General features: G+C 45.4%; 1 protein-coding gene across 4 annotated transcripts; it reads left to right on the top strand.

The window, feature by feature from the left end:
* Positions 1-25,080: 25,080 nt before the first annotated feature.
* On the top strand, positions 25,081-118,382 carry SMOX (spermine oxidase). Of its 4 annotated transcripts, none has more exons than XM_074951904.1 (7): positions 25,081-25,216; positions 78,742-78,976; positions 86,233-86,459; positions 99,237-99,410; positions 102,072-102,771; positions 115,020-115,180; positions 118,078-118,381. In XM_074951904.1, exons 2-7 carry the CDS (start codon positions 78,769-78,771, stop codon positions 118,213-118,215), a joined length of 1,608 nt encoding a protein of 535 aa, XP_074808005.1. In that variant the 5' UTR covers positions 25,081-25,216; positions 78,742-78,768; the 3' UTR covers positions 118,216-118,381. The 4 variants fall into 4 exon arrangements, with proteins under 4 accessions (XP_074808005.1, XP_074808008.1, XP_074808006.1 ...); XM_074951905.1 differs by lacking the exon at positions 25,081-25,216 and adding an exon at positions 76,939-76,956 and having other exon boundaries at positions 118,078-118,382; XM_074951907.1 differs by lacking the exon at positions 115,020-115,180 and having other exon boundaries at positions 118,078-118,261.
* Positions 118,383-144,179: the final 25,797 nt, after the last annotated feature.

The raw sequence follows: 144,179 nt of genomic DNA, 5'->3' as shown, positions 1-144,179 counted from the left end.
CTAACAGGGCTGCTACTCTGAAACCTTCAATTTTAGAGCATTCTTTTTTGATCCATATCTCCTTGGCCATCTGCATTCCTTTCTTGATCTTTCTGCCAATTGCTCTGTATTTATCAGCTCCCTCAGTGCTGCTCTTGTCTCTCTTGAGTTCTCTTCTAATGTCACATATTTGTAGTATTTCTTTTGTGACCCAGGGTTTTGTCTTCTTATGGTATTTCCCAAGAATGTCCATTGCTGCCTCATTCATTATAGCGTTGAAATTGTTGTTCATTGTTTCTACATCTTCCTCTAGAGCAAGCAGCGGAGCAAATTTTCTGCCGATCATTGCTTGGAATTACTCAGCAATGCTTCGGTCTCTAGGTGTTTCTAAGTCAAACTTGATTCTGGTGAACTTTGGGCTAACGATTTTCCTTAGCCGCAGTCAAAAGTTTAGCATCACAAGGTCATGATCACTTCCAATATCAGCATCTGTGAAGCTCCTTGTTTTAGCTCTGTTGATCTCAGAACGAAATCGGTTTTGCACCATGATGTAGTCGATCTGACTGTGATGTAAACCATCAGGTGCATGCCACGGGTGCATGCCACGTTGATTGTCTAGATGCTTTATGTGCTCCTAATGTGTTTGCAAGAACCAGATTGTTATAGTTGGCAAACTCCAAAAGTCTCAGTCCTCTCTCATTGGATACCGCATTACAGAAAGGGCCACAATTATCTCGCCAATCTGCCTGGGCGTTAGTACCCACTTTAGCGTTCTAATCTCCCTGTACAGTCAGGATATCTTTCTTGTGTACCTTATCGATGATGTCTTGGAGCTGATTGTAAAAATCTTCAATTTGCTCATCGTCATAGTCTGTTGTAGGGGCATAGACTTGTACCACTGTGATATTGAACGGTACTGCCTTTAGATGGATGGAAATAAGCCTGCTGGATATTGGGTGGCATCCTAGTACTGAATTCTTGATATGTTTTTATGCACAAGAAATCCTACGCCATTGACATGTTTGTCCTCTTCACTGTAATAGAGTACATGGCCTTCTTCCATTAGTGCCTCTCCAAAGTTCTTCCATCTGACCTCAGAGATTCCTAGGAGGTGCCAGGTGTATTGTTCCATTTCGTACATGAGTTCTTTCAACCTGCCTATTGGTCTCAATGTCCTTACATTCCCTGTGGCTATGGTGATGTTATCTCTTCCACGGTAGAGAACCTCTGTGTTGGGGTTACACCAGTAGTATATTTGTCATGTCCGCCCTGGTGGGAGATGATTGCCGCGGTCATAATTAACCTGAGACATGGAACCTTACGGCAGAACTTGAATGGAAAAACAGGTAGTAGAGATGAGATACTTCTGTAAAATCCTGGGCATCTCCTACTTGGACCACATCACTAATGAAGAGGTCTGCAACATCATCACCCAACGTACTGGGTCATATGAAGACTTCCTGATGACTGTGAAGAAGCACAAGCTGAAGTGGTACTGCCATGTAACACGATCATCTGGCCTATCCAAGACCATCCTCCAAGGGACAGTACAGGGGAAGAGAAGAAGGGGTAGACAGAAGAAGAGATGGATTGACAACATAAAAGAGTGGACAGGAATGGACTTCACGGAGACTCAAGCACTGACACACAATCATCAGGGATGGAGATAATTGGTTGATTGCTCACCAATGATGGTGCCCCAACAACCAATGCAGTTATGGGAGTGATGATGATGATGAAGAAGCAAGAGTTACAGAGTCAGGTATGGTTCCAAACAAAACAAAACAAAACAAAAAACATGCTTTCTAGGGACTGAAACTCAGTTGTAGCAAGTACAATCTTTGCGTAGGCAGTTTTCTCTCTTACACGATCAGCATCTCCAGCCCTCCAGGCCAGAGGATCCAATGTTCACAGAATCAGAGTGTGCCACCCTCTTTGTTCCCTAACTGAGGGATAACTAAGGAGTTCTCTCTCCTTTTTATAGTCCACTAAACCTTTGAAATATATTTTTGCAAAGCAAACCCAGACAAAGTTAATCTCTCCTGCTGGGGTGTAGACGCTATGCTGTCTTCCTCATCCTCTGGTCAATTTGCTTTTTCTATTGGCTTAATCACTTTGTTTACCATAGATGTAAATGTACTTCCATTGTCTCTGGCCTCACCTTGCTCCGTTTACATTGGAGATCCAGGTGAAATAACATTCCTTTGTCTCCGACAAATGTGTTTATTTGCTCTGCTCAGATTGCTTGGTCTAACCCTATTTTAGGAAAATATTCCCAGTGTACACACACAGTTCTTTACACACTAACCATACATACATCACTCACTAATATTAACAGCCAGTGTGTTGCTGGCTTGTATATGACACCTTACAAGACACTGGCTAAATACTGGGTGTGCCCTTTGCCAGTTGGCATAAAGGGACTCTTAGGGTCACAGTCAACCCTGACTATTGACCCTATAACTTGCTGAAATAGGGCTGGCCATGCTCCCTACATTCCCCCTTAACCTGGTACAGAGGAGGCATCCATTCTTCCTTCTCCTATCTCATTAGAAGAGGCCTAAATAGCTCAGCCAGGCCCTCTAACTCACAAAGACAGGTGGCTACCAGATTACCTCAGGGGGATTTGTAGGCTGTCTCAGTGGGTGTTGTGTAGCAAGCCTGGGGAGTGGGTAAGTGTCGAGAGAGGCCACTGTGTCATGATCTCCATTCTCGCTCTGGGATGTGACCTCACACCAGCCCTGCCTACCCTGCCGTTCTTGGCTACAGGATCTGGCCTTCTGCCCCCTCCTCTGGCTCCCCTGGGGAGTCTGGCTTTCCTAGGCTGGCTGCCATGAGGCAATTTTTAAAGTGAAGCCCCTCTTTTTATTTGCCTACGGAGCGGGTGAGAGGCTAGAAGACACCCTGTCTTCGCCCATTGCTGGGAGGAGGGTGTAGGGGATGCTGTCTCTTCGCCTCGACCATGTGGTGCCCACAGCATTTAACAATTTCCTGCCCAGTGTGAGCTGAGTTGTGCTCTGTACCTCCCCTCCTGCAGGGGAGAGAGAAGGCCGGAGAGTCTGGCTTCTCCCCTGCTGGGCAATGAGTGCCCCAGGACAACTGGAGTTCACTGTAATCACTCTCCATTTCCTGAACCATTGCCCCGCATCTTGACTTCCCTTTATCTTAGCTCTGACTAAAAGCATTCTGGGGGCAGAGAGCATCCATTATAGTGTTGTGGAGTGCCACTTACAACTGCAGAGCTACCTAAGTGAGATCAGTAATAATGAAGCTTTGCTGGGTTAACTTAACAGAAGCCCGTGCTATGCAAACAGTGAAAAAAAATCTTGGTTGAAATTAATTCTTGCCCGACTCCTGTAAGCATCAGGGAAATGAAACCTGGTGCTTAGTCCCCAAAGCAACAAGCATCACCTACCCAAGCATTCGAAAATCATGAGTCAGACCCCACAAACTCATGAGATTTTTAAAAAATAATAAGTATAGGGCACTTTTGATTTGCCTTCTGGTTTCTGAGCATTTAGGCTTTATGTCTTCAAGCTTTACTCTGTAACCTAGAGAGCTAGACAGTTACAGGGACTTTTGTTTCAGAGGGGTAGCCGTGTTAGTCTGTATCAGTAAAAACAACGAGGACTCCTTGTGGCACCTTAGAGGCTAACAAATTTATTTTGGCATAAGCTTTTGTGGGATATAACTCACTTCATCATATGCACGGAGTGGATTTTTGTGTGGTTATTTTAAATGAAAGCAGTGATCCTCATATAATTACTTGACTCAAAGAGACAGTGCTTTAACAAAATACCCAATATCATGAGACGCATGATAAAATAGCGAGAGAGATCTTTCGAAAGGTGCAAGATAGCTGAAATGCAGCAACCAGAAGTCAAGGTTTGCCGGAGTTGAATCATGGAACCATAGGGTTAGAAGGGACTGCAAGGGTCATCTAGTATAACCCCATGCCAAGATGCAGGTTTTGTTGTGTCTAAACTATCCAAGACAGATGGTTATCCAGCCTCCTTTTGAAAACCTCCAGTGAAGGAGCCTTCCACAACCTCCCTAGGCAGTCTGTTTCATTGTCCTTGTCACAAATATAAAGGGAAGGGTAACCACCTTTCTGTATACAGTACTATGAAATCCCTCCTGGCCAGAGGCAACATCTTGTTACCTGTTAAGGGTTAAGAAGCTCAGCTAACCTGGCTGGAACCTGACCTGTCATAAATATAAAGGGAAATGTAAGCCCCTTTAAAATCCCTCCTGGCCAGAGGAAAACTCCTCTCACCTGTAAAGGGTTAAGAAGCTAAAGGTAACCTCGCTGGCACCTGACCAAAATGACCAATGAGGAGACAAGATACTTTCAAAAGCTGGGAGGAGGGAGAGAAACAAAGGGTTGGTGTCTGTCTGTATGCTGCTTTTGCCGGGGATAGAACAGGAATGGAGTCTTACAACTTTTAGTAAGTAATCTAGCTAGGTATGTGTTAGATTATGATTTCTTTAAATGGCTGAGAAAGGAACTGTGCTGAATAGAATGACTATTCCTGTCTGTGTGTCTTTTTTGTAACTTAAGGTTTTGCCTAGAGGGATTCTCTATGTTTTGAATCTAATTACCCTGTAAGGTATCTACCACCCTGATTTTACAGAGGGGATTTCTTTACTTCTATTAAAAGTCTTCTTATAAGAAAACTGAATGCTTTTTCATTGTTCTCAGATCCAAGGGTTTGGGTCTGTGGTCACCTATGCAAATTGGTGAGGATTTTTACCAAACCTTTCCCAGGAAGTGGGGTGCAAGGGTTGGGAGGATTTTGGGGGGAAAGACGTGTCCAAACTACATTTCCCAGTAAACCCAGTTAGAGTTTGGTGGTGGCAGTGGAGATCCAGGGCCAAAGGATAAAATTAATTTGTACCTTGGGGAAGTTTTATCCTAAGCTGGTAAAAGTAAGCTTAGGAGGTTTTCATGCAGGTCCCCACATCTGTACCCTAGAGTTCAGAGTGGGGGAGGAACCTTGACATGACCCAAAGGACCAATAAGGGGACAAGATACTTTCAAATCTTGGGGGAGGGGGAAGGCGTTTGTTTGTGCTCTTTGTTTACATGGTTGTTCTCTCTTGGGACTGAGAGAGGCCAGACAGAAATCCATCTTCTCCGACCCATCCTAATCCAAGTCTCCAATATTGCAACCAGTATAGGTAAGCCAGGCAAGGCGGATTAGTTTATCTTTTGTTTTATGTGAATTTTCCCTGTGTTAAGAGGGAGGTTTATTCCTGTTTTCTGTAACTTTAAGATTTTGCCCAGAGGGGGATCCTCTGTGTTTTGAATCTGAATACCCTGTAAATTATTTTCCATCCTGATTTTACAGAGATGATTTTTACCTTTCTTTTCTTTTCTTTTCTTTTCTTTTCTTTTCTTTTCTTTTCTTAATAAAATCCTTCTTTTAAGAACCATTTGGTTAGGATATTATTCTCAAGCCTCCCCAGGAAAGGGGGTGTGTACGGCTTGGGGTGACGTTTTGGGGGAAGACGTCTCCAAGTGATCTCTTTCCCTGTTCTTTGTTTAAAATGCTTGGTGGTGGCAGCATACTGTTGAAGGACAAGGCAAAGTTTGTACCTTGAGGAAGTTTTTAACTTAAGCTGGTAAGAATAAGCTTAGGGAGTCTTTCATGCGGGCCCCCACATCTGTACCCTAGAGTTCAGAGTGGGGAAGGAACCCTGACAGTCCTAGTGTTCTTACAGCTAGGAAGAATTTCCTGAAATTTAATCTAAATCCTGCTATGTTGTAGTTTGAGCTCATTGCCTCTTGTCCTGCCCTCTGTGGCAAGAGAGAACAACTTTTCTCCATTATTTTTATGGCAGCCTTTCAAGTATTTGAAGACCATTATCATGTCTCCCCCTGAATCTCTTTTCCAAACTAAACATACCCAGTTCCCTCAGCCTTTGCTCATATGACTGCCATTCCATCCCTTTGATCATCTTTGTCACTCACCTCTGGATCCTTTCCAGTTTCTCCACATTCTTTCTTTACATTGGTGACCAAAACTGGACACAGTACTCCACCTGAGGCCTAACCAGCGCCAAGTAGAGCAGTACTATCGCCTCCTGTGACTTGCATGCTATGCCTCCGTTAATGCAACCTAAAATTGCATTTGCTTTTTTTAATCTGCAACAGCATCGCATTGCTGACTCATGATGAGGTTGTGATCCATCACAACTCCCAGATCCTTCTCAGCAGTGCTGCTAGCAAGCCAGTTTCCCCCCATTCTGTATTTATGCATTTGGTTTTTCCCTACGTGTAGCACCTTACATTTGTCTTTGTTGAATTTCATTTTGTTGACAATAGTCCAGTTCTTCAAGTTATCAAGATCCCTCTGAATTTTAGCTCTTTCCTCCAAAGTGTTGGCTTAGCTTTGTGTCATCTGCAAATTTGATCAGTATGCTGTGTATATTCCTACATCTAGGTTCTTAATAAAGATGTTAAACAACACCAAGCCCAGAACAGATCCCTGTGGAACTCCACTTGAAACCTCCCTTCAATCTGACACCATTCCATTAATAGTTACTTTTTGGTTGCCGTTTTTTAATGAATTATATATCCACTTAATGGCAGTTCTGCTGAGCCTGCATTTCTCTAGTTTACTTATCAGAATGTCATGTGGGACTGTGCCAAAAGCCTTGTTAATGTCCAGATATATCATGTCCACCGCATTTCTTGCTATCCACCAAACGAGTTACCCTATTAAAGAAGGAACTCAAGCTGGTTTGGCATGATTTGTTCTTAGTAAATTCATGCTGGCTGCTAGTGATCACCCTTCATCCTCCAGGTATTTGCAAACTGAATGTTTTATACATTGCTCTTGTAGCTTCCCAGGTATCAAAGTCAGGCTGACTGGTCTATAGTTCCCCAGCTCCTCCTTCCCCCCCCTTTTTAAAGATGGGCACCACGTTAGCCTTTCTCCAGTCTTGGGACCTCTTCTCTTATCCATGAGTTTGCCCATGGCTCTGAGATTTCTTCAGCTAATTTGTTCAATACCCTCAGGTGAATTGTATCAGGCCCCGCTGATTGAATTCATTCAAATTGGTCAGATGATCTGGCATGTTCTTTACTTCTCCCGATCTCCATCCCTTCCCCCTTATTGTGTACTATAGGAACTTCACTAGTTGTCTGATCATGTTATTTTTTGTGAGAAGATTGAAGCAAAGGAGGCATCGAGCAGCTCTGCCTTCCTATCATCTTCCATTACCACTCACCTTCTCCACTGAGCAGTGGGCCCACGTCATCCCTGATCTTTCTTTTTTGTCTGAGATATTCTTTCGTCTCTAACATTTCTTGCCAGCTGTAACTCATTCTTTGCCTTTGCTTTCCTGATTTTGTCCCTACACGCTGGCACTATTCCCATGTATATTTCCTTGGTGACATGTCCCTCCTTCCATTTCCTGTATGTATCCCTTTTGGCTTTTTAGATCACTACAAAGATCCTTGTGCAGCCACATTGGCCTCCTGTGGCTTTTCTTATCTTTCTTCTGCATCGGAATAGCTTGATGTTGAGCCTCTAACGTTACATCTTTTAGGAACTGCCAGCCCCCTTACACGCCTTTTCTTCCTAATTGGTCTTTCCGTGGGACCTTGCCTACCGTTTCTCTGAGTCAGGTGAAATCTGCCTGTCTGAAGTCCATTGTCCTTGTTTTGCTGTTCTCATGTTCTCCTTTCCATAGGATCTTGAATTCTGTCGGATCATGATCACTTCCTTCCCTGAACCACCAAAGTTTTGAATTTTCCTCTGTTTAGAACCTATGATCTGTGAACAAGTTCTACATGTGGCAAAACAACTTCTCCTCATTTGGATACAGACACCTTGAAAAATATTTTAAAGATTGGGATAACACTCAACAGTGAGAGCCCAGTGACCTCTGCCCCTGCACAGGGGTGTCAGAAGGAGCTCAGAGAGTCCCTCCCACCTCATCCAGTCTGGCACAGAAGGCAGATGTTGTTTGGCTAGAGGCTGTGTGCGTGTGGGGTATTGGCTAGCACTGATCCAATGCTCCAGAAGGGGTGTGGGTGTCTAGGTGGGATCATGGCCCTGCCCACAGCCGCTTCCCTAGCTGCTTGCCGGGAGACAACTAGCTGGCTGCAAAGGACTAGTAAGTCCCATTGCTCCCCAAGGGGAGGGATAGTGTCTTTTGACAGCATAATGCGTCTTGACACTGACATGCTAGCTGTGCACCTGTTCCTGCTCTCCAGAACAGCTCTGCTGCTGAAGAAGCATAATTTAGCCCTTGGGGATGGAGGTTTTTTATTTGGGGCTACATGCTTGATGACCAGGATAAGCAGGTATTTATTGCCTCTAACTTTTCCCCCCGGGCTATGTAGTGACTCTGTTCTTTGCCCTTCTCCCTTTAGGGAGTTCCCTCCCCACTCATCTAACAGCCTCAAACCACACTTTCCTGTTAATGGAGGAGGCTTTCCCAACCCCTTGTAGGGCACATTTGACATGTGGCAAGGACAATGATGTCAAGAATGGTTGCCGAGGCAACAGAATGTCCGAGTGCATGCACCCCATAAAGAAATGCAGTTGTGGCTCAGGCCTGGCCTCTGGCTTAGTTTTGCCTGAGCATGAATTTCTCCTGAATGGGATCCAGCCCGTGGGTGAGATGTCTGGAGGCAGGCGCCAGCCAACTCTAAAGGGAGAACCGCTCCAAAAACTACACTGGACACAGGGAAATGGTTTTCAGACAGATAAGTGACTTCTGTATACAGGAGTAATTGGATCTCTACAATGGTGGGACCTCATCTTGGAAAAATGCAGTGACTGGCAGTGTCTGCATCTCAACAGAACCAGAGCAGAAAGAGAAAAGGTGCAGAGAACAACAACAAAATGATTGCAGGGTGGGGGCGGGAGGTTCTGTAAGAGTTTTTAAGGAACAGAGCTAGTCAGGAGCTGAGCCTGTGAATACACAGCCCCTCAAGAGACTAGCTGAGGGCCCTCAGATCCCATAGACAGCAGTGGCCCTCAGCACTTCTCCAAGAAATGCTTAGTTTCTCACAGATTTGGTTCCATTACACAGGAATACCCAATGGTATAGGAGAGACTAACTGGGTGTTCCTGAAGTCCCCATCCCATTATGGAAGATTAAGAGACCACTCAATAAAATTAAAAGGGCAACTAATTTCAAAAGGGTAAACGAGAAACATTTTTACCAAGTACGTTGCAAGGCATTGGCTACACTTTGCACCACTGCTCTCTCTGCAGGCGAGAGAGTCGAGCTGCTCAGCTGTGTGACATCAGCCTTATGCGGCTAATAACGAATGGAAATTCTTTGTCAGGGCAGGAGCCTGTACTTTTGCAGTAAGAAGGAGCCAAGGTCTCTCCCTGCTGTACCTGTGAAGCTCCAAGTGGCCGTGATGGTGTACGCATGCTATTAACCGGGGAGGTTGTCGGATGGCCATAGATTTATTATAGCATAACCCTTGGAACTCCCTGAAGGCTACATTAATGCAAATACTGAAGTATCATAAGTTTCCAGAAAAGATCTGCCATCTATGAATAAGAATAGTGTCCTTCAGTTGCGTTAGCTAACCAAAAAATGATGCGGGCTATCAATATTCCTCCTTTGAACTGTTAACTCCTTTCAGCTGGAATCACTGAGAAACCCCCCTGGGTCAGTACAAAATGTTGTTAATATGCTGTACTACAGGATCAGCACTGTGTTTGTTTTTTACACATTTTCCACAGAAGCATTTGATATTGGCCCCTGCTGAAGGCACCACGTAGGCCTACCTGGAGCTGGAGAGCGTGACCTAAGGAAGTAACTCATGATTGCTTTTGAGCCTGAAAAGTTCTCTGGCTACTTCTCAGGACAATGTTTTACAACTGTGACCGTAATTGGCCTCCGTGCAGAGGGCCAGCCTAGTCATAGTACTGCTTCGGTCCCAATTTACTAGGCGCCTACATCCAAATCCACAAAGGGACTTAGGCGTTGTGACGTTCAACCGCTATATAAAGAATGGGGGGAAAGAGGTGCTTAAGGAGGTGACCCACAAAAGTCAGCATGCTCAATGGGGAGCTCCCTAGAGTAGCCAAAGGGAAATGCCAGCAAGAGAGGTGTGTCCTAAGTCCCAGCCCTCTCTCAGAGTCAGGCATCTAAGTCCAGGGTAGAGGGGGGTGCCTCACTTTGCTTGCGATTCACAACCTGGACCCCCTCTCCTGGAGTCAGGCAGTGTAGGTGCCTATAGTGTTTCTTGTGAGAATGACTTAGGCACCTGCCGCACTCCACCAAAGCAGTAATGATGCCCACCCTGTCACTGTTAGCCTTGTGGTTAGAGCAGTCACATGGTCTGGGGGAGACCTAGGTTCTATTCCCCCCACTTTGCCTGGGGAGGAGGATTTAGTCGGGCATGTGCTTAACTTCAGGCACATGACACATTTTAGTCAATGGGACTTAAAAGTTAAGCATGGGGTTCAGTGCACGGCTGAATTCAGGCCTCAGAGGGCACCCAGGGCAGGGAGGGGCAAAGGGCAGCTACACATCTCTCATTGAAGTAGAGGAGAGTCAAACTGCTGTGTGTTCTTTACCCAAAAGACAAGAGAAGCTCCGCTCTAAATAGTAAAAAAAAAAAAAAGATTCTTCAGTCCACCTCCCAAAATACTCCTCACTTTAATACACTGATGCAGTGAAGTGTGAGGGCATTCTCATAGTTGCTCCAGCCCGACCAACGTGAGGCAGCTTGTTTTAATGGAAAACACACGTGTTATGGATGCAATTGATCTGATGGCTATAGCACAGCGAAGCTGATTAGATCACTTTAACTATTTGCAGTGAAGTGTCATTCTTGCTTTTATAAATAAAGGTCAAGCGCAAGGCACTTCCTGTTACTCTTGCTGACACGTGGCTGCCCTTTAATGATTCATAGTCTCTACACACTGCTTGGCAAACAGATGGGTTTGCGTTTGTTTTGTTTTTGAAACAGTTTTTGACGTATACAAGCACAGCACAGGATCTTAAAGGGACATGGTTAGATCCATGCAAAGTGCAAAATGTATTCCAAAAAACCTGTTCACAAAATCTAACCTCAGTAGAAACGAATCCATACAATTGGTTACACTTCTATGGAGATTTATTACTTTTAAAAGAATAACTTTTCCTTGCAGTGTTTGCAACACAAGCATTACATCAGCAAAAATGCTGTATGAGAACAAGAACCTGAAACTGATTAGAAACGGACAGCATCAAAATATTAATATCTTGCACTTTACATAATGTTTTTATTTATATATCTTAGGGCTGTCAAATGATTAAAAAAATTAATCGCGATTAATCATACTGTTAAACAATAATAGAATACCATTTATTTAAATATTTTTGGATGTTTTCTACATTTTCAAATATATTGATTTCAATGACAACACAAAATACAAAGTGTACAGTGCTCACTTTATATTTATTTTTTATTACAAATATTTGCACTGTAAAAAGAACAGAAATAGTATTTTTCCATTCACCTAATACAAGTACTGTAGTGCAATCTCTTTATCATGAAAGTTGACCTTACAAATGTAGAATCATGTACAAAAAATAACTGCATTCAAAAATAAAACAATGTAAAACTTTAGAGCCTACAAGTCCACTCAGTCCTATTTCTTGTTCAACCAATCGCTCAGACAAACAAGTTTGTTTACATTTGCAGGAAATAATGCTGCCCGCTTCTTGTTCACAATGTCACCTGAAAGTGAGAACAGGCGTTCACATGGCACTGTTGCAGCTGGCGTCGCAAGATATTTACATGCCAGATGTGCTACAGATTCATATGTCCCTTCATGCTTTAACCACCATTCCAGGGGTTATGCGTCCAGGCTGATGACAGGTTGTGCTTGATAATAATCCAAAGCAGTGAAGACCGACACATGTTCATTTTCATTATCTGAGTCAGATGCCACCAGCACAAGGTTGATTTTCTTTTTTGGTGGTTCAGGTTCTGCAGTTTCTGCATCGGAGTGTTGCTCTTTTATGACTTCTGAAAGGATGCTCCACACGTCATCCCTGTCAGATTTTGGAAGGCACTTCAGATTCTTAAACCTTGGGGTGAGTGCTGTAGCTATCTTTAGAAATCTTACATTGGTGCCTTCTTTGCGTTTTGTCAAATCTGCAGTGAAAGTGTTCTTAAAATGAACAACATGTACTAAGTCATCATCGAAGACTGCTATAACATGAAATATATGGCAGAATGCGGGTAAAACAGAGCAGGAGACATACAATTCTCCCCCAAGGAGTTCAGACAAAAATTTAATTAACACATTATTTTTTTAATGACTGTCATCAGCATGAAAGCATGTCCTCTGTAATGGTGGCTGAAGCATGAAGGGGCATAAAAATATTTAGCATATCTGGCACGTAAATACCTTGCAATGCCAGCTACAAAAGTGCCATGCGAACGTCTGTTCTCCCTTTCTGGTCACATTGTAAATAAGAAGTGGGCAGCATTATCTCCTGTAAATGTAAACAAACATGTTTGTCTTAGCGATTGGCTGAACAAGGAGTAGGACTGAGTGGACTTGTAGGCTCTAAAGTTTTACATTGTTTTGTTTTTGAGTGCAGTTATGTAACAAAAAAATCTACATCTGTAAATTGCTTTTTCATGATAAAGAGACTGCACTACAGTACTTGTATAAGGTGAACTGAAAAATACTATTTATCATTTTTACAGTGCAAATATTTGTAATAAAAATAATAATATAAAGTGAGCAGTGTACACTTTGTATTGTGTACTTGTGGCACCTTAGAGACTAACAAATTTATTTGAATGAGCTGTAGCTCACGAAAGCTTATGCTCAAATAAATTTGTTAGTCTCTAAGGTGCCATAAGTCCTCCTTTTCTTTTTGTGAATACAGACTAACACGGCTGCTACTCTGAAACCTTTGTATTGTGTGTTGTAATTGAAATCAATATACTTGAAAATTTAGAAAAACATCCAAAAATATTTAATAAATTTCAATTGGTATTCTATCATTTAACAGTGCAATTAAAACTGCGATTAATCGCGGTCACTGTTTTAAATTGCAATTACTTTTTTGAGTTAATCACGTGAGTTAATTGCGATTAATTGACAGCCCTAATATATCTTAAGGCTTAACAAAAGTGTATAAGCACTGCTATTTCTAACATGTAGATGGCAAAAACTGAGGCTCAGAGAGGTAAGAATGACTTGCCAAAGTTCACCTAGTGTGTCAACGGACTCAGGTTTCCTGATTCGCAGCCTGGGCCTTTGCCACAAATGTAAAATTCACAAGATTGATTTAATTATCCAGGCAGAAGTGCAAAAAGCTTGGATGTGATTTTAAGCTCCTTAGGGAAGGGACCATCATTTTGTTCTGTATTTGTACAGCACGTAGAACAATAGAGTCCTGATCCATGACTGGGGCTCCTAGGGACTCCTGCAATATGAATAATAAAAAGCAAGCAAATGACATTAATAGTGAAAAGTGCATTTGATTTTAAAAAAATTCTATTGGATTTAATATCTGGTGCTACTACGAGTAACGTAAGTAATGAAATCTTTTATTTTAAAAAGTTGATATTTGACCCCAATAGTAGTGACAGTGCAAAACTGTGGGCAAAAAGTCTCATCCAATCCTTGGATGCATAAATAGAGAAATCTTGAATAGGAGTAGAGAGATTATTTTACCTCTGTATTTGGCACTGATGTGACTGCTTCTGGACTGTTGGGTCTAATTCTGGTGCCCACCATTCAGGAAGGACGTTGATACATTGGAGAGGGTTCAGAGAAGAGCCACAAGAATGATTAAAGGATTAGAAAACCTGCCTTATAGACTCAAGGAGCTTAATCTATTTATCTTAACAAAGAAAAGGTTAAGGAGTGACTTGATTACGTGTATACGTATCTTCCTGGGGAAGAAATAATTAATGCTCTTTGACCTAGCAGAGAAAGGTATCACACAATCCAATGGCTGGAAGATGAAGCTAGACAAATTCAGTCTGGAAATAAGGCATAAATGTTTGACAGTGGAAGTCATTAATCATTGGAACAACTTCCCAAAGATCATGGTGGATTCTCCATCACTGACCATTTTAAAATCAAGACTGGATCTCTATCTAAAAGATCTGCTCTAGGAATTATTTTGGGGAAGTGCTATGGCCTATGTTACGCAGGAAGTCAGACTAACTGCAGTGGTCCATTGTGACCTTGGAATCGATTAATCAAATTTAAATGAATAATCAAACTTTAATTTTATTTGAAAAAAACCTTTCCATTTTATATTTTAATTTACAGTCCACTTACAGTAAAAGCTGTTTTATCCGGCATGTTGGGGGGAGCCAGTAAGTGAAAAATTCCGGTTAACTAAGAGGGAGGGAATTTGGATGTGGGAGGGGGCTTGGGTCAAGGGGTTGGGGCGTGAGAAGAGGTGCAGGGTTGTGGGGTTCTGGATCTGGGCGTGCTCACCTTGGGCAGCTCCTCTCAAGCGGTGACCTGTCCCTGCTGCTCCTAAGTGGAGGTGTGGCTAGGCAGATCTGTGCACTGCACCTGCCCGCCCCAAGTGCTGGCTCCGCAGCTCCCATTGGCCAGGAACCGCGGCCAATAGGAGCTGTGGGGGCAGCGCTTGTGGGTGAAGGCAGCACGCAGAAGTGCCTAGCCATGCCTCTGCCTAGGAGCAGCAGGACAGGTCGCTGCTTCCGGGAGCCACTCAGAGTCAGGTAGGGAGCCTGCTGGCCCTGTGCCAACTGGACTATAAACCGGCCTTTTAATGAAGATCAGAAATGCCAGTTTAGAGAGCTTTCCCGGTGGTAAAGTGCCAGATAACACAACTTTTACTGTATATAGCTGAAACACAAGCCGATTCTGATTTAAAGATAACTGAATTAGGAAGGGTGTTCTCCTTATAAAAAAATAGTAAAGCAATGGCCCCAAACACTGCAGTAAACAGTGCCTTGAACATTAGCATTTTGGATTGTGACTGAATGCAGAAGACTATAGTAGCTCTTTTTATACAGCATCAACATTTTCATTATACCCTGATAGAGCTCTGCTAGATCTCTTATTCTAATTAACAAAACCAAATGAGTTGATCCTAAACTTTCTTGCTGAGGGGGAGGCGCTAATTAGAATTGGGCTGAGATGCAGGAGCTGGGAACCGTGTGTGAACATTAATTCACATACGAACCATAATTTCTCTTTGATGTTTGGCCCTTTCAATTCATTTTTTGTATACAATTTTATTTTATTTTCTGTCTATTCACTAGAAAGTGCAGGGAAATAGAGAAAGCCATGATTTCTCATGCAAATGCTCTTGTGTGAATGTTCACAGCACTTTCTTTTTATTATTACAGACAAGGACCCCATTGTGCTGGGTACTGTATAGACACATAATGAGAAACAGTCCCTGCTATAAAGAGCTCACACTCTAAACAGAACACTCTAAATAGAGGCATGAAGAGCTGAAGTAACTTGCCCAAGGTCATACAACAGGTCAGTGGCAGAGCTGGGCACCATGGCCCTATCCACTAGATCAGTGATTCCCAAACTCTTTCCGCCACTTGTGCAGGGAAAGCCCCTGCTGGGCTGGGCTGGTTTGTTTACCTGCCACGTCCGCAGGTTCAGCCGATTGCGGCTCCCAGTGGCCGCGGTTTGCTGCTCCAGGCCAATGGGAGCTGCTGGAAGCGGTGCGGGCCGAGGGACGAACTGGCTGCCACTTCCCGCAGCCCCCACTGGCCTGGAGCAGCGAACTGTGGCCACCGGGAGCCGCGATCGGCGGAACCTGCGGACGTGGCAGGTAAACAAACCGGCCCGGCTAGGGCTTTCCCTGCACAAGCAGAGGAACAAGTTTGGGAACCACTGCTCTAGATCATGCCACTTCAAGTAACTTATTAAAAGCTGCTTCCTGGTGAGGGAGCCGAATCAAATAGCATGTGATTAGGTCACAGAACACAAACATCACACTAGAAATAGCAAATCATTGCAGCAATACGAATAATCCATAGGCTGAAATTAAGTCATCTAAAACATGTCCAACGGCTTTGAAAAAAATAACAAATCTGTAGAAATCCAAGTCTGTTTTTGCATCCTTTGCGAACAGAAGTTATTCTCTAGGCATAGTTTGCCCAGCTCTGGTATTAATCTGAGGTCCCCAATTTGTGATGGTGTTTGCTGAGATCACATCACAATTCTTGCTGACCTGAGGTTCTTTTTTGCTGTTGGCAGAACAAAGCCGTGGGACAGTGTTCACGTACTGTTTGTCTAATGTCACGATAACAGGACGCTCAGCACCTAAAAACACCATGTTTCATCAGCCTTTTTTTTACTTTGAAACTTAAAGCAAAAAAAAAAAAGTGTAAACCAAAACATTAAAAAAAAGCAGATTACGGGTATGTCTACACTGTGATTAAAAAACTTGTGACACCGAGTCTGAGTCAACTGATTTGGGTTGGTCGGGCTCGGGTGCGGGGCTAAAAATAGCAGTGTGGACGTGCAGGTTCAGGCTGAAGCCTGGGCTCTGAGATCCTCCCCCCTCATGGGGTCTCATATGCTCAAGCCCAACCATCTGCCCTGCTATTTTTAGCCCTCCAACCCGAGCCCGAGTCAGCTGACCCAGGCTAGCCACAGCCGTGGTGTGGGTCTTTTATTGCAGCGGAGACGTACCTTTAGAGAGAGATGAAACATAGACACTTGGCCAAATTCTAATCCAGCATAAATCTGGATTTAAACCGGTGTAACAGAAAACAGAATTTGGCCCCTAGTAATAATGATGCTTTCTAGTAGGCTTCCAAGTTTACATTCCTTGTTACCCTCTTATCTGCCTCAGGATACACTGAAGGATGCGTACAAAAGAGGACTAGCCGGACTTTGGGCCCAATCCAAATTAAGTCAAGGGCAGTACGTCCACTGACTCCAGTGAAATCAAGACTGTAGTGGTCCAATGTGAGGTCTGTAAAAGAAGAATAGAATTGGCCAAACTTTCATCCCTCCCCGGCATGGAATTAGTACTTAATGAATGTCCTAGCACAGTGTCAGGGGCCAAGAAACAGATAGCGAATTGAGATTGTGACTCCTTATGGCTATTAAGGAGCTCATAGGGATTTTTATATCTACAAGAGTAGGGTTGCCCTGATGTCCTAGCCAAAATCCGATCTGGGTAATGACATCCTATCTACCTAAAAATCTTTGGTTTCATTTGCACACAATATTCTTCCCTTCTTGACCTAATCTGTAGTGTGATGCTGCTTTCTGTGTCCCACTCCATCTGGCAGCAGAAGCAGAGCACCAAAGTCCAGGTATCCTGGTCTAACTGCTAGGCATTACTGCCTCCTTTTTGCACCTTCCCGGGAAAACATAACCCATGTAAAAAAAATCTAGCAAATTTGTCATTCTTATTTTAGCAGTACTGCTGCTTTTTCCTTTTTTATTCTACACGCTGGACACACATCAACACAGTCTGCAACTTCTCAATTATGTTATAGAGATTTTAACGTCACAGCAGGCAAAATAGTTTAACAAAGGAAAATTTTGTGCCGACTTTAAAGAGCAATAGCTTGCTAATGTTCCCTTGGGAACCAGCCATCAATCTAGCTTGCTGGATTCCTTACTGAAGTGTGTGTGGGAGGGGAAATTCTACATAGAAATAGTTCTCGTGCACAGGAGGGATGCAAGGTTCTTCATCCTTCCCTGGTTTTTAAGCTGGTTGATATGGACTGGTTTTTGACCCTGGAAGTGTCCCTCTTTAACAAGGGGGAGGGTGATGCTCTGACATCTACTTGTGGTGGCTTTCGGCTGTGCTGCTGCCGGCATCTGACTGGTGCGTGTGATGGAAGAACAGACTTCTATAAATAATTCATCTTTTGGGGGGATTTTAGCTCCAACTGCCAGTATGAGGAAATACTGGAAATCCATTGTTACCTGCTTTTTGGTGCTATAAATGGACTTCTGTCCTGGAGGTCAAGCGTAGTCCTTTCCTAGCTGCCCTGAGGGTCATGTTGCAATGACTATATTTCCACATTTAAGATGTTGCTTCTGTTTTTGCTGTCTTTCTGTTTCCTCCATGCATCTGGCCCCTTTATACAAGGGGTGGCCCGTCTGGATGCTGTTGCCTTTCTCCTATGTTGAATCTGGCTGGCTGGTTCTATTTTTCTGCCTCTCTTTTAAAATTCAGTATTATTTTTATTGGGTCAGGTTAATGATGCATGGATCTGCTGCTTTCCAGGTAGGGGTGCTGCTTCTACATCTCTGTGTCCCTTCCCATTGCCCCACACGGATGCTATGATTGGCTAGAATGCAGCATCCCAAATCTCCTCCCAACAGAGGGAGTAGTCGAGGAAAATGCTGCACAGGGAATTTCAAGAGATTTCCTCCTCCCTTGTTTGGTTTAACACAGGGGTGACTTGAGCCATTGTTTGGTATTTAGATGATTTACCGTTGTTAGATTTATTTACAATGCACTTATCCATCACTCTAGACATCTTGCAAAATGGTTATTGAATAGTAGTAGGGATTAGCCTTCCTTAATATAGCTGAATTATTGTAGCTGTGTATAGAATAGCAGATAGCGTAGAAGGCCTTTGAACAAAGGACAGTCAGTCTCTGTGAACAAGGTTTTTGGAACCAATCATAGCTTGCTTTGGGATATCCTTCACATATGATTTGAATGAAAAAAACTTTCAAAGACAGACTGCCAGGTTTTTCAGGTCCCAAATGTAGGTGTCGTAAACCTTCTGTAGAAATATTGTCTTGAAATCGAGGAAGAGGCGGAGAAAGTCAATGAGAACTGGGTTTTTTTTTTATTGTCAACATTCCGCTGTTGTGTTTGTGACCCACATTCTGTAGCATTGTGCTAAGTATTCATCCATGAGCACTGCCTCAGAAAAAGAACGTAGTAGTAGAATGTTGTATCTATTTTAGAATATTTCTCTCTAGCACACATTTTGTGGTGTAGCACTCTGCTCTACTTTTTAGGTTTTGTCTTATAAGTGCTGTGACACAGGTAAACGAACTGCTCTGGCTCTGGCCAAGGTCATAGGCGCTAGCTAAGAACTGACAAACTCCTAGCTGGAGACCAAACCAGCTCACCTGTATGTTCGTTTTGTTCAAAATAGATATATGTCTTATAAGAATGTATTTAGTGTTTAGATTCTATGAAATGCTTGTACGTTGCTGCATGCATTAATCTCACTTGTAAGTCTGTATTCCATGCTACAACGTAAAATATAAGGCCAGGTTTACATTACAAATTTACATCAGTATAAGTCGCTCTGGGGTGTGAAAAATCCACATGCTGGAGCAACAGTTATATTGATCAGTGCTATGTCAATGGGAAGGCTTCTCCTGTCAAGGTAGCGACCGCCTCTCGCAGAGGTGGATTGACGACACCAATGGGAGAAGCTCTCGTCGGTGTAATAGCATCTTCACTAATGTGTTACAGCCGAGCAGCTGCAGCGTTTTAAGTGTAGACCTGCCCTTAATTTTATAATTATAAAAATGCCTGCTCTGAACTTGTGAACTCAGGGCAGCTCTACACTTTAAAAAGCTGCATCATCCAGCTGCCGTTTAATGAAGATGCTCTAAGCCAGTGGTTCTCAAACTTTTTTTTTTTTGCGGACCACTTGAAAATTGCTGAGGGTCTTGGCGGACCCCTTAATGATCTTTCCAAACGTCATTTGTACCGTTAGCTAACTATTGTAAAGCACTTTGGATAAAAGCGCTATATAAAACAAATGTTATAATTAATGGGTTTTTTTCTACAAATAAAAGCAGACAATTCATATTTTAATATCTGTAGTCTTACCTTTCTAATGTGATGAATATGCCCTCTCTCCCCTGCCGTAGCAATCCCCGAGCTGGGACTGGAAAGGAGAGCGGTCTCTCCCTTTCTCCCCAGCCACAGCAGCCCCCGAGCTGGGGCTGGAAAGGAGGGGGGGGGTCTCTCCCCCACCACAGCAGCCCCTGAGCTGAGGCTGGGAAGGACTCCGTTTCTCCACAGCAGCCGCAGCCCTGGAGCTGGGGAAAGTTGCCTCTTTCTCTAGCCGCTGCAGCCCTGCATGTCCCAAATTCCCACCCACCCCCTCTTCTCACCCCACTGCTCCCTCCCACCTACCCCCAATTCCCCCCAAGACCACCACTTCACCTTACATGTGCGTCTTCTCCAGGGTCCAGGCACCTAATTAGTGAAGCCATGCCTGCATGGCTCCACTAATTAGGTGGGTGGCCCTTCATTCTGTTGTGTGCGCGCACCTTAGAGGGCACCTTAGAGGGAACTATCTGCGGCCATCTGAATGAAACTCGGTCCGCGGATCACAGTTTGAGAACCTCTGCTCTAAGCCAATGGGAGAGAGCTCTCCCGTTGGTTTAGTTAATCCACCTCTACAAGAGGCAGTAGCTACATAGCACTGTCTACACCAGTGCTTAGGTTGGTATTACTACGTTGCTCAGGGGTGTGGATTATTCACACTGCTCAATGACATAGTTACACAGAAGTAATTCTGTAGTGTAGACCAGGACTCAGACGGGATCATAGGACAAAAGCTTTGTTAATTGCCCCATCCACGCATCAGGAAGTATGTGTAGAAGGCCTCATCCCAACAGTTTGAACGCTGGAAGAGGGAAATAAAAATATCTGACAGGTAAATGTTTCATCTCTTTGCTGTTTGAACTCTCACAGGGCCAGACACATTAAACTAAGGCAAAAATCCCTTGTGGTTACCCTGTGTCCACCCTGAAAGACCTTTTGAATTAACAGATTACGACTTCTCTGTCATCTTTCGGAACCGCAGATGGTAACTCATGTGTGTGTATGCTTGCTTGCTATAACCTGTAAATAACTCTTGTTTCTTTTCCCTAGTTAATAAGCTGTTAGTTAGTTTATTACAGGATTGTCTACAAGCACTGTTGTTGGTGTGTGATCTGAGATACACATTGATCTGTGTTATTTGACTGGTCCCTTGGGACTGGAAGAAACCTGAATATTTTGTGATCTTTGGTATGGGAGACCAGTTACCATGTCCAGCTTGCCTGGGTAGCAGAATAGACCAGAGACCCTAAGGGGACTGTTGTGACTCCATGGTAAGACTGTTATAGTGATCCAGGAGTTTACATTTGTTACTGGGTTGGTGAAAATCTAATTATAGGACATACCACCAATTTGGGGTGTCTGCCATTTCTGACAGTCTGCCCCAAGGTTGGCACCCACGGTTGTAAGCTGCTCCAGACATTGTGACAGTGGTGTACATTTTTGCTTGATTAGTCAAATGTCACTAAAGTGGGGACTCAATCAGAGAAATGCTGTGGATTGAAGGCATAATAAAATACTGTATCTGAGATTTATAACTACATTTGCTATGTCTGCTTGATCTTTCCCTTTTTTATATTTTAATGTTAATTTTTTTTTAAAGATTGCAGAAAGCAAAATGGGTTGGTCTTTTCAAAATAAACAAACAGCATAAGTGGTGAAAAAGTAAATTGGACTGTTCTGGATTATTCTAAATTATCTAAAGTATAACACAGTTTATTTTTAAAAAAGTTATTATTTTAATCTGACAATGTCCCTTTTGAGTAAAAATTATGCCCTGATCCTACAATGACTTATGCATGTGCTAAGCTTTAAGCATGGTAATAAGTCCGTTAACTTCAGTGGGCCTGCTTGAGTGGTTAAAGATAATCATGTGCATAAATCTTTGCATGATTGGAGCCTTAATCTATAAAGCCTGGTGTGGCCCAGTGGATTGGGCACTGCAGCTGGAACATCAGTATTATTAAACTATTAATTAGTAAACTTAGAGGATAATAAGGTGATAAGCAATAGCCAACATCGACTTGTCAAGAACAAAGTGTGCCAAATCAACCTAGTTTCCATCTTTGACAAGGTAACCAATCTAGTGGATAGAAGGGAAGCAGAAGACGTGATATATCTGGACTTTATTAACGCTTTTGAGACAGTCCCACATGAGATTTTCATGAGCAAACTAGGGAAATATGCTCTAGAGAAAATTACTATAAGGTGGTTGAAAGACAATGCTCAAAGAGTAATTATCAATGGTTCACTGTCAAATGAGAGGACGGATCAAGTGGGGTCCTGCAAGAATCCATCCTGGGCCCGGTACTGTTCAGTATTTTCAATTACTTGGGTGATGGAGTGGAGAGTATGCTTATAAAATATGCAGAGGTCATCAAGCAAATGGGAGATAACTAGCAAGGCAGCAGTGCAGCATAAGAAGACCTGGGTCCAAATTGTCCACATCGTTCTTAAAGTGTGGTACCCAGAACTGGACACAATATTCCAGCTGAGGTCCCCTGAGCTCTAAGTAGAGCAGAACAACTGCCTTCTATCCCTTATATATGACACTGCTGTAAATGTATCCCAGAATATTAGCTTTTACAGCTGTAACGCATTGTTGGTTCATATTCTATTTGTGATCCATTATCACCCTCAGATCCTCTTCTGCTGTACTAACTGCCAAGCTATTGTTCCCTATTTTGTATTTGTGCATTTGATTTTTCCTTCCCACATGGACTACTTTCCACTTTTTATTGAATTTCACGTTACTGATTTCAGAGCAATTCTCTGATTTGTCAAGGTCATTTTGAATTCTAATCTTGTCCTCCAAACTGCTTGCAACCTCTCCCAGCTTGGTATCATCCATAAATTTTATAAGCATACTCTCCACAGCGTTATCCAAGTCATTAATGAAAATATTGACTAGTACCAGACCCAGGACTGACCTCTGCACGACATCACTGGATACGCCCTTCTAGTTTGACAGTGACCTATTGATAACTACTCTGAATATGGTCTTTCAAACAGTTATACACCCACCTTATAATTTTCTTCAAGACCACATTTCCCTAGCTTGCTTATAAGAATGTCATGTGTGACAGCATAAAACACCATACTAAAATCAAGATATACCATGACTACTGTTTCCCCCATCACTAGGCTAGTACTGTCAAAGAAGGAAATTCAGTTGGTCCGTGGGAGGGTGGGATGAGGTATCTGGGGGATGGTGGTTGAGGATCCATTGGGTATTGGTTGGATGGTGATATAGGGACGATGGAGGGCTGGACTTGGAGGGTGTATTTGGGAAATGGTGGTAAAGGGGTCTTGGAGGATGGGGATGGTAGCATAGGGCAGTGGTTCTCAACCGGAGGTCTGTGGTTCCCTAGGGCAGTGGTCTCCAAACTTTTTGAATTGTGCACCCCCAGGGCCAGCTCTGGGGAAACAAAAAAACAAAAAACAAGAGCTGCCGCCGAAGACGGAGCCGGGAGAGCCGAGGTGCCGCCGAAGAATCAAAGGTCCAGGAGTGTTGTTGCTGCCGTGCCGGAGGCGCTCCTTTGGCGGTGCTCCTCCTGCCACGCACCCCCACGGACGGTCTTGCGCGCACCCCACTTGGGAGAGCACTGCCCTAGGGGTCCAGGAGCCCTTTCAGGGGGGCCGCAGAGCCCCATGGCAAAAACCCAGTGCGCCGAGCCCTGGCGTTGAAGCTGGGAGCAGCGCGGGGCTGAAGCTGGCAAACCTTCCCCAGCCTCCCCAATCCAGGAGCAGCGGGGGGCTGAAGCTGGGAGCCCCCCCGCCCATACACAGCCCCTTGATACCCCCGGCCTGCACACAGCCCCTAGCTACTCTCTGCCTGCACCCTGAGCGGTTTTCAAACTTTTTGAGCTTTGAGTTATAGTTTTTTGGTTGCGTTCCCCCCACAGCCCAGACATGCTCAGTGGCCTCCCGAGTGAGTCAGGGGCTGGAGGTGGTGCTCCTTCCCTGGATCCCGCTGGGAGAAACAGGCTTGAGCCCTGCCAACCCTTACCCCCCTATGCCCAAGGGATCCCCCTTCCAGCCCCTGAGCTCCGAGGCACCATACCCAACACCAGGGGTTCTCAACCTTTTCCTTGCTGAAGCCTGCCTTAAGATGCTATAAAAACGCCAGGGCCCGGGAGGCAGGGACAGGGTATGGGGAGACTGGGCACTAGGGGGCTGCTGGTGTAGGGGTCAGGGGGTTGTGCCAGGGTAATGGGGGACGGAGGTACGGTGGGGCTGGGTGGGGTACCAGTGGTGTAGGGGCCGCGGGGTACGGGGGGGGGGCTGGCCGGGGTACCAGTGGTGTAGGGGCTGCGGGGGAGCGGGCAGGGACAGGGTATGGGGGGGTAGTATCGGGGGGCCGGTGGCGGAAGGGGCTGGGGGGAGTAGTACCGCGGGGCGGGTGGCAGAAGGGCGGGGGGGGGCAGTGCTGGGTGGCGGAAGGGCCCGTTGGGGGAGCAGGGCCGGAGGGGCCAGTGGCGGAAGGGCCCGGGGGGGGGGTAGTACCGGGGGGAAGGGCCCGTCGGGAGAGCAGTGCCGGGGGGCTGGGCGGCGCCGGGGGCGGGTGGCGGAAGGGCCCGGGGGGGCGGGTAATACCGGGGGGAAGGGCCCGGGGGGGGAGCAGTGCCGGGGGGCGGGTGGTACCGGGGGGAAGGTGGCGGAAGGGCCCAGGGGGGGGCGGGTAGTGCCGGAGGGAAGGAGTGCCGGGGGGCACCGGGGGGAAGGTGGCGGAAGGGCCCGGGGGGGGGAGCAGTACCCGGGGGCGGGTGGCGGAAGGGCCCGGGGGGGGCGGGTAGTGCCGGGTGGCGGAAGGGCCCAGGGGGGAGCAGTGCCGGGGGGCGGGTGGTGCCGGGGGGAAGGTGGCGGAAGGGCCCGGGGGGGGGGCGGGTAGTGCCGGAGGGAAGGAGTGCCGGGGGGCACCGGGGGGAAGGTGGCGGAAGGGCCCGGGGGGGGGGAGCAGTACCCGGGGGCGGGTGGCGGAAGGGCCCGGGGGGGGGGGGGCGGGTAGTGCCGGGTGGCGGAAGGGCCCGGGGGGAAGAGGCCGGGGGGGAGCAGTGCCGGGGGGCGGAAGGGCCCGGGGGGTGGCTAGTACCGGGGGGCTGGGCGGCGGTCCCGGGGGCCGGGGCGCTAGGTCCGTGCTCCGGGGGATGTGTCCCGCTCGCTGCGGGGCGTGTCGGCGCCGGGCTCGGGCTCCAGCTCCACTCCCCCGGCGCGGCGCGGCGGCCCCCGAGCCGGAGCCGGGGCCGGGGCCGTGCCCCCGCGGGCTCCAGGCCAGGCTGCCGGGCCGGTGGGGGGCGGGCGGGCGGAGGGCCCGAGGCGGAGCCGGGGCGGGCCGAGCGGGGAGGAGGCTGCGGAACAGGCCGCCGCTGGTTGTCGCCTCTCAGCGCAGCAGCCGGGCGAGCCGAGCGCCGAGCCGAGCTGGACAGGCTGCAGGAGCCCTTCGCCGCCGGCCCCCGCACAGCCAGGTACCGCCCGGCCTCCGCGCTTCTCGGGGGCGGCTTGGAAGCGGGGGGCAGCCTCGGAGCCCCCAGTTCCCAGGAGCAACTCGGCCCCCGGGGCCGCTTGGGAGGGGGAAATTGGGGTGCTCCGTCCTGTAAACCCCCCAGTCTTCCCTAGGGGACCACAGACCCCTTCCCCCTAGTACTCCCCCAGTGCTGCTTGGGAGGGGGAAATTGGGGTGCTCCGTCCTGTAATCCCCCCAGTCTCCCCTAGAGGACCACAGACCCCTTCCCCCAGTTCTACGTGGGAGGGGGAATTGGGGTGATCCATCCCGTAACCGCCCCCCCCCATTCTTCCCTAGAGAATTCTCCCCCCACACCCACCCTTTCCCCAGAGGAACGCATACCCTGTCCCCCCTGGGCACTGATGTTCTGTCATAGCTTCAGCTGCCCCAGGAATTGAGGGGGGCTTTCACCCTGGGGATCTACATATGAAACAGCCTGTGTAGATAAGGTGATCAGATAGCAAGTGTGAGAAAGCAGATGGGGGTGGGGGGTAATAGGTGTTTATGTAAGACAAAGCCCTGAATACTGGGACTGTCCCTATAAAATCAGGACATCTGGTCATTCTACTAAATTACTGGTAGATATTATTTCCCCCCCCCACCCCCTTTTCAGAACCCTGCTTTGCTGTGTTTGTTTCAGATTCTTCTTGTGTCAGAGTCAGACTCCTGCCATGCAAATGCTGTGCAGTTAGTGCTCACTGAGGCTCCTTTCTTGACCTCTTTATGGTCTTCTGTTTTTGTTGATGTTGCAAATTGATGGATGGAGAGGCAGTGAATCCTGAAACAAAGCCGGTTCCTTTCCCCCAGTCACATTACTACACAGGGTTTTGACACTGACTACCGCTGCGTCTCACTGCAGTTTGAGATGTGCTCCACTTAGATAATGCACAGTGAACTGTGTGTGTTTATGCATGCACACGCCAAAGCATAGAGTATATAATAACCATAATAACAGTGGCGGGGGGGGATGGGTGTATTTTTTGGTGGGCTCATGTTTCATTATATAGAAGTAGTGAGAAATCTGTGGAATATCCAATGTAGCTCAAGGCCAGACTTAAAAAATTGTCTTGGAAATTTACCAGACACCCTCCAAAATTTCCCAACTCTTCTGTGCTGAACCTTGATAATATTAAGGAAACAGCTAATTATACTTTGACTCGTACGTTTTTGAACAAAATTGCTCCAGGCAAGTAGAATTGTGCAAGGTGGGAGTGAGACAATTATTAATGGCTTCAACCTTATCTTTATGTCAGCTCATAAAGTAGTTGAGTGGGATTGGTTATATATGTGTGCGAATATATTTATATTAAGGAGTTTTTCTGGTAATAACATGACAACAAAGCTCCAATAATAAATGTCATCAAAACTTCAAGATTATTGATGTAAATTATGATCTGCAAATGTTTTAAGTGTGCATTAGGTGTTTCTTGTTTGTACATGGGTTTAATAATGCTGTGGTTTTGGCACTAGTTTCTGATCTCCTGTACTCAAGTAATTTAATTGATGTCGGGTGGAGTTATACAGATTTACATTGGTGTGACTGAGATCAGAATTTAGCTTCAAAGCTGCAGTATTATAATACCTTGGTAGCACTGTAGTGTCAGAGTCACCGTAAAACACCTTATGTAAATTACTGGCTACGAAAGATTTGTATTTACATAAATAATCTCAGGATTATGGTGACATCATGAGACTAAAGCTCAAGTAGTATCAGCAGAAACATCCTAATAAAAAGTGTGTGTATTTATATATATATATATAAAATAATACCCCACCTCCAAATCCACTTTGTAATCTAACCAAGATAAGGTTTGTGCTTATCAATAATTGTCCTCCTGTATATGATACAATTACACACACACACATTAAAATTCACTTTGCGTATGTATGTATAAAATTACACACACACACTTTCTGATCTGCCATAAAGACAAGGTTGAGGCCAAAACTCTGTCCTTACCTCACCCTGGTGATGCAAGCTTTACTTAATATGCACAATATAGTATGCAGTTCTGGGAGTAACCAGGCTGGTTGAGTTAAGGACATGGTGTCAGCTTAGAGTCATCACAGTGTATTGTGTAAGAATCGTGTATGTTTTGAGTCTCTAACAAACTCAGTTTATTGACATGCTGATAATACTTAGCATTTATATAGCCCCTTTCCTGCTTTTAGTGTTAACCTAACATTCATTAATTCCTTACAAAACCCTTAGAGTTGGTGAACAGTTGTCACCATTTTATAGTTGGGGACATTAAGACATGGAGTTTGATGTGGTCAAGACCACTCATGGAGTCAGGTTCATAAATGGAGATTAGAGCCCTGTTTTAGTCATTACCCCTCTGGACCATGCCTCTATATTGAAAACAGTCTGACATTGCCATCCTTCAGCACTACAGATATTTTAAAAAAAGAAGTAGCAGCTAAGATACAAGTTTAACAGTGGACAGGCCTGTCCAGGACTGGCAAAGTACTTTAACGAGTTAATTACATTACCACTGAAATGCAACCACCCCTGGGGTGGAGGATAGAAACCAGCTTACACATAATGTTGTCTGGGGTGTGGAAATTGTGGTTGAACTAGTTTGAAAAGTGCCATGGGATCTCTAATGTCCACATTTAGCAGACAGAATGTCTGCTTTTCATGGGTTCATTTGCAGGACCCTCTGCTTTTAATTACATGCATGGAGCTAACTTATCCACCTCAGCCAGAACCAGCCTTAACATTTTGGGTTTGGCCTCGGAGACAACTTTTTGTGAGTCCCCACTCCTAAAATGTACTGGGATGGCCTAGGAAGGTTGGAGAGGGTTAGTAGGGTGACTCCTTGGGTACGTGTACTCTTGAGCTGATGGCACAACTTTCAGCATGGGAATATGTATATACATTAGCTTTGATAGAGCGAGTGTGCTAAAAAATAGAAGTGTAGCAGCAGTGGTGCAGGCAGCAGGGTAGAGTATCTGCCTGAGAAAGTACCTAGGGTCTTGGGATGAGGGGTGGGGGGGTTGTATTCAGGCAGCTAGCCCATGTTGCTGCCTACACTGTAGCAACCACTTCCATTTTTAGCACATTTTTAGCTTGATCAAAGCTAGTGCACGTACATCTGCTTGAGCTGTAAGAGCCTTTAGCTCAAGTGTAGACATACCCTTTGGCACACATAACTGGCTTATTTTATACTAATGGTGGTTTGTCCACCCCTGCTGCAGAAAACTCTCTTTCCAGGAAAAATGACTAGATTTTTTTTAAATGAAAGCTGAGATTCCTTTTTTAATTTCAAATCAGAAATGGGAAGGACAAAAGCTTTGACCTCTGAAGGTTGAAGCAGTGAGTCAGCCCTGCAGGGTCTTTATAATATGTGCCCATATAAATTTATCAAAAGAAATACAAATAAAAAATGCATATCCCCTGCACTGGGTGCCTTTGACAAAATACTAAAGATAGATTCTACTATATTCACAGACGTAGCAGCCTCTATGACCACCACTAACCAAAACTAATAAATGTAGAAATATACTCACCCATGGCCATAGCCACCACTCCTTATCATGCTTCCTCTCACAAAAAGGAATGAAAATATATTGAAATATTGGGTTTCACAGAGTCCAGGTGTTCCATACATTGGAGTAGGGGGTATATTTGGCTATGAATAGTAATAGTTGTACTCTCACTGGTGGTCACCATGGCAAGCCTTTGCAATTGCCACTTGTAAGTAGCTAACATTACTATGGTATTTCCTGTAACAGATTCCAGGAATAGTGTGGGTGGTAACGTGAACTATTTACAACAGAAGATTTTGATGGCAACCACTGCTAGAGCCAAAGCCCCATGTGCTGCACAATAAACTAGGCTTAAATGGTGTAGCAAGATCTTTGGGTTCTGTATCACAGCAGCTTCATTTAAAGTGAGGTTCTACTCTGAAAAGTGCCCTTGTAAAAATATTATTGTGAGGTTCTTTTTCAGCAGTGCTCTGTATACATGTACAAATATTTTGAGATGTGTGGTTCTCTTCCCTTCTCCCACCCCCAAAAAAGAAGAAGAAGAAAAAATGCTGCTAGCTTTGCAAACTCAGCCTGAGTTCTGTTTGCACATCATACCTATAATAAAAGTTCTGCAGGTTAAATTAGCTTCTCATTGACACAAGCGCAACCCATTGTCTTCCACTGGAATTGGCACCCATAACTTTTTGAATAAACTGGTGTCTTTTTTTGTTTTAACTAATTTTTTTTTCAAATTAAAAGGAGGGTCTTTGATGAATTTAGTGTAAATGGCCTCTATTGTCTGGATATGTTTATTTTGCATTTCCCCCACACTTTCAGTTCTTGATGTGCTGCAGATTTTTGTCTTGACAACCTACAACTGCATCACAGAAGTTGTCAAGGGAAATGCTGCAGGGAGTGGTTTGGCAGCTGGATAGAAGACATTTGGGGGTTTTGGCACCTGGGAAGGCATGGGATGCAGTTTGGATTGGGAGATAAGAACATTAAATGGATACCTCTGATAAAATGACCAGAAGCAAAATACGTAATGTTGACTTTAAATTGTTATATTCTGGTTTCATCACTGAGCTGAATGGAATAGGACGCTGTTCTCTAGAGCCACTGTTTAAGGTTTTCTGCAGATCTCAGGAAGACAACACTGTTTATTCTGTATTTATGTTTTCAAGGTTACCTTCAAAAGCCTGAAGACTAGAAATTTAGGCTTAGATTCTGAAGCACGGCTTCACAGGCAGAAAGATTTGCAGCCATCGATTTGAGGCATACTCAGGGCCTTGGTTATAGAACATTTGCTCTTCAAAGATAGGTTTCAGAGTAGCAGCCGTGTTAGTCTGTATTCGCAAAAAGAAAAGGAGTACTTGTGGCACCTTATGCTCAAATACATTTATTAGTCTCTAAGGTGCCACAAGTACTCCTTTTCTTTCTTCAAAGATAGTTTCCTCATCGCCCCTCTAGGATAAATATTATCTCCATTTTGCAGCTAGGCAGGGAGGTGAAGGCTACATAGAAAATCCGTAGTAGAACTGGGATTAGAGTTTTTGGGCCAAATCTTCATCTACTGTAAGTCAGTTTAACTGCATTGGCTTCAAAAGAGCAACATCAGTGGTCTCCAAACTTTTTAAGCACACGAGCACTTTTTAAATTTAAGTGCAACCCAGGATCTACCTCAAAGAAAATGTAGAAATAACAGTAATCACACAAACCCAAACACCCTTGCCCTGTCCCTACGCTGCCCCATCTCCGAGGCCCCACCCTGCTCACTCAATTCCCCCCGCCCCCCGTTGCGTGCTGTCTCCTACCCTCATTCACTTTCACCAGGCTGGGATAGGGGGTTGGGGTGCAGGATGGGGTGCGGGCTCTCGGCTGGGGCCAAGGGGTTTGGAGTGTGGGAGGGGCTCTGGGCTGAGCCTGGGGCAGAGTTTTGTGGTGGAGGAGTGGGTTGAGTGCTGGGGGAGGGGGTTGGGAGGTGGTGCGGGGTGCTGGCTCTGGGAGGGGGCTCAGGCAGCGGGTTGGGGTGCAGGGTGCAGGCTCTGGGAGCGGGCTGGGGCAGGGGGTTGGGGTTCAGGCTCCGGGAAGGGGTTGGGGAGCAGGAGGGAGTGTGGGGCTCCGGAGTGGGCTCAGGGCTGGGGCTGGGGCTTGGGGTATGGGGGGGGCAGAATGCAGGCTCTCGCAGGGAGTTTGGGTGCTGGGGGGGGCTTAGGGCTGGGGCAGAGGGTCGGGGTGTGGGATGCGGGCTCTAGGAGTGAGTTTGGCTGCAGGAGGGGGTTGAGGGCTGGGGCAGGGAGTTGGGGTGCGGGAGAGGTTTGGTGTGGGGGCTGCGGCTGGGCGTCACTTACCTCAGGCGGCTCCCAGGCAATGGCGCAGCAGGGCTAAGGTAGGCTCCCTGTCTGCCATGGCCCTGCACTGCTCCCGGAAGTGGCTGGCATGTCCGGCAGTGGCTCCTGGGTGGGGAGGGGCAGGTGGCTCCCCCGCATCCACAGGCACCACCCCCGCAGCTCCCATTGTCCGAAGTTCCCCGTTCCCAGCCAATGGGAGCTGCAGGGGCAGTGCCTGCAGGCGAGAGCAGTGCGCAAGACCCCCTGCCTCTCCCCCGCCCCAGGAGCCCCTGCCAGACATGCTGGCTGCTTCCGGGAGCAGCGCGGGGCCAGGGTAGGTAGGGAGCCTGCCTTAGTCCCGCTGCACCACCAGACTGTTAGCGGTCAATCTCCCTATTAGGCTGCAGGAGAGTTGGCGACCCTGTCGCGATCAACTAGTCGATCTTGGAGCCTGTGACTGAGATCGACTGTCAGAGGCTCCATGATTGACCAGCTGATCGTGATCTATCAGTTGGTGACCACTGAAGCACTTAGAGGAGAGGAAAGTGATCAGGAACAGTCAGCATGGATTCACCAAGGGCAAGTCATGCCTGACTAATCTAATTGCCTTCTATGATGAGATAACTGGTTCTGTGGATGAAGGGAAAGCAGTGGACATGTAATTCCTCGACTTTAGCAAAGCTTTTGACACGGTCTCCCACAGTATTCTTGTCTGCAAGTTAAAGAAGTATGGGCTGGATGGATGCACGACAAGGTGGGTAGAAAGTTGGCTAGATTGTCGGGCTCAACGGGTAGTGATCAATGGCTCCATGTCTAGTTGGCAGCCGATGTCAAGTGGAGTGCCCCAAGGGTCGGTCCTGGGGCCGGTTTTGTTCAATATCTTCATTAATGATCTGGAGGATGGTGTGGATTGCACCCTCAGCAAGTTTGCGGATGACACTAAACTGGGAGGAGTGGTAGATACGCTGGAGGGTAGGGATAGGATACAGAGGGCCCTAGACAAATTGGAGGATTGGGCCAAAAGAAATCTGATGAGGTTCAACAAGGACAAGTGCAGAGTCCTGCACTTAGGATGGAAGAATCCCAGGCACCGCTACAGACTAGGGACCGAGTGGCTAGGCAGCAGTTTTGCAGAGAAGGACCTAGGGGTGACAGTGGACGAGAAGCTGGATATGAGTCAACAGTGTGCCGTTGTTGCCAAGAAGGCCAATGGCATTTTGGGGTGTATAAGCAGGGAAATTGCCAGCAGATCGAGGGACGTGATCGTTCCCCTCTATTTGACATTGGTGAGGCCTCATCTGGAGTACTGTGTCCAGTTTTGGGCCCCACACTACAAGAAGGATGTGGAGAAATTGGAGAGAGTCCAGCGAAGGGCAACAAAAATGATTAGGGGTCTGGAACACATGAGTTATGAGGAGAGGCTGAGGGAACTGGGATTGTTTAGTCTACGTAAGAGAAGAATGAGGGGGGATTTGATAGCTGCTTTTAACTACCTGAAAGGTGGATCCAAAGAGGATGGATCTAGACTATTCTCAGTGATAGCAGATGACAGGACAAGGAGTCATGGTCTCAAGTTGCAGTGCGGGAAGTTTAGGTTGGATATTAGGAAAAACTTTTTCACTAGGAGGGTGGTGAAACACTGGAATGCATTACCTAGGGAGGTGGTGGAATCTCCTACCTTAGAAGTTTTTAAGGTCAGGCTTGACAAAGCCCTGGCTGGGATGATTTAGTTGGGATTGGTCCTGCTCTGGGCAGGGGGTTAGACTAGATGACCTCCAAAGGTCCCTTCCAACTCTGTTATTCTATGATTCATGAGCTACACTGATTAGGAGGATTTGGCCTCATGAATTCATAGTTCAGCTGTGTTAAATTTCTGATCACAGTTTGTTTTTTTTATTAAAAGTGCCATATTGACTTTGTTGACATCCTGTATCAATTTCATTTAAATCTGCCTTTCCTTTTCAAAATTAACAAGGTAAAGGTGTGTGAAAGGAGAGGAACCACCTGAAACAGAAAAATCATCATATTCTCACAGTTGATATAACTGCAGAACTGACAAACAGTGGTAGATCTCTTCCAAAGAACTGATAATTGTTTGTTCTGTTCTTCATGGTTCATTAGTTTGCTGTGTAATGACAGATTTGTTTAAGATGTTTCTCCATAATTAGCTAAATTTAATTCACCAAAGTATATTATTGACCTGTTTAGAATTACATGTTTTCATGCCGTGAAGAGAAGAATAGGTTTTATTTTTAGGTTTGGTACAACACTGAAGTTAAACAAACATGTAGTTCACTAATGCAGAAATAGTCAGTTACAGCTACCTTGTAGCTGAGGTGTCGAGAATAACCTATGTTGTCTCAGCAGAGAGAGCTGAAAGCAGTACAGTCTTACACTACCCCTAATCCAACTCTCCTGTTCATAGGGAATACTTCTCCCCCATCCCCAAGAATTTAGGATCTGTATTGTAGATGTGGCCTATGGCAGCCTAACTATGCCAGCATAACCTGCTAGCATAGACATAGCATATGCCAACAAGAGGAGTTCTGACAGCATAGTACCGCCACCCATAGGTGACGACTTCCTTTGTTCCCGGGGGGTGCTTGACCTCTGCTCTGCCCCAGGCCCTGCCCCCACTCCATCCCTTCTCCCAAGCCCCCACCCCGCTTCTTCCACCCCCACCTCGCCTCTTCCCTCTCCATTCCCCCACCTCTTCCTGCCCCCACTCCTTCCCCTCCCCTCCAGCACCTCCTGCACACCACTGAACAGCTGATTCGCGGTGCGCAGGAGGTGTAGAGAGGGAGGGAGAGGAGCTGATTCGGGGGGGAATGGGCATCTGCACATCTACCAATGTGATATATGCCATCATGTGCCAGCAGTGCTCCTCTGCCATGTACATTGGCCAAACCGGACAGGCTCTACTTAAAAGAATAAATGGACACAAATCAGACATCAAGAATTGTAACATTCAAAAACCAGTAGGAGAGCACTTCAATCTCCCTGGACACTCAATAACAGACTTAAAAGTGGCCATTCTTCAACAAAAAAACTTCAAAAACAGACTCCATTGAGAAACTACAGAACTGGAATTAATTTGCAAACTTGACACCATCAAATTAGGCCTAAATAAAGACTGGGAGTGGCTGGGTCACTACAAAAAGTAATTTTCCCTCTGTTGATATTCACCCCTTCTTGTCAACTGTTGGGAATAGGCCACATCCATCCTAACTGAATTGGCCTCATTTGCACTGACCCCCCACTTGGTAAGGCAGCTTCCATCTTTTCATGTGCTGTATATTTATACCTGCCTACTGTATTTTTCACTCTATGCATCTGATGAAGTGGGTTATAGCCCATGACAACTTATGCTCAAATACATTTGTTAGTCTCTAAGGTGCCACAAGGACTCCTTGTTGTTTTTGCTGATACAGACTACCAAGGCTACCCCTCTGAAATTTGACAAATTCTATGTCTTCAAGTCACCAGGGCCTGATGAAATACATCCTAGAATATTCAAGGAGCTGACTGAGGAGATATCTGAGCCATTAGCGATTATCTTTGAAAAGTCATGGAAGGTGGGAGAGATTCCAGAGGACTGGAAAAGGGCAAATATAGTGCCCATCTATAAAAAGGGAAATAAAGACAACACATGGAATTACAGACCAGTCAGCTTAACTTCAGTACCTAGAAAGATAATGGAGCAAATAATTAAGCAATCAATTTGCAGATGCCTAGAAGATAATAAGGTGACATGGATATGTCAAGAACAAATCCTGTCAAACCAACCTAATAGCTTTCTTTGACAAGCCTTGTAAATAGGAGGGAAGCAGTATATGTGATATATCTTGACTTTGGTAAGCTTTTGATATTGTCTTGCATAACCTTCTCATAAACAAACTAGGGAAGTACAACCTAGATAGTTGGAAAACCATCCCCACATCCCTAGAGAGTAGTTATTAGTGGTTCACAGTCAAGCTGGCAGGGCATATTGAGTGGAGTCCCACAGGGATCAGTTCTGGGTCCAGTTCTGTTCAATATTTTCATCAGTGATTTAGATAATGGCATAGAGAGTTCACTTATAAAGTTTGTGGACGATACCAAGCTGTGAGGGGTTGCAAGTGCTTTGTAGAATAGGATTATAATTCAAGATGATCTGGACAAACTGGAGAAATGGTCTGAAGCAAATAGGGATGAAATTGAATAAGGACAAATGCAAAGTACTCCACTTAGGAAGGAATAAGCAGCTCCACAAATACAAAATGGGAAATGACTGCCTAGGAAGGGGACTGCAGAAAGGGATCTGGGGATCATAGTGGATCACAAATTAAATATGAGTCAACAGTGTAACACTGATGCAAAAAAATAAACATGGTTTTGTGATGTATTAGCAGGAGTGTTGTAAGCAAGACATGAGAAGTAATTCTTCCGCTCTACTGCACGCTGATTAGGCCTCAGCTGGCGTATTGTGTCCAGTTCTGGGCGCCACATTTCAGGAAAGATGTGAACAAATTGGAGAAAGCCCAGAGATGAGGAACAAAAAATACTAAAGGTCTAGAAAACATGACCTATGAGGGAAGTTTGAAAAAATTGGGTTTTGTTTAGTTTGGAGAAGAGAAGACTGAGGGGGGACATGATAGTTTTCAAGGACATAAAAGGGTACAAGGAAGAGGGAGAAAAATTGTTCTCCTTAACCTCTGAGGATAGGACAAGAAGCAATGGGCTTAAATTGCAGCAAGGGCAGTTTAGATTGGACATCGGGAAAAACTTCCTAACTGTCAGGGTAGTTAAGTTTGGGAATAAATTGCCTAGGGAGAATATGCCTGTGGAATCTCCATCACTGGAGATTTCTCAGAGCAGGTTAGACAAACAGCTGTCAGGGATGGTCTAGATAATACTTAGTCCTGCCGTGAGTGCAGGGGATTGGACTAGATTACCTCTCGAGGTTCCTTTGAATTCTGTGATTACGTGATTTAATATTGTTCATTGTTGAGAATGCTGACTCACACATGTATGTTGAACCAAGCATAGTCAAAAAGTTAAATGCCATCTTCCTCAAGTGTGGATACTTGGAGTCCAGCACAAGAGTTGTCCAGAACATTTCAGATGTAGTTTGTATGCAGCACCTTAAGCACTTCATCCGCTTGTAAATCAGTACACTCTAGCTGTGGTTTTGCTTTTTTCAACATCTGGAAAGGATGCTTTTGCTTGATCACACCAAGTGCCATTTGCTTGTACCACGAATGCGTTTCTTACAAATAGGAAGATGTCATTAACACTTTCAAATTCTTGGAACCTCTGCTGGAAGTTTTGAAGAAGCCTGTCTAGAGATGATGCCATCTGATTTACGTCTGGTGTGTCCTGGCAACTTAGCAGCGTTGGGAAATGCAGCATCTCCCCAGTTTCCAAATCGCTTTTGAAGAGACTCAGTTTGTTTTGATAATGGGGATCTACTAGATTGTGATTTTGTCCTCTGTAGCTTTAAGTTGAAATCATTTAAGTGGCCTGTCAAAGGAACAAGGATGGCCAGGATGCTTATGGTTGCAGCATCCCTCAAAAATGCATGTAGCTCTTCTGCCTTTTCCCTGGAAAGTTATGTAGATATTCTTCCACGTGAACTCAAATTTCCCACAGCCTTCTTAGACTTGCCCTCTGCTCAGCCAACAGATATCATCATGAGCCAATGGGTCATCGTAATCTGCAAATATTTCTGAAAGAAAGCTTTTGAACTGTCTTTGTTGCATTGATGACTCGGACCGAAGGAAGTTGACAACTTTAATCACCATCGACATTACAGTAGCATACTCCTCTCTCAGCTTTGCACAAAGTGCAGTTTGGTGGATTGTACTGTGATAGGAAATCCAGTTGGGGTTCAGATCTTGCAGGCGTTTCACAAGCCCTCAGTGAGTACCGAGCATGGCAGGAGCGCATTCTGTTGTAATTGACACAATCTGAGTCACATCAAAACCTTAATTAGACAGAACAGTTTGAACAGAATTTAAACATATCCTCACCGGTTGTGTGATTGCTGTGCGGTATAAAGGACAACATATCCTCCACAACTTTATCTCCATCAAAAAAATGTACATACAGCGCTAGCTGTGTGTGTCCCTGATATCACAGGATTCATCCCCTGCCATGGAAAAATTTCTAATTTTCAGTTTCTCACACAACTGTTTGAAAACGTCTTGTGCCATCATCTCGGCGCACCTAAAACCTGTGATGTCTGAGAGTAGCCATTGTCTGAAGACATCAACAATGTCTCTCTTCTCCACAGAAAGGGTTTCAGCTGTAGAAATGATACACTGCTTAATAATGTCCGCATCTGGAAAAGGGTTTCTGTGTTTTGCCATTACCCCCACACCCCCCTCAGTGAATCTTCAGTAGCTTTTTCCTAAGCACAAATAGCCTTTGAGATAATATTTGTGCTCTGAAAATATGCATCCTTTGATGAAGTGATCTTGTCTGATCTTAAACAGAAGCCCAGTGGGTCTTTGTGGTCAAAATCCATGTGCTTCGTTTCGTAGCGCCTTTTGGTGTGGCCGCTTTTAACAATAGCCACAGTCTCTGTACAAATTAAACATACGGGTTGACCATTTGGATATTGTGGCAAAATAAAATAGTAAGCGTCAGTCCACTCTTCTTTAAACGAATGATTTTTGGTGTCAACTTGCCTTTTTTTTTTATGCCATTTTTAAACACGGTGCCATTAAACACTGAAAGTGCCAGAGCTGGGACTACCTTGGCTCACCTTTGCTCCTCCTGCTGTTCCTGGGGCTCTTCACCTCTCCCCACACAGTCCAGGGAGGGAGAGAAGAGGAGAGAGCGGCACAAGAGCCCTTCCCTTCTCACAGGAGTAGAGGGAAGAGAAGAGCTCCTGGAAGCCCCTGAACCTTTTCTTCTCCTTCCTGTCTCCTGTAAGAATTGGCGCCTGCCGAGGGGCAGGGGCAGAGAGCACTGCTGGCTACCTGTAGCAGCCCTGATTGGCAGCAAGGGAAAAAGCAGCCAATCAGAGGAGGTTTCTCCAAAAGACAGGAAATATGCACCCCTCAGAAGGAATTGTGGACATTTTAATTGCGGGGTTCGTGACCCAGGGGCGCCGTTTCAGATTGTGATTGGGGCGAAGGGCGGCGACTTTAACTATGGTTCATAGGGTTGCCTCCCCCTTCGCTTGCTGAATTGTCTCAAAGAGCCTGCCCGCAGGTAGGAGACAGCCCTGGCTGAGCAGGGGCTGGTGCAGGTTAATGACCTGGTGTCTCCCCCTGCCCCACGGTAATGGGATTTTTGGTTTGGGTGCCATTTAGGGTTGCCATGTCCCCTTTTCGACCAGACTTTGGGTGGAGTGCGGGCGTGACTTTGGGAGGAGACAGAGTGGGGACAGGCCTCAGGGCGTGGCCACGGTTTGGGCACATCCAGCCTCCCCAGATGGAAGAGCCATGCACCGCCCATGGTAATAAACCATAAATCCAGTGTTTTTATTAAGCCTGTGATTTTTAGTGTCCAGCAAGGTTATGAATTTAAATTCCCAAGCTCATCTTTTGAAGGTGCTGTGTGGATTTTCTTTGAGAACAATACAAGAGAGGTTCGATGTGACGTTATTGCTTTGTGAAAAATGTTTGCCGGTGGGTGATATGGTGTTTTTATCTTTTGTCTTTTTTCTGTGTGAGTTCATTCGAGAGAGTAGTGGTTGTCCTATTTCACCCACATAGTTGTTATTGGGGCATTTAGTGCAAATGTTCCTCATAGATTCCCACCACAGCTTCAACAACCACCATCCATCCGTCAGTCAGTCTCTCTCTAGAACACTCCCTGTCAAGGTTCCTTCCCCACTCTGAACTCTAGGGTACAGATGTGGGGACCTGCATGAAAACCTCCTAAGCTTACTTTTACCAGCTTAGGTTAAAATTTCCTCAAGGTACAAATTAATTTTACCCTTTGCCCTTGGAATTTCCACTGCCACCACCAAATTTTAACTGGGTTTACTGGTAAACGTAGTTTGGACACGTCTTTCTCCCCAAAATCCTCCCAACCCTTGCACCCCACTTCCTGGGGAAAGTTTGGTAAAAATCCTCACCAATTTGCATAGGTGACCACAGACCCAAACCCTTGGATCTGAGAACAATGAAAAAGCATTCAGTTTTCTTACAAGGAGACTTTTAATAGAAGTAAAGGAATCACCTCTGTAAAATCAGGATGGTAGATACCTTACAGGGTAATTAGATTCAAAATATAGAGAATCCCTCTAGGCAAAACCTTAAGTTACAAAAAAGACACACAGACAAGAATAGTCATTCTATTCAGCACAGCTCTTTTCTCTGGCCAGGAGGGATTTCAAAGGGGTTTACCCTTCCCTTTGTATTTATGACACTCCCACATCAGCATCACGTTCTTGGACACCACAGTCAGCATCAACAATGGTTCCCTATTTACAAGAAACCTATGGATTACCACACTTACCTTCACAGATCCAGTAACCACCCCAAACACACAAAGAAATCTGTTATCTGCAGCCAGGCACTCAGATACCACAGAATATGCTTCGAGGAGAAAGTCTGGGATATGTACCTTAACACACTTAAAAACCACCGTCACTAAACAAGGATATTCCATCAGAAAAGTAGATTGTATCTTGGAACGGACCACCCAAATACCCCGAGAACTTGCTTCAATACAGGGGAAAAAAAAAACACCTCTCACCACACACCCTACTTGTCACCTACTGCCCTACACTGCAACGCATACTGGGTATCATTAAACAGTTAAAACCTATGCTTGATGGGGACTACTACATCCTGAAAGAAATCCTTCCTGAATCTTCTCTTCTGGCCTTCAAACAACCCACCAGCCATGCCAAACTCATTATTAGACGCACGCTCCCCACAGATCAGGACACACCAACTCGAAGCAGCACCAGACCCTACCATAATAGGAGATGCAAAACCTGCAGACGTATCTCCACTGTTGCGATGATCAGCACCCCCCCACAACACACCTTTCATGATCCATAGGTCCGACAACACCTTAAAAAGATGAGCCTGGGAGCTTAAATACATAACTTTGCTGGACAGTAACAATCATGATAAAGACACTGGATTTATGGCTTATTAGAACAATCTATAACCCTCTAACTCCCCTTTTTTGTTCTCTGGCTGCAGAGATGTTAATTAGTCACTTCTCCTTGAATGGGGTTTTTTGCTAAGTGATCTGTTCCACCTTGTATTTAGCTGTGACACTCTGAGTACCTTTCCCAGACCTGAAGAAGAGCTCTGTGTTAGCTCAAAAGCTGGTCTCTTCCAATTGGTCCAATAAAAGATATCACCTCACCCGCCTTGTCTCACTGAAAATACAATGCTATTATATAATTCCTGATATGCTCTCACCTGGAATACGGTGTTCATTTCAGGTGATCCCAAGACAAAAAATAAATAAAAAACGCAGAAACAGAAAGGCTTTAGAGGTAGGTGACAAAAAGGATTAAGAGACAGGAAGTTATATTTGCCTGGGCAGAGATTGAAAAGACTGAGGTTGCTTAGTTTTGAAATTTGATGAATATCAGGGGACGTGAGAGATAAACGGGGCACTCCTAATACATTTTTTTTAACAGTACAGGAACAAATGGACCTTCAGTGAAATTGAGGGCCAGGAAACTTAAAACGGACAAAAGGAAATAATTTTTAATACCTAATTAACTTGTGGAGGTTATTGTTGAGATATCACTACGGCCAAGAACATAGTAGGGTTTTTAAAATGATTAGACATTTTATAAAAAGAAAAGGAGTACTTGTGGCACCTTAGAGACTAACCAATTTATTTGAGCATAAGCTTTCATGAGCTACAGCTCACTTCATCGGATGCATACTGTGGAAAATACAGAAGATGTTTTTATACACACAAACCATGAAAAAATGGGTGATTATCACTACAAAAGGTTTTCTCTCCCCCCACCCCACTCTCCTGTTGGTAATAGCTTATGTAAAGTGATCACTCTCCAGTGTATATATCTTATATATCTTCTTACTATATGTTCCATTCTGTGCATCCGATGAAGTGGGCTGTAGCCCACGAAAGCTTATGCTCTAATATATTTGTTAGTCTCTAAGGTGCCACAAGTACTCCTGTTCTTTTCCCCAGTATTTGGTCACACACAGCTACTATTACACACTACTTTTCATACGGGGCATAGAAGTTTGCATGAATTACTGTAGAAATGTTGATGAGAAACCTTTTACTCTGGTGTCACTGCTGCTGTGTTTGTGTGTGTATAGATATATCTCATGACTTTATATCTTTTGACGCATTATAAACCAATGCATAGGGTGGATCGGGTTTTCACAGTTCATGGGAGCCACGTGCTGCAGGAAATAGTGTTGGTAATGCTCTTCTTTATGAACTGATATTGAACCAACTCCTGAACATGGTCCTCTTCTGCTTGAGGTGCTGGCTCTTCTATGGGATGTAAAATGTAGGTCCTGATCAGCTGTGGCCAGTTAGAATCTCCTGGCACTCTTCAGGCTGTGCGGCGGACCAAAATTATACGGAGTTACGAACACATTGGGAATGGAGGTCTTCGTAATTCTGAACAAAATGTTATGGTACTTTCAAAAGTTTACGGCTGATCATTGACTTAATACAGCTTTGAACCTTTACTATGCAAAAGAAAAATGCTGCTTTCCCTTGCTGCTACTAGTTTACGTTGAACTCAGGACTGTACTTTGTTTGCTCTTTTTTTTTTTTTTCCCTGTCGTCTCTTCTACTGCCTGATTGTATACTTCAGGTTCCAAATGAGGTGTGTGGTTGACTGGTCAGTTTGTAACTCTGGTGTTCGTAACTCGGAGGTTCTACTGTGGTTTGGATAACCATGTTCTGCCTATCTAATCTCTCCCTTCAATTTTAGTTGGACAATGATAGTCTGCTTCACTTCATATCCTAAACTGTTATGCACCATAGTGTCACCAAGGGCTGTTAAACAGCTGATGCATTTCACCCCAGAAGTACATTTTGGTGGTGGGTAAAATTATTGGTTTGCTTGTAGGATTGGTAATAGTTGGGCATTTGGGGACGAAAGATGCTATTTAAACACAAGGCATTATTATTACATAGCAAATGTACGGGGACAAATGTTAGAAACATTATTTATGAAAATAAGCTACTAAACCGAGGCATGTATGAAATCTGTAACATATAATTGCAATTAAACTACATTTAAGCACATCATTTGAAATCACAGCTGTCCTTTAAATATACATGATAATTTAAAATCTCAGCCAACCTCAATAGTAACATATTTAACTGGTGTTCGATAATTGTCATTGCTTGATTATTATGTCCTTAGTAAAATGATTCTGAGAAGCAATTGAGTAACAACGGAAGCAATTGGATTGACATTTGATGGCTCTTGGTGGTTCTATGTGAAATGAATTTGGCCTTTTCTGGTTTCAAACAGACAGGTGTCTACATCACAGAACACCTCAGTGGCACTAGTTGAAATCTACGTGGGACATCTTGCATATTATGTTCATATCAATTATCATGGGGTTTTAAAAAGAATATTAATTATTCATGCAGAAGGCAATAGCTCCACTGTAAACTGAAAAATTTAGATATATTCATTTGAAACTAAAGGGGAAATTTTATATAACAGAATGTCATTATCCCAGTTGAAATTGAGCTACTCCCATTTACAAGATTAACCCTTAATTCAGATTAATTTTCCTATGTGTCCCTGTGTAGACAAGCCCCAACAGTGTACAAAGGGTGTTTTTATGGGATTAACTGAGGGAGCTAACCCCATTGTAAAGGCTAGCCTGGATATTCCTGAAACATGTAAGCGACAAATGTTTGTGGTTTACCCCGGGATTAATTTATGTACATCACTTACTCCCCCCCCCACCCCTTGCTATCAGGGAGGATTGATTTAAATCAAAGCCATTTAAATCACCAATTTTAATTGTGATTTCCATCAGCAAGCAGGAAACCTTGATTTAAATAATTGATTTTAATTATTTTGAATTTGTACTTTTTATTTATTTTCCTAAAGAAAGGTGGATTCTCATTGGTTGGTAACTATTAAAAATATTGATTTGCAACTTAAATATAGTCTTTACACTAAATTTGGTGCTTCTTTTTGCTAACCAGGATAATATATCTATACACATTTATTTAAATAATTCTATAGTTTAACATATATTTATTCAGATTCTTAATTTTTACATTTTTATTATGTTAGAAAATGGTGAATGATGCATTTCTCATTGGCAAGATGATTAATTTTGTATTTGCGTCAAGCTCTATTTGGATGGACATTCAAATTCCTTAAAAAATGCACAAAAACAGCATTTTAAAATTTTATTATTAAATAAAACTACATTAAATGTGCTGGATACATCAGAAAAAAGTTTATCAAACAGTTTATTAAAACAAGTTTTGCATTTAAAAGTAACTGATTTACTGAACAAAGAAGGTTTCAGAGTAGCAGCCGTGTTAGTCTGTATTCACAAAAAGAAAAGGAGTACTTGTGTCATCTTAGAGACTAACCAATTTATTTGACCATAAGCTTTCGTGAGCTACAGCTCACTTCATCGGATGCATCTGATGAAGTGAGCTGTAGCTCACGAAAGCTTATGGTCAGATAAATTGGTTAGTCTCTAAGGTGCCACAAGTACTCCTTTTCTTTTTGAACAAAGGAAGTTATTGAATTGAACTGATTGTTTCTGGTCCCCCTGTCCTTCAAGATTTTAGAAATAGAAGATCTCATAGTCTCTCACACCTAGTTTTTATTCATAGAAAGGAAAAGGAAAACAAGCTTTCCTGCTTTTTCAACTCCCAGTTGGTTTCTTAATTGTGATTGAACTAGTCATTGAACTGAACTAGTTGAATAAACTGAAATGAAGAAAATATTCTCTCTGCACCAGCAGAAGCGGCTACTGCTGTCAAAAGCTGGTTTAGCACTTCAGTAAACTCTGGTTGCAAGTGCTTAGCCAGTGACTTCCACGAGGTCAGTGGCTTGAGTTTCTTTAAAGCTTCAGCAGCAAACGTGTACTGCTTAATATTTTTTGTATTTAATTTAAATGACTTTAATGGATTATAATAAATTGAGACCTGCTCAAGTCTGGTCCTGCTTTGAGCAGGGGGTTGGACTAGATGACCTTCTGAGGTCTCTTCCAACCCTGATATTCTATGATTCTATGAGGCCTTATCATAGATTGTCAATTTCAAATGTAATTTTAAATATGTGTATTTTAAAAAATAAACTTTAATTTAATTTGAATAAAAAATCCAATTTAAAATTTTTGAAAAATTGTTTTTCTTTTTCTTCTTTTGTTTTTAATCCACCTTGCTTGCTGTTAGTTCTTATGGAGCTTAACCTTACATCTGCTCAGACAAGACACGTATTCATATACATCTTTTATATGGTACCTTGTCCAGTGTGTATCTCCAGCTTTCCTTGAACTTTGAAACATCTGGCTGTGGTAGCCAACAAATACACTTGCATGATGTCAAGTATCAGGGGGTGCCGTGTTAGTCTGTATCCACAAAAACAACAAGGAGTCCGGTGGCACCTTAAATCTGTTAGTCTTTAAGGTGCCACCGGACTCCTAGTTGTTTTTAACAAATACACAATATTTTCTCCTTTAAAAAAATTGTTTTAGGTGAACTTAATGCTGGCAAAAAGTAATTTTATTGACAACCTTTGACACCAAAGTCCCATTTATCACTAAATAGGTACAGCACAGTCAGCCGTTGTGCAGACTTCCTCGCCAATGTGTCTTTACCCTGATCTGTGGGGAGAGGTTGGGTGGAGTCCCTCTGACACTTTCAAATCTTATGCCTCTGGAGACTTGCTAACGAGGGTGTTGGTTAGGATGTATAACAGGAAAACAACTCCGGGCTTGTCTACACAGGGAATGTATTCTGGAATAAAATAGGGTGTGAATTTAAAAAGCAATAGCTCCCAATGTGGATACTTAAAAAGAAGAATGCCTTTTACTGATTTAGCTTAATTCACGAAGTGGATTCTGGTCTATTTCCCTGTATAGACAAGCCTTAAGACTACAACTGAGTTCTTATAAGCCACTGAACAGCTGTCAGATACATGAGACTGTGTTGCAGCTGACTTGGCCAGATTTGAATTTTTGACCTACAATACAAGTGAATTATAGCTGTTTGTTGTGCAGTGCGAGCGTGTCTGAATTGGGTTGACAGATGGTGGTTACACAATTTCCCATCAGAATTTAGTCTGATCATTTGCTCCCCTCTCTTTCCCAACAGCCCCCCCCACCCATGCCTGACTAATTGGCCTGCCTTGCTGAGCCCCCATACCAACTCTCAGTAGTAATGCAGTACACTCTGAGCAGTTAGTCTACAGTGCTAGTAAGAGAAGAGAAGAAACACTCTTTCCAGCCAGGCTAGTGAAACTAGGTCATTTAAACAATTTAAAAATCAATTTCATGTACGCATTCCCTTACTGATTCTAAATACCGCCAAAGAATTTCTCCTTCTGCCTGTGCTGTTGTCTGGACACATAACCTGTTTACAGATGTTTAAGGCCTTAAGGGACCATTATGATAATTTTATCTGACCTCCTGCGTAACACAAGACAACTTCATCCAGTAATTTCTACATTAAGCCAATAACTTCATCCAGTAATTTCTACATTAAGCCAATAAATACAGCATCATTTTTAGAAAGATATCCAGTCTTGATTTAAAGGCTTGAAATAATGGAGAATCCACCAGATCCCCTAGATAAGTTTTTCAGTGCTTAATTATTCTATTAAAATTTTCCACCTTCTTTCTAGTCCAGATTTGTCTAGTTTAGGCTTCCAACCATTGGATTTAATTATACCTTTTTCTATTACATTAAAGAACTGTCTGTTATCAGAAATCTCTTCCTCATGTAGGTACTTGGAGACTGTGAGAGAAACCTTCTTTTGGGTAAGCTAGATCAGTGGTTCTGAAAGCCGGTCTGCCGCTAGTTCAGGGAAAGCCCCTGGCGCGCCGGACCAGTTTGTTTACCTGCTGCGTCCACAGGTTCTGCCGATCGCAGCTCCCACTGGCCACGGTTCGCCACTCCAGGCCAATGGGGGCTGCGGGAAGGGCGGCCAGCATGTCCCTTGGCCCGCGCCGCTTCCCGCAGCCCCCATTGGCCTGGAGCGGTGAACCGCGGCCAGTGGGAACCGCGATCGGCCAAACCTGCGGACGTGGCAGGTAAACAAACTGGTCCGGCGCACCAGGGGCTTTCCCTGAACAAGCGGCGGACCGGCTTTGAGAACCACTGAGCTAGATGGATTGAGCTGCTTTAGTCTCTCATGGCTAGGCAAATTTCCCAGGCCTTGAACCATTCTTGTAGTTATTTTCTCAACCCTTTCCTTCTTGTTTTGTTGTCTCTTCTTTTTTCCCATCTGTCCCACCCCACCAGGATCTTGTAGTTCTTATTATGATCATATTTAGATTTCAAGCTGCATGGGAATTGAATCTTGTCTTACTTTTTAACTCCATGCATACACCTATGGCAATATAACTCATAGATTCCAAGGGTAGAAGGGATCATTGCAGTCATCTAGTTTGGCCTCCTGTACAGGCCAGAGAATCCCCCCCAAATAATTCCTGGAGCAGCTCTTATAGAAAAAAACATCCAGTCTTGATTGAAAAATTGTCATTGATGGAGAGTCCATTATGACCCTTGGTAAATTGTTCTGGTGGTTAATTACTCTCACTTTAAGAATGTATGCTTTATTTCCAGTCTGAATGTGTCTAGCTTCAGCTTCCAGCCATTGGATTGTGTTGTCAGATAGACTGACATATTTCTTCCCCATGTAGATACTTATCGACTGTAATCAAGTCATCCCTTTATCTTCTCTTTGTTAAGCTTAGATACACTCAAAGAGCTCAATCACTATAATGCATGCTTTCTAATCCTTTAATTATTCTTGTAGCTCTTTTCTGAACCCTCTCCAATTTATCAACATCCTTTTTGTATTGTGGGCAGCAGAAATGGACACAATGTTCCAGCAGTGGTCACACCAGTGCCAAATACAGAAGTAAAATAACCTCTCTACTCCTATCTGCGATTTCCCTGTTTATGCATCCCAGGATCACATTAGCTCATTTGACCATAGCATCACACTGGGAGCTCATGTTCAGCTGATTATCCACCATGACTCCCAAATCCTTTTAAGAGTCACTGGTTCCCAGGATAGGGTCCATTAACCTGTAAGTGTGGCCTACATTCTTTGTTCCTAGATGTAGATGTTTACATTTAGCCATATTAAAATGCACATTGTTTGCTTGCGCCCAGTTTATCAAGTAATACAGATTGCTCTCTTTCAATACTGCTCCCCCAATTTTTGCGTCATCTGAAAACTTGATCTTTGACGATTTTATGTTTTGTTCTAGGTAATTGATGAAAATGTTAAATAGCATAGGGCCAACAACCATCCTTGTGAGACTCCACTGGACACACACCATCTTGATGACGATTCCCCATTTACAATTATGCTTTGAGACCTGCCTGTTAACTGATCTGTAATCCATTTAATCTGTGCCAAGTTTATATCATTCCAATTTTTTTAATCAAAATGTCATGCTGTACCAAGTCCAATAGTCTATTACATCAACACTATGGCCTTTATCAACCAAACTTGTGATCTCATTAAAAAAAAGATACCAAATTAGTTTGACAGGATCTGTTTCCCATAAACCCATGTTGATTTGCATTAATTACATTACCCGTTTTTAATTCTTTATGAACTGAGTCTCATATCAGCCACTCCATTATCTTGCCTGGGATTGATGTCAGGCTGACAGGCCTATAATTACATAGGTCATGTGGATGTAAGAACCATATCTTTGCTACTTAAGGTTCCAGTCCTGCTTCTTTTGAAGTCCATGACAAAACTCCCGCTGGCTGGAATGAGAGAAAGAATAACTTCATCTGCTTCTGTTGTGTAAACTTCGCTTGAAGTCACTGGGTCAGGTTCTGTTCTCTGTTAGACCAATATATGTCTGTCTGAAATGTCCATAACAATTGGCTGTTGGGGAAACGTCCTAGAGTTAGTTCAAAAAATTTTGATGGAACAGTTATCCATTGAAAAATGCTGCGTCTTTGAAATTGACATTTTTGCAGGGAAGGTGTTGATTTCAATATAATTTTTAATGGTAAAAATTTTTAAATTATTTGAAATTGAAATGGGAGTATTTCATTTCAGTTTCCTTGTTTCAATTTATTTTTTAAAATGTAATTTTAATATTTCTGTATTTACATATGTAACATTTTGACATTATCAGAACAAAACATTTCTGTTGGGATTTTTTTCATGTTTTCTAACTGAAATATTTTTGGAATTTCCATACTGCACATTTTGACTTTTCATACCAATTCGGGTTGAAGTTTTTTCGAAATGTCAGAATTTCCCATGGGAAGGAATTTCAGTTTTCTCACCAGCTGTAATTTGTCCATAAATGACTATGATTTTCAATATGGGAATAAAAGGTAGGAGTAGTTGACTTCTTAAGCCACAGTGTGATGGGGTGTGCAAACCCCACACTGAGCAACAAGGGCTTAAGGGCTCATTTTGGGCTCAGCCAGCCCTGCCTCGCCACACCTGCAGCAAATGCTCCGTCTTCTGGAGGAATTAAAAGGCGGCAAATTAGCTCAGTTGGTGAGCAGTGCTGAAGGTGAACAGACCTGCAGCCCACAGCTCCAGCAGAACAGAGCAGAGAAGAGTGAAACCTAAAGGCTCTGATGCACCTGCTGAAAGGGGTCCTCCATGAGGAAAGGGAGGATCCTTCACAGAGAGAGCAGAGAGGGAAGTATCGTGGCCCTGGACAGTGGCGACTCCCTCTTGCTTCCTTTTGATTTGAATTTTCCCAGCAGGCAAAGGCCTTGGACTGAGGTGACTCTAGGGAGGGAGACGAGAGGAAGAGGCCCAGGGAGGACAGGTCTTGATTGCCAGGTTACTGGTAGCCCAAAGGGCCCTGGGTCAGAGCTCAGTGGAGTGGGAGGGCTCGGGCTCCCCTCCCCACAACCCCCTTGGCAGTCCAGGGTTGTGGCCATGACTACTAGGCCACGCTTCCCAACCAGACCCTGAGTGGAGACCATTACATACAGGCAGTCGGAGCTCAATTCTCATCTCACACTGGTGTGAACTGGGCATAACTCCATTTTCTTCAATAGATCTACTCCTGATTTACAGTGGTTTAAGTGAGATCAGAACCAGGCCCCCTGTCTTTATAAAGAAGCATTGATAATTAATAAAGTTTTGTTACAGTTCTGCCCGAAGACCCCATTCAGGATTGGGGTTCCATTCTGCTGGCTGCTGTGCAAACAAAGGCATGTAGTCCCTTCCCTAGGGAGTACACAGGAGAAGAAAGTGAAGTGATGGAGGATGTGGGGCCATAACTTAGTACTCTGCTGCCTGGCTTGTCTGGTTTATTTGTTGCCATTTGCATCCCCCTATTCCAAGGCAGATTGAATGTGATATTCTGATGCCATTATGAAGTGTACTTTCTATTATCCAATTAAACAACTAGCTAGATGTGAGTAGCAGCACGTAGGCACAGTAGGCTGGTCCAGACTAGACATGTTCCTTATTTCTCCTGCACTTGCAGAAAGTGGTTTAGGGTTAGTTCAAAGACTGCTTTGAAGACTGGTTTTGTATAACAGTTTAATTTCATTTTAGGCCCATAAATGCATCACGTTTGTTTCCGTTTGAGTTGTCATGTGGCAGCTGTTCTGTTATGAAAAAGTTCTGAAAAATCTGGTTTAGCTCACATTTTCACTTCCAGTATGGACAGGGCAGACCTCTCCAAAGTTGGGACTGCCAATAATAATAGACCCTGTCTATGCTAGCAGCATAATGATGTTTAAAGACACGTACCTGTTTTAATTGTTAAACCCCATTTTAAAACCTTTTATTAAAAGATTAGCTATTTAAAACGGTTAAAACTCCATTTGGACCCCAGGGCATTTCAGCACTGGGAAGCTACCCTATTATAACATGGTACTCTGACATGTATCAGAAACATTATCTCAAAAAGCTATATCATAATATGGAAGAAAATGTAGTGTAAACAGGGTCAGGAGGCTTGCAAAGACCAGAATACAGTAATTGGAACAAAGAATTCAGTACTCAGAAAAAGTGAACTTTTAAAACCTCACGATTGCTCCAGAAGTCTTGCTTCCCTTACTGAGAAGGAAAAAAGGTGGTGCAATAAATTTGTCCCAGGAACAAATGGGGATAAACTGGCCAGGAATAAATTTAGGCTGAAAATTAGGTTTCTAATCATTAGAGAAGAGAGGTTCTGGAACAGCTGTCTAATGGGGACAGACAACCTAGCTAGTTTTCAGATAGAGCTTGACAAGATTTTGAACAGGATTTTATGATAGAGTTGCATGTGGTAGCAGGGGACTGGACTTAGTGACACAGGAGATCCCTGCCAGTTCCTATGTTAAGGAGTTTTACCTTTTTGAAAAGGTTTGTAGATGAAATGACTTGCAATAAAATTTAAGACTCTATATGGAATAGATTAGATAAGATTAGAATAGGAAGATATTGTAATATCCACTTCATTCTTTAGAGGTGCTTCCTTGAGGGTTAGAGCTTTCATCTTGGTAATAAATGTAATAATGGTCATGATTTTCAAAAGTGACTAGTGATTTTTGAGAGTGTCTCTTTTTGGGTGTCCAGTCTAGCATCTTAAAAGGGACTGCGTGCTGAGCACCTACCCCTTTGAAAATCAAGCCCTGTCAAGATGTCTCAATATGAGCATACAAAAATCACTAGTCTCTTTTTTTAAAAAATATTGACCTATATTCGTGAAGATGACATTGTAAAGAGGAGGACCACTTGAATTCGTGTGTTCCCAACCAAGTACTTTCTATTATTATTGGTTGAGAATGTTAATCAGGACTTTTTGTAGATTGAGGAGACTTTGCTTCCTCCCAAGTTTTCAAAATAAGCTTTCCAAAAACAGGGACTGTGCTTTATTCAAGTGTATTTTTTTTTCTTTTTGAACTGGAAGTTAGCCCAGGGGAAAAAACAAACAAAACCAAACCTCCCCAACCTTCTCTGTAGGACAAACCCTCATGGTTGCAATGGAAAAATGAGGTGGGTCAGACTGGTTAAACAGGAAGGGGAAATAAATAAAACCCTCACACAGGGTAAGGGAAACTCTCTAATCTAAGTTTAAAAAAGAGTCCTCCTGTGAAATACCTTAGATTTGCATTGTCTTTGAAGCATTATACTTTGGCTGACATTTACATCTGTCTAATCTTACTGTATTTCTTGTGGACATGTCATCTGATCTGTAGTAATGCATTCACCCTGTAGTTTCGGGCTTAATGTAAGAATTAGTAATTGAAATTATATGGTCCTGTGTTAAGGAGGTGAGTTAACATCTTAGATATACACTTAAGGCTTTTGGAGCCCTGTACAAATATGAATGAAAACACCCTTTTGACGTAGCTAAATATTATTCCTTTATTACTCATGAGGAAACTAAAGTGTAGAAAGGATAAAGTGCAACATGCTGAATGCAATCAACTCTCCTCAAAATACATGGAAATTGAGGGTACTTAGTAGTTCGTGGTTAGAATTTTATGTTTATTATCCCAGATCACACAGAAAATCTGTGGCAGAGCCAGGAATAAAATGCAAGTCGTCTGATTCCTAGTCCTCTGTGTTAGCCACGTGGCCATACTCCCTGCCCTACCAAAACTTCCCCTTGATCTAAAATGTCACTTTCCTCCTTAGCCTATGCTTAACTTTTCTCTTTCTGCATAATTATTTACTTCTGAAGGCAGTTTGGGATATAGTTTATTAAAGATGTAACACAAGATAAAGTTCCATTTGTTTAAAACGCAGTATATCTTGGTAATCATTAAGAAATGTCAGTCTGATTTAACCAGTGTCACTCTAATTAAGCCATGGTGGGGAAAACTGAAAGCCGTATTGTACAGATAAATAATCCATAGTTTATGTACATCCTAGCGTACATAAGCCTGGGATCCAATGATCTCAATCCAAGAGCTCCGCTGTCCCCAGAGCCCCAGGATAGAATTTCAGTCGTCTACTCTGTTTTGGTGTAGGTAATCATATGGAAACAAAGGACTGTCTGTTGTTACCATGCATTACTAGTGCATTTCCATCTTTCCCTTCTCGTGCTGTCTCTCTTTACCCTTCTGCTCTTCTCCTCCCTCATTTCACCAGCTAGGTCTTCTCTCTCTGCTCTGGGTCCAGACACTGGTAATCATGAGAGCAGTGCAGAGTGGCTTCTGGAGCTACAGCAGGGATAAATTTGGCCTTTTCAGTATAAGATGATTTCCCTTCATGGTAACATAGTGATGATTTGTCTTATTTCCTACAGCTGTCACCAAACAGTAGCTTCTACGTGTCTTTGCCACAGAAACATCTGTAAGATAAAAGGATGTGCATTTCATATTCAAAAACACACCCTTTGATCAGCACTGGGGAGATGTCTTAATCTTCAATAAGAGGTCCTTGATTGAAACTTCATGAAGAAATTGGGAAGGAATCTAGTCATGGGTGTATCATAAATCTCAGAAGCCCATCCATCAATGTTTTCAGAGAATTTAGGTCTGGTTTACACTAAAGTGTTAGGTTGACCCAGCTATGTCACTCAGGGGTGGGAAAAATACATCCCTCTGAGCGATATAGTTAAGCCCACCTAACCCCCGTGTAGACAGTGCTAGGTCGATGGAAGAATTCTTCTGTCAACCTGGCTACTGCCTCTCGGGGAGGTGGATGACCTATGCTGACAGTAGGACCCCTCCCCTTGATTTAGTTGGGGTTGGTCCTGCTTTGAGCAGGGGCTTGGACTAGGTGACCTCCTGAGGTCTGTCCAACTCTAATCGTCTGTGATTCTATGGTGTTGGTAGTGTCTACACTGAAGCATTGCAGTGCTGCAGCTGCAGCATTTTAAGTGTGGACAGGTCCTTTCAGGAAGCCTCTTCCCACCCCACCCTACCCTTCTTCAACAAATTAACCTTGTACTGTATGTTCTTCCTCCACACACTACCCTTGTGACACTTGCTGCAGCAAGAATTGCTTTGGATTAATGATAATTCTCCTCTGTAAGAAAAATTTGAAATAACATCTGCTTTGTGTCTGTTTCTAGTTAATTATATTTATCAGGCCTTCCTTCCTGCCTTACACCTGGAATTTTAAAGTGAGATGTGGAGTGTTAAGGTTTATGTTGTAGGTGTTTCACAATCCTTATGTTAGTCTCTTGCGTGGGGCTAATGCAGGGGTGGGCAAATTCCCTGCCTGCCCTGGCCTGTGCCGCTCCCGGAAGCGGCCGGCACCATATCCCTGTGGCCCTGGGGTGGGGGGGGGCAGAGGGCTCTGTGCTCTGCCCTCGCCTGCAGGCACCGCCCCCCACAACTCCCATTGGCCGGGAACGGGGAACCACGGGCAGCCTGCCTTAGCCCTGTGGTGCGCCGCTGCCACCCTGGAGCCGCTCAACGTGAGCGGTGCTGGGCCAGGGCCAGAGCTCGAACCCCTCCTGCACCCCACACCCCAACCCCCCGCCCTGAACCCCGTGCCACACCCCGTACCCTTCCTGCACCCCAACCCCCTGCCCTGAACCCTGTCCTGCACTCCGCACCCCCTCCTGCGCCCCAGCCCCTTGCCCTCAGCCCCTTCCTGTACACCGCACCCCCTCCCACACCCCGCACCCCCTCCCGCACCCCAGCCCTACATTCATGGCCTTGCAGGCAATTTCCCCACTCAGATGTGGCCCTCGGGCCAAAAAGTTTGCCCACCCCTGGGCTAGTGAGAATTTAGGATTCTGCTGCTTCCTCCCATGACAGTACTTGATGGGCAATTAGAATTCTGCAAGAAGTCAGGCAAGGGAGCCCTTCTAAATCTGTATCCACCCAATGGGTCAAATCCTGCACTGATTGACTTCAGCAGAAATAGGCTAGGTGTGAATGATATTGTTGTGGGGGTGAATTACTGTAGAATCTGGCCACGTATATCTTTGTTTAAAAGACAGGGCTTCCATTATATTTAATTATTTTTCCTGTGGTTTGCAAGGGAAAGGTGTGGTTACTGCTTAAGGGTAGCTTTAAATCAAAGACTCGGAGTGTGTGCGGCTTTCAAATATAGCATAAATGATGCTGTTTATAGAACTGGGCTGCTACTTCATTGCAGTCTGTAATGTCTGGATTCTAGGAAGTGGTTCTTTTGATGTAGTGTCCTTAATGCAATGTGTCCTGAATAGGTGGTCCTGCCTATGCTGTAGACACAGTGAACATAGCTTCCTTAACTGACTCACCTCCCTTTACATTGGTGAGTTGTACTCAGAACTCAGGCATCGCTCCTTCGCTTACTGTAACTCGTTTACAAAACAGTCGAAATCCCAAAGCATTCCGAAGTGTAATGTGAATAGGGACATCTTCATTTATTTGGTGCAGACCCCATTTTGCTCAGCGCTGTATAAACATTATAACTGAGGTCAGGAATCTGATTTTAAGACTGATCTTATTGAGTTAATAGGAGAGAGAACAAGAATAAGGTTAATAAGATCATGTGGTTATGTGTGCTGGGTAATGCACAGCTGTGCCCTGGTTGTGCTTCCGATACAACCACCTAAGGGAACCTAGCTGCTGCACTGGTCCAGTTTATATCAAAACATGGTTCCAGTTTCTAGTGCAGACTGACCCTCAACTCGCTCTCATATTGCCTCTCGGTTTATTCTCCAATATACATAAGTTGTCTCAAATCCCCTCCTGTTTGCAATTCCCAGGTGTTTTTCCCTTCTGTTCATGATCTTGTACCATCTCCATGACAACTACATACTTACCTTATCTGCCTGTTTTACTGTTCCAGGGATCTCCTGTATCCTTTTAACGTGTCTTAGGCCTGGTCTACACTACAGAGTTAGGTCGGCTCAAGGCAGCTTTTGTTGACCTAACTATGGAAGTGGCTATGCTTAAATTTGACTCCCACCGACATAAGTGTTCTGCCACACTGGCTTAATAACTTTATCTCCACGAGACGCTTAGAGTCAATGTCAATGTAATTAGGTCGATGCAGTATCAGTGTAGACACTATGTTGCTTACGTTGACTGTTACTGGCTTTCAGAAGCCATCCTACAATGCCCCGCAATGACAGTACAATCGATACAAGCGTTCCTGTTGAGGATGCTCACCGCCGACACAAGGAGCATAGTGTAGACACACACAAGCGATGTAATTACTGCGGTGGCTGTATGCCATTGTAAGTTAGGTCAACTTAATTTTGTAGTGTAGACATGCAGCTAGAAATGAGGAGAAGAGTTAGCACCATGTGAGCTTACAGCAGACCCCTAGGGTCCATGGACTACAGTCTGAGGCATGCTAGCAAGTAACATAGGCTTAGGAATTTGGGGCTATATCATCCTTTTCTTCTCCAGGGGTAGAGGGGGAAGCTTCCCATTTCCTGTGGCAATGGGGACACATTAGAATGGTCCAGGAGCATTGTTGCTGCTGCTTCTCCCATAGAAAACCACAGGTACTGGGCTGTAGCAGGAGATGATATAGTGGGAATGGGGGATGGCTGCTCTGTGTGTTACTGTACCCTTCCCATTTCATAGGACGCTGACCCCTCAGCATTAACTTACTTGTGTTTTCCTGCTCCTTGTTGTGGAACTGGGGATGAAGGGGAGCAGGGGATTCACTGGCAGCCCTTGCTTTTCTTTCAGGAGACACTTCTATGGAAGGATGTGGGAGAAACATAGTTAACAGTAAAGGCATTCAGAGTGAGGTGGGCTTTAAACTAGGCTTGATGGGGACAGGAGACTAAAGCCCCTGGGTAAGATCAAAACATGGAGACTCAGGGGAAAGGTCAGAATTTGGGGGGAACATGGGCAATCGTAGTAGGGACAAAGGAGAGACAAAAGGGAATATAGAGGGGAAAACCAATGAACATCTTAGATGTCTGTGTCCTAATGCAAGATGTTTGGGAAGTAAACAGGAAGAACTAGAAATACTAGGGAATAATCATAATTACAGCACAATGGGCTTCACAGAAACTTGGTGAGATAATTCACCTGACTGGAATATTGGTATAGAAGGATACAACTTGTTCAAGAAGGACAGGCAGGGGCAAAAAAGGGAAGAGGTGTTGCCTTGTATGTCATAGATGTTTACACTTGCGCTGAGGTTGAAAGAGAAGTGGGAGGCAGACCTATTGAATGTCTCTGGGTAAAAATAGAAGGGGTAAAAAAACGAGGGTGATGTCATGGTAGGGGTCTGCGATAGAACATCTAACCAGAAAGAAGAGCTGCAGGGGAGATTTACGTTGAACATTAGGAAAAACTTCCTGATTGCCAGGGTAGTGAAGCATGCAAACAAATGGGCTAGGGAGGTTGTGGAATCTCCATCATTGGAGATTTTTAAGAGCAGGTTAGACAACACCTGTCAGGGATGGTCTAGCTAATACATAGTCCTGCCTCAGTGCAAGGGACTGGACTAGATGACCCATGAAGGGCCCTTCCAGTCCTACATTTCTATGATTCAGTGAACTGTGCCAGGGAAAGAACACACTGAGCCCAAAGTTATACCCTTGCTGCAAATGTAAAATTCTCTTTCACTGTATCCTGTTTAACACTGAATCCTCCGGCACATTACTCAATGAAGGACCATTGCATAAGTATTCTGACCTCATAAGCTGGGTGGACAGAGGAACGTTTGTAACCCAGGCCACAGAGCATGGGAGAACCATTTTTGTCTCATTCCAAGACAAGCTATCAACCTTTGGATGTTCAAAGAGCTAAAGGTTGCATAAAATGGTATTGAAGGGTTGTGGAATTGAAGCTTCTGCAAGAGCTGGCTGACAGCAGCTAGTCCATTCCCTGCCAGTGGAGGAGGCCTCTGCAGTATGTTCCTCAAACCCTATTAGGTTAATTCTTAGCTCATACCTCTGGGAATCATTGCAGGATGGTCACTGACATATGGGCAGATGGATTAAGACTTCCTATCGTGGAGGAAATACTCTAGGATTTACCCTCCTTGGTGTAACTTCATCTCCACTTATCCTCAAGCTCTGCATGTCCCTCTGACTGAGTTCCACTCCAGGAGCTAGTTAGAGGGGTGTGACATTCCCCTGGTGTTATCTGGACCAGTGATCTGCTTGGTCACTCCAATCCTCGACTCTGGGAGCCAGCCTTACCCCACTCCCGGGCTGTTCACGCACAGCCTCTGGCATGTAAGCTGCTCCCAGCTACGTGAGTGAGCACTTTTGGCCAGCCACTACTTGGGTTGTGCAACCGAATGACACTAGCCAATATCTCTGGTCCCAGACACAACCCTAGGAACCTCCGTCTTGCAGTATCCAGTTATGCCCACTGGACGCTGCAAGCTTATATGAGTTTGTCAGTTTAACAAAGAAATTGATATGTACCAGACTTGTTATCCCAAGGGGAGTCTCTGACGTGCTTCAAACCAAATGCATTGCTTCAGGTGTAATAAACAAATTTATTAACTACAAAAGATAGATTTTAAATGATTATAAGTCAAAGCACAACAAGTCGGATTTGGTCAGTGCCCTTACAAACTTAGATGCTTCTCACCACAGGCTGGCTGGTTGCCCTTCAGCCGGGCTCTCCCCTTTGATCGGCGCTTCAGTCGCTTGGTGGTGGTGCCTGTAGATGTAGGTGGAAGAGAGAGAGAGCATGGCAAATGTCTCTCCCTTTTATCATGTTCTTTCTTCCCTCTTGGCTTTGTTCCCCCCCTTCATAGTCAGGTGAGCATTACATCATCGTAGTCCCAAACTGACCAAGGGAAGGGGGGTGACTCACTTGAGAGTCCAACAGATCCTTTGTTGCTTCCTAGGCCAGTATCCTTTGTTCCTGTGAGGCTGGGGTAGGTTTGTCCCATACATGCCCTGGTGAGGTGTGAACTGCCCCTCTGCTCCTGGAGAGTTTTGTCTGGGCTTGTTTTAAGCTATGAGGACACATTTTCAACCTCATAACTATACACATGAAATTGCAGCCTATAATATTACTATAACACCAATGCTCAGTGCATCATGAGCCTTCCAAAGACATCCGACATGACAAACTTTGCATTGGATACCACACAATCATGTTATAAGGATGAACATGGGCGTGCAGGGTGTTCCCCTGAGGTATAGAGTGTCAGAAGGGGTATTTAGAGAGCAGTGCAAGGTGCTCCGCTCACCCCCTGGAGCTGGCTGAGCATGCTATATCTGCAGCACACCCTAGCCTCAGGAGCAAGTTGAGGAGCCAAATGTGGGCCACCCAATTATTTTTTCCCTCTCTCTCTGAGATCAGAAGGGTTGAGAAAACGCACAATGGCAGGTTTTATGAGTGTTCTAAACAGACATGAGTCACACTCTGAGCACCTGGCATGATGTTCTTCAACTTATTATTTTGCTATTCTGCTAGTTTGGAGCACTATATGGAAGTGCCCTTTGGCAGAAAACCTGTTCTGCCCATATGTTCGCTTTTTTAAAAAAAAACCCAGGGAAGTCTTTAGACTGCAGGCCAAGATGCTTGGGAACTTGTTCGATATCTTCAGCTTAACAAAAACTGAATTTAATAAATTGCTTTCATGTGAATCAGCTTCAGATGAGTTCATTTTACCCCAGGGATGTTTGGAGACAGTAAAACAAGTCCAATCACACCTGGTAAAAATGTGCAGTGCTTTGATGATCAAAAGCTCCATCCAGTGGCCTTTGTTTATAAAAAGAAAAACAGTCTGGGGCAGAGAGATTTTACAGTTAGCAACTTTCTGGCGATGTTTGGGAGAGTGGGGAAAGTTTGTTGGGTCAAATGCTTCTTAGCAGACACTAGGAAATTGTTAGAACCATATGCTTAGTATTGAATATTGTAGCTATCGTCACCTTCTAGAGGGATCCCAAAGCACATTACAGTCTCAATAGAGGCATTGCTTCACTCAGCAGTGGCCTGTGGATTGCAACACGGGAGTTCTTTTTGATGCTCAGCAGCATTACACAATGATATAAGGAAGAAAATGAGGAACCGTTACTTATCCGACTGAAACGACATGGAGTGCTCAGATAGGGAAGAAGTAATTACTGTGACTGGGACCTGTGTAAGATACCAGGGTTATCCTTTTGCTTGCAAAAAGTGTCTCAGAATCTGTAAAAAGCACGAAAAAATGGCAAAGTCAGGATCCCTGGTTGCTCTCTTGTCCTAAAGACAGCAAATCAGCAGCCCAGTACCCATTGCCATGCTGATTGGTGGGAAATGAATGCCAAAAACTGTATGACCAGTATCCAGAGACTGCCTTGAGGTTCCCCGGTGAGTATTAGCCATAGCCAACTCTGCTTATCTGAGAGCACCTAAAGCGCAGTGTCACGTGGAAGTGATCTGAAAGATTCTTAATGTAATCTTTAGTCACTGGAGATGGAATAGGACTGCAACCTCACATTCTGATTTCCTCTTTGTTACTGTACAGGAGCTAGGAGGAGATCAGGGACCAAATTGAGTCCTCATATAAGCAGGCGTAACTCCATTGGAGGGAAGCGGCTTTTTTACAGGAACTCTGTGTTATTATTCAGTGGGATTCACCCTATAGGACATGAGATCCCCAGCAGCATAGGTGGAACCTGAAGGCTCCCAGGTAGTGGGTGATCTGTTATATGTGAATGCTGTAAAAATTACAGATTTTGTGACTGCGTGTTGCTTTTGTGATTTTAACGTATTGTTTTGTTGCATCAACCGCTTTAAAAATTAAATTGAAAGCATCTGTATTCAGAACCTCTTTTTGTAAAACAATATTTGTTCATAAAATTCTCTTTGGTCTTTTCGTGGCGCATTGTGCTCTTTGTTGCTGTGTTCACCTTCCCAGCCACCCGCCTTGTTAGCTGTGCAAGTCATCTCGCTGTGATGAAGTTTGCAAGCATTTGATAAGCACGGGAAGTGAATCATTGCAACACAATCCTGTCCTGTCCCGGGACATTTTGAAGACCATGTCGTCACCCAGGGGAATGTTGTTATATTTAGGTTTCACTCATTCGATGGCTTGTTTTACTGATTAGTCAGATACTACACACTATCTCACTTCAACTCTGGTTGCGATGAGATTCTGCGTAGCATCTGAGTAATCAGTGAAACAGTCCAAAGAAAGGGTGAACTAGTGCCTATTGGCTGGTGGTAGGGCTTGCCTGGAGCCTTTCACATCTTGTTTGCATAGCTGTAAATACCTTTAAAATGTAGGATTTGAGTGTTTAGCTTTCTCTCCCTCACATTTTCCCTTGATGATGTAGGAAGAGACAAAGGGAATGGCTGTCTTGGATGACTTTTACAAAAATATATCTTGTTTTTTTTTGTCTAAGAACTTAAACTTTTATGTTTATTTTTCTATGAAGTTTAAAGACTTCAAGTGCTACTCTTGATGTATTATATTGAGGTCCTTTGTCTCTATAGTATCTAATGTTCATTAGTATAATACTTAAAACTAGAAATTAACTTTACAAAGATGGGTCTTTATTATACCATTTTTGGTGGGTGAGGGAAACTGAGGCACAGAGCTGAAGTAGCTTGCCCAAGGTCACACACTGCATCAATGGCCAAACTGGGAATAGGAACCCAGTCTGGTGCCCTAGTCACTGTGTTAATAGGAGTATTATGTATGTATTGAAGGAGCAGGTTCTCAGCCTGGGGGATGCAAACATGTGTCAGGGGATTGCAGTGCCCCTGCCTTTCTGATAATGTTAAAATGGGGGTGGAGGGTGGCTAGATGGAAGCAGAGGGACCTCAGGGGTAGGGAGGGTTCTGACATGGAAAAGGGGGTCCTGGTCTAGAGAAAATGGGGGTTCACTGTAGGCTGCTCTAGAGCAGGGGTTCCCAAACTTGGTTTGTGGCTTCTTCAGGGTAGGCTCCTGGCGGGCCGCGAGACGCTTTGTTTACCTGAATGTCCGCAGGTACAGCAGCTCGCAGATCCCAGTGACCGAATTTCACCGTTCCCGGCCAATGGGAGCTGCGGGAAGAGGTGGCCAAGCCCGCGTCGCTTCCCGCAGCTCCCATTGGCCGGGAACGGTGAACTGCGGCCATTGGGAGCTGCAAGCGGCCGTAGCTGCGGACATTCAGGTAAACAAAGTGTCTTGCGGCCCACCAGGGGCTTACCCTGAACAAGCCGTGAACCAAGTTTGGGAACCCCTGCTCTAGAGGGATGACCTTGTGCTGCTCCCCCTTTGCAGACCCTGGCACAGGGGGGAGTGCCCAGGCAGGCCTGGAGCTAGGGAGGCAGGAGGGGTGGTATGCTTGTAGATTCGGTGCTATGAGGATTCTGGGCTGCAGAGCAGGTGACATGCAGTCCTGGTAAGGCTGCCTTTTTAGGCCCTCAGGAGTCCAGAATCTGGGCAGGACAAAGGTGGCTTAAAGCTGTCCTTCTGCCACCCTCCTTTCCCCGTTCTTCTGGGCTGTGTCTTTTGGGCTGCATCACTCAGGTGACAAAGCACAGAATCTAGCCTGAGGTCTCCATGCTGCCTCCAGATAGGCTGGCTTTGAGGTGATGTTGGGGTGAGTTGGGATCAGGGCCATAGGATCTGCAAGTGTACAAATCCTGTGGCCTGAAAACCATGCGTGGGGGACATAGGAGGGCAGTGGGAACCGCTGTTCCAGCCAATAGGGGCATGCGCTATGCTGTGTGCACAGTTAGTCTAAGTGAAAACATGCTCATATCATCATCCTCATTATCCTGCCTTGTCTGTTTGTTTCATCCGCCTATTGTGTCTTGTCAGTAAACAAAACTGTAAGACTAAACAAGACTTCGTGACAAGGACTGTCTTTTTGCTGCAAACTTGTGCAGCGCCTGCCACGAAGGGGCCGTAATCCCTGGTTGAGGCCTTTAGGGGCTAATGTAATACACATACAATTGATTTGCATTCCCCTCAACATCTGCTTAGCATCCCGCACAAAGCCTGATTGCTTGGGCTTTGTGTGGGGAGGCTGACTTTCACCAAAGATTAAAATCTTAGGAAAGTCATCTTTTGATTTATAAACTAACCACCAGCCCTGTAAATTTCATCAGCACTCTGGAAATCAAGCCACCTTGTTTCTGCGTCTTGAGTCGTTGCTTTGGTGTCTGTAATGGGAATACAGCCAGTGATGCATGAAGCAGAACAGGTCACGCAGTGCTATCAGGAGTAAAAACTTGTTTCTTTCACTTAAATAAGCGGATGTGACTGCAGAGAGGGAGCTGATGTAAGTAATAATACTTTGCCCTTGTATGTATCACCTTTCATCTGAGGATCTCAGAGTACTTTACAAAGCTGTATTAGAGTTATTAGAGTTTGGAGATGGGACACTTGCTGGCGGTAACATGTTTGGTGGGAAAGGCAGGAATGAATCCCTGGAACACAGTCCCTTGCTTTACTCACTAGCCAGTGCTGCTTTCAAGTAAGGAGGTGCTACTTTTTATTCTCCCTGCAGTATAACAGCATTTTAACATTTAATTCTCCGCATTTAACTATCTGCAGTGTATTTATTTATTGCCCACAATGAAATGCTAAGTACAGGGGTGTGAATATTGACAAAGGAGAGTAAAGAACCAAATCTGAATAAACAAAGTCAGAGGCCAAGGATGAAGATGGTGAAATGACACTGAGTGAGGGGGTGGTGTTACAATTGGAATTCAACACACAGGTGTCAAGTTGCAATAGTTAGATATATAGGAATTTTATAACAGCAGCAGACTGATGTGGTGTACTTGAGTTTTATTTATTACTTATTCTGCCTTCAGTGAAATGGTGCTGGTACTTAACCTGTGCTGGTGTAAACAGTAGTGCTGAAAAGCATTGTGAATGGTCTTAATTTGGCTGGGAGCTTGGGAAAGGGGCAGGGGAGGGGGGGAATCAGGATGTTATTTCAGTTGGGCAACTTTAGTTTTGAGAGCACTGAGATCATGTTTCAGAGCAACAGGGAGTGATGTTTAATGCACTTGTTGTTAGAGGACTAATTAGAGTGTACAAGAGGGAGAAATTACAAAATGCTTGTTTATTGTTCTGGGAGACAGGATGACTGCAATTAAGATGCGGGAGGTACTGGCGATAGGCAGCGTAGCAGCAAACAGTACGATCCTCCTGCCACTCTGCCTGCTACTTCAGGCGTATTTTTTAATCTGTTAAAAAGCACACACTGTTCTGTGCCAGGCAGTGTATACCCAACGGACAGCCTGAATTTTCAGAAAGGAGGGGGCATGCAGGGAGGTAACTGCTGGCAGCCTGAAGATGTTTATTATCCTTCCAAACACTTCCTTGCCCTTACTTGGTTTAAAAAAAGAAAAAGGAAAAGAAAAATGTACATTAGAGAAGATAATTGAATACTTTCTCAATGCAGTTAATTAGATAAAGGTTACTCATTAGAGCCTGGCTTGTTATATGTTTGCTTGGTTCGAGTAGTGCTAGGCTACTTAATGAGATAATAGCCACTCTGTGCATTATCTTTACATCTGCTAAATATATTGCCATTCCTGCTTCTGTTGTGTGAACCTTATGTATATGGATTCCATTAGCTCTGGTTTCAAATAACAATCTTTTTTTTGGCAGGGCGGGGGGAGAATAGCCTATTGAAAAATGCATTTTCAGTCCACTTATTTAAGATTGTTTTGGATTGTTTGGAGAGGAGGAAGCATGCTTCTGGGTATTGTGTAATCCTTCTTTATTCTTTAAGGGACACTGAGAACAGCATACACTCCCATGTGTGTTGGTATATTATATGGACACAAATTAAGCATATATTATTTTACATACATGCACGTTTGTGTGCGTAGTTATAGATTTCCTAGATTAAGGCCAGCAAGGGCCATTATGATTATCTAGGCTGACTTGCATAAAACAGGCCATAGAATATCCCCCAGTAATTCCTGCATCAAGACAATCACTTCTGGCTGAGCTAGAGCATATCTTTTTAGAAAGACACCTTGCCGTGATTTAAAAACTTCAGATGATGGATTTCAGAGTAGCAGCCGTGTTCGTCTGTATCTGCAAAAAGAAAAGGAGTACTTGTGGCACCTTAGAGACTAACAAATTTATTTGAGCATAAGCTTTTGTGAGCTACATGAAAGCTTATGCTCAAATAAATTTGTTAGTCTCTAAGGTGCCACAAGTAATCCTTTTCTTTTTTCAAATGATGGAGAATCCACTGCAGCCTCAGGGGAGTTGTGCCAATGGTTAATTACAATTACTAGTTATTATTTAGCAACTTGGTGTCCTAATCATGGGCCAAGACCCCACTGTGCGAGGTGCTGTACAAACACAGAACAAAAACAAACAAAAAATGGTCCCTGCCCCAAAGAACTTAACCATCTAAATGTAAACCAAGAGACAAGCAGATGAATACAGATAGGCGGGGGAGCACAAGTAAACAGTGATACAATACAGGTCATATTCCTAGTCTGAATTTGTCTAGTTTCAGCTTTCAGCCACTTGCTATGCCTCTGTCTGCTTGCTTAAAGAATCCTCTGCTATCAGAAATCTTCACACTATGTAGGTATTTTTGGATCAAAGCATCTCTTATGTAGTATATACTATGTGTGTGTGGTATCCTTACAGGTATTGATGATGTCTTAGATAATTAAAATTATTTAAATGTAAGGTCCTTCTTTTTGTCTTATGCGTACTGTGTTTATCTCTTCTTCTTCCATTGGACTGTACAATGAAAACTGAGTTAGTCTATTTCATTTTGCTGTCCCACACAAACCCCGTGCTGGTGTCTAGGTTTCCAGTGCAGGATAACCTTTCAATCCTGTTTCACTGAAATTAAAAAATACTCCATGCAACTGACTGTGTTAAATTTGTCCTTTTGCGCTTGAGGGAGTCGGTGGGTCAGGAGGGATTTCCCCCCTGCTGGTTGGATATCGCTTTTGTTAATTTTAGCGCCTCAATAGGCACCTTTCATAAACGCTAAGACGTTCATTCGAGAATAGTGTCTAAAAAACCAAACCCACACAAATGAGCCTGGGAATAGTATGTAGACACACAACTCAGAATTTTTCCCATTTGTCCATTATTACAGCACGGTAGTATGCACGTACTTCAGCATGCAGCTCATACGTGTGGCTAGTGCATATTCTACAGTCTACTTTAGGTGAGTTAAGGACATTGTGGCAGCTTTGGCTCAGAATTGCCTTGTTTGCTTTTTTAATTTTGTCTGACCCTTGGCAATATTCCTGACAAGTTTGCGTACTGTTTTACTATTCTCTCTGATACCTGCTCCCCTCAGGATCCTAGAGAAACAAAGCCATATCAGGAGAGTGCCACATTCCAAGAAAACAGTAAGGAAGCAGCTACGGACTACCTTAATCCTCTGGGCTTAGTGCTGGAATATAATTGTCTGACTTGTGTACTGCAGGATTTTGCTGGCAAAAGTCTGATAAGATGAGAGGAAGTTTATAAAATGGATAGATCTCTAGGCTTGTTCAGGACTGTAGCTGTAGCTGCTGAATTTGGAGCACAGAAGACTAGCATCGGTTTTTGCTTCTCTAGTGTTGCTGGGGTGGACTTCTGTGTGAATAAGTGGGCAGTACAAAGAGTATGGATGCAGGGGGTTGTCTTGCATGTGGAGGAGGGAATAACTTAGAGAAATCTATTATCATTTCTTTTTAAGGGAAAATGCTGCTGGAGCAAACCTTAGCTGAACAGTCAGTCCTGATTTGTACACAGATTTTTATACCACTATAACTATTTTCAGTTAGGAGTGTGACCTTTTTTAACCTACATAGCTATTCCAGTGCAACTTCTTGATTGGATGCAGTTATACCATTATAAAGGCCTCTTAGGCCTGGTCTACACTACGAGTTTATGTCAGATTTAGCAGCGTTAAATCCAATTAACCCTGCACCTGTCCACACAACGAAGCCATTTTTTTCGACATAAAGGGCTCTTAAAACTGATTTCTGTACTCCTCCCCAACGAGGGGATTAGCGCTGAAATCGACATCGCCGTTTCGAATTAGGGTTAGCGTGGACACAATTCGAAGGTATTGGCCTCTGGGAGCTACCCCACAGTGCACCATTGTGACCGCTCTGGACAGCACTCTGAACTCAGATGCACAGGCCAGGTGTACAGGAAAAGCCCCGGGAACTTTTGAATCTCATTTCCTGTTTGGCCAGGCGAGCTCATCAGCAGAGGTGACCATGCAGAGCTCATCAGCACAGGTGACCATGCAGTCCCAGAACTGAAAAAGAGCTCCAGCATGGACAGAACCGGAGGTACTGGATCTGATCGCTGTATGGGGAGAGGAATCTGTGGTATCAGAACTACGCTCCAAAAGGCGAAATGCCAAAACATTTCAAAAGATCTCCGAGGCCATGAGAGACACAGGCTACAGCAGGGACGCAACACAGTGCTGCGTGAAACTTAAGGAGCTCAGACAAGCGTACCAGAAAACCAAACAATCAAACGGACGCTCCGGGACAGAGCCCCAGACATGCCACTTCTACGCTGAGCTGCATGCAATTCTAGGGGGGGGCCGCCACCACTACCCCACCCCTGTCCGTGGACTCCGAAGATGGGGTACTCTCCGCCATGGCTCAGGATTTTGCGGATGGGGAAGATGAGGAGGAGGAGGACGAGCTTGAGGAGCGCACACAGCACGCTGTTCTCCCCGACAGCCAGGATCTTTTTCTCACCCTGACTGAAATACCCTCCCAACCCAATGAAGCCGGAAAGGGACCTCTGGTGAGTGTACCTTTTTAAATATAATACATGTTATAAAAGCAAGCGTTTTTTAATGATTAAGTAGCGCTGAGGACTTGGGATGCATTCGTGGCCAGTACAGCTACTGGAAAAGTCTGTTAACGTGTCTGGGGATGGAGCGGGAAATCCTCCAGGGACATCTTCATGAAGCTCTCTTGGAGGTACTCTAAAAGCCTTTGCAGAAGGTTTCTGGGGAGAGCAGCCTTATTCCGTCCTCCATGGTAGGACACTTTACCGCGCCATGCTAGTAGCAAGTAATCTGGTATCATTGTATGACAAAGCCTGGCAGCGTATGGTCCCAGTGTTTGCTGGTATTCAAGCAACATCCGTTCTTTATCGCTCTGTGTTATCCTCAGGAGAGTGATATCGTTCATGGTAACCTGGTTGAAATAGGGGAATTTAATTAAGGGAACATTCAGAGGTGGCCGTTTCTACTGGGCTGTTTGCCTGTGGCTGAAAAGAAATCCTCCCTGCAGTTAGCCATGTGGTGGGAGGACAGGGTGGGCATTGGCCCTGAGCTGTTTTTGTTTGGCTAGCAGGTATCTTCCCTGATACCAGCCACACGGTGGGGGGAGGGGTAAGCGATCATCCCAGAGAATTGGATGGGGGTGGGGGGTTAGTTTGGTTTCTGCTGCTGCACATTAACAGGAAAACTGCAGCACTAAATGGCCAACTCAACGTGCTTTGCTTGGTATGGGAGAGGAGGGCGCTGCTGTTATGAAGGTTACAGAAGCCGAAAGACTATGGCTTACCATGGCTGCCTGCAAGCCGAATTCTGTTGCCCGGCCCTGCGTGTGTGATCTCTAACACCAAAGCCGCAGGCACTCAATATAAGATGCAAAATGTGACCTTGTACCAAAATCACATGTGCTATGTACACAGGGAAGAAAGGAGAGCAGCAGAATACGGACCCTGGACTTCAGAAAAGTAGACTTTGACTCCCTCAGGGAACTGATGGGCAGGATCCCCTGGGACAATAACATGAGGGGGAAAGGAGTCCAGGAGAGCTGGCTGTATTTTAAGGAATCCTTATTGAGGTTACAGGGACAAACCATCCCGATGTGTAGAAAGAATAGTAAATATGGCAGGCGACCAGCTTGGCTTAACAGTGAAATCCGTGCTGATCTTAACACAAAAAAGAAGCTTACAAGAAGTGGAAGATCGGACAAACGACCAAGGAAGAGTATAAAAATATTGCTCGGGGATGCAGGAGTGAAATCAGGATGGCCAAATCACACCTGGAGTTGCAGCTAGCAAGAGATGTTAAGAGTAACAAGAAGGGTTTCTTCAGGTGTGTTAGTAACAAGAAGAAAGTCAAGGAAAGTGTGGGCCCCTTACTGAATGAGGGAGGCAACCTAGTGACAGAGGATGTGGAAAAAGCTAATGTACTCAATGCTTTTTTTGCCGCTGTCTTCACGAGCAAGGTCAGCACCCAGACTACTGCACTGGACAGCACAGCATGGGGAGGAGGTGACCAGCCCTCTGTGGAGAAAGAAGTGGTTCGGGACTATTTAGAAAAGCTGGATGAGCACAAGTCCATGGGGCCGGATGCGCTGCATCTGAGAGTGCTAAAGGAGTTGGCGGATGTGATTGCAGAGCCATTGGCCATTATTTTTGAAAACTCATGGCGATGGGGGGAGGTCCCGGACGACTGGAAAAAGGCTAATGTAGTGCCCATCTTTAAAAAAGGGAAGAAGGAGGATCCTGGGAACTACAGGCCAGTCAGCCTCACCTCAGTCCCTGGAAAAGTCATGGAGCAGGTCCTCAAGGAGTCAATTCTGAAGCACTTAGAGGAGAGGAAAGTGATCAGGAACAGTCAGCATGGATTCACCAAGGGCAAGTCATGCCTGACTAATCTAATTGCCTTCTATGATGAGATAACTGGCTCTGTGGATGAGGGGAAAGCAGTGAACGTGTTGTTCCTTGACTTTAGCAAAGCTTTTGACACTGTTTCCCACAGTATTCTTGCCAGCAAGTTAAAGAAGTATGGGCTGGATGGATGCACTACAAGGTGGGTAGAAAGTTGGCTAGATTGTCGGGCTTAACACAGGTAGTGATCAATGGCTCCATGTCTAGTTGGCAGCCGGTATCAAGTGGAGTGCCCCAAGGGTTGGTCCTGCACTTAGGACGGAAGAATCCAATGCACCGCTACAGACTAGGGACCGAATGGCTAGGCAGCAGTTCTGCAGAAAAGGACCTAGGGGTTACAGTGGACGAGAAGCTGGATATGAGTCAACAGTGTGCCGTTGTTGCCAAGAAGGCCAGTGGCATTTTGGGCTGTATAAGTAGGGGCATTGACAGCAGATCGAGGGACGTGATCGTTCCCCTCTATTCGACATTGGTGAGGCCCTCATCTGCAGTACTGTATCCAGTTTTGGGCCCCACACTACAAGAAGGATGTGGAAAAATTGGAAAGCATCCAGCGGAGGGCAACAAAAATGATTAGGGGACTAGAACACCTGACTTATGAGGAGAGGCCTGAGGGAACTGGGATTGTTTAGTCTGTAGAAGAGAAGAATGAGAGGGGATTTGATAGCTGCTTTCAACTACCTGAAAGGGGGTTCCAAAGAGGATGGCTCTAGACTGTTCTCAGTGGTAGCTGATGACAGAACAAGGAGTAATGGTCTCAAGTTGCAGTGGGGGAGGTTTAGTTTGGATATTAGGAAAAACTTTTTCACTAGGAGGGTGGTGAAGCACTGGAATGCGTTACCTAGGGAGGTGGTGGAATCTCCTTCCTTAGAAGTTTTTAAGGTCAGGCTTGACAAAGCCCTGGCTGGGATAATTTAGTTGGGGATTGGTCCTGCTTTGAGCAGAGGGTTGGACTAGATGACCTCCTGAGGTCCCTTCCAACCCTGATATTCTATGATTCTGTGAATAGTGTTGTTCACCGTGAAAGAGTATAGCTATTGTTCTGTATAATGTATCTTTTAAAATACTTCACTCCCTTTTTTTCCTCCAGCAGCTGCAAATGTTTCAAGCCTCCCTCCTCTGATCCAAAGGCTATCTCAGACAAGGCAGCGAAAAAAACGCACACGCGATGAAATGTTCTCTGAGCTCATGCAGTCGTCCATCACTGACAGAGCTCAGCAGAATGTGTGAAGGGACACAATAGCAGAGTACAGGAAAGTGGCTGATGAATGTGAGGAGAGGTGGTGGCAGGAAGATCAGAGGAGGCATGAGGCAATGCTGGGGCTACTGCGGGAGGTTCATCAGTGGCAGCAGGATCACAGACTGCTGCTGCAGCCCCTGTTTAACCGCCCTCCCTCCTCCCCAAGTTCCATAGCCTCCTCACCCAGACGCCCAAGAACACAGGGTTGCGGGGGGGCGGGGGAGAGAGGCTCCGGGCACCCAACCACTCCACCCCAGTGGACAGCCCAAGTAACAGAAGGCTGTCATTCAAGAAATTTTAAAGTGGCCTTTTCCTTCCCTCCCACCCTCCGCCCACACCCCACCAGGGCTACCTTGTGAGTTATCTCCCTATTTTTATAATCAATTAATAAAGAATCCATGTTTTTTAAATGATAGTGACTTTATTTCCTTTGCAAGCAAACTGTGATTGAAGTGGGGAGGGCGGGTGGCTTACAGGGAATTTAGAGGCAACCAAGGGGGTGGGTTTTCATCAAGGAGAAACAAACAGAAGTGTCACACAGTACCCTGGCCAGTCATGAAACTAGTTTTCAAAGCTTCTCTGATGCTCAGCGCTTCCTGCTGTGCTCCTCTAACCGCCCTGGTGTCTGGCTGCGCATATTCAGCAGCCAGGCGATTTGCCTCAACCTCCCACCCCGCCACAAACGTCTCCCCCTTACTCTCACAGAGATTGTGGAGCACAAGCAAGCAGCAATAACAATGGGAATATTGGTTTCGCTGAGGTCTAAGCTAGTCAGTAAACTACGCCAGTGACCCTTTAAACGTCCAAATGCACACTCTACCACCATTCTGCACTTGCTCATCCTATAGTTGAACAGGTCCTTTCTACCGTCCAGGGTGCCTGTGTACAGCTTCATGAGCCAGGGCATTAAGGGGTAGGCTGGGTCCCCAAGGATAACTATAGGCATTTCAACATCCCCAACAGTTATTTTCTGGTTTGGGAAGTAAATCCCTCCCTGCAGCCGTTTAAACAGACCAGAGTTCCTGAAGATGCGAGCATCATGAACCTTTCCCGGCCATCCCACGTTGATGTTGGTGAAATGTCCCTTGTGATCCACCAGTGCTTGCAGCACCATTGAAAAGTACCCCTTGCGGTCTATGTACTGGCTGCATCCGATGAAGTGAGCTGTAGCTCACAAAAGCTTATGCTCAAATAAATGGGTTAGTCTCTAAGGTGCCACAAGTACTCCTTTTCTTTTTGCGAATACAGACTAACACGGCTGCTACTCTGAAACCTCCCAAGATAGGGATGTGCGTTCCATCTGTAGCCCCACAACAGTTAGGGAATCCCATTGCAGCAAAGCCATCTAGTATGACTGGCACATTTCCCAGAGTCACTACCTTTGATAGCAGCAGCTCAATGATTGCATTGGCTATTTGCATCACAGCAACCCCCACAATAGATTTCCTACTCTAAATTGATTACCGACTGAGCGGTAGCTGTCTGGCGTTGCAAGCTTCCACAGGGCTATTGCCACTCACTTGTGAACTGTGAGGGCTGCTCTCATCTTGGTATTCTTGCGCTTCAGGGCAGGGGAAAGCAAGTTACAAAGTTCCATGAAAGTGCCCTTACGCATGTGAAAGTTTTGGAGCCATTGGGAATCATCCCAAACCTGCAACACTATGCGGTCAAACCCGTCTGTGCTTGTTTCCCGGGCCCAGAATCGGCATTCCACGGCATGAGCCTGCCCCAGTAACACCATGATCTCCAAATTGCTGGGGACTGCGGTTTTAGAGAAATCTGTGTTCATGTCCTCATCACCGCGCTTCTGTCACCTCCTCGCCTCTTTTTTCAGGAGCTGGTTCTGCATAAACTGCTCGATAATGCTTGAGGTGAGCTGAACGGGCTCCATGCTTGCTGTGCTATGGCGTGTGCTCGGGCGATCCAGGGAAAAGGGTGCGAAATGATTGTCTGCTGTTGCTTTCATGGAGGGAGGGAGGGTTGTCTGACGACATTTACCCATAACCACCCACGACAAATTTTTGGCCCCATCAGGCACTGGGAGCTCAGCCCAGAATTCCAGTGGGCAGCGTGGACTGCGGGAACTGTGGGATAGCTACCCACAGTGCACCGCTCGGAATGTCGACGCTTGCCACGGTACTGTGGACGCACACCGCTGAATTAATGTGCTTAGTGTGGACGCATGCACTCAACTTTATACAATCGGTTTCCAAAAATCGACTTCTGTAAAATTGGAGTGTAGTGTAGACATGGCCTGCTTTGTTGTCTTTCCCTTCCCTTATGTGGATAAGCTCTACTAGTAAGAGCATCTTTATACTGATGTAACTGTTCACATTAGGCATGTTGTACCCCTTTAACTATACCAGTATAGTTAGTGGTACATCTTTTGTGTGTAGAGAAGGCTTAAGGGTTTGTCTCCACTGTGAGGTAGACACACATTATAGCAATGAAGGGGTTCTTCCATTACTGTCGTAACTCCACCTCCCTACGCGACGGTAAGTAGGTCAAGGAAAGAATACTTCCCTTGATCTAGCTGTGTCTACACAGGGGATTAGGTTGGCATGGCTGTGGTGCTCAGCGGTGTGGATTTTTCACACCTCTGAGTGCCGTAGCTAAACGGACCTACATTTCAAGTGTAGACAAGGCATAAGAGTGGGTAAGAATTTGAATGGTGAGAAAAATGAGAAGCCCAAGATATGGGCCAAATGCTGAAGTCTTCACTCAGGTTGAACTTCCGCTGAAGGAATGTTGAGCACAAAGTGCTCAGTGGGAGTCTGCTTGAGTAGAGGGGAATATGGACTTCAGAATTTGATTGTAAGCTCTTCAGGACAGGGCGAGTCTTTTTGTTCTTTGTTCGTACAGCACCTCGCACAATGGGGTCCTGGTCCATGATTGGGGCTCCTGGGTGCTACACTGCTACTAACCACATCATGATAATTTGGCTTGCCCAGAATTAAACAGGTTGTGCTATATTGTGCTCAGTTTGTAATGACTATTTATTTGTATTTTGGCAGGCCCCATTATGCTAGACACTGTACAAAAAGAACAGAAAATAGTCCCTGCCTTGAAGGCCTTGTATTCTGAAAGATAAGACAGAGAAACAGAAATAAACAAGTAATTATTAATAGCTGTATTAATTATTTATAGAGGGACCAAAGTAAGCTAGGTGCCTTCAAACAAATAAGACTTTTTCCCTGCCCAGAACGCTTACAACCTAAGACCCTGATCCTGCAACTGGATCATCTGCTTGGACTTCCCCTCTTGCGTGCTGTCCTGCCGGAAGTCAAAAAGGCTATGCACAGGGGCAAGGGCCCACCCAAAGGGAACCAGCTGCAGGATCGGTTGCTGAACTGAGATGACCACTGGAGATAAACATACAGGGAGTCCATAGGCGGTGAAGAGAGCAAGCATTGCAGTTACAAGCCCTTGAGTTTGCTTTGATGTTTCCATGCACGTCTTGGTGATGGATTTATTTTTGCAGATGTGTCGGTGCTTCTTGGAAGCAGGATCATGGCTTGTTTAACTCTGCGAAGTAGGAATAGAGAAGAGGGCAAGTGGTGAGGGGAGATGAATGAAAGTAGGTGGGGTGGGTGAGGGAGTATGGAGTGGAGAAGCAGGTGGAGAAAGGCGAGCAGGGAAGTGCAGGTAATAAAAACCAGAATGGAGGCAGTAGTGGGTAGATGATGAGGCTAAGCAGAAGTGGGGAGATGGTGAAACTAAAGGCTCTATCTTCCCTGCAGAAAAGTTGGGGGTTTTTACAGCAGGATAAAAATCCTAGTGGAGATAAGGCACTGCAGTTTGACTGGAAGGTGGCTGGGGGAGGTCAGCACTATACTTGCCTGGTTTACCTCGCGGTCAAACTACAGATGCCTTGTCTCCACTGGGATTTTATCGCAGGCTAGCTAATGTGCGCTAGTTCTCTCATGGAAAAAACACCCCCCCCCCTTTTTTTTTTGACAGTGAAGACAAAACCTTAAAAGCCCAAATCTTGCAAACTTCTTTCAGTGTTGGAGTGAAGGGTGACACTTACACATTGGCTTGGGTGCTGTCTTGCTGCCTGGCAGATACTGTAGGTATTATGTCCAATAGACCCGTGATTCATGCGCTCCTCTTTCTTACGAGCCCAACACACTGTATTAATTGACAGTGAAATAATGTGCAGTGCGGAATTATAGATTTTTATATAGTATCGTCATTTTACTGCATATCATGGTTTAGAAGCCTAGGATCCTATTATTTTAATTGTCTTCCCCTCTGTAAGTTGCATAGTAAAATTTGAGCAAGCTAAATAAGGGTGGTTTCTACATTGTACATGGCATATGAAATACCCTGTTATTGTCTCATCTGTCTAGACAGATCTTGTAAACCAAAATTAAAATGCTGAACAGAAAGGGAACCCACATGTTCTTTAAGTTTTTGGTGGCGTGAGAACATCCTCTTTATTAAGTTCAGAATGCTGTACTGGAGATCTGAGACAGTAGTTCCTGTTTAAAGCTTACAGTATTATAAACGGTAGAGGGGACTGTTCCATATCCAGGCCTTTATAACATACTCATCAATACAAAAAGAAAAGGAGTACTTGTGGCACCTTAGAGACTAACCAATTTATTTGAGCATGAGCTTTCGTGACCTACAGCTCACTTCATCCGATGAAGTGAGCTGTAGCTCACGAAAGCTCATGCTCAAATAAATTGGTTAGTCTCTAAGGTGCCACAAGTACTCCTTTTCTTTTTTGCGAATACAGACTAACACGGCTGTTACTCTGAAACTCATCAATACAGTATCTGAGAGTTCCCACAGCTTGGCATGGAGAAGATGATTGTTTGAAGAATTTTTAAAACTCATGTTGGATGCATTAAATCCTAAAATACATCACCATATTTTACCTGAGTGAAATAAAGTACTCAGTTTTAATTATAGTATAACCTTTATAACAGACGTTACTTTGCACTTTGTGCTTTACAAATGGTAATTAAGCTTCAAACTACCTCTGTGAGACTGTTATAACCCCAGTTTGCAGACAGATAAACTGCAGGACAGGGAAGTGATATAATTTTCACACAATGATCCAGTGGCAGAACCCAAGGATCCTGGCTCCCTGTCCATCTAGTATTTCAAAGAAACTAGGGCTGTCGATTAATCGCAATTAACTCAAAACAATTAATCGCACTGTAGAATAGAATACTAATTGAAATTTATTAAATATTTTTGGATGTTTTGCTACTTTTTCAAATATATTGATTTCAATTACAACACAGAATACAAAGTGCACAGTGCTCACTATACTTTATTATTTTTATTACTAATATTTGCACTCTAAAAACTGATAAACAAAACAAATAGTGTTTTTCAACTCATCGCATAAAAACACTCTTGTGCAGTGGTTCTCAAACTTTTGTACTGGTGACCCCTTTCACACAGCAAGCCTATATATACATTAAAAACACCTTTTAATGTATTTAACACCATAATAAATGCTGGAGGCAAAGCGGGGTTTGGGTGGAGGCTGACAGCTCCTGACCCCCCATATAATAACCTCGCGACCCCCTGTGTGGTCCCAACCCCCAGTTTGAGAACCCCTGCCCTAGTGCAACCTCTTTATCATGAAAGTGCAGTTTAGAAATGTAGATTTTTTTTTTGTTACATAACTGCACTTCAAAACAAAACAGTGTAACACTTTAGTGTCTACAAGTCCACTCAGTCCTACTTCTTGTTCACACTATTGCTAAGACAAACAAGTTTGTTTACATTTACGGGAGATAATGCTGCCTGCATCTTATTTAAAATGTCACCTGAAAGTGAGAACAGGTGTTCATATGGCACTTTTGTAGCCGGCATTGCAAGGTATTTATGTGCCAGATATGCTAAACATTCATATGCCCCTTCATGCTTCGTCCCCTATTCCAGAGGACATGCTTCCATGCTGATGACGCTCGTTAAAAAAAAAAAAAAGTGTTAATAAAATTTGTGACTGAACTCCCTGGGGGAGAATTGTATGTCTCCTGCTCTGTTTTGCCATATATTTCATGTTATAGCATGCCATATATAACGTTATCGATGATGACCTAGCACATTTTGTTCGTTTTAAGAACACTTTCACTGCAGAATTGAAGGTACCAATGTGAGATTTCTAAAGATAGGTACAGCACAAGACCCAAGGTTTAAGTATCTGCAGTTCCTTCCAAAATCTGAGACGGATGAGGTGTGGAGCATGGTTTCAGAAGTCTTAAAAGAGCAACATTCTGATGTGGAAACTACAGAATCTGAACCACCAAAAAAGAAAATCAACCTTGTGCTGGTGACATCTGACTCAGGTGATGAAAATGAACATGTATTGGTCCACACTGCTTTGGATTGTTATCGAGCAGAACCTGTCATCAGCATGGACGCATGTCCCCTAGAATGGTGGTTGAAGCATGAAGGGACATATGAATCTTTAGTGCATCTGTCACATAAATATCTTGCGACGCTGGCTACAACAGTGCCATGCGAACGCCTGTTCTCACTTTCAGGTGACACTGGAAACAAGAAGTGGGCAGCATTATCTCCTGCAAATGTAAACAAACTTGTTTGTCTGAGCGATTGGCTGAACAAGAAGCAGGACTGAGTGGACTTGTAGGCTTTAAAGTTTTACATTGTTTTCTTTTTGAATGCAGTTTTTTTTATATAATTTGTAAGTTCAACTTTCATGATAAAGAGATTGCGCTACAGTACTTGTAATGGGGGAACTGAAAAATACTATTTCTTTTGTTTTTTACAGTGCAAATATTTGTAATAAAAATAAAGTGAGCACTGTATACTTGTATTCTCTGTTGTAATTGAGATCAATATATTTGAAAATGTAGGAGACATCAAAAATATTTAAATAAATGGCATTCTATTTTTGTTTAACGGCGCGATTAATCACACAATACATCTTTTTAATCTCTTGACAGCCCTAAAAGAACCAAAAGTGTCTGACTTCCTACCTTGAGCAGTGTAAGATTCTTGAATTTGTTTGTTTGGAATTGGTAGGAATGGATCCTTGATTGATTTTACAGGCCACTGGTGCACACTGGAACAGCAGGAATTGAGAAATCTACGAGACACCTTCTATCGGGAGGTGGGTGAAAAAGAAATGAGGTATGGGTGAGGGATTGGTGTTGAGGGGAAGGGGAGACACGCCATGGTAGGAAGCCCAGTCCCCCTATTACTTACAAATAGTGAGAAAGGGGTCGGTGCTGTTATGTTTACCCGGGTGCTGTCTATAGATCCCGTTTACAGGGTGTGCGTGTGCTTCATCTTCCATATCAGCCTCTGGCTCCTAAGTGTCTAAAATCTGAAGCTGTAACCTACCCCCAGCTGCTGAAAGAAAGGAGTTTTGTGTCTTCGCCCTACTCAAGAGCTTGTATGCAAAACGAAGGAAAGAGTTCTCTGCTACTCCTTCAGCCTCCGATGTTCGGCTCCAACTTCCCCATGAATAACTCCAGTGCACACTCCTGCTTGCCCATAGCCAGCAACAGTGGCCAATAGGTTCTAAATAACAGCAATGAAATTGACTAGAGTCTTGTTAATTAAACATTGCTGCTTAGAAATGCGTCCACACCATGAAGACTACAATCTTTTGCTGGTGTACTGATGTTGGTCAGGGGCGTGAAGAGGTGTGATTTGTGGCAGACATAGCAGTGCTGGGAAAAGCCTTTATTGTAGATGCAGATAGACTGGTAAAACTGTCCTTTTACTGTTATAGCTTATTATGCTTAGGTGACTGGAATGAATTATACTGGCACAAGCACTGGTTTGATGCTATAAGCTGTGTCCATACTAGGGTGACCAGATGTCCTGATTTTATAGGGACAGTCCCAATATTTGGGGCTTTTTCTTTTATAGACACCTCTGACCCCCCATCCCGTCCCAATTTTTCACACTTGCTATCTGGTCACCCTAGTCCACGCTAGGAGTGCTTTGCTGGTATAGTATAGCTATAGTGGCAAAGGCTTCCAAGTATAGACCTGGCTGAAGTTGCACCAATTTCAAACCAGTTTCTAAACTGATTTAAAATGGCACAGTTTTAAGAAATAGCATCTGGATGCTAGATGGATGCAGTTTTGCTATTTATACCACCGTTTACGTGACTGCTGAACTTGGACCATCATTTGTCTCCTCCATATCTGATCTCTGCGTACTACACAGAGGTGGAGAAGTTTAGTTAATATGTGCAAAGTGCTTTGAGATCCTCAAAGGAATGGTACCTCAGAAGTGAAAAGTAGTGTGACTGTTTTGTGATCATTAGTGCATTTAGTCACATTTCTTAACAATGCAATAATCAAATGGCCCTCTAACGAGCAAACCCCAGATTCTCTTCCCCACCTGCACTTTCCATTCAGCTGTTGGTTTGATATCTGGTCTTCCTGCTTTGAGCTAAGTCCCATTTACCTAGTATCATATTTATATGATCTAAAGCTTATGCTTTGTGGTTGCCACAGAAGCAGAATAAAGTTACATTACTTCTTTGAACAGCTAGTTGTCACAGGGTGTGTGTTTTTTCTCTACCACAAAATTGCCACCTCAGTAGGTTATATAAAGAGACAGGAGGTCAGAAATCCTATGAATTTGCTGGAAATTGTTACATGGTTACAATGTAGAGGGTGGAGACTGCAGTAGGTTCAACTATTGATGCTCCAGAGTCGAGACCAGAAACTCTTACATTCCAGGCTGATCTTTGTTGCCCTTTCTGTGGTTCCCATTTGAAAGGGCTTGTTCTAGTTCATAGGTTGACTTTCTTTTCTGCTAGTCATATATCTAGAGACACCCCCAAATTTGCTTCTGTGCTGAGAGAAGAAATCTTCGTGAAGCGTGGAGAGTTGTTGGCTTAGTTCCTTGAACCTGTTTGTTTGCTTTTCCTTAGATTCCTTAGAAGGAGAGCTTGGACGGCATGCAAAGTTGTGAAACATCTTCAGACAGCACTGATGATCCTCTTAGTAGTGGCCTACGGAGAAAACGACAGCCTCGAATAGTCGTTATTGGTGCTGGCCTTGCGGGCCTGTCAGCTACAAAATCTCTCCTGGAAAACGGTTTCACGGATGTAACAATCCTTGAGGCGTCTGACAGAATTGGAGGCAGAGTGCAAAGCGTCAGACTTGGTAAGGAAAATGTTGTTGTACCGTTGTATCAGACTCTCTCGTCTCACAAGAGTTTGTATTATTACGAGGGTTAATTTGTTAGATATCCTCTTAAAGCCATTTCCTGGTCATTTGCACCTGCAAATGGGTATTTTAGCATGCGATTACCCGTCTTCGGGGTGCAATGGGTTATTGTTCATGTGTGGGGCACAGAGCTTCCCAAGCACTTAGAGCTTTAGATGAAAAGCTCTGCAGAAGTGTAAAGTATTATTGTGAAGTGAAGGTGTTGGTGATCAATTGGCTTTATAAACAGAGTTCAGCGTGGCTGAGGGTGGGGAAGGGTATTTTTCTCCAGTAACTTGAATGTGTGAACTAGGAAGTCCCATCCTCCCCAGACCAGCCAGGACTAGCAGCTGAGCCTGGCACAGGGTAGGGAGCCGGGTCTTCCCCAGTCCCACCCCTTACCCCACAGTGATTTACCTCTCTGCTGGCTGCCCTGGGCACCTGAAACATACTGCTGGGGAGGGTCGCGTGACCGCTTTTGTGGCTTCCCTTTGCTGCCCCGTCAGAAAGTCATTTTAATACGGGGAGGCAAAGAAATCTGCGGGGGACATACATTCTGCGCGTGCATAGTGGCACAGAATTCCCCCACAGGAGTAACATTAACACTACCAACTGCCCTGTCTTCATAAGGCATTTACTTCACATCACTTACCATGAATTAGCTAACATGGGATAGGAATACGAATTCTAATCTGATCTCATCCCAGCCCAGGTAGATGGACATGCACTAGCTCTACTCCAGCTAGCACGCTAAAAGTAGCAGCATGGATGGTGTGGCTTGGGCAGCAGCCCAGGCTAGCCACCTGAGTGCCAAGCCAGGGGGTCAGGTAGCCTTGCCCTCAGGTGACTAGCTCGTGCCGCAATGTCCACACTGCTATTTTTAGTGTTCTAGTTCAGGCAGAGGTAGCGTGTCTGTCTGTTCGGCCTGGGTGACTCACTCCCAGCTGCAGTGTATGTGTACCCCAAGATACCTACGTTCTGTGGTCAGCAGATGACTGAATGTTCTTAGCCAAGAGCAAAGATTGGATGCCATAGGAGAAAACTTCCTCGTCCCCTGCACAGCGTCTGGGGCTGGGTCAGACCCTCCCCCAGCTGCAGGAAGCTCTGTAAACTACACCCCACCACTTCCTGTACCCATTGCTCTTCAGCTGCAGGGGGAGGGATCCCTGTACAGCTGCTGCTCCCCCATCCACCCCACCCCCGTGCATCTGGACCCCCTCATACCCAGATCCTCCCGTCAATCCTCACCCCCTGTGTTCAGAACCTCCCTGATAAGCCCCACTTGCCCTGCACCTGAACCACCCCGATGAGCCACCGCATCTGGATCCCCACCCCACTGAGCCCCAATCAGTTGCACCTGGATTCCCACCCCACTGAGCCCCACCCCTGAACACCTGGACCCCCCCCACTGAGTTCCCCACATCCAGACCCCCTGCCTAGCTCTATCCCCCACACATACAGGACCCCCCCCCCGCTGAGCCCCCACCACCTTCACCTGGACCCCCCTGCAGAGTCCCATTACCATTGTGCCCAAAAACCCCCAACAAGGCCCTGTGCATCCAGATCCCCCCACTGAGCCACCTGCACCCTGATTGTCCCACTCAGAACCCTCTCAACCCACACCTGGATCCCCCCACACTAAGCCCCTGCCCACACCTGGTGCAACTGGCATGGAGGGGAGTGGTGTTTCTGGGGCAGGTCCAGTCCTCATGCTGTGTCAGGGTCGGGTGCAGCCTCACTGCTGAGTCCGTTTCCCAGGGGTGGGGGTGCTGCAGGATGGTCTCCCACATTCGTGCAGCCAGTGGCCTGTGCTTCCCAATGCCATGCTGGAGCCTCCACATTTATTCAACAAATAAAATTTGCAGAATTTTGCCGAATTTTAAAATATCTTGCGCAGAATTTTTAATTTTTTGGTGCAAAATGCCCCCAGGAGTATAACGTGTATTAGCTAGTTGAAGTAAACCTTAGGCTCCAAATTGCCTGTCTTCACTAGGATTTTTCCTTGTGTTAGTTACCATGTGTTAGCTAACATGAGGCAAGAACACCCTTTTCTTCCTAGAGAAGGCAAGGCCACAGAGTAACATAGTGAACAGGGAAGGCAAAATTAGGCCCTATATTAGTACAGTACAAAAAATTCCACAGGGAAAATATTGGCCCTTTAATATTCCAAACCTTTAACACTCCCCTCCACTCACATGCATGATCAAGGATATCTTGGACACAGCCCACAGGGAGTAAATGACACATTTCCCATTCTAATCTCTGTGCCAAGTCTCGCCAGCATTTGAAGTGCCCTATTCAGACTCCAGAGTTTAGATTTGTCAAATAGCCTTTTCATTCATTTCCCTTCTGAAAGGTCACAGGCACTCATGTTTATTTACTGTGGTGAGTTTATAGAGTAAAATTCAGTAAGTGACGTAAGGCCGGGCTAAATAAAGTGAAAGAAGACCAGCTAGAGGCCCAAGTTAATGAATACAGAGAACCTGGTCAAAAATTAAACTAGTTAGTTGGCATTAGGGAGGTGATTCCATAAGACCCACGAGGTTCATTTACCTACTGGTAGCACAGAATGTACCTTCTTGTCTAATGTAGATGCACCTGTGAGTATCCCCTTTGCTTCTGTACAGGAGCAAGGCTGGCAGATTCTGGCTCAGAGGGCCTTTCATCTCCGGATCTCCAGTCTGTTTGAAAACATTCCTCATGGTTTAAATATTCAAAGCCACATCCTTAGCTGGTATAAACTGGTTTAGGTTTGACTTCACTGGAGTCACGCCTGTGTGTACCAGCTGGTGATCTGGCCCTCTGTATTTGAGGGCATATTGTTCCTGGTGGAGGGTTCTTGGCTGTTGAATTCTTTGCTACTGGTGATCAGGAGGAGCTCAAGTTTTCCTCCTATTAGGTCAGCTTGCAAGGCCTTTATATGCAGCCCCTCCTCCTCAATGACAAAGCGCAGGCTTGGCCTAGTGATCTCTTCCTTGGGGTATGTCTTCACTGCAGATGTAACTCAGTGTTTTCTTTAGTGTTGCCCCTAACCCCCCTCGTGTCCACACACAAAGCCCTCTCATCCGAGGTTGGTAGTGCTTTAAACCTGGGCTAGCTGGCCTGACTGGAGGTATAGGCTAGAACTTGAGTACCACTTTCACTTGAGCGGGTAGCCCACCCATTTGACAATGAGGATGCAAGCTAAACCATTCAATTGCTGATAGTCCTCCAGTGCCTTCCCACAATTCCCCTCATGTTCTCTGAAGCACAGACAAGTTTTTCCATAAGTCCATTGGGAAAGAATCAGAGCAGCTCAGCTTTCTGCAGCACACATGGGATATGCCCCCGAAGTCCTAGTGACACATGCCGGGGAGCATAGCACCAGTTAGGACACAGGCTTTGCAGTGGGTTTGCTTGCACCTGGGCTAGGCTAAGCTGTGTGCCTAGATCCGGGTGCTGATAACTCAGGTAATCTGCAGTGAAGACATACCCTTGAAGACAGTTACTTAAGGTCTAAATTCAGATACCCTTACTTAGTAGCTGCAGTTCCAATGAGACCACTCATGGAGTTAGTTGCAACTCAACATAGACAAGTTTTTCAGAATTCCACTCAGGGCAATAACAAAGAAGAGGTGGAGTGTTCTGCTTTGATTATATATATACGGCTTCTGCATTGGTCTGATATACATATTGCAACAATCATAGTAACAGCCAGGTGCTGCATCACAGTGGTGCATGGGAAATACATATTATAACTAAATATGTATGTTAATGGGAGCAGCAGACCTATTTTATGAGGACTGTATACTATTCGCTTACTAAGGACTTGTCTACACTTACCAGGGGATCGATGCTCGGCCATCAGTGCATCAGCAGTTGATTTAGCAGGTCTAGTGAAGACCTGCTAAATCAACTGCAGATCGCTCTCCCGTCGACTCCTGTACTCCACCAGATCGAGAAGAGTAAGGGGAATCGAGTAAGGGAAAGCGTTTCCTGTCAACATCCCATAGTATGGACCCCGCAGTAAGTAGGTATAAGCTACACAGCGACTTGAGTTATGCTAGTCACGTAACTCAAATTGTGTCGCTTAGATCGGTTTTTCCCTGTAGTGTAGACAAGGCCTTATTCAAATGAGATTGGTATTGGAACTACTTGATTTTTCAAGCCCTGAAGGGCCCTGGAACTAAATGGAGTATCTGTGTAAAAGAATATGATTAACTTCACACTTTTAAAGAATTTATCATGCCACTTACTTCAGGAAATAACTGGCTTATCTGCTTTGAGTAATGTCAGTTAATGAGTTTCTAAATATACAGGTGAGCTAGACTATTTTTAGTTTCCCTGTACAGTATTTAATTACATTCCTCACAACGCCTCTTCACAGGAGAAAATGAAGGGAAATGGCTTTTCCTTTTTTGTTTGTGCTGTGACAGTAAAATTTGGGTAAAAATAAAGAAGAATATGCTAGTATTTTGTGCTACTTTAAAAAATGCTGATGATTGAAAGAAAAAGAGCAAGATTCTATTTGGAAGTCAGTATTAATGCCAATTCATACTAGTGGAATGGGGACCACAGACTGACCTACATGTTTTATATACTATTCCAGCTCATAATCTTGTATGCTATGGTTTGTATGAAGATCCCAGGTAATAAGATCACTGTCACTTCAAACCTGAAATATTTATGAGCACTGTACCATTGACTGCTGGACTGAATCATTTCCACCAGACTGCATGATCTATGGGTATGTTCAGACGTTGCAATGCCTTAAACATTAACACATTTAGGCCCTGATTTTGCAAAGACTTGAGCACATGCTTTATGTGCCCATGTAAGTCTTTGCACATTCAGGGCCTTGACGGATAACTTCCACTGGCACTTTATTCCCTTTTGAAATTATTCTTGGCTTGGAAAACCAAATGTCTGGGGATTTGCTTTGAAATAGTGACTCATTTGTACAACTTGATAGCATCACTTCTAACAGTGAACCCACTGTAAATGTTAGCATACTTGGAATGGCATTTTTCAGAGTAGCAGCCGTGTTAGTCTGTATTCGCAAAAAGAAAAGGAGGACTTGTGGCACCTTAGAGACTAACTCTAAGGTGCCACAAGTACTCCTTTTCTTTTTGGAATGGCATTGTGACTGAATTTACATGTTAAGCACTATGTGATGGTGTAATCCAGCTGTTCTCAAACTGTGGGTGGGGACCCCAAAGTGGGTCGCGACCAGTGATGAGCTGCCAAAATCTTAACAATGGGTTCCCTCCTCACCCCACGAGGGGGTCGTTGCCCACCCCCGCCCCCCCGGGACTCCTGCCCCATCCAACCTCCCAGCGTTGGGAGGGCTCCCAGTGGGGCTGGGCTTTGGCTTTGCCCCTGAACCCCACCTGGGACAGTGGGGCTCGGGCGAGCTCAGGCTTCAGTTCCCTGTCCTGGAGTTGTGTAGTAATTTTTGTTGTCAGAAGGGGGTTGCGGTGCAGTGATGTTTGAGAACCCCTGGTGTAATCAATTGCACGATTCTTATCTTCTTCAGTAGGAAGTTATTGAGAGTGAAAACATCTAGGCTAGTAGCTAACCTGCTAATTCCTAATAAAATGTCCACGGAAACTACAGGACATGCTGCATTGCATGGGGTTGAGCATGATATTAAAGGGACAGTGTTGGGTCAAATTTAGTCCAAATTTTTGTGTTTGTACAAGTGAGCTTTTACAAACCCTAATTGTAATAAGAAATAATCCCATAAATTAAGATAAAATCCTCTAGAAATAGTGTTTCTTTTTAACCTAATAAATATCCCCCTGTGTTGTTATCAGCTTAAATTTTACAGAATTGGGCTAATACATGAGACTCTGAGTGCAAAACTGATGAGACCTAGACTAAAGAGAACCATGTAACTGACCAATTAGTTTGCATTGTCCAAACTGAGAAATGCAAAAAGCAAACAAACAGCATAGGTAGTGAAAAATAAATGATATTTTTTAATGTGACAGTGCATCTTTTTAAAGAAATCTTTCAAAGGCACAAATAATAAAATATGATCTAATTTTACCTTATGGATATGCAGGTAGCAAACAACACACATTTTTAATTGCAGAAGAAAACTTTCCTGCATGCTAAAGTAAGCAGCCTCAGGCTGCCATTACAGGACAGTCTCAGTCTTTCCTGCATTCCTCTGCTTTAGTGGAACAGATGCCTTTTTGCCCTGTACTTGAATAACAATCACCTTCCCTCCCCTTCCCTCAGACTAAATTTGATGTTTGAAGGCTTTGGGTGGCCTACCGATGCTCTTATTCTTTCCCTACCACTTCTTCAATATTTATGTAAGTATTCATTTATATTCTGTTTGCAGTTGTACAGTACAGATAGCCAACTCCTCTTTTCGTCCCCTAACCCCTCACACTTTCTGAGCAAGAGAGATCAATACACCCTCTGGTGCACTAAATTCTAATGATGTTCGTAGGGCAGACACCATTGAATTCTGCTGTTACACTGCTCAGAATCTGATACCAGGATATATAAAATACTCACATAGCTCTTTTGAAGATATAAAGCACTGTACAGAGGTCCTTCTAGCATCCTTGTGGTAGGTAAACGAATAGTATCCCTATTTTATAGGTGGGAAGGATGAAATAGAGAGGCTAAGTGGCACCTGTTGAGCTAGTGACAATCATAGATTAGGACCTGGAGTTAGGGCTTCTGCATTGTTCTTGAACTATTAGAGACCATTGCTGCTGCATACCTTGGAATCTCTTTAGGGAGCACCCTTCTTGTGATTGATCCCCTTTTGTAGCACTGTATGACACTTGTTGTGCAGAGACCTAGGATAAACAAACATTAGTATGACACTTAAGCTTGTCCTTAAGTGAAAGCACTTCTTCAATTCTTCAGGTTTCAGAGTAGCGGCCGTGTTAGTCTGTATTCGCAAAAAGAAAAGGAGTACTTGTGGCACCTTAGAGACTAACCAATTTATTTGAGCATAAGCTTCCGATGAAGTGAGCTGTAGCTCACGAAAGCTTATGCTCAAATAAATTTGTTAGTCTCTAAGGTGCCACTAGTACTCCTTTTCTTTCTTCAGTTCTTCAGTGTTGTTTTTTTGGTGATGTGGCATCATTGGGTAAATGTCCTATTTGTGCTCTATTTACTGCTCTTCACGTGTAGACTGGGGTGTGACATACAACATCTCTTTTTAAACGAGTTCATCGTATTGGTCTAATTGGATTGTTCCCCCCTAGAGAACGCCACTTTTGAACTGGGAGCTACGTGGATCCATGGTTCAAATGGAAACCCAGTCTATCATCTAGCAGAAGACAATGGCTTACTTGAAGAGACTACTGATGGTGAGAGAAGCGTTGGCCGTATCAGTCTTTACTCCAAGAATGGGGTGGCTTATCACCTTACCAACAATGGGCAGAGGATTCCAAAAGATGTGGTTGAAGAATTCAGTGATTTATACAACGAGGTTGGTATTTAGCAGTCCCCTCCAGTTGTACATTGGTCTGAAAACCACTAGACACTTGTCAGTGCTGAGACAGTAGAAAAAAATTTTAATGCCTTCAGTTTCTCTACTTAAAATAAGTTTTGGATTTTTTAAAACCAGTATGGTGCTTTCTGCTTAATTCCATCACCGGTTAATGTGACGGAGCTCCTGGAACCAAATCACACCCTAGAAGAATGCCCCTTCTGTCCTGCCTTATCATTAGTTCTGATCCCTTCTAGCAAATATTGTGGGATAATTTAATCAATAGCTGTAGACTTGCCACATAGCTAATAATAAGGAAGGGGCCCAAACGAGGCAGAACATAATAACTTAGGAAGACCCAACTAAAAGATGTGGCAGTGAGACATTATTATTGACATTATAACTACTACACTGTGCCGTGTAAGTTATGACATTCATCCTGATATGAATTACAAGCTCAGTTTCATCACAGGTGCTGTGACAAATGTTACAAGGGTTAAATATCATTTCTCTTTTGGAGAGAGCTTTCATTTTTACGGTTTGGAAGCTACTTGTAATGTTCATTCCTCTATCTTAAATGATTTTCTCCAAAGATCTATGTAAAACAGTGCCTAAGCTCATGATAGAGACTCCAGACCAAGGAAAAATAGAAATGAAAGCACTAAAAACATTAATAAATGGAAAATGGCAGAATAAAAGTGGAAATACAGGTTCAGTAATGAAACGTGTCCTAAGCAAATACCCAAGGAAAAAGCGATCTTCGGTTTCCTAGATAGGTAGGGTTAGTCTCACTTTGGTGTAAATGGGTACCATTCCACTGATTCTAGTGGAGTGATGCCTGCTTCTGCTCAGGGTGAATGTGATCCCTGATAATTAATGGTTGAACAGATGTAAAATGGCATTACTTTTTTACTTTTATAATACCAAGACTTAGACTTAAACAATGCTAAAACAGCTTGCCAGGTTTCACTCTAAGTATTCTCCTGATTGGTTTCCTCTATTTCTAATTATATTTGGATGAGGGGCCAATATAAAATTTCCCCAATCAAAATGCTCTCAGAGTGGGTTACATAAAATGGGGGTGGAGGGTGGGGAATCATCCTTGCCAAGTTGTAACCATTTGTAGAGCCTTCAAAGTTTGCAACTGGATCTGAACTTCACCAACACTTGTTTGGGTAAATCTTTTTTATAATGTCACACTCTGGGATCAGCCGGACATCGTATAATATATATTTAAAAATATGTACATGGATATTCAAACCGACATTGGTAAAATCCTTCACCAGAGGCCATTAAGGAAACAATAGTCATGGGGGGAGAGGTAAAGTGCTATCATGAATGAGAGACACAGTGGAAATGCTGATTTTCAACATAGAAAGAAGTTTAGCATTATGCCATGACTAGGGCTAATGAATACATGGCCTATAATTAATTGGGTTAATAGGATTGTGGGGAACATCCAAGGGGTCTAGTTAAGATAGGCAATTGGGCAACACAGCGGCAGATGAAATCCCACTTGGACAAGTGCAGGGTGATACACTTTGGCAGGAATAGATTGAGCTGCTTTTACTTATTACTAGGTTCTAAAATTAACAGTAGCCCCTCAGAAAAAAGAGATGAGCTCAGGGGAAACCTCAGTTCAGAGTGCAGCAGTGATCAAAAAAGCAAATAAAATGCTGGTCCAGATCAAAAAAGAGAGAGAGGGAATAACACTGGAAATGCTGCAATGAATGACATTATATAAGCAAACGGCCTGCCATTGCTCTGGATACTGGTTTCAGTTCTGATCATCCTATTTCAAAGATATAGAAATATAGGAAGTGTATAGCAAAGAGGAATGAAAATCACTAGAGGCCTAGAATGACCTGTTATGAGAAGCGAACAAAAAGAGGTGAGAGGTTTAGAGTAGCAGCCATGTTAGTCTGTATTCGCAAAAAGAACAGGTGGCACCTTAGAAACTAACAAATTTATTTGAGCATAAGCTTTTGTGATGAAGTGAGCTGTAGCTCACGAAAGCTTATGCTCAAATAAATTTGTTAGCCTCTAAGGTGCCACAAGTCCTCCTTTTCTTTTTACAGTTTAGAGAGAAGACTAATACAAGTTTACAGAGGGATACAAAGTGAATGCTGAAGAAAAGTCAGTTTTGCACTTGGGGTTACCCTTTCCCATAATACAAGAACAAGGGGCCTGCCAGCAAAACTAGAAAGCAACAAACTTCAAGTTGATCTTTTCTTATGCAAGGCATAAATAGCTTGTTACTACCACAAGATCACCTTGTGGCCAAGAGCTAAGAGTCAGAAAAGGATTTGACATTTATATGGGTAGTAAACACATCTGCTATTACATGTGCTGGGATAAAAATTTATAAGGGATCTCAGCACTCTTACTTTAAGACATAAACCAACCCTCAGTTGTCTGGGACTAAGAAGTAACTTTCTCCATACCCGTGTTGCATCATTGTTGCCCATAATGGGAGAGTTCACACTCATCTTTGAAGCTTCTGGTGCTGGCTGCTCTCAAAGGTGGATGCTGGATTAGGTGGATGATCGTACTGGTCGGCTATGGCGAGTCCTGTGTTTCTCCTCTCTCTCTATTTTTGGGAACAAAAATAACAGAAGTTATTATGAACTCTTGAAAACCTAAATTGCAAAAGAAACCATATGTGCAAACACACTTGCTGATGGATGAAGTAAATAGGAAAGTGTGTAGTATGTGTGTGTGGCTTCAGGACCCTTTACTCTTGCATAATGCACAGACGAGAATGTGTTTCTCTTTACACACAGACTGAGTTAGCATGTTGCATTACTTGTAGCTTTTATATTTTTGGTTGTGTTGGTGCCATATGGTTTTACTGCTCTGGATGATTTGCAGGTTCTTGTGCCACATTTATAATTAAAGGGGAGGGGGAATGAAAAGTGGGCAGCCTGCTTCAGTTTGTATCTTGTCTTTATTCGTTGGTGGGATTGTATGTTGGGACATTTTACAACATCCCTAAAACCACTCTGAGCAAATAACCATTGCACTAAATCAGTGGCAAATAAGGCGAATCTGAAAACTGGATGCACGTGACATATTTAGCTTTCCCTCAGGGTCATCTCCTGGGTCCTGACATACCTTTCCCACACAGGGTGATCTCCAGGCCACTTTCTGAGCCCTGAAAGTCCCCCACTGTGATCGGAGTTTCAGGGGGGCCACACTGAGATTGCTTAATCAGGGAAAACTGCAAAGAATAGGGAAGATGATTCCCAAAACTGGTGGTTATTCTAATACTTAGCTTTACCAGCCAGCAATAAAACAGCTTCTACAATACCTTACTGAAAAAACAACGAGGAGTCCTTGTGGCACCTTAGAGACTAACACATTTATTTGGGCATAAGCTTTCGTGGGCTATAACCCACTTCATCAGATGCATGGAGTGGAAAATACAGTAGGCAGGTATAAATATACAGCACGTGAAAAGACGGGAGTTGCCTTACCAAGTGGGGGGTCAATGCTAACAAGGCCAATTCAGTCAGGATGGATGTAGCCCATTCTCAACAGTTGAGAAGAAGGGTGAATATCAAAAGAGGGAAATTAACTTTTTGTAGTCACCCAGCCACTCCCAGTCTTTATTCAGGCTTAATTTGATGGTGTCAAGTTTGCAAATAAATTCCAGTTCTGCAGAGTTTCTCGTTGGAGTCTGTTTTTTAAGTTTTTTTGTTGAAGAATGGCCACTTTTAAGTCTGTTATTGAGTGTCCAGGGAGATTGAAGTGCTCTCCTACTGGTTTTTGAATATTACAATTCTTGATGTCTGATTTGTGTCCATTTATTCTTTTAAGTAGAGCCTGTCCGGTTTGGCCAATGTACATGGCAGAGGGGCATTGCTGGCACATGATGGCATATATCACATTGGTAGATGTGCAGGTTAACGAGCCCCTGATGGTGTGGCTGATGTGGTTAGGGCCTATGATGGTGTCCCTTGAATAGATATGTGGACAGAGTTGGCAACTGGGTTTGTTGCAGGGATTGGTTCCTGGGTTAGCGTTTCTGTTGTGTGGTGTGTAGCTGCTGGTGAGTATTTGCTTCAGGTTGGGGGGCTGTCTGTAAGTGAGGACTGGCCTGTCTCCCAAGGTCTGTCAGAGTGAGGGATTGTCCTCCAGGATAGGTTGTAGATCCTTGATGATGCGCTGGAGAGGTTTTAGTTGGGGGCTGTAGGTGATGGCTAGTGGCATTCTGTTAATTTCTTTGTTGGGCCTGTCCTGTAGTAGGTGACTTCTGGGTACCCTTCTGCTCTGTCAGTCTGTTTCTTCACTTTCCCAGGTGGGTATTGTAGTTTTAAGAATGTTTGAGAATGAAAGCTTATGCCCAAATAAATTTGTTAGTCTCTAAGGTGCCACAAGGACTCCTTTCTGTTTTTGCTGATACAGACTAACATGGCTACCCCTCTGAATACCTTACTGATTACCCAGAAGCACCAAACACAATTCCCTTAAAACAATCCAGTCTTGGGCTCCCACCCAGACAGCCAAATCAAATCTAATGAGGATTACTGAAAATCTTATTCACCGTGTAAAAAGTTCTACCAATCCCAAAGGATCAGACACATATCCCACCAGGTCAATGAATATTTTAGATCTTATCCAAATACACGCTTACAGCCAATTCTTATGAACTAAACTAAGATTTATTTAAAAAGAAAACAGAGTGTAGGTTAAAATATCGTTATACATACTGGTATGAATAGAGTTCTTAGGTCAGTTTCATAATAGAGATGGTGAGCTTTAGAGTTGCAAAAGGTTTTCTCAGCATAAGTTCCGTAGGTTACCGCCCAAGGTCCAATATCAGGGTGATCCTGACTGGAGCTGGGGACCTCAGTCTTGCGACTCAAACTTCCCCTGAAGAAGCTTAAGCAGATCTGAGATAACAGGATCAGGGCCCAAGAGTTCCTTTTATAATTCTCTTGCAGCCTCTTGACAGCAGGTGAATAATAGGTGAAGCATTGTGGCTTTGAAGTAGAACTCCTATTTCCTCAGCATCACGGATAATCAGCTACATGGATCAGCATAAGGCAACTGCCCATCTCCTGCCATTTACAAGTAGTTTATTACATACTTTCAAAGAGAAATGAAGACAATGATATTACCACATTCACAGTTCATCTAAATGTTAATATTCCCTTTTGATCTTTGAATCAATGAAACATAGTGACAGACAGGAGCCGTCTGATTACACTGTTAGTATCTAACAAGATAAAGGTAAACATAGACTACTACAGTCACTATCTTTTCCCAATTCTTTAACAATACAAGTCTACATTTCAAAGCTCTTGTCTATCTAACATGGCTTTGCTAGCTATTTACAAGGAATATCCCTAATTACCATTTACATACTTTCCTAATATGTCTTTAAAGGTAGAATTTGGGTCATTTAGCCTGCAAGTTGCTTAACCCTTTCTGGCTTAGTGTCCCACTTTTACCCCTTTTAACTTCATTCATCTCCCAGGATGTGGTGTTCATTGCTGGAAAAGGTGTGTTTTATATTGATTAAAATTCTGGAAGAGGCAAGGCACAGGTAGTTTCCACCTTGATGGAGCTAGGCAAGGTAAACCCTGGGTGATGGGGTGGTGTAGTGTTGACCTTGATTAGCTACCTCAAGGTAAAAACAACAGGGCCTTGTCTCTGTAGGATTTTACACTATTAACAATAATAATGTAAGTACCATAGTGCCTAAGTGCCCCATCTTCAGTTTCAAAACACGCCTATCTTGTGCAGTGAAAACATAGCACAATCAGCCCCACCTCAGTGACCCTTTTTCTGGTTACTATAGTTAATGGCCTCAGAGTCAGTCAGCATTCCCCTGTGTGGTGGACGGTTGGTGGGTGAAGGAGGTAGCTGGAGAATGACTAAGTTCTCTTCCCCTCAGGCTCCCACCCTCTGCTGGGCTTTATGCCAGCTCAGGACTAAGCTGTGGTCCCCTGCATCATAGTCTATCGCACTACCATTTGCCTGGCCCACTAGATACCGAGAGCCTGGTTTGTACTGGGGTTACACTAGCATATGACTGACATGAGACAGTGGTATAAATCAAGCCCTTAGTTTTAAAACCGAGTTAGAAAGAGTTCTTGAGGTGAGTTCCGACAATCCTTAGGAAACTTTTGGATTGAGATGTGCCATCCTGGCCTTCCTAATTCAGCACTGAATAATTTATAAAATTCGCTCTTCAACATCTGGTCTCCCAGAGTGACTGCCTCTTTCCCTGTGGGACGCAGCCAAAGTTGCGATGAGTGGAGATGCTGATGCCCTGCCTCTCTCACTCTAATAGAGAAGGGGCTGTTGGCAGGCGCAAGGCTCTGGAATGCCCTTCTGTTCCTAGTCTGAAATAACCCAGATCGGCTGATTTGGGGCACGCAACAGGACCCATTTGTTCTTCTCAGCCTCAGAGAAGAGTTTGGCCAATTCTCCACTCTGCCCTGTTTGCTGGTGTGTTACCGTCTGTATTTAGAGCTGCCCCTTGGTGGAAGGGGTAAGATGACGTTAATATTTGACTTTGGAGTTTTTGCTAATTGGCCTGGTGCTGTCGGACCCTGCGGACATTTGCTTTCTAAATGTAAAGAAAATCAGTAGAATCTTGTACACGGTCCTGTGCATTACATCTTGCCAAGCTCTTTGAAATAAACCTTGCTTGGAGTCTCTTGGGTATGCTTTGGTAGCTATGTGGTAGCAAACATAAAATTAGGTGCTTGTCTATGTCCTGTATTTCAAAAATGCCATTTCCCAGTAACTTTAAATGGAGTCTTGTAAACTCGTTGATGTTATAGTTGTTCTCAGGTTTTTGTCTCCAGAGACAGCCTCAAGGTATCTCCAAAGGGATGAATACAGTTCTGTCTCCCCTTTATTAGAAATTTTCATGAAGCTCACAGTCTTGGTTTGACCTTGGTATGGTCACTTACAACAGATTTAGCTCTGTGTGTATATATATAAAGGATACACTTCCGTTTTTGTGTGTGTGTGTGTGTGTGTGCACGCACATTCTTTCCATCCTTAGAAGCATAAATATCCCTTTCCACAAGTAGGTTTAGGAAGCGTGTTCAATCCTAAACTCAGTCAATACTCGCTACATTATTAAAAGATACTTCATTGTAAGATTCTCTTGGCATTTGCAATCTCGCTTCTTTGCATGTTGCTGCTGAATGAGCTGCCATTCACAAAATCATTTAGCAGTGCAGGCCCGTGCCTGGGGCTCCTTGGTGCTACCATAACAAATACTGATGATGATACTTTCCTGTTGTCTGACCAGCTGGATCACATACTTAAGGAAAAAAAACTCATTTGGTGTTTTCCCCACTGAGGGAGAAATACGTTTTTCTCTTCTTTCCTCTGGTGCCCAGTGAATACTACAATGGACAATGAAAACATGCCTATGGCTAATTTAGTCTCTGGGCCAAGGGGTAACTGGACTTTAGTACAGCTTTTCTTGTCTTGTGAATGTGTTATCTGCTTATCGTCTGCAATCAGCTTATGAAATTATGCCGAGACAAGGTCTGCGGCAGCTTTGAGCAGTACTTGTTGGAAGTGGTTAGACCTCAAATCTGTGCCGCAGTGTAGGCCCATGAACTGCTGTGTGTTGAAATTCCACAATACTTCTGATGTGGGGGCGGGGGAGAGAGACCATTCCCCCCCCTCCACTGCTAGGGACTCCCAACCTCTCTTGTTTTGAAATCCCTGTGCTTTGAGACAGCTATGTGCCGCAATCAGTACCCCAGGTCCCTTCTCTTTTCCTGTTTTCTACCGGTTTCCTGATTCTATTCTGTGTTTCTTCCCTTCTCATCATTTCTTTTTCTATGGTTTGGTTTTTTCTGGTACTGCTCCTTCATTTTTTTTCTCTGCCCCCGGCCCCAGTTCACTTCCTGTCTCCTTTCTCTCTGTCCATGTTTATTAAATAAAACTTCAAACCAACCTGCCCAACGGGGGGCAGTACACAGAGGCAGAAAGGAAACATCCAGCCCCCTTCCCCCGACTTTACCTGAGACGTAAAAGATCAGTTTCATATCATAGTCCCCAATGCCGATTGCCATTTTGCCAAACTCATCTGTTTTTTCTTACATGTTTTTAGCAGCTGAATTACTGCACAAATAGCCTGAACTAAAGTTTCAGGTGAGCCATCCTGTGCCTGGAAAAAGGCCATACAGCAACTCCTGCATTAACAACTGCCAGGGTCTCAAGGAAAATACATGGCAAATGTCCGTCCTTCCTTATCTAGGTAGATACTGAATCCCTGGGCGCTGGAAAACTCCAAAAGCCAGTTGTCTGTAAGTCTGGTCACGTGACAGCAGACCTCTGAGTTTCGAGGCCAACAGATCCTTTCTCTCCCTCTGCAACCACTGGCTTGTGTTTTGTGTCTCACGCTGCTCACTGGCAGCCAGACCTTTGTAGTGCACCGAGGGACTGGGATGGGACACGGGGCCTAGCAGTGGCCCCTGCAGCTTCTTATTACAAGCCACAGGGATGGGCGTGCCAGGATCCTCCCACCTCTCTTCTGGCTGGGAATTGCAGCTATATGGAAGGTGCAGGGGGCAATTAGTTTTAACCATTTTCCATAATTACTCCTCAACCCTGGTATGCTGAAATCATGAATATCCAGTTGTGTCAGAGAGGTCAGTAGTTTTAATCCAAATACCTTAGATGGGAAAAAATCTTCAACCAGAGATCTTGACTCTCTGCTTATAAAGCACTGTGCTTCCCTGTGGTGCTAGATCAGGGGTGGGCAAACTACGGCCCGCAGGCTGGATCGCTTCCCATGGTGCCGCAGGCGCTGCTCTCAGAAGCGGCCGGCACTACGTCCCTCTGGCCGGGGGGGAGGGGAAGGCAGAGGGCTCTGTATGTTGCACCACCAGGCACCACCCCCCGCAGCTCCCATTGGTCGGGAATGGGGAACCGCGGCCAAAGGGAGCTTCGGGAAAGGTACCTGGAGGCATGGCAAGGTCAGTGCGCGGAGCCCTGTGCCTCCCCCTCCCCCAGGGGCCACGCAGGGAGGTGGTCCGGCTGCTTCCCGGAGCGGCGTGGGGCCAGGGCAGGCAGGCAGGGAGCCTGCCATGGCCCTGGTGTGCGCTGCTGCCACCCCGGAGCCGCTTTAGGTAAGCGGCGCCGGGCCAGAGCCCAAACCCCTCCTGCACCCCGCCCTCCAATTCCCTGCCCTGAGCCCCCTGCCTGCACCTCGCATCCCTCCTGCACCCCAATTCCCTGCCCTGAGCCCTCTGCTGCACCCCGCACCCCTCCTGCACCCCAATTCCCTGCCCTGAGCCTCCTGCTGCACTCTGCACCCTTCCTGCACCCCAATTCCCTGCCCTGAGCCGCCTGCCGCACCCCTCCTGCACCCCAACCCCCTGACCTGAGTCCCCTGCTGCACCCCACATCCCTCCTGCACCCCTGCCCTGAGCCCCGTCCTGCACCCCAACCCCCTTCCCTGAGCCCCCCATACACTCTGCACCCCTCCTCTGCCCCAATACCTTGCCCTGAGCCTGTTCCTGCACGCTGCACCCCTTCCCACACCCCACACTCCCTCCTGCACCCCAACCCCCTGCCCCAGCCCTGCATACAATTTCCCCACCCAGATGTGGCCCTCGGACCAAAAAGTTTGCCCACCCCTGTGCTAGATAAATGAGAAGGTGGCACAGATTCAAGACAAATAAGTTATTCCTGGGATTGGTTGTACTTCTGTGATTTATCTTTAGGGCTTTCCTGCCTGTCTTTGTTCTGGTAAGCTTTTCCTTTGATATGAAGTACCATGAATCACAGTTAAGCAGTTCTTGGAATCATCCAAACAAAAGAAAAGGAGTACTTGTGGCACCTTAGAGGCTAACAAATTTATTAGAGCATAAGCTTTCGTGGGCTACAGCTCACTTCATCGGATATATAGAATGGAACATATAGTAAGAAGATATATATATATATATATATACACATACAGAGAACATGAAAATGTGGTATGTATTATTGTGACAAAGCTCCTCCTCTGTCTTGGTGGGTCCTGCGCTTATTGGCAGATTTGCCCACCTCAGAGGTTCACGGCAGCCCGCAGTTTGGCCACTTTCGTGGCTCAAATCTGCCATTCATTCAGTTAGCTTCACCACTGGCCAGCATGGAGAAAAGGAAGAAGAACAATCCCCGCAGTTTCTGCTGATCCACCTAGTGGATCGGGGAACAGGCCAGAGACCTTCCCCTCTGGTGGAACGCACAGTCCAGGTCCACTCCTCCCGTATCAAGTAGGGAGTTGCGGGGATGGAGGGATGGGGGGAACCCGGGCCCAGCCTTTACTCCGGGTTCCAGCCCAGGGCCCTGTGGATTGCAGCTGTCTACAGTGGCTCCTGTAACAGCTGCGTGACAGCTACAACTCCCTGGGCTACTTCCCCATGGCCTCCTCCCAACACCTTCTTTATTCTCACCACAGGACCTCCCTCCTGGTGACTGAGAATGCTTGTACACCTCAGTCTTCCAGTAGTACTCCTTCTCACTCCCAGCTCCTTGCGCCTCTTGCTCCCAGCTCCTCGCACGCGCATCACAAACTGAAGTGAGCTCCTTTTTAAACCCGGGTGCCCTGATTAGCCTGCCTTAATTGATTCTAGCAGCTTCTTGATTGGCTGCAGGTGTTCTAATCAGCCTGTCTGCCTTAATTGTTTCCAGGAAGTTCCTGATTGTTCTGGAACCTTCCCTGTTACCATACCCAGGGAAAAGGGACCTACTTAACCTGGGGCTAATATATCTGCCTTCTATCACTCTCCTGTAGCCATCTGGCCTGACCCTGTCACAATATATATCTCTTCTTACTATATGTTCCATTCTATGCATCCGTTGAAGTGAGCTGTAGCTCACCAAAGCTTATGCTCAGATAAATTTGTTAGTCTCTAAGGTGCCACAAGGTTCTTTTTGCGGATACAGACTAACACGGTTGCTATTCTGAAACCAAACAAAAGGCTTGATTATTCCAGACGCGCACAAGTGGTTGGTGGTGATGGTTGTGTTTAATAACAGCTCCCTCCTCACCAACAGTAACAATGACACAACTTGTTGGGTCATCTCGTTATATGAAAAACCTTCTCCAAAAAAAGAATTCTAACTTGATATATTTTGATGAGATTACAGGGTTGGTCGATAAAGGTGATAGTGCTGAAGTAATGTACTTAGATTCCTGTAATGCATTTGACTTGGTACTGCATGACATTTTGATGAAAAAATTAGAAAGTTATTAAATTGACATGGAACACATTAAATGGATTAAAAGCTGGCTAACTGATAGGTCTCAAAATGTAACTATAAATGGGGAATCGTCGTCAAACAGGTGTGTTTCTAGGGGGGTCCTGCAGAGATCAGTTCTTGGCCCTACGCTATTTAACATTTTTATCAGTGACCTGGAAGAAGACGTAAAATCATCACTGATAGAGTTTGCAGATGACACAAAAAATGCGGGGATTGGTAAATGATGAAGAGCATGGGTCATCATTATAGAGCGATCTGAATTGCTTGGTAAGTTGGGCAGAAGCAAACAAAATGCGTTTTAATACAGCTAAATGTAAATGTATACATCTAGGAACAAAGAATGTAGGCCATGTTTTCAGGATGGGGGATTTTATCCGGGGACACTGTGACTCTGACAGAGATTTGGGGGTTGTGGATAATCATCTGAACATGGGACATGCTGAACAGTGAAATATAGTGGCCAAAAAGGCTAATGCAGCCTTTGGATGCATAAATGGGAATTTTGAGTAGGAGTTGAGAAGTTATTTTACCTCTATTTGGCACTGGTGCGACCAGAGCTGGAATCCTGTGTCCAATTCAGGTGCTCACAATTCAGGAAGGATGTTGCTACATTGGAGAGGGTTCAGAGAAGAGCCATGAGAATGATTAAAGGATTAGAAAACCTGCCTTTATAGTGGTAAGCACTGCCTAAGGAGGGTGTCAGACATGGGGTCTACAACCAAGAGCATGCCTGAGACCCCCATAGCTAGGTATGGTGACCAGTCACTGTCCGGACCCAGGGGACTTAGAAGCGTGTGGGATTGAGTGGATGGATCCACTCACAGCAGACCAGTGTCCATCCAAAGCATGTGACAGGGCCAGGTTGTGACAGTCTGAGAAACACAAAATCAGAAATAGCAAACCCAGTCACTCTCCCTACAAAAGAAGCCATTTCCCCAAACCAAACATTCTCCAACTCTATTCGCACCCTAACAAAAATCCAAACTTCAACCCTGCCTGTACAGAACTAGTATTCGGGCATAGGTGCTCTCTGGTCTGCAACCATTAGAGGGCAACTGGGCCACAGACACAGTAGCAATATTGGTACTGTAGCTTGAATAGCAGGATTTAGCCACTTGAGGGTGCCATGATTGCACAAGAAGCTCTGTCCCTTCCTCCAGTGGAAGGTAATGGTGAAACTCCCATATTTTGGGAGGACTGACAGACATAGTGTGTTCCGAAATGACCTGCCTAAAATGTTCTCCGGTAGCTAGAGTTCTTCCAATTTGTCTTTGACCCTCTGGTTTCCTATCTTCTGCTGACTGGTGGAGCTGTGGGTGCATCTTGTGAAGGCCAAAATGTGACAAAATAAATTCCTAAAGCCCTCTGGTAACTTTTAGGCTTGAGCCTCCAGCTGTGGAATTTGTTCCCCCTCACAGTGGGGTGGCTTGAGCATACCGATCCTGGGCGAAGAGGAGTACGCACACTGCTCAGGGCTTGGATTCTGCACACTCGAGCTACTTACTGTGAGTGACTCTCTCCCTCTTTCGGTCCTGTCTCTGGCAGGTCTATAACCTGACTCAGGAGTTCTTTCAACGTGGAAAACCAGTCAATGCTGAGAGCCAGAATAGTGTGGGCGTCTTCACACGGGATGTGGTGCGCAAACGCGTGAAAGCCGATCCAGATGACTCGGAGACCACCAGGAGGCTAAAACTAGCCATGATCCAGCAATATCTTAAGGTATGTTTAAAAAGGCAGCTCAATCATGGGACATTAGAAACCTGGCTAAGACTTACATCCCATCACTAGGGAATTACTTATATTAGTTGTCTTTGCAGCTGGGATATTTCTGGTTCATATATTACATTTTTCTCATAAGCTGGACATCTCCACAATGGGCTGGCAAGTTCTGAGATGTCTCATCAGTTCAGTTAAATTCTTCTGTGTGGTGTTATAACATTAAATCCTCTATCCTGCCACTTACCAGCCAAAGACAGCCTAATGCCAACTCCATTTAGAAATGGGTACCTTCTTGCCCCATACCTTGGACCGTGTGCTGCAGGCAGTGTGTCCTTTATCCCCTTTTGCCTTTCTCCAGAGCTTGGAAACCAGGAAAATTGACTCTGATAACACAATGCTGTTGGGGCAGTCCCTGCAAAATAAATCCCAGAGCATCTTAACATTCATTTGAAAGGGGAGAGAGAATCAAAGAAAAAAGGTAAACTGTGTTCATTAGTACCTCCACGCTACTTGCCAGGTAGATCCTGTCTTCTATGTATTCTATCTTGAGGCTGGGACTTGTGCAGCACCAAGCACTTAACACAGAATAAACGTTAATAATAATCGGGCAGTTTTTGTGCTTTGAAATTGTAATGTGAATTAAAGGCTTATGAAGAAAGGCAGGGATGCCACACGCACAACACTCTGGCGCAGTAGGTAAGTATACATATCCACAGTTTACATATGGGAAACTGAGGCAAAGGGAGGCCTAAGGTCACACAGGGAGTCTGACAGCTGCTGTGACACTCTTCCCTCTGAGTCATTATTGAATCAGTAATAGCCACTTGTGGTCATTAAAGAACCCAGGGCCTTTCTGGTAAGAAAATGGGTGTTAACTCTGGTGTCTTGGCCAAATTCTAATCTGGATAGTTGCATTTTGCCTCCCCAAGATTCCTTCTGTAATTTTGGTGCGGAATCATTGTAATAACTTGCTTTTATTTATTTAGATTTGACAAAATGTTTCCACCATAGCCAGAACGACTTATACAACTGCTACCTATGCTCTAGCCCCAGACTGCAGATTGTCCCATAACCAGGGAAAGGAGAAGAGCAGAGACTTTAAAGTCCATTAGGGACCTCATTCTGCCAGTCTAATTGAGTTGATAGGCGTTCAGATATTACATCGATGAGGTGGCGCCCATGGAAAACTTTAGGATAGATAAAGCGCTTGTCGTTCGAAGTAGTGTACAGTAAATTAAATACAAAAAAGGACAAATTCCCAATATAAATGATATAAACATTTACTGTATTACTATATCCCTGAAAGTTGTCAACGCTCTTTGGGTCTTTCAGGATGGATTATAAAATTAGGGCAGACTCCGAGTGGGAGTTGGGCAGCACTTGCTGCAGGTGACATGTACTTAGGGAAAAGGCATGTTTAACTTTTTAGGCTTAGATCTTGCAGCTGAACCCACACTGGTGCCTCCATGCCTGTGCAAAGCCCACTGATGGCACTTAGCAGGCGCAGGGCCACAGGCTGTATTTTCTTCAAGGCACTTACCATATCCTCTCTGCCTGTAAAGTGCTTAGCACTGACTGTGTGTCTGGCATCCCAGTCCACCTGAGCATGCAGATGGTGTCTTGCAGTAACTAGGAATGCAAAGCACAGTGTGTGGATGCCGCATGCTGAGAGGAGGCTGGGTCTGCCAGGCTTATAAACTACACTTGAAAAGCCTAGGTAATAGGCTAAAAGGTGAGATGGATAATTGTAATTTTCATAACTACATTAAACGTTGGCGAAAACGGTCACAGATGTGGAGATCAGATCCAGAAATTAGAAACCGAGAAAGAGAAGGTGGGAAGGATATAGGGCCACCATTCCCCAGGCACCACTGGAAACTGACAACAAAAGGCAGGCCTAACATCCTGCCCTGAAACGGGGATCAATGCTAGCAATAGCTGTGCTTACCAGTTTTGATGGGGGTCCCCAAACTCTCTAGGCTTTGCTAATCAAAGTACACATAAGATTGATCCTCCCAACCTCACCATGTCTTCCCTTCCCACATGGTCACTGGAACACGTCCTCTCAGCTGCAGATCATTAGCTAGTTGAATGCTAATGTTTATGGCATGCTGAGATCTACCTCCGAGGGGGTGGCTTTGAAACCCTTTTGTTCTACTAATGTCTCCTTATGGAATGGGAATCTCTGTCAACATCGGCTAGTGAAAAAAGTGTTTAAATAAGCATGGCATCAGCCTCAGTTTGAGCAGCACGTCATAGCTGATCCGTGTTCAGCACCCCACCCCTTCTCTAGCAGAAAAGTTCAATGGGATTTTTACGTGATCGAAAGTGGCCAGGGCCTTGGTCCAACATCATGCAGAAGATTTGAACTTCCCAACAGTGCTGTAACCCATACAGCCATGCTGGGGCATCAGAGTACTATAGCAGAACACACTCAGTTGGTCCTTAGAGAGAGAGAGAGAGAGAGAGAGAGAGAGTTGGTAGACAGTATAACAAGTGATCTGTTTTGTCTAGCTCTTTGGTTCTCCGGTGCCATATCGGTAAACGTCAGTGTGGCCTACTGCAAGGAACTGGGACTCAGGACTCCTGGGTTCTATTCCTGTCTCTGCCATTAACTTGCACTATTCTGTCTGTACCATGGTTTTGTGTTGCTTTCACTAGGTGGAGAGCTGTGAGAGCAGCTCCCATAGCATGGACGAGGTCTCGCTCAGCGAATTCGGAGAATGGACTGAAATCCCTGGGGCCCATCATGTCATTCCTTGTGGCTTTATCAAGATTGTGGAGATCCTGGCCCATTCCATACCAGAGTCGGTCATCCAGCTCCGCAAGCCGGTCAAGTGCATCCACTGGAACCAATCGGTCAGCAAGGAGATTGAGCGTGTGGCCGACCACAACAGCGACCGCCCCGAGGAGGACCAGGGCTACCATGTCCTTGTGGAGTGCGAGGATTGCGAGTTCATCCTCGCCGACCATGTCATTGTGACCGTATCGCTGGGGGTCCTGAAGAAGTACCATGAGAGCATGTTCCACCCTGGCCTGCCTGAGGAGAAGGTGATGGCCATTCAGAAACTGGGCATTAGCACCACCGACAAAATCTTCCTGGAGTTTGAAGAGCCCTTCTGGAGTCCTGAATGCAACAGCATCCAGTTCGTCTGGGAGGATGAGGCGGAGAGTGAGAGTTTGACTTACCCTGAGGAGTTGTGGTACAAGAAGATCTGCAGCTTTGATGTCCTCTACCCACCGGAGCGGTATGGCTATGTGCTGAGTGGCTGGATCTGCGGGGAGGAGGCTTTGATCATGGAGAAGTACGACGATGAAACTGTGGCAGAGACGTGCACTGAGATGCTGCGTAAATTTACAGGTCAGCAATGCTCTCGTTCCTTTTGTTGGTGGAGAAGGAAGGGGGGACCGAGAGGAAGGAAATGCAGTGAAGTAGTCAGTAGCTCCTTGGCTTTTTGTTCCTTTTGAAAGGATGTGCAAATGCTTTAGAAGCATCTGCTGCAGAGACGCACTCTATGGACTTATCCAAGTGCCACTGCTCTAAAGGCTTGAGTGTGTTTTGAGACTCATTTATATAGAGATGATGATGAAGAACTGGAGCACACTACATCAAATGGTGGGTTGAGTGCAATCAGACTCCAAATGCTTTTTAAAAAAATCTCCAATATCATTTTATCAGCTTTAACAGTTACAGCGACGCACTGACAGTCAGGATTCCCGGGGCCAGATCCTCAGCTGGTGTAAATCAGCATAGCTCCATTAAAGACAATGGAGTTACACCAGTTGAGACCAGCTGAGAGTCTGACATTTGGATTCTGTCTCTGACTTCCACTCACTGCACGTGTAAGTCACATGGGACTAAATTTTCAAAAATGAGCCACCCGGGGCCTCACTTTTTCGGAGGCTCTGAGCACACTTCAGTTCAATGTTAGGTGCCAGTAGTTTACAGCAGTGAGGATCAGGGAGCACCCAAAAATGAAGGCACCCCAAATTAGTGACCGTTTAAAAATTCAGGCTGTAACAAGTCTATTTGTCATTTCTGCTTTACCTGTCTAGCTTAACTGAGGGAAGGGCTATGTTTGTGAGGTGTAGTTCATTCATGCTGAAAAGCTCCGTGAGGTCCTCAGAGGAAAGGTGCTGTATAATTATGCAAATCATCACCGAGTCAGTGTGTTTCTAGTGGGGATGCCCAGGGATCAGTTCTTGGCCTGATGCTATTTAACATTTTTATCAGTGACCTGGAAGAAAACAAAATCATCACTGATAAAGTTTTCAGATGGCACAAAAATTTGGGGACTGGTAAATAATGAAGAGCTCAGCTCATTGTTATATAGCAGGGATCAGCAACCTTTGGCACGCGGCCCATCAGGGAAATCCGCTTCCGGGCAGGGACAGTTTATTTACCTGAAGCATCCTCAGGTTTGGCCGAGCACAGCTTCCACTGACCACGGTTCACCGTTCCAGGCCAATGTTGGCTGCGGGAAGTGATGGCCAGCACATCCCTCGGCCCGCGCCACTTCCTGCAGCCCCCATTGGTCTGGAATGGCGAACCACGGCCAGTAGGAGCTGCGATCGGCCAAACCTGCAGATGCTGCAGGTAAACAAACAGTCCTGGCCCGCCAGCGAATTTCCCTGACAGGCCACATGCCAAAGGTTGCCAATCCCTGTTATATAGAGTGATGTGGATTGCTTGGTAAGCTGGGCACAACCAAACAATATGTATTTCAATACAGTTAAATGTAAACATATGCCTCTAGGAATAAAGAATGCAAGCCATAAAATCCCCCATGGGGGATTTTATTTCAGGAAGCAGTGACTCTGAAAAAGATTCGGGGGCCACGGTGGATAATCAGCTGAACTTGGACTCCCTGGGTGATGCTGTGGTCTAAAGGGTTAATGTGATCCTAGGATGTATAAACAGGGGAATCTCAAGTAGAGAGGTTATTTTACCTCTCTGTTTGGCACTGATGCAACCACTGCTGGAATACTGTATCCAGTTCTTGTGTCCACAGTTGAGGAATAATGTTGATAAATGGGAGAGGTTTCAGAGAAGAGCCATGCAAAAGATTAAAGGATTAGAAAACATGCCTTACAGTGATAAACTCAGGGAGCTCAACCTGCTTAGCTTAACAAAGAGAATCACAGAATATCAGGGTTGGAAGGGACCTCAGGAGGTCATCTAGTCCAACCCCCTGCTCAAAGCAGGACCAATCCCCAACTAAATTATCCCAGCCAGGGCTTTGTCAAGCCTGACCTTAAAAACTTCTAAGGAAGGAGATTCCACCACCTGCCTAGGTAACTCATTCCAGTGCTTCACCACCCTCCTAGTAAAAAAGTTTTTCCTAATATCCAACCTAAACCTCCCCCACTGCAACTTGAGACCATTACTCCTTGTTCTGTCATCTGCTACCACTGAGAACAGTCTAGAGCCATCCTCTTTGGAACCCCCTTTCAGGTAGTTGAAAGCAGCTATCAAATCCCCCCTCATTCTTCTCTTCTGCAGACTAAATAATTCCAGTTCCCTCAGCCTCTCCCCATAAATCATGTGCTCCAGTCCCCTAATCATTTTTGTTGCCCTCTGCTGGATGTTTTCCAACTTTTCCACATCCTTCTTGTAGTGTGGGGCCCAAAACTGGACACAGTACTCCAGATGAGGCCTCACCAATGTCGAATAAAGGGGAATGATCACGTCCCTTGATCTGCTGGCAGTGCTCCTACTTATACATCCCAAAATGCCATTGGTCTTCTTGGCAACAAGGGCACACTGTTGACTCATATCCAGCTTCTCGTCCACTGTAACCCCTAGGTCCTTTTCTGCAGAACTGCTGCGTAGCCACTCGGTCCCTAGTCTGTAGCGGTGCATGGGATTCTTCCATCCTAAGGGCAGGACTCTGCATTTGTCTTTGTTGAACCACATCAGATTTCTTTTGGCCCAATCCTCTAATTTGTCTAGGTCCCTCTGTATCCTATCCCTACCCTCCAGCATATCTACCACTCCTCCCAGAAGGTTAAGGGATGTCTTGATTACAGTCTATAAGTAGCTACTTGGGGAAAAATATTTGATAATGCGTCTTCCGTCTAGCAAACAAAGGTATAACATGATCCAATGACTAGAAGATGAAGGTAGGCAACTTCAGAGGGGAAATGAGGCTTAAATTTTTAACGGTGAGGGTAATTAACCACTGGAACAATTTACCAAGGGAGGTGGTGGATTCTCCATCACTGGCAATTTTTAAATCAAGATTGGATGTTTTTCTAAAAGCTCTGCTCTAGAAATTTTCTGGGGGAAATTCCATGGCCTTGTTATACAAGAGATCAGACTAGATTATCACAGTGGTCCCTTCTAGTCTTGGAATCTTTGCAGAAATGAAGACCAAAGCTTTGTACTGTCTTGGTCCAAGGATTTTCGGTTTTAAGGACTACTCCATACTGGATTATAATTTTTTTTAAAAAGAGGTGCTATCAAAGATGAGAAATCCTTCTATGCTTCCAGAAGCTTCTCTCTTATTATTGACATATTCGTATCCACACATCCATCCCATGCTATCCAAACCTTGCTTTCTGATTAACTTCCATCATGTCTCCCTGTTCTATTGACCCCAAGACATTTGAACATATTTTGTGTTTTCACATGGTATGAACCGTCAGGTTTCTGCTGTGCATACCAGCCAATCATGGTTTACAGCTTAGCTAAAGGAAGATGACAAGTTAGCAAAGTTCTCTTACCTGTCTCTTGGCTATGAACAATACTGAGATTTTGGGCAATGATAGTTGGATCAGCTATGCTGATGAGTACTTGCCAATTGTTTGCTGCCATTCAAGAGGCAAATAATAGCTTCTTGTGCATGTAGCCTCTCTTGAACATGTAGACACAGAGTCTAAACTCCTGGGGTAGAGACCAGGGGTGAAATCCTGGCCTCATTGAAGTCCATGGCAAAACTCCTCTGGACTTCATTCAGACTAGGATTTTGCCCCATGTCTCCTCTTTAGTTTTCTACATCATGGAGTACCCTCTCACCATTCATATAATAGACTATTTAGCGGAAAAGGATAGCTGTTACTCTTTTCTCTTTTTAAATCCCTGGCTGGAGACCTTCTCCAACACTTCCCGGGAAGACATTCAGAATGTATTTAACAATACAGATTTTGACTTGCAATTTTACTGATGGTCAGGATTTATTATTCCTCAAGATAAATATTGGCCTAGACTTCCTCTGTCAATACTTATCCCTCCAGTCATCAAGCTTCAGCTCCAGTGCCATTACGTGCTTGCACACACATTCATCAACAGGAGTTGAATTGGGACCTAAATCTTGATACCCACTCCGATGTAAATCAATAGCTATTAACTCTAATAATAAGTGGGACTTGTTAGTGACCATAACAGGACAGAAGTTAACTGATGACTTAGTTGCTTTATTTTGCAAGTACTGCAGCACATTCTCTTGGCCAGTGGTCTGTTGCTGGTTGAGCCACCAGGATACCTCAGAGCCATTTCTGGCAGTAGATTAAATTCATGTGGTAACTTTAAGAAGAAAAGGAGGACTTGTGGCACCTTAGAGGCTAACAAGTTTATTTGAGCATACACTTTCGGATGCATCCGATGAAGTGAGCTGTAGCTCACGAAAGCTTATGCTCAAATAAATTTGTTAGTCTCTAAGGTGCCACAAGTCCTCCTTTTCTTTTTGCGGATACAGACTAACACGGCTGCTACTCTTTAACTTTAAGAGAAATCTATGACCTTTTGCTCAGCAGTCTGAAAGTTCACATGGCAAGAAACATTTCTCACCATGCACAGCATTAAGAACAGTCATGTGTGGTACTGGAAAATACTATGCCATTAAATAGGGATTTAAAGCTACATTGCCTCCCTGAAATGCGGTGTTATCATCACCACTTCCTTCTTCTCTCTTCGACTCCATCTGCAGCCAAAACTGCCTTAAGCACAAGCAAGACAAAGATCCTGCTTGGGGCCCAGTGTAGCCTGAGCAACTCATTATTTATTTCCCACCTCCATCTGTTTAGACTAGGGGAAAAATGCTTACAAGGCTCAATTTTCCATCCTCGGGACCTTCGAATTGCGAGGTTAATCCAGTCTGAACTCCACTCCACTGCATTCCACCCTTCTCCTCTTGTTCCCATCCCAGCCTCCACTGAGATTATAAACAAGAGTGCAGTGGTACCTTTAAAACATCCACATACATTGAATTGAAATCGCTGTCCTTACTATTTACAGCAGGTCAGCTCCAACCTTCCATAAAGACCAGAGAAGGCTCTCCTCTTAACAACAAGTTTTCTTAGTTCTGCATGATGATGCTTTCCAAATCTTAGAAATAATCTTGATTGCCATTGTTCCTCCTATTCAAAACTGCTGAGCTTCTTTTTCTAAATTATTTTATTCAGTGGGAACTAAATTCTTTAGCCTTCCTCCTCTCCTACTTTGAACCTACCCTCTTAAAAATAAGGTTAGTCACGGAACTCTCTCTCCTCCCCCTCCCTCGTCTTTTCAGGGAAAAATAGTTTGAAATTGGATCTTCTGTGTTCACTACGGTTGCTGTTCCAGATGATACAATACCTGCTCAGTGTCCATCAGGTTCCTCAGCCATCCCAGCTGTAACCCATCTTTGTGCTGTATAGTGATCTAATCCTGGGTCAGAATCTCTGGTTAAATTTGCCAGGTATCTAACTCAAATCTCCACATCCAAACTGATCTCCTCCCTCTCAGGCACTCATCACTGCAGGGAAAAGAGGGTTCCTGGAGCATTTCCATTATGCCTTGTGTCCAGTTTCACCGGTGCAATGTTCATGGTTTGATTCATTCCCCCCAAGCAAGTCTCTTTATCTGCGGGAAAGTTTTTCACAATGCTCATAGCTATTCTTCCAAACCTCCCTGGGATAATGAGGAATTTTTTTCATTTGTGTGTGCTGGGTGAATTTTGGTGCTCCAAATCCATACTTGGATAGCTGACTAAGCAGCCTGAGCTCCCACAGCCACTGTTCAAGCTCACCCTTTTCACAGTCAAACCACTTATTCGGGTGCTTCAGACACCCAAGTCTGGAGATTTTGGCCTTCACCACTCTGTGTCTGTTTAAAATGACTGCACCCCTCTGTAAAGTGGGTGCAATACTTCCTTGCCTCACAAGAGAGTTGAGAGACATAATCAGTGTTTTGAGATGCTCAGAGGAAAACGCTCTATAAGTCCAAATGATTATTACTATTGCAGGGAGTAGGACTACTTGTGCGCTAACTCAGAACTTGCCACCAGCAATCTAGAAATAACCATAATCATAGAATCATAGAATATCAGGGTTGGAAGGGACCTCAGGAGGTCATCTAGTCCAACCCCCTGCTCAAAGCAGGACCGATCCCCAATTAAATCATCCCAGCCAGGGCTTTGTCAAGCTTGACCTTAAAAACTTCTAAGGAAGGAGATTCCACCACCTCCCTAGGTAACGCATTCCAGTATTCCACCACCCTCCTAGTGAAAAAGTTTTTCCTAATATCCAACCAAAATATCCCCCACTGCAACTTGAGACCATTACTCCTTGTTCTGTCATCAGCTACCACTGAGAACAGTCTAGAGCCATCCTCTTTGGAACTCCCTTTCAGGTAGTTGAAAGCAGCTATCAAATCCCCCCTCATTCTTCTCTTCTGCAGACTAAACATCCCCAGTTCCCTCAGCCTCTCCTCATAACTCATGTGTTCCAGTCCCCTAATCATTTTTGTTGCCCTCCGCTGGACTCTTTCCAATTTTTCCACATCCTTCTTGTAGTGTGGGGCCCAAAACTGGACACAGTACTCCAGATGAGGCCTCACCAGTGTCGAATAGAGGGGAAAGATCACGTCCCTCGATCTGCTGGCAATGCCCCTACTTATACATCCCAAAATGCCATTGGCCTTCTTGGCAACAAGGGCACACTGTTGACTCATATCCAGCTTCTCATCCACTGTAACCCCTAGGTCCTTTTCTGCAGAACTGCTGCCGAGCCATTTGGTCCCTAGTCTCTAGCGGTGCATTAGATTCTTCCGTCCTAAGTGCAGGACTCTGCACTTGTCCTTGTTGAACCTCATCAGATTTCTTTTGGCCCAATCCTGCAATTTGTCTAGGGCCCTCTGTATCCTATCCCTACCCTCCAGCGTATCTACCTCTCCTCCCAGTTTAGTGTCATCTGCAAACTTGCTGAGAGTGCAATCCACACCATCCTCCAGATCATTTATGAAGATATTGAACAAAACCGGCCCCAGGACTGACCCTTGGGGCACTCCACTTGATACCGGCTGCCAACTAGACATGGAGCCATTGATCACTACCTGTTGAGCCCGACAATCTAGCCAGCTTTCTATCCACCTTATAGTCCATTCATCCAGCCCATACTTCTTTAACTTGCTGGCAAGAATACTGTGGGAGACCATGTCAAAAGCTTTGCTAAAGTCAAGGAACAAGAAATCCTCTGGTCCATCAGGCCCCACTATGAATGCTGTTGATTTTTATACTTCTGGGTAGCTTTCACATGGGGGTGGGTATGGAGGGACAGTGTGGTGCTATCTCATGCTCTTTTATAAACAGAATACAGGAGCTCTTAGGACTTCCCTCTTCAGCTGTACATTTAAGTTACAGGCTCTGGTCCAGTGCCCATTGAAGTCAGTAGGACTCTTCCCATTGATTTCAGTGGGTGTTGGATCAGGCCCGTGTTCTATTATTTTAGGCTCAGCATAATTTTACTCTTGGTATGCTTGTTGGAGGAGGAGAGGAGATGATCTGCCTCTGGAAGCTTAAATTTCACATGCAAGTGAGAGTAGTGGATTATCTATATTTGCTGTGAAAGCCCTCTAAATTTTGCTGGCCTGAGAACCATTGACAATTCCAGGAATTCACAACTGGGTGTCTGAATAATGTAGTGTCCTCTAAATCTGATTAAAATAGGTGCCTCTAGCCCATGGTCCTAGTATGCCTGCTGTATTTGGGGTAGGAGGCCGCTCCAGCCAGGCCAATAGGGGTGTGTGGGAGGCGGGCGGAGACATGTTCTCTCTCTCGCTCGCTCCCCACTTTCGCTGGCTCTCTTCCCCCTCCCAGAGTGGTGGGCACTGTGGCGGGTTGTGCACTACCTGGGCTGCCAGTGCTGGGGGGCGGCTTAGCGGGGGAGCCCTGGAGGCTGATGCTGTCTGCTGTGCTGACCTGAGTACGGGAGCTGTGGCCACTCTGGCACCAGCTGTTGCAGCTGGACTGGATGCTGCCGTTTTCTGGTGCCTCCCGGTGCTGCTGTGGCCACCTTCCTGCCGGGGCGGCTGCTGCTGCTGCCGAGGGCACACCTCATGCCAGGCTCCCGCTTCTCCACTGCACCGCACAGAGACATGCGGCAGCGTGGGGCCCACCAGGACCACCAAACAACCAGCACCCTGGGCTGCTGGTGGACAAGGAGGAGAAAGTTGGAGGTCAGGGAGCTGCTGGCAGGGGCCCAGCTAGGTGCATTAAGTTAAATGCACTGATCCTTGCCCCCTGACCACGGCGCCTCCCTATAAGGCTGTCAACGCCCCACCCCCCAACTATGCCCATGCTCTAGACAGTCTGAGGCCTTGTACCCATTGCTGTGTTGGCTAAGTTCTCAGTGTTAAGAATTTGGATTTCTGGCAGCCTATGGCCAAGGCACTCACTCAGCCATGCAGCATTTTTCTAATGCTGATGCATGCTGTATTAAATCTGTGCCCTCCCTGTGAAATGTGCTTTGTTCTTTCTGCATCATACATGCTTCAGCTTTTAGATGTCCACATTTTCACAATGTTTGCAAGTGCAAAATCTAAAATAAATGTTCAGCTGTGCTCATACTTTTCAGTTTAACTTTTGGTTAGGGTTTTAACATTACTGGACTTCCTGCAATAATGTACAACGCTCCTGGAGTTCCAAAAGATATTCAAAGCTACAGCTGAAAAGCTAGACCCATCAGTCTTCAGGAACACTTGGATCCTGGTCTGTATTTCGTGGGTGGCTCCTAACTCTACAAGGGACCAAACTAAGGGCTTGATATAAAGCCCAGTGATGTGAATGAGGCTTTCTGTAGACTACACTGAGTCCTAAATCCCCAGATCAGAACACCACCCAACTTTTGGAGGAAGTTAGCTCTAGACCCATTTTTCTAGGAGGAACTGATCCAAAGGAAGTACATCAGCTCTGCCTACTCACTCTTAAGCAAGTTACAAGGCTGACTGACGCTGCAAAACACACAGGCAAAACTCCACTCGATTTCAGTGGGAGTTACTTACGTGTATGCACACACATTCATCCCTCACCAGGCCCTAAAACTATGATATCCTGGTTTGTGTACTGTAAATCCACATATCCTTGCCTCATAACTAGTAGTATGAAAAGAGAACAAAGAGAGGCTGGTTTGGGTTCCATGGATTCCCCCTCCGTAGATTCAGAAATATGAACCCTGGTGGTATAATAATGGGTGCACTCTGTGACGCTTCCCAGGAGTACTCGGGGTGGGGAGTCACCTCGCTACCACCTGCCCTGAGCGTGAGGGAGCCTTGTCTGTGCCTTCCCGGGGTCTACGTCCAGACCCACCAGCCACAGGCAGCATGAGCACTCTCAGCCTAACCAGGCTCTGTCGTCCCTTTGCAGGTTAGTGATGGATACACGCCAGTCCCTGAGTTCTCTGAGCATCCGCTGGAGTATCCAGCCCCGGATCCAGTGTACGCTCACGGAATTCACAGATCCACTGCTCCCAAGGGAACAGCATGCACCGGGCTATCGGTGTCACCTCAGGATCACCGCTCCACTTAACACACGGCATTTAGATTTGTTTATTTGACAAGGAACAGTGACTGGAGAAGAAGCAAGTAGGATTAAGAGAAAGAAATGATTAGATATAAAATAAAATCGTAACACACATTCTGGAGCCTAATCCCACAAGTAGCAAGTTGTCCTCCTGTTAAATAACGTGTTGTTCACCCAAAGTCCTTCTCACAGTGTTTTTCAACTGGATGGCTGAACACCTCCCTTTTGTAAGACCAAGCCCACTGCTGGCTTGTCTCCCCAGATGGAGGATGCCAGGGTGTCTCTCAGCACCCCTCCATGTAAGAGACAAGTCCTTTGCTCTTCATCTGTAAACTGGTTTCTCCCCCTGCTGTTCACGTCTTCCAATTAATTTCTTCTGAAGTCCCCACAATCTTCTCATTAGCATTTGACTCAGTATGCAAACAGACTCCTGTTGTAAAACACACAATACGCAAAGGTCAGCCAAGCATTTAAGAACATAATTTGCAGTATATATACACGTCTCCTTACATATTATCCACTCATACATTTTGCAAAGATTAGGATGACCAGTGTGACACAGGCTTTCAGTAGAGACCTGAAGTGATACTTTTTGGTGGAGTGGTATGTAAATACCACACCCAGGGTATACCTCTAACCCTTATGCATCCCTCTGCCAGTTGGCATCAAGAGGTTCTAGGGTCACGCACTCCTATGTTAACAATAGCCAAAGTCTTTGTACAACCGTCATCTCTCTATTTGAATAGCGCATCTGTGATCCTTTCTTAGGGGTTTCCACATCCACATCAGTGCATTTATTTGATCTGTGGACAAACAGAAGCAGCCAGAATATCCAGCTATCTACAAAAAAATGTTGTATGAGTATCCTGTTAGATGAGTTTCTTGACAGATTTTCAGCTGAGTTTTGCTTCCCTGCCAGGTTGAGGTAGCATTCCTAACTGGTTTTCTTCCTCTCCAAGGGAGCACTGCAACATTGTGGCTTGCGGAGTTTGTCTTGCATGTTCTCATTTCCCCTCAAATGGAGCCTCCCTCTATCTGTCTGCAGTGACTGGCCAGGTGGAAGTTAAAGACACCGTAGGATTTCTGTTGCAAGTTGAGGGATAGTCTGTTTCTTGACCAGCATTCCCCACTTCCCACAATTTCTCACCCCAAATGTAACAGGTTTCTTATATTTAAAGTGGCATGAATGCTTCAGTTAAATGCATAATAGATACTGCTGTTTACCTACACCTCCACTGTACGCTGCCCCCCGACTTACGCAATCGTTCCATTCCGGAAAGCCTTGCAAAACTCGAATTTGGCGTAAGTCGGAAATGTATACCTGTATGTTACACAAAAATTTCTGCAACTCGAAAATCCTATTTCTGGCATATGGAAATTTTTCCGTAAGTGCAAATTTGCGTAAGTTGGGTCTTGCATAACCCGGGGAGCGTCTGTACTGTGAAGAGGCGGATGGTCTGGGCACAAGCACAGGGCTGAGAGTAAGGAGGTCTCAGATCTGCATTTGGCTCTGCCACAGATACTTCGGTATGACCACGGGCAAGTCACTTTATCTCTCTGTGTTTCAGTTTCCAGTTAGTGATATGGGAATGATGCTGCTTCAATCACAGGAGGACTGAAGCTAAACTCATTAGGGTACTTTTGGAGATCTTCAAAAAGGAAATACAGAGTTGTTTTTTCCACAAGTATCCAAGTCATTGCTTTATTAAGCACACTGATTTTATACAACTGCCATTCAGGCTAGAGATACCCCAAACTCTCTTCATTTCACAAATTCAGTAGCTCCCTGGCTTCTGCAATGTGTTTGCATACTCCCCAAGAGCCTCTGAATGATCTCTTTCTAATCTCTGTCCCTGCTTTTGTATGATTCTCAATTTAAAATTCAGTACTTGTAAGGGCAACGTCATGTTCCCAGTGTTATCAACTTTTTATTATTGTTCTGTTATGTATTGACGCCTGCACCTAAAGGCCTCTGGGCACCTTGACAATATAAAATGAGAACATGCACCCTTTACAATGTGAGGGCAACAAAGGCTCATTTCTAACCACCTCCTCTTATTTGGGTTGGCACTGCACAATACATTGTGTGACTTTTGTGTAAGTGCTTTGGAATGTGCTCTGTAAGAAGACTTTAGAGTACAACAGTATTTGCATTGTGTTATGGCGCTTGCTATATGTTCTCTCGGGCTTATGCTCAACCTTTTAAAAATAAACTGCGACAGCAATTTCCTTGACAAATCTGATATCTGAAAATGTGGCTTCCTATTTCTGCACAGCTCAGACACTTCTCAGGCTTTTCATTTCAAACCCAAGTCATTGCCTGGAACCATTGCTGGTCCTGCTCCTAATTTTCCTGGAAGAGCATATTTTTAATTCCTTTGTTTTATCCTTGAAATTTTACTAAAACCTACAGATAGCTGCATACATGTTCCTCGACTGTGCAGGTTGAAGAATAAAGGTCTTGCTTATTTGTCCGTCTATCCTATACATCAGTTCAATAATGCCACGATGTCACAACATACGCTTCTGTGAAGGAACTTTCTGTTGTATGCCCACCTAATATTCTTCCAGCGTTGTAAGCATACCAGGGGTGAGCTGTAACCAGAGGAATAACCATCCCCTGTCCTCAAGAGAACTATTTTAGGCTTATTACATATGGTTGTCAGGCTCACTATGGTTAGGCATTTATAGTTGTATTTTAAAAATGTGAAGAAATAACTAACTGCGTGGGCAGGTTGCTGAGCTCCCCAGTGGTCGCATCCCATGCCTTTGGCACATCGATGTTGTAGCCGCTTTTCTCTGGACTGTGTTTTCTCCTTTGGTTTTGACCCAGGGAATCCAAACATTCCGAAACCTCGCCGCATCCTGCGGTCTTCATGGGGCAGCAATCCCAACTTCCGAGGATCCTATTCTTACACCCAGGTTGGGTCTAGCGGGGCTGATGTGGAGAAACTTGCTAAGCCACTGCCTTATACGGAAAGCTCCAAGACGGTTGTAAGTATTGAACACTAGGATGGAGAGAGAGATAGGTTGGCTATGACTTTATTAAGGGGAGTTGCTATTTTCCAGCTCGCTAGATTCCATGGTTTGTAGCCTACTTTTGATACAATATTTATACTGATCTGTGCGTGCCTCCATTCTCCTCTCCTTGCAGTTCTTTGTTTCTTTTACCTACTGGAAATCTGCCCTCAAATATTTTAAACCTGTTCTTGGGATGATTTTATTCAGAGAGGTTTTGCCTCCCTGCTTCACCTGCCTGTTCTTTTTACTACTGCTTTTGGGGGTGGCTTGGGGAAATTGAAGACAGAGAAGCACCTTCGGACGTTTGCTCCCCATCAGCCAGGGCAGGCACCTGTAAAAGAGAATCTCAGGTTGGTCATGATTGGCTGATGTGTTTTTAAACACTACTGTCTCTGTCTATGCTAGATGCAAAGTCCTGTTTGAAATTGTGGGTGTTACAATAGCAGTAGTTTATTCATTTTAAAACACAACCTTTTTTTCATAGGTTTCAGAGCAGCAGCCGTGTTAGTCTGTATTCGCAAAAAGAACAGGAGGACTTGTGGCACCTTAGAGACTAACCAATTTATTTGAGCATAAGCTTTCGTGAGCTACAGCTCACTTCATCGGATGCATTCAGTGGAAAGCTTATGCTCAAATAAATTGGTTAGTCTCTAAGGTGCCACAAGTCCTCCTTTTTCTTTTTTTCATCGTGTTCCTGGGAAGCAGTGACTCTGAAAAACATTTGGGGGTCATGCTGGCTGTGCTCCCCAGTGTGATTCTGTGACCAAAAGAGCTAAAGTGATCCTGGGAGGCATAAACAGGGGAATCTTGAGGAGGAGCAGAGAGGTTATTTTACCTCTGGATTTGGTTCAGTGCGAACGCTGCTAGAATCCTGTGTTCAGTTCTGGTGCCCACAATTCAAGAAGGATGTTGATACATTGGAGAGGGTTCAGAGAAAAGCCACAAGAATGATTAAAGGATTAGAAAAAAAAACTATGCCTTATAGTGATAGGCTCAAAGAACTCAATCTATTTAGGTTAACAAAGAGAAGGTTAAGGGGTGACTTGATTACAGTATCTACATGGAGAACAAATAATAATAATAATAATAAAGGGCACTTCAGTCTAATAGAGAAAGATGTAACATGATCCTAAGGCTGGAAATTGGAGTTAGACAAATTCAGGCTGGAAGTAAGGTGTAAATTTTTAACAGTTAGGTTAATGAACCATTGGAGACCGGTCATTTTTGAATGAGGAGAGGATGTCTGTCTGAAAGCTCTGCTCTTGGAATTATGTTAGGGAAGTTCCATGGCCTGTGTATATAGGAGGTCAGATCTAGATGATCACAGTGGTCCCGTCTGGCCTTAGAATCTGTACATCTATGAATGAGTGTTAAACATGGCCTCAGTTGTGACTTATCCTGAGGGCTAATTCAGAATATGCCAGAGCAGTGTACTGAGAACTCCTTCTGTGGCTGTGCTAGTACACTAAAGAGATCCTACCCCTTGTTGTGAAGCTCATGCATTGGGAGTTCAAGTCTGTGTGATAAAATGTTCTTCTCAGGCAGTCCTAGTTGTTTGACTGTAGCGATAAGAAGACATGTGAGGTGTCAGCTATGTCTGTGCAATTTCCCAGGCTACTTGCTTTGTCTCAGGGTCTAGGCCCCCTTCCTAGAGAGATGATGACTTGTCAGAGAAGAAGGATGCAGAAGAATTGGAAAGAGTCCAGTGGAGGGCAACAAAAATGATTAGGGGGCTGGAGCACATGACTTATGAGGAGAGGCTGAGGGAACTGGGATTATTCAGTCTGCAGAAGAGAAGAATGAGGGGAGATTTGATAGCTGCTTTCAACTACCTGAAAGGGGGTTCCAAAGAGGATGGATCTAGACTGTTCTCAGTGGTAGCAGATGACAGAACAAGGAGTAATGGTCTCAAGTTGCAGTGGGGGAGGTTTAGGTTGGATATTAGGAAAACTTTTTCACTAGGAGGGTGGTGAAGCACTGGAATGGGTTACCTAGGGAAGTGGTGGAATCTCCTTCCTTAGATGTTTTTAAGGCCAGGCTTGACAAAGCCCTGGCTGGGATGATTTAGTTGGGGATTGGTCCTGCTTTGAGCAGGGGGTTGGACTAGATGACCTCCTGAGGTCCCTTCCAACCCCGATATTCTATGATTCTATGAATCCGACTTCTGTGATCTTGTCTCTTCTTTTGGCTATACATTTTTTGTATAACTGTGAGGGGCAGAGGTGCCTATTAAAAGGGGTAGTTGAGATTTTGAATAATTTAAATTCTGTGAACATCTCTACTTCCTGTGGAATTCACCACTTCGAAGCCCATGAAGCCTTTTCCTCTTTCATATCTCTCATGTGTGGGGGAATTTAATTAATAAAATCTCTGGATGAACCAGAGCTTTTTCATATGTGGTCCCCTTAACAAGCACATAGATACTGTGGTGAGAGACGCTATAAAATCGAGAGAGATGCCACTATTCTCCAAGTCCGGGAATCTGGTGGCTTTGGGATGTATCTTGTCAAACTGGGAAAAATTAAACGTAACCCTCAAAAAGAATACAGTGAACATGGCATCGTGTGAGATGAAAGAAGCAGAAATTGAATCCGTGGAGAAGGTAAAACTTTCAAACCTCCTCTCGTGTAGATGTGCTGCAGTGGGATAAAAAATGATTTGCACCAGTACAGCTGCATTGGTGTATCCGTGCCCTCAGAGGATGGTACTAGACAGTCCCTCTAGCCAGTACATATTTGGTACTCACAACTGCATGTAGCTGCGACACATCTCTTTGGGGTGTAGAAGGGCAATAGACTGTTTGACTCTTTCCCGGAGCTGTAATGGATGGAACTCTGCAACTTCCACTGACTTTCTTGTCTCATCTCCAGCCTATGCAGGTGATGTTTTCGGGGGAGGCCACTCATAGGAAGTATTATTCCACTACCCATGGTGCTTTGCTTTCTGGCCAGAGAGAGGCTGCTCACCTCATTGAAATGTACCAAGACCTCTTACAATGCAGGAACTGAAAGGCTTAATGTTTGAGAAGGAACCACTAACTCGTGATACCTTTTACAGTTGTGTGTAGGTTTTTTTAAATTAATAGTAGAACGATTTTTATCTTTTTATATAAAAAAGCCCTAACTGTTTAAAAACATAGTCATCTGTAGCTTATTTCCATTACTGGATTGTTAACAGAGGAGGGTGCTCTTTCTGTATGGTAAACTTTTTGTGTGTGTATGTGTGTCATTTTAATTTCAATTGCACTCTCAGTGCCTCTTCAATTTTTTTCTGTATTGTAAGTGCCTTCTCTTCTAAAATAAATGTTGTAATAAAATATCTGAGTGGTCTGATACATCCTGTGCTCTTGTTTGGGAGCTTCTGCTCAATACCTTATTTTTCTCTTTCCAAAAAGTTATAACAAGGTATGGATTTCTGTTCCTTGCCATGAGATTTTGAATAGGAGGGGTCTTTTCTCTTAAGGTGTGTCTTCACTGCAGAGGTAACTTGGGTGATTGGCACAGCTTAGCCTAGACCAGGTGTGAGCAGTCACACTGCAAAGCCCTGCCCAAGTTATTGTGTCTTCACTAGTGTAGCACTTCCATTGGACTTCTGGGGGCATATCCCATGGGTTTTTGTGCTGCAGTAAGTTGAGCTGCTCTATGATTTTTCCCAGTGAATTGTGGGAGAACTTGTCTGTCCTTCTGGGCACACAGGGGGAATTGTGGGAAGGCCCTGGAGGACTCTGAGTACTTGAGTGGTTTAGCCTGTATCCTCAGGGCAAAGTGGGCGGGTTATCAGCCTGAGTGAAAGCAGCATTAGCCTGTATCTCCAGTTAGCCTGGGTTTAAAGGGCCACCAAACTCAGGTGAGAGCGTTTTGCATGTGGATGGGAGCAGGGTCAGGGGTAACACCCGGGTAAGTACCCAAGCTAACTCTGCAGTGAAGACAGATACTTAGTTCTGTTTGTTTGGTGGCAGTGCCCCAGATACGCTTTCCAAACAGAAGAAGACAAGGGGCCAAAGTCATTTGAAGTCTGAGACTACTCACAATAGTAAAGGCCATGCCCAGTAGCAGTTGTTTGCAGAATTGTGGATGGCTGGGTCCAACCATGTTATAACAAAACCAGGTGTTTTAAAAAGTATTCTGAATGCACTAAATATATTGGTAGACATGGACCTGAGCTAGATCCCCAGCATCTAACCATCTGGAGGCTGGATTCAAGCTTTGCAGCCCAGGCTTACCTGTGTACATTTGAGACAGCATATCCTCAGAGGGGAGGGACCAGCTTCCCTCCTCGGCCTGTTCCATCTCTAATTCCCTTGGTCTTGTGAGAAGGAATATTCTGTTCACACACTAGGCGGTACCCAAATGAGAATACAGAGCGTGGGCTCTGTTGTTTGAGGCGGTGCATACTGTACACTCAGGTTGGGGCTAACTGTTTTAAACATCTTTGGGTTGCCACCTAGCTTAATCTTGTAATTTATGTGGGGGTAGGAGGATTTTAGTTTTTGTGTGTCTCGGTGATCCCTTTGTGAGGCCAGCTTTCTGTAAGAGGCCTAGGTTCTGGGGCAATCGGATAAAATAATGGCATGACACCTTCCCCCCACCTATGCTTTATTGAAAGCTCATATTCCATTATGTCTCGGACCGAGAGCCTGGCACTGATTTAACAATCCAACTCCACGTTCCACGAGGAGCCTAAACATCGGGTGAAAGATTAGGGAATCTCTCTGCCAAGGTTTGTTTATGGTGTACTGCGTCTCTTTCTCTTTGCGTGTCTGACTCTGGTGTCAGCACTGACTGGGATGGCACAGGTTTATCGGGGAGCATCCCAAGGCGATGATAACCAGCAGTCGTAATCCAGCAAGCTCAGCCCTAGCCACATTTGGCTTATTTGAAAAATGGTTAAAACTGAAGTTAGATTAAATTTCTAGCCCACAGGACAAAGCCTTGAAAATGTAATCAGAGCAGGAGAGAGCCTGAAAAACGATACAGCCAACTCTGGCACCACGGGCCTCTCAAAATGTCAAGGACAGCTGAGCTAGAACTTACATTTTCCAGCACCAAAAGGACAGACCCTTCCCACTTGAGCTAAAGGAGAAGCTCGTAAGAACCTAAAAAAGGCCACCCTGGGTCAGACCAACGGTCCATCTAGCCCAGTATCCTGTCTTCCAACAGAGGCCAGTGCCAGATGCTTCAGTGGGAATGAACAGAACAGGGTAATCTGAGTGATCCATCCCCTGTCCTCCAGTCCCAGCATCTGGCAGTCAAAGGTTCAGGGACACCTGGAGCATGGAGTTGTGTCCCTGACCATCTCGGCTAGTAGCCATTGATGGACCTAGCCTCTATGAGCTTATCTAATTCTTTTTTGAACACAGTTATGCTTTTGGCCTTCACAACATCCCCTGGCAATGAGTTCCACAGGCTGACTGTGTGTTGTATGAAGAAGTACTTCCTTCTGTTTGTTTTAAACCTGCTCCTTATCAATTTCATTGGGTGACCCCCCTGGTTCTTGTGTTTCCTCCATTAGCAACTAGCCATATAAACCATATGGCATACAGTTGAACAGTTCTGTTTGCATCCAGGAGAGGACAGTGTAACACATAGAGCCCTGCGCAGATACAAAGTTTATACCCACATCTGATCTGTGACCCACAACAATGGTACACGGATATCTGCAGATTTGTAGGTCTCTACACATAGTCATCCCGCAGTGTACCAAATTGTTTCTGAAGGGGCACCTCAGTGATCAGGTTTTCCAGCTGTAGTTTGTATTCCAGCAATGCAGTCTGGACCATGAAAATCTGTTTCACTGTGAAATGAGGAGGAGGGCACCAAATGCATAATTAGTAGAAACGATCTGTGCCAAATCCCCAGACCTACTTAACAGTTTAACAGAGAATTCTCCTAAGGTCTAATTAGGCTTCTCAAAAAGAAACTCACTGTTTATTTTTAAAATGTGCTTAATTGGGTATTAGCATTAGCAACAGGCTGAAGCATCTGTGTGCCTGTGTGTGTCATTTACTTCTCTTGAAGTTTTTTCCTTATTTGTGTAAAGCAAATATTTGCCAGAGCATATGTTCCTGTTTTACTGTAAACACAAATGGGCCATAAAACAAAACCCAACTTTTCAGCAAACGCTGAACAGGGACCTGGGTGCAAATGCAGAGGTGGTTTTGGTTTATGCAGATTGTTGTTCAGGGTTTTTCGGCTCCCCTGAATTCTGTGGGCAGATAAGAAGCTTGACTAGATGGGTCTGGTTTAGACCCTTTATTGCAAAACCAAAAATCTATAGCTGAAGCCTATAATGTCACTCTGGTAATCACACACTCACATCCACCCCCTGTCTCCTCTGCCGTCGGATTAGAACACCAGGAATTACCATATTGGGTCAGACCTAGGAACCATCTAGTCCAGTATCTTGTCTCTCGGGCAGTGACCAGTATCAGATACTTTAGAAGAAGGTGCAAGAAACCCTGTGGTAATGAATCTTGAAATAACGTAATTTTGGAGTACAAATAATTTTGTTTTTCTGAGAATTATAAATCTTTTCTTTTTAAAGATGAATGAACAAAAATAGACACTAGATTATCTTTAAAACTAACAAAAATGCTGTTCTAAACAAAACTTGTGGATCTCAGACGACACATGCCATGTGCCCCTGCTTAATCTCTGAGCTTGTTGCTGCATTCTGTCCACTGTCTGTCTGTCTACCTGGACAAGGGGATTATGTTTTGGTGCTAAAGTGAAGCATGTGTGCACATACTTGCAGGATTAGGAGCTTTAAACTATTAACTCTGTTAGATGGGGATCTTCTTTTCATGCATTTTTGCAAAGCACCTAACTTCCTGTGACTAGTGGGTAAATCATGCCTCTGCTGTGAAGGTTCTGAGTGGCAGCAGAGTGTAATGGAGCATGGCCTTCCGATTCTTCCTGGGTATGCGTATAGTGAAAAATACCCCTTGCAAAATGAAGCTGGAAAATGTCGCCATTTCGTAAGGTGGCTCCAGTTTTGCAGGCGTTTGGCACCGAGCAAAACAAGCTACAGTAATTCTGCTGAGTGCCACAAACAAGACGCGTTTGTGATGAATATTTCATCCAGTTCTAATATGGATGCCAGCAGAAGAGCCGGAACAAGCCACACCTGGAGAGTTTATTGTCCCCGCACATGACACGCTCTGTATGTCACAATGACTCATTAGGATTATTTCCTAGCAGTCAGATCTATTAGAGGGGAATAATCTCCCAAATGAAGTAGCGGAAGCCCCACCACTTGAGCACACAATGTGGAGAGACATCCTATCTCTGGTGATTAGCTAGCGTCCCACACTGCAGTTTTCAGGGGGCACACTCAGGGCTTGTCTACACTACCGCGCAGGGTCGATCTAAGATATGCAACTTCAGCTATGGGAATAGCGTAGCTGAAGTGGACGTACTTAGATCTACTTACCGCGGTGTCTTTATTGCGATAAGTCAACAGCTGATGCTCTCCCGTCGACTCCGCTTGCACTTCTCGTTCTGGTGGAGTACCAGAGTCGATGGGAGAGCGCTCCGCAGTCGATTTATTGCGTCTATACTAGATGTGGTAAATCTACCCCCATTGGATCAATCGCTGCCCGATCTGACGTGTAGTGTAGACAAGCCCTCAGTTGCTACAGCATAGACCAGACATGGGCAAACTATGGCCCGCAGGCCACATCCGGCCTGCGGAACCGTCCTGCCCGGCCCTTGAGCTCCCAGCCAGGGAGGCTCGCCCCCAGCCCCTCCCCTGCCGTCACGCCGCCGTGTGGGCAGCGCTTTGGGCGGCGGGGCTGCAAGCTCCTGCCAAGCAGAGCGGCAGCGTGGTCTGGCTCCGGCCGGGCAGTGTGGCTGCCAGACATGCTGCTCTGAGCGGCATGGAAAGAGGGCCGGGGCCGGGGGGTTGGATAAGGGGCAAGGGGTCCTGAGGGGGCAGTTGGGACAGGGAGCAGGGGGCAGTTAGGTAGGTGTAGGGTCCTGGGGCCTGTCAGGGGGCGGGGGTGTGGATAGGGATCGGGGGACTGGGAGCAGGGGGGTTGGATAGGGGGTGGGATCTTGGGGGGTGGTTAGGGGCAGGGGATCCCGGGAGGGGGTGGTTAGGGGACAAGGAGCAGGGGGGTTGGATGGGTCGGGAGTTCTGAGGGGGGCAGGAAGTGGGAGGGGGAAGGGGGCCAGGGTGTTTGGGGAGGCACAGCCTTCCCTACTCGGCCCTCCATACAGTTTTGCAACCCCAATGTGGCCCTCAGGCCAAAAAGTTTGCCCACCCCTGGCATAGAACATATTGCCTCCATTCAAAGACTGCACCTGCTCCCTCTGTGCTTCTGGAGGCAATTTATGGTGCTGTCTCTCATCTGTAAAGCCATTTGTGGGTTGGGCCTTAGTTACCTGGCTCTTTCCCCGCGTGCCAACGTGGCAGCTGAGGTCATCTGGAACGTGTTCGGGGACCATCCCAGATGGAATGTCTGGGGCTGGAGACACTTTGTTTAATGGAGGGCCGTTGCTCTGGAACTTGCTTCCCCGACTAATCCACCAGCGGCTCTGTCAATTAGCCTACAGCTCTGAGGCATTTAGTGGGTAGGTGGAGCCTGCAATAGTTTATTGGAAAGTGTCTTCCAGTGTAGACATTAGGACAGCCAGGTCTGTCTGTCTGTTTTCACGGCTTTTAGCTCTGCGCCTATGTGACGAGCGCACTTATAAATGAAATAAAAACAACTTTGTCTGCAGTGCAATACTCCATAGCGTCTTCATCTGCAGCGTAACCCAATCTGGTTGGCGGAGTCAGATGGTTACCAAACCAAAGCAGAGGCCCTGGAAAGGAAGAGAGCCTGGCAAAGAAGGGAAGACGGTGGTGGTTTGTGAGATGTGAAGGAAGCTGGGCTTGATGATGATACAGGAAGGCAGTGCTAGATGGCAGAAGCTGCAAAGAAAGAAGGCACTTGCCCAACCAGTAGAGAGAAAGAGGGAGTAATACCCAAGGAGGTAGCTATGATCTGATCAGCACCCCTCTAGTAGATGTAGCTATGGGAGGAAAACCCCAAACGCAGATGCAGTTATGCTGACAGAAGAGTGCTTCGGTGGGCTTGGCTATTGTTTGGGGAGGTGGTGTAGCTATGACAGCAGAATTCCTTCTGTCGACTTATGTTGCATATCCACTAGAAGTCTCTGCTCACATATCCATATTGGACAGGGCTCTGTAGTGTAGACAAGTGCTAAGCTACAGCTAAGTAGCCTCCCACCTCAGAGTACGGTGCCTGCTGAAGGTAGTTCCCTCCAGGAACACTGCCCTCTTTGGAAAGTCACAGCTAACCTCCTGGTCTGTTCAGCTTTGAGTCCATGCCCACTGCCCTGAAATCTGAGCTCTGGGGGTGTAAATTGAGGAGGAACCTGATGCGCAGTTACACATCACCACATTAGGTGTGTGGCAGGCCTGGGAAGAGCGCCCCGGTCTCCTGGATGCCAGTCCTGTGTTCAGTCCATTGTCCCATGCTGCCTCCTGTTGAATGGAATTTCTTGTTCGCAATTAGTTGCTTCCCCCAAATAGCCTTAGTAATCACACATTTTTTCACCCCATCGTGATGCCCTAAATTTAGCAGTTGTTCCCAGACAGGCCCTGGGGAGCATTTGCAGTGGTCAGAGGGCATGAAATACCTAATAAAAGGTGACCTTACAACTCCCCCTCCCCCTTCCCTACAACCTATTACATGATCCAAGATACACACAGCAGACAGACAAACCTACAGATTCACCCAGATGGGCACTCATTATTGACCCGAACAGTGGAGGGATGATGGCTCTGATCACAGGCAATCTCCCAGCAGCCCCCACTTACAGGGAAATGATGAGGGAAAGTTCTCCCTTAGTAGCTAACTCAGAAGAGCAACACAAAGTCAGAGCTGGGCCTCCAAAGGCTGTTTGCTGTCAGCCTCCTAGCTGGTATAACGTTGTGATTGAAGCTGACCTAAAAAATGACAGCAACTGATCCAGGCAGCTGTAATGCTGCTTGATGTGTCACTTGTCAATGGAATCATCCAACCCCTACATGTCGCTCGCTATCACAGAATTGATAGGTTTAAGCATCACCTGGTGATGAATGATTTATGTGTCTGGCCTATGCTGGGTGGAATATGAAGTGCACCTGATTGTTGGCTCATTCTACAGGCTGGAAGAGGAGACTTTCTGTTTGAGCTCAATAGCTAGACGTAGTTTTGGTTTTGATGGGTAAATATCAAGATGACCCCAAACCGCCAAGGCTGGCCCTGGATCCAAATTTCCCCAAAGTTCAGTGGTTCTGGCATCTGGTCATCCCATCTCAAAAAAGATATATTGGAATTGGAAAAGGTACAAGAAAGGGCAACAAAAATGATTAGGGGTATGGAACGGCTTCCGTATGAAAAGAGATTAATACGATTGTGACTTTTCAGTTTGAAAAGAATATGATTGAGGTCTATAAAAGTATGACTGGTGTGGAGAAAGTAACACAAGAACTAGGGGGTCACCAAATGAAATTAATAGGCAGCAGGTTTAAAACAAACCAAAGGAAGTAATTCTTCACGCAATGCACAGTCAACCTGTGGAACTCTTTGCCAGAGGATGTTGTGAAGGCCAAGACTATAACAGGGTTAAAAAAAGAACTTGATAAATTCATGGAGGACAGGTCCATCAATGGCTATTAACCAGAATGGGCAGGGATGGTGTCCCCAGCCTCTGTTTGCCAGAAGCTGGGAGTGGACGACAGGGGACGGATCACTTGATGATTCCCTGTTCTGTTCATTCCCTCTGGGGCACCTGGCACTGGCCACTGTTGGAAGACAGGATACAGGGCTAGATGGACCTTTAGTCTGACCAGTATGGCCATTCTTATGTTCTTAATCTGGAGTGTTGGTTTTGGCCTCTTGTTCTGAATTTTCACTGACATTAGATGACAATGGGTAGGGTCTTTTGCAGCTATATGTTCTGATTGCACCTAAGCCTGAGTACCTGGTATGAGCCTATTCTGGCGTCATAGGAAGGGCCAATAAACAGGGAGCCTCTTCTGAATAGGAGGGATTATCTGGGAAACATGAGTCACATGTTGCAGCAAGTAACTCAGGCCATGTCTACACTACAAAATTATGTCCACTGAACTTACATCGGCACACAGCCACTGCAGTGATTACATGGCTTGTGTGTGTGCGCGCATTTGGCTCCTTGTGTGGAACGGCTCCTGAAAGCCAGTAACAATCGACGTACGAACGCAGCATCTGCACTGACACTGCGTTGACCTAACTACATTGACCTTGACTCTACGCTGCTCGGGGAAGTGATGTTACTAAATCAGCGTCGACGGGAGCCAAATTTAAGTGAAGACCCTTTCACAGCTCGGTCGACGCAAGACCTACAGCTTCACAGCTATGGCACTGCAGCTGTGCCGCTATAGTGTAGACACTTACTCCAGCACCGGAAGGGATATTTCCATTGCTGCAGTATATCCACCCCCCAGAAGCGGCAGTAGTGCGGTCAATGGAGGAATTCTTCCATTGGCCTAGTGGTGTCTGTGCCAGGGCTTAGGTCAGCTTAATGACGTCTCTCAGGGGTGTGAGCGATGTAGCTATGCAGACCTACGTTTTAGGTGTAGACCAGGCCTCAGTTCCTATTGGGTCTTTCTGTTGTTGACAGCAGAGGGCCAAGTTGTGGTGTGAATCCAGAATAACTCTCCTGAAAAGAGCAAAGTTCTGGGGGGTTACAACAGAACAGTATCACCAACCCTGAGTGTTAAAAAATCATGAGCCAGGCCTAAGGAAAAAAGATAACGAAATTGCCTCAAAACCATGAGATCTATATCACTAATTTAGGTGATTTTTGTTTGTAGAAAGGTTTTTGAGGCTTCGGGTTGAGTGTGTGTGTCACATTGTCAAGTTTTTCTCTGCTGTGTTTCTTTTTTTAATGAATGCTGAGGTTCTTATGTAATCACCTGACTCCAAGATCTGGGGCTTTTAAAGAAAACAGGAGAGATCGCACGACACAATAAAAGCACAAGAGTTGGCCATACTGCCGGTGTCCCCACTTTCTGTCAGGCTTGTGGGTCAGACTCGGACCAAGCAAGCTCTGTGTGCTGGATGCTCCTAAAAACCCTAGCCAGCCCCTCCAGATGTGCTAACTTACCCCCGTGTGGCTCTCTGGTTAAAGGGCTGCAGCACTTCCTGGCTCCGGTGCCCTTTGTTGGCACACAGCTGCCTGTCCCTAGCCGGGTCTGTGGCCCTTACAAAACCCATGTGCCCCTCTTCTCTCCCTCCCCTCAATGTTCCAGCATGCTGCTCCTCTCCTGTCCATGGCTAACACTTTGCTGCAGCTTCATCTGTGACTTCTTACGGAAGTGGTGGCCAACCTGTGGCTCCGGAGCCACATGCGGCTCTTCAGAAGTTAATATGCAGCTCCTTGTACAGGCACCGACTCTGGGGCTGGAGCTACAGGCGCCAACTTTCCAATGTGCCGGGGGGTGCTCACTGCTCACCCCCTGGCTCTGCCACAGGCCCTACCCCCACTCCACCCCTTCCCACCCCCTCCCCTGAGTCTGCCATGCCCTCGCTCACCCCTCCTCCCCCCTGAGAGCCTCTTGCACGCCACGAAACAGCTGATCGGGAGGTGTGGGGAGGGAGCTGATGGGGGGTTGCTGACGTATTACTGTGGCTCTTTGGCAATGTACATTGGTAAATTCTGGCTCCTCAGGCTCAGGTTGGCCACCCCTGTCTTATGGAGATTATTTAGCGAGGGAAACTTGCATATTTGCAGCATTGCAAACTCTCACCAGTGTTAGCCCCTGCTCTGGCCGGTGTCACCGTGATGCCAGGAGTTCCCCCCTGCGTGGCAGTGGCACCAGTACCTGCTGTGACAGGGTCGGGCCAGATGGCTACAGGTTAAGTAGGTCCCTTTTCCCTAAGTAAGGTAACACGGAAGGTTCCAAAACAATCAGGAACCTTCTGGAGACAATTAAGACAGGCTGATTAGAACACCTGCAGCCAATCAAGAAGCTGCTAGAATCAATTAAGGCAGGCTAATCAGGCCACCTGGATTTAAAAAGGAGCTCACTTCAGTTTGTGGTGTGCGTGTGAGGAGCTGAGAGTGAGAACGCATACTATTGGAGGACTGAGGAGTACAAGCATTATCAGACACCAAGAGGAAGCTCCTATGGGGAGGATAAAGAAGGTGTTGGGAGGAGGCCATGGGGAAGTATCCCAGGGAGTTGTAGCCTTTGCACAGCTGTTCCAGGAGGCACTCTAGACAGCTGCATTCCACAGGGCCCTGGGCTGGAACCCGGAGTGGAGGGTGGGCCCGGGTTCCTCCCAAACCTCCCAACTCCTGGTCAGACACAGGAGGAGTTGACCTGGACTGTGGGTTCACTGAAATGGCCAAACTGAGCCTTGAAGCTCCAAGATGAGCAAATCTGCCAATAAGCGCAAGACCCACCAAGGTAGAGGAGGAACTTTGTCATGCTGCCTATCCACTGGAGAGGCTGGAGCCAGGTCCTGGAGCCAGCCAGCCAGTTCTCTCTGTAAGGAGTCAGCAGCAGCGCAGAGAGCAGCTCCTTGAGGCTCCAGCAGCAGCAGCTGCTCATCCGATGGCAGATGTGGCACTGCCAGGTTCCCTTTTCAACAAGACTTTCCGGTCGAAAACCTGGCAACCCTACCTACCACACATACCTGGGGCGTAGGAGGAGTTCATACACAAGGTTATTTCTGGCTCCAAAATCATGAGGTGTTTTTTTTTTTTTTTTTTTCCAAAAAATACCTCATGGTTTTTTGGGGTCTGACTCATGACTTTTGAGTTTGGCCAGACAGAGTTTGCAAATAATCCCCCTGTGACATTCTGCACCCCAAAGCAATGCCCTGGCACTCCCATATTTATCATGGTGATATAATTATGATATGTTTTGTACAAAGTCTGCCTTGTGAGGTATCATTTTAAAAGTCTTGATCTGTTGAACATTAATATTCTGTTGGATTGTACGTGCTGTCATTATATGGGAATTTATGAACTTTTGATATGTGTGTGTGACTGAAATATGTGGTGAGGTTGGGAACACCCACAACCAGCCTGTCAGGTACAGCAAATGAGAAGCCAGACAGCATGGATGGCCCATTAAGGGGAATCTGCACTGCAAAGGAGTAACCAAGGAACTGTATACAAGGAAAACCTCTCAGAGAGAGCACGTAAACAATGGACAGGGCTTGACTCATGTAATAGCAAAAGATCTCTCCAGCAAGTTGGAAGAGCCTATAAAGAGGGGAAGTGACATCATCATTTGGCCTCACATCATTTGATGTCATGTAGCCTCGCCCACAACCCAAAACCTGGAAACGCCTGGAGACCAAAGACTGAACTGGGGAGGTGGTCCCAGGCTGGAGGGGATTTCCAGCTTGTGTATGGAAGATCTGTGACCTGCTTGTATTGTCTATCAGGGTGAGACACAGCTTGATTCAAATCCTGTCTAGTCTATAGAACTCAGATCGCGATTTTACTTTTTACTTCTTAGGTAACCAACTTTGATCTGTACGCTTACTACTTATAATCACTTAAAATCTGTCTTTTTTTAGTTAATAAATCTGTTTTATAATTTACCTAAAACAGTGTTTTTTGCTTGAAGTGCCTGGGGAATCTGCTCACGGTTCAAAAGCTGGTGTACATTCTCTCCACACTGAAGGAGGGGCAGACTGGGTAATAAACATACACTGGTCAGGCTTCTGACCAGGGCAAGACAGTACAGCTCTGGGGTTCTAGGCTGGGCAGCTGGAGGAATTGGCTGGAGTCTTCTCTATTGTTGGTGATTGAGAGAAGCATTCATGCAACTCAGTTGGGTGTGTTCTTGCCTGTGGATGTCTGTGTACATGCAGGACCTGGAGAAGTTTGCAGCTTGTCACAGCATCACAGAGTGAGAGGGAGCCCAAGTTGGTGAGACAGAGGGCTCAGTGCTACCCCAGTTCTAGCTTGCAGCCCAGGGAACCTGTAACCTCCTGTTGGTTTTGATCCCATGGCCTTCCCCGTGGTTCTAGCCACTGTCACTGCTGATGCCACTTTGCCTCCCCCAGCCAGGGGTTCCACGCTGGCCAGGTTCCCTAAGGGAGCATAGAGGTTGCCCAGCTATCTACACCAGCTGCCTCAGTGATCCCTGGTGGCCAAATGGCAGCTCCCACAGGAGGATCCAGCTGGGCTGCTGGAACGTGGACAGGGCTGCCAGGTGCATGAGCGTCACATGAGATGCCTGACACTCAGCAGCTCCACCCTGTGCCAGCTAACACGACTGCAGCATTCCCCTGCAGGCACCCCAGGCTGCTGCTGTTCCAGCTGATCTTGTTTGCAGGGACGCCGCACCACAGTCTTTGCTGTTTGGAGGGGTTTGTGGTAGGGATGGGCCCAAGCTGCATAAGGCCCCAGACTTCAGGGGTGCTGGGATCCGAGTGTTGGGTTTTCCCTAATGTGGCCTCAATTACATCCCCCCTCAGGGTGGGGGAGGGGGTTCATGTCTGCTGTCCCCTTCCCTCCCCCCCCCCCCAACTCCCCTCTGGCCTCCTCATGCTCCACAGCCCACGGTTCATGCCCTCGCCTTCCCCGGCTGCGCACTGGTATGGCTGACACACTGCTCTCCCCAGGGCGTGCCATCCCCTCAGAGATGTGGGGTCCCTAGGGCGGGCCGTGTGGCTGGAGGTGCGCTCCCAGTGTTGGCAAGGTGTTCTCCGCACAGAGGAGATGTGAGCGTAGAAATGGTTTATACCTGCCGCCTGTCCCCCCTGACACAGCCAGGCCCCAGAAGCCAGAGTTTCTCCTGGCTCACGCTGACTCTCCCTGTTCTTGTGGGGGCCCATTTCCTTGACTGGGTTGCAAGCCTCATTGATTGGCGACTCTAGGGGACCTCAGCAGCTGCCCAGGTCCCATGCCAGCACCTCCCTGGGGTTAGCTGTGGACTCAGTCCCCCACCGGTCTGTTCTTGGGGGCACTGCTAGCCCCACTGCATTACCCAGGTGAGGGCTTCTACCAGGCTGATTGGACTACTGGCAGATGCTTCTAATCTGTGGGTCAGTTTCTGTGCTCTTGTATCACATGGGGGGTGTCTCTTTCTCTGCAGAGAGACTCTGCCACCTACCCCTGTTCCTGGCCATCCTAAGTAGGGGGCTTACAAAGCAAAGGTCATATCATGAGCTGTCTCTTATCCAGCTCCTCTCATTTCTTCTCACTCCTGGTTATCTCATCAGCTGGATCCCATATCAGCGCTGGGATTCCGCTTCATCGGACCCTTCGCTCAGCAAAGCAGTCCCCGGGCACCATCTCCTGGAAAGCGTTAGGAAGTACAGCTGGGAGGATCTTAAACTGATATATTGAATTAGAGGCACTAATGCAGTTCTGCAGTTGATAAATGATATATTGGGGAAATACTTAAAACAGCACGTAGGTCACACTAACAAGCTGGGGACTAAATTCCGGAACAGCAGTGACTCTGAAAAGGCTACGAAGCAGAGGCGATGAATGGGGGGGGGGGGCACGTGCCCGCCCCCCCCCAATTTATGTAAACACCGAGCTGCCCTGGCAGGGCTTGCTCTGTTCGCATTGCTGCGGGGGCGAGGGGTGGGCTCAGTCCTTCTCCCATTGTGCCTCCTCCCTGCATGTTTCCAGCTCACTCGGCCCCTGTCCCCAGCACCTCAGCCTGGCTGGGGAGCGGAAGGGGTCAGCCACTGCCGCCTCCCCAGCCGGGCTTGCTCACAGACAGCCATCATTAAGGTTAAGAGTTTGTCATGGATATTTTTAGTAAACGTCAGGGACAAGTCCTGGGCAGTCACCAAAGATTCATGGAAGCCCGTGACCTGTCCCTGACGTTTACTAAAAATATCCCTGACAAAATGGGGACGGGGGAGGGTCCAGCACCTGCAGCGGCTGGGGGCTCTGGGGTATCCCTGCTGCCCGCGGCTGGGCGCTGTGGGGGAGTGGGGGGCGCTCCGTGACATAAGTCACACAGGCAGCAACACGGAGCGGCCACGCTCAACAGGTGTGAGAAGCGGCTCCATCCTGCCTCCTCCGCTCCCTGCCCAGGCCAGGCTGCCGGGGTGAGGGGCCAAAGAAGCTGGAAACATGTGGGAGGGTCAGCAGGACAAGGACAGAGCTTCCCCCCCACCCCCCGCCTACAGGTAACTTTGGCAGGGAGAGCGTGGCAGCTTCAGGCTGGGCGCAGGGCAGGGGGGGTCACAGGGGAAGGCGCCGGGAGCAGGTTCCCTTTGGTCAGCTCTAGTTAGGAGCATTGCCTATGCTCCCCCCCCAACACACACACACACTCTCTCTCTCTCTGAGGTGTCTGCGAGGGCCTGGGAGCTCTGGGGAGTAACTGCATTATTGTGAGCCACCCTCACAACTGGGGCCAGCCCAGAGGCATGTGCTGCCCACTCCTGTGGCCCCCAACCTCCCTGGAGCTGGTGGAATTGGCTGCCCTGGCCCAGGGAGATGGGGCTGGACCTCTCCTCCTAGAGTCGACATGTGGGGCGGTCATGTGCCCCCCCTTTACATTTAACCCCCTGCCCCAGAATCAGCAGGTATGAGGTATCTCTGCCGTGACGGTCAAGGTGGATGGACTGAATGTGACTCCCCGCCCCACACGCACACACTGCGCTGCTGTGGCGAAGAGAGCACACGTGAGTAATGGAGGTAGAACCAGAAGAATTTCGAGCGGGAGCAGGGAGGTGGGCTTATCTCTGAACACAGCCCTGGCGGGACCATTGCCAGATGCTGAGTCCAGTTCTGGTGGCCCCACCTCAAAAAGGGTGTAAACCTGTGAAAAAGGGTTCAGAAAAGAGCCACCAGAATGATTCGTGGTCTGGAAAAACAATGTGCCCCGATGTGAGAGACTAGCTCAGTCTCACTAGTTTATCCCAGGGACGGATAAGAGGTGACTGGTTCCTGGTCTGTAAGGACCTATGGGGGAAGAGATTTCTGATAGGAGAGGGCTCTTGAGAGGGCAGGCAAAAGCAGACCCAGTTGTAACGGCTGGAAGCTGAAGCTAAGCAAATTAAGGCTAGAAAGAAGGTGCAGTTGCTTTTGAACCATGAAGATAATTAAACATTGGGAACATCTTCTCTAGGGCCAGGGTGGATTGTCCAGCACTTGAAGTTTTAAAATCAGAATGGTTGGGCATAAGAAATGCTCTGGCTCACCCACCAGTCATGGACTTGATGCAGGAATCATGGGGGGAGAGTCTCTGGCTCGTGTTGTCCAGGAGGTCAGAGCAGATGATCACAATAGGCCCTTCCGGCCTGAGAACCTATGAATAAAAGCTAATGCAAACACAGCTGCACTCAGAGAAAAGCTTTCTGGAAAAATGTCACCACTTCCTCAACTGAACAACTCCCAGGATGAAATTCACCTGGTGCACAGAGCCAGCAGGTCCCTGCACGCCTTAGCTTCCACTTTGGTCCTCAAATTAGGACTTCAGTGGCACCCAGGCTACATGCTGGCCCTCGGCATGGGGTGAACTCCATCCCGTGTGTCTTTAGAGTCAGGTCCAGGTGACTTTCTTGTCCCAAACCAGCCTCGCCTCTCGCTGCCCCTTCAGAGCTGGAGCCACTCTGGGAAAGCAAGCTGCAGTTTCTCTGTGTTGATGTAATGCTGTCAATGTATCGACTGCACACAGCACAAAAGCTGTCGGGGTTTGTACATCTATTGGACAGCACCTGCTAAGCCCCACGTAGAGTACACAGACTAGGCCAGAAGGGTTCCTCAAGGAAACATTGGCATGGCAGTTCTATTACTATCATAGATAATATATTGGCTCATCAATAATATCTGGTTATAGTTACTGGCTACTGAGGCCGGAGAGTGGGGATTACTTGGCCACATGCTCTTTTATACGGATGCTTAAAATAACTTGGGCCCAAGTGATTTGCCCCTGGGCATAGTGCAAATCATTGCAGCAAAGGGCCAGATTCTCAGGTGAAGCTTGGGGGAAAAGGGGTCGCAAAGGTGGACTTTGCATGCCCTGATCTTGGGACCACTCTGTGCTGGGCTGGTCCCTGGGCACAGGTCTCTAACCTGTACCAGCTGACAATAGCCACAAGTGGCTGTTACAGCAGCTGGGGATTGTTGAGGTGCAGTGACACATGCTCCCTGGGCAGGCGGCAAGGCTGGGTGTGGGAGAACAGCTATGACATCTCTGCCACACCTGAGCAACCCCCTACCTGTGGAGAGCCTCTGGGGACTGCATCTGCTGAATTTTGGGCTGCTCTTCAGGTTGTTTGCGAATTTTTAGACAAACGGTGGGGTTTTATTGCCAAAAAATGCTGATTTGTCAAAACCAAAGCTGTTCATGAAACGTCATCGGTTTTGACGACGCTCCCAACTCCAAAAGATCGAGGGTTGTGTGTGTGTGTGCGTGAAGGAGTTCTACCATTTTCGGAATGTCCCGTTTCAGCATTTTTGACCTGAAAAGTTTTGATTTTTCCAGTTGAAACAACCTGTAAAGGCAGCATGGACTAAAACGGTCTTGGAAGGAGCAATCTGACACTAGCTAAAAGAGGGCTTTAATGACTGAATAGGTCTTTTCCATCTCCAGTGTTAGAAGCTCCAGAGGTACCTATTACAGCCATGTTAATTGGATTATGAAGTGACAACGCTGCCATCTTGTGGCAAATTTAGATAGCTATGAGATCTGGTTACAAAAATGAAAAAAACAACCAACAGGGTCAAGTCGGGCATGAATTCCACAGGCTTGGGGTCAAGCTGTTTATTTGCAAGTAAATGATTCTTGTGCCAGGTGCTGATATCCACAGCATCATCTCGCACATAACAGTCAGGTAGTACTGAGCATGTTCATGATTCAGGATGGTTTCACTGATTCGTTTTGGAAGCAAGTCATCCATTCTTTGCCCCTAACCCTTTGTTGTTGTCCTGGTCATATGTTCCAGTCGCCAGGCTGAGGCCCCAATCCTGCAGTGAGATGCATGTGGGTTGACCCTTGTGCTTATGCAGATCCCTGTAGACATAAGTGGGATTTCATGTGGGTTCAGGGAACCAACCTCATGGCACCATAGCAGCATCAGGCCCATGTGAGCCAAACAAAGGCCATGAATAACTGCAAACAGTTTGCAGGCTGTGGGCTGGGAATGGTTCAGCCAGTCTGTTTGGTGCATACCCACCAATAACGAATCCATGCACAGCAATGGGGAATGGTTCACATCCCAAGTGAGCCAGGTGCCAGCGGAAAGTTCCCCATTCATCACATCTTTGTCTCAGTGAAGGCTATTCAAATAGCTCTGCTAGAGATGGGAAGCAAAGCAACCCACTTCATACATAAAGGGACACTGTGAACACAAATCTGGTCCCAACTTTAAATACTGGACAGCACCCAGCACAGTGGGACCATCGTGTTTATTGGGGCCTCCAAGACTACGTCCTACAAATAATTAATGATAATAAAACAGGGACAGCTCATGAGGCACCAACCACCTCATCCTGAAAGAGGCCAAGCTTCTCCCATTCAGCTTGCTGGGAGAGATGGGTGTTTGGGCCTGTTGCAATAACTGAGTCTACAAATTGACCCTCACATTGAGCTCAATGGTGAAAAGTGAGTGAAAGTTCATTGAGTGGTACAATGACCTGTAACAACCAATGTTGATGAGAAAAGGTGCAAAAGGGACACAGAGAGACTGAACTGGTCCAAACAAAAAGGCCTCCTGCTATAACTCAAGGACTGTGTTAAGATCATCTGTGGTAACCAAGAGAAGTGTGGGAGCAGATATCAATGAACCAAAAATGGTGTGTTGGAAACTAGGCCTTATTGGTGGACAAAATAATGAGGGGGTGGGCTATTCCAGCCATCGCTCACTTTTGGGATCCTCAAAAAGGGACTTTGGGGAGGAAGCTACGGTAACTTTGGCTGATTGAAAGATGAGAGAAGGGGAAGGAAGGAGCCTCACCCTCATGGCTGCCACCTTTCCATCTCCTGGGACCCCAGGCCTTCTTCAGCCTAATCCTGAGAGATGTCCTGACCAGACCAGGCCAGCGAGAGGGACGCAGATGACACCGCCACCTCCACCGGCTCTGGCTGAATCTCAAATACCACCTGGGATGTGAGACTTTGTCACCTCACCTCACCAGTGTGTCCTTTTCCTTCCCCACTTATTTCTTCTCTTTCCCATCTCTCTCCTTTTGCCTTGTGTCTACTAAGATCCTGGCTTAGCTGGCCAAGATTGTGTATTTTGCAACACTGCGGTGATCCTGTGACCAGAAACAGGCTGCCAAAAGCAGTGCCCTAAACAGCTGGTATAAGTTTGCCAGGTCTCAGAGTGGCTACACTGTGCTTGTGTTTCTCCAGCAGCAAGGTTGCAAATGAGAGTCAACACCAGAGACAGAAGCTGCATTTTCGGTCTTTGCTGTTCTTTTCTCTCCACTTTTGTGGCCGTTTGTCTTGTTTTGTCTTCTAGGAACGGGATTAGACCCTAACAACAACAGCAACAACTACAGCTCCAGCCCCTCTCTATCAACGTCTTCTCTTTTCCCCGAAAGGCGAGTTATTTACTTTACTACCATCTAGGAGACTGTCAAAACGACTGGAAGGGTGGTTCCTGCCAAGAACTCTCTCCAGTTAAAGGGAAAGGGAACAAGGGTTGTTGTTCAGATGAAAGCCTTGCTTAAAACCTTACATTTCAAATGCATTAACGGTTTCTCCTTCTTTTCACTATCTTTAATAAAAGGATTTTTAATGGTGTGTTTGCCATGGCATGAGGCAGGCTGAGGGCTCTGTATACCAAATCCCAAAGCTTGTTGAAGGCTGGTTTATATTGGACCCCTTTATTCCATCTAAATTAATACAGCAGCACCTCATGGGATCTGTCACCAATGTCGTTCCCATCTATGAGCTGCTCGGTGGCCTGTGTGGACACCTGGAGATCTCTGTACAGTACCTGCCGGACAAGCATTCACATCACAGGTAGCCTTGCTGGGAGGGTCTCAATGGAACATGAAGACTGATCTTCCCTCTTATCCCTAGATATGGTGCCCTCCAAATCCAGACAGGAGAACCATGGCAGGCCAGCGTAGGTGAGATGTGGCTAAACAGAGGATTTCCCTCTCCAGGAGCCGCAATCCATTGCCTTTCTCTACACAGTCTCCCATTTACTCAAAGCAATGCAAAATCCATCCCTAAATCCACGTTTCCTAATGACTTTAAAGAGGCTTCCTGTCTGGGCTCAGCCTGGGCACTTCAGCAATGCCTTGCTTGCTTTTGGTATCTGGAAAATAAATGAAACGACTGAGATAAAACAACATAAAACAGAGATAAAATGGTCAGAAAACTATTATGCACCCAGGCAAAACAACTGGAAACAAGTTCTCTGGTGTAATGGGAGCCCGGCCAGGTGGCTGACAAATTGCAATTAGCAGCATTACCTCATGCACAGGCAAACCCAACAAACATGATGAAGGATTGATTTATGGTGCAAGATTAAAAAAAAGGAGCAAAATATTTACAGCCTGACTGAGCAGCAGCTAAGGGATGAGACGAGGGGACCTACAACATTTGAGTACTTGGAGGGCGTTCACAGCAGGAAAGGAGAGGAAGTCTTGGTTGCAGTGCAAGGGGGAGCCAGTAGTGATGGGACGGAATTAAAATAAGGAGGATGTAGAATAATGGCCACATCCTCAGCTGGTGTAAATCGGCATGGTTTGCTTGTCTTCAACGGAGCTCTGCTGAGTCATGCCGGCTGAGGACTTGACCATAAACATCCAGGCAAACTTCTTGACAGAAGGGAAGTGGTGGAAACCTCCTTACTTGCAAAAACTAGGTGGCTAAAGCACGAGAAAATGTACCAAATGAATGATCAAATGTTTGACAGTGTTCTGGAGATGGAGGGCCAGGCGGTCTGCAGTCGGGATAAATCAGCGTAATGCTACTGAGCTCGATGGGGCTATGCCGTTTTAGCTGCAGATCTGGTCCTGAAGGTGCTATGTAAGTGCTAAGTCATTTTACGGTACTGTTATTTGTTATGTAGCCAGAGAGCGATCCCACACTGGCAAAAGCGCCTACTCCCTGGGCGCTCTGGGGCTCAAGCACCCACGGAAAAAGATAGGGGTTACTCAGCAACCAGGGGCCAGAGCTTGAGTGTGAAATGTGAAGAGTTCTGGGTTGCTAACAGCTTCTGCCCTTGGGGCAGGGAGTTTGTTTATAAAGCAAGGCAGGGTGATTAAGATAACAAAAGGCTTGTCATTAAATTAAATTACGGAGTGCTAGATGATCCTGAAAGCATTGCCAGGAACTCCAGTTAAAAGATCGGAAACAAAGGGCAGGAATAAATGGTCCATTTTCAGAATGGAGAGAAGTAAATAGTGGAGTCCTCCAGGGGCTTGTGCTGGGATCAGTGCTGTTCAACATATTTATAAATATCTGCAAAAAGGGGGAAACAGTGAGGTAGCAACATCTGCAGACGATACAAAATTACTCAAGATAGTGAAGTCCCAAGCAGACCGCAAAGAGTTACAAAGGGATCTCACAAAACTGGGTGACTGGGCAACAAAGTGGCGGATGAAATTCAATGTTAAATGCAAAGTAATGCACATGGCAAAATATAATTCTATCTATACATACAAAATGATGGGGCCTAAATTAGCTGTTACCCATCAAGAATGAGATCTTGGAGTCAAATTTATAAGAATCCTTCTCACTGTGCCTCTATCGTCCTGAACTGCGGAATGATCTTTAAATATTCATGGTAAATAGGCCTAATGGCCTGTGATGGGATATTAGATGGGGTGGGATCTGAGTTATCCAGGAAAGAATTTTCTGTAGTATCTGGCTGGTGAATCTTGCTCATATGCTCAGGGTTTAGCTGATCGCCATATTTGGGGTCGGGAGGGAATTTTCCTTCAGGGCAGATTGGAAGAGGCCCTGGAGGTTTTTCGCCTTCCTCTGTAGCATGGGGCACGGGTCACTTGCTGGAGGATTCTCTGCTCCTTGAAGTCTTTAAACCACGATTTGAGGACTTCAATAGCTCAGACATAGGTGAGAGGTTTTTCGCAGGAGTGGGTGGATGAGATTCTGTGGCCTGCGTTGTGCAGGAGGTCAGACTAGATGATCATAATGGTCCCTTCTGACCTTAGTATCTATGAATCTATGCTCATTCTTCAGCTTCAGAAGAATTAAAAATGATTTCCAGTCATCAAAGGGACAGACACAACTGAATAATATAGCTGTCCTTAACATCCACACCAGGGAACTAGATGTAAATAAGATTGCTGACAGTTTCATCCAGAAAGCTACAGTGAGACATAAGGTCTTTAAACTGGGACGTTAGTGACGTTAGCTTGTAGGTAATTGCTATTTTAATAATGATTAAATTGTTATGAACTATATAATTAAGTTACATAGAATCATAGAAGATTAGGGTTGGAAGAGACCTCAGAAGGTCATCTAGTCCACCCCCCCTACATGAATTACAATATATTAAAATAATTGCAAAGATACCACGTTCAATAACTAGAATATGAAAGAAGTGTATAAATATGCTGAAAATAGCCTCCCCCCAAAACTGGCAGAGCCGCCCCCCCCAAACACGCACACACCCCTCTTCAAAAACACCCACGAGCAAAAGCAAAAGTCAGCGCCTATCCTTACTGCCATGGGGGAGCAGTGGGGGACTTAGCAGGTTTTCTCCGTTGCTAATGTCTATGACTCAATTCTGTACATTAGAGATAAGATGAAAAAGCCCGAGGACAAATACAGCAGCTGCCTCCCAGAGGTGGATTTGTTTGTGCTCATGGATAAGTCACAGCACAGCACTTAGGAACAGCTGTGTCACATTGGCCACCTTGGTTTCCCCTGGTGAACCAACTGTGGGGGGGGAGGGGTAGCTCAGTGGTTTGAGCATTGGCCTGCTAAACCCAGGGTTGTGAGTTCAATCCTTGAGGGGGCCATTTAGGGATCTGGGGCAAAAATTGGGGATTGGTCCTGCTTTGAGCACTCTATTTAAACTCAGGAGACATTCCAAGAAGTGTCCATGCAAGAAGGTGGACTCCCCTCCCATCCCATGCCTCTCCGCTCGGACTCCTGACCTTGGCTCTGACTCCTGGTTCCTGGCTTTGGCCTTTGGTGCTGTTTCTGGCCTCTGACTGCCACTGCTCCAACTATTAGGCTGATTGCCAATGCTCTGACCATTAGGCCTGACTGTCCAAGCCCAGGTTGTGACAGCAACTTTCTGAAACAGAAGAAATATTTAAGTGCTACTCCTCTACAAAGCAACAAGTATTTCCTGGAGAGATTTCAATCCATAAAGCTCTGTGCCTAATGGAATGACGCAGCACCATTCTTCCATTGGGATGATCCTTCTCTGGTTCTCTAAAATGTCTTGTATGGCTCACTGTTGGAGACATGGCCCCAGATTAGCTGGAAGATTGGTCTCTTCTAGAGTGGCGATTTCTATACCTTTGCCAAGTGAGCCAAGCAAAGAAAGAGTGATAAACACAGGCATGCCCTTAACAGAAGAACTCACTAAGGGATTAATACATTCAGAACAGGAGTGTGGCTGGAGGGAAAAAAATCTTTGAAACCTATTGTTGAAACCTAGGAAGTTTATGCTATTTCTGGGCAAAAAGGCTTTTAAAAATAGAAAGCAATTTCCAAAGACTTTTATGGCAAAGAGAACCAGAGGAAACAAATTCAGGTCAAGCACATATTGGGTGCTGGCTTTTCAACAAAAAAAAAGAAGTTTATGAAAAAAGGCACACACACTGGCCCCAATCTTGAAGACTTTACCTTGTTTTTAATCTGTCTCGCTAAGGTTCTTAGATACCACAGTGGTGGGCACAATAAGGATGCCAAGCAATGCACGGACGCAAGCAGATCTCTTCTTGGGCTCCGATCCTGCAAGCCACCCTATTTCACTCATCTGTCTCTTATCACATTGCCTCCTTGGCCCTTCTGCTTGGCCAGCTTTGATTGCCCATTAGTGAGGCTGTGATGGGAGCTACGAAGCCGGCACTCTGGGCAGACACAGCACGCAGAGCTGCCTGGCCATGCTGCCTAGCAGCTGAGCAAGGGGGATGTTGCCGCTTCCGGGGAGCCCCCCAGGTAAGCGCTGCCCAGGGCCCGCCTCAGCCTGTCCTGTGCCCCAACCTCCTGCTCCCTCCCACCCCCAAACTCTGCTGCTGCTGCTGGGGTGGGGAGGGAGAGAGAAGGCATGTAGCAAGGTAGGGAGCCTGCTGGCACCACCAACCCCCATCCCCAGCATCAGCGGGGGTCCTGGGCTGCACGCTGCCACCCGCCCCCCCCCCAGCAGTCGGGCTGCCCTCCCGCAGCACCTGCGGTGCCCCCGGGCAGCCCCCCCACCAAGTTTTAGTCATGGGTATTTTTAGTAAAAGTCAGGGACAGGTCATGGGCCATCAGTTTTTGTTTACTGCCCATGACCTGTTCGTGACTTTTACTAAAAATACTTGTGACTAAAACATAGCCTTCCCCATTAGTATATGTCTCCCTCAGCGTTCTTGGTGTTTTCTTCCACTCTGCCCTTTATATGGGGATCGCACGTTCCTGGACTGATCAACAAAGCCACTCCTCATCTTCTCTTTCACATCCTTACTCCAGTATTAAAGAAATACGGCAGCATGAGCTGACTCATTGGGAATGTACATTTTTGCTTTGCCTTTGGAAAAATGGGTAAAAACGCTTAACAACTGAAATAATTTTGGCTCAATGTCCCTTGGATCTAGCTAGTTGTCTTCCTCCTTGGTGCATCCCTTGAGACACATTTTATCCTCCGTATTAGGTGGCTCCTCTGCTCATAACATGTTTGTTCACAATTTTTGTTAGAGGGGAGCTCTCTAATCTCATGTATATTTTACACCCAGATGTGAACTCTTTCCCTGGAATTCGTGTTCCGACAAGGAAGGCTTGATAACATATTACAACAACTGCCTGCACTAGCTCTGAAGGCAAGGCCTTCAAAGCATATTGTGCATAGGGACCGAGTCCGGTTGGCTTAGGATAGAACCTCCCTTCTGCTAACACTAAGACCTCCTGCTCCTGATATTTATTTCCAGTTTCAGGCCTCTTGTACACAGAGCCCATCAATGAGATTATAACTGTAGCCAGTAGCGTGGCCATGGGGATATTAACGAGGATCTAGATGCAGCCACTCGACTCATTTTTCATTGGAACGCCTCATGACTCCAGAGTGAAAGGTGAGTATAGCCTTTGACTTCTAAGCCCTATTTTCTAGCCCTCTAGCTGTAGACTAGAGTAACCAAATTGATTTGTATCTACTTCTTAGATTCATAGATTCCAAAGCTGGAAGGGGCCGTCTAGTCTGACCTCCTGTGTAACACAGGCCAGAGAACTTCCCCAAGGTAATTCCTAGAGCAGATCTTTTGGAAAAACTTCAGTGCAGACACTCCAGTTACAGTAGGAACAAATGTTTCCAAATACAAGAGCAGGTGAGACCACACTTTGCTAAACAAAGAGCTACCTTGTCCCTTCCTGGCAGTCAAGCGCTTGTACAAAACAACATCAGGCAGGGAAGATTGCAGTCCCACTTCCTCTGGTCTGCGGAGGAGCATGCATTGTAGCTAAACTGGGTGTTTAGATCCAGGTGGCGCATCGCCTGGGAAATCCTCTCATCCTCGTGGGTGGAGGCAAGATGGAGATGGGTCTGGGAGAAGGTTGCAGAGGCAGAAGAAGCATCACAAAAGGGAGACTCCAAATAGATCTATAGCCGAGTGAAAGACCTTTCTGGAAGAACCAGACTTTCACAGGTGTTGCCCATCAGGGACTTTCATGGGGCATTGTTGGAAACACACGAAGAACAAGCCAGATGATGGGGGAAAAACCACTTCCATTCCAGATGAAACTGTCCAGAGCCAACTATCACATGCAGGTTCAAGAAGAATGCACTACCAAGTTGCAAACAGAAGAGGGACCAATAACACCCAATGAAATTAAAGCCACCATCAGAGGCCTCAAACAGGGGAAAGCTCTTGGGGTTGACAGAATTCAAGTGGAGGGAATGAAGGTGAAATTCTGACTGATAAACTCTGCAATGAAATGTGAGTGAAAGAATAAATGTCACAAGTCTGGAAAGGTGGTACTGTCATGGCATTGCTAAAAAAGGGTGATCTTATTGTGCAGACTGGAGAGGTAGGGTGACCAGACAGCAAATGTGAAAAATCGGGACAGGGGGTGGGGAGTAATAGAAGCCTATATAAGAAAAAGACCCCAAAATCGGGACTGTCCCTATAAAATCGGGACATCTGGTCACCCTGTGGAGAGGTATTGTACTGCTATCAATCCCGGGCAATTACCCTCAATTAAAAAAACAACTACAGCAACTGTGCCTTCTTTCCAGTCTGAATTTGTCTAGCGTCAATGTCCAGCCATTAGATCTTGTTTTACCTTTCTCTGCTGGATTGAAGATCCCCGGGTAGGTATTTATAAACTGTGATCAAGTCACCTTTTGCCTTCTGTCTGTTAAGCTAAATAGATTGAGCTCCTTAAGGTCTGGTCCACACTACAGACCTATATCAGTATAACTACATCGCTCAGGGGTGTGAAAAATCCACACCCCTGAGCGACCTCGTTACACTGACCTAGTTATACTGACCTAACCACCTGTGTGGACAGCGCTATGTCAGCAGGACAGCTTCTCCTGATGACATAGCTATCTCCTCTTGGGGAAGTGGATTAACTACGCCTATGGGAGACCCCTCTCCTGTTGGCTTAGAGCGTCTTCATTAAAGCGCGACAACCGTGCAGGTGCTCCGATGCAGCGTTTTAAGTGTAGACGTCTATCACTGCCTTCTTAGTGTATGCGCAACGTGCCTCGGATGGCACATGACCAGGATTCATCACTGAATTTAATCTGCTGGTTGGATCATTAGCTTCCCCGCCCCGGGCTGGGTACGGATGGGGAATGCGACGTGAATGCTGATCCATGTCCCCCAGTCTATCACTGTAAGGCAGTCTTTCTAATCCTTTAATAGTT

This window comes from Natator depressus, chromosome 4 (genome assembly GCF_965152275.1).
Source record: "Natator depressus isolate rNatDep1 chromosome 4, rNatDep2.hap1, whole genome shotgun sequence".
Classification (NCBI taxonomy): domain Eukaryota; kingdom Metazoa; phylum Chordata; order Testudines; family Cheloniidae; genus Natator; species Natator depressus.
This window is presented reverse-complemented; position numbering and strand designations above follow the sequence as displayed.

Bases quoted from the DNA above. Each gene is read 5' to 3' on its own strand.
- SMOX (XM_074951905.1), top strand. From the start codon at position 78,769: ATGCAAAGTTGTGAAACATCTTCAGACAGCACTGATGATCCTCTTAGT. The intron at 99,411-102,071 runs GTATGTTTAAAA...TGCTTTCACTAG, and splicing joins TGATCCAGCAATATCTTAAG to GTGGAGAGCTGTGAGAGCAG. The intron at 102,772-115,019 runs GTCAGCAATGCT...GTTTTGACCCAG, and splicing joins GATGCTGCGTAAATTTACAG to GGAATCCAAACATTCCGAAA.